This window comes from Stenella coeruleoalba (assembly GCF_951394435.1).
Source record: "Stenella coeruleoalba genome assembly, chromosome: 18".
NCBI classification, from domain to species: domain Eukaryota; kingdom Metazoa; phylum Chordata; class Mammalia; order Artiodactyla; family Delphinidae; genus Stenella; species Stenella coeruleoalba.
The window spans coordinates 76894939-77037856 of record NC_137164.1 but is presented as its reverse complement, the minus strand read 5'-3'; the positions used below and the strand labels follow the sequence as shown (position 1 = coordinate 77037856).

Here is a 142918-nt window from a genome sequence, read left to right as displayed (position 1 = left end):
ACAAGGGCAGCTGCTGCCTTGCTTGCAGGATGTGCAGAATGTGAGAGATGGTGGGGAATTAACTTTCACACTTTAAGGTCCTGTTGCTAGTGGAATAGAGACATCTCTAAGAAAGCGAACGTCCTAAGCCTTACGCATCCATTTATATCTTAAGGAAAATGAATGTATCTGCTTTTTACCACTTTTGGAGGTAAATGAGCTAAGCTTCAAAGTAGAGAACGGGGAGGGGGAGCATTTGGGGTCCCCAGGTTGTGGGAGATGGATGGAGAGTAGCGGCTGCTAATGGGAGGATGGGCCGCCACGCCTAATTCTTGCCTCTGGGGTGATTTTATCCGAAGCGACCACGGCCACGTGTCTGATGGGATGGATGCCGCCTGCCTACAAGGCCATAACATCAAGTAGCAATTAATTGATGTGATCGCGTTCTCATGCTGTGCTGATGCAGCAACAAAGTCAGGATGGGCGAGAGGGAAGCTGGTTCCAGGGAAGAGTGAGCTTGGGGTGCAGCACAGGGCATGGAGGTGCTGACAGCAAGCTAGGGCGACTCTGCCTTTTCGGGAGGCAGCCCCTCCCGAAACTCCAGCCCCTTCGCAGCACAAGTGGTTTCTGGAGCGGCTGAAGCGGTGGACGTACCAGGAACACCCCATAGGAGGAGTCTGAATGTTCACCTGCCGGGCACAGCGGCTCTTGGGCTCTGCCCCACCTGGGGTTACCTGGGGGCAGGTAACAAAGCCCGTGCCAGGCTGCGGCCACACCAAGTGCTGCAGAATCCCGGGGCAGCTCGGACCTCATACAGACCTGGATACAAATTAGGGGTTCGCTGCATCGGTGCTTCCTTGAACTGAGCAGATGCTCCTACCCAACCTGCAAGACAAAGATTCAGAGCGTGGCTTTTCACCCGCGTTCCCAGCAGAGTCACCGGAATGGACTCAGAAGCCTGGTGGTGGAGCCCCGGCCCAGGCTGGTCTGGAAGGCTCCCTCAGTAGTTGTGGCTCACGGGCTCCAGTGCGCAGGCTCAGATGGCCTCAGGGGAAGGAACGAAGGCTCGGCCTGTACTTGCCGTCTGCTCAGGGTCAGCCTCGGGTCATCACACGGACACAGCGCAGGTCAGGGGCACGGGGGAGCCTCCTTCTCCAGGAAGTGACCGGGTCAGGGACTTAGCCGAGGGCTTGCCGCTCTTCCCTGTAATTGAATGAAGTGTTTCAAGAGCTCCTACAGGACTCCACCCGGTTTCTCCATGAGATTTTGGGGGGTTAATTAGCGGCAGAAGCTTCCTGAAGCAGAGGCGGCTGACGACTTGTCAAGTGTGAGCCGTGCTAGGGGAACTGGGATCTAGCCAACTCCTTCGGGGCCTTGAGGCTCCTCTGTCTGGGCTTTCTCTGATTCCAGGGCGGGGAGGGGAAAGGCCGGGTCTCTGCAGCCGGCCTGCAACAGCCCTCGTCTGTTGCTACGTGACAGAGCCTGGCTGTGCTGGTGGCAGAAGCGGCGTTGAATTGTTTCGGCTTCTCCTTTGGGGCCTTTCCCATGTTTCCCATATTTCTTGAGAGGCGGTGCTTCTCGCTGGAACCGAGCGTGCTAACTGAGAGAAGCACCCTTAGGCTGAGTTTGGTGAAGGGTTTCAGGCTGGCTGTAAGGCTGCTTGAAGCCTCCCAGGCCTCCCCCGGAAGACTCACAGGGCTCTGGGCCCCTGAGATATGGGTCTCAAGGAAGGAGTGGCCGCATGAGGCTGGAGGTCCCACATGGGCCGTTGTCATCGACAGACCCCAGAGCACTTGGCCCCGGCTTCCTGGTGCCCTGGGAGCAAGCTGGGGCCACAGGCAGACTCCGGGGAGCTCAGAAGGCTGGCGGGGGCAGTATGACCGCATCGTGTGCCGGCCTGTGCCACGTGGGGATGACACGAGTGCATCGCCCCTGTGCACGCGTGGACTCAGGAGGGGCAGATCGTGGTCAGCGGTGGGGGGACCAGGCCGCGGGGGGTTCGCACCCCGGCTCTACCCTGACGCCGCTGGACGTCTCCGCGTTCCCGGTTTCCTCGCCTGTGACACGGGAATTGTAATAGTTCGTGAGAACCCTGCCTTGGACGGGCTCCTGCAAGGCTAAGCGCCACCTTCCCTCCGGGAGGGAACGGGCAGCCCCCAGCCCGGGAGTGGACAGGTCCAGCCGCCGTCCCCGCTGCGGGGAGCCGGGATCCCAGAGCTGGGAAGAGTGGGCGCCGCACACGCAGCTGGCCTCGGACCTGCCCGTGATGCAGCGCCCTCACTTTAGCGGGTTTTTCTCTTCACCGCGGCTGAAAGCATCCTGACGGTACAGCTGCTGTGTCTTTGCGCCATCACAGTCTTAAAATAAAAAGGGAAACCCAGTTCTGCTAATTCCGGATTGGCAACTTAGTCAATTTGCATAACTGGTTGACAAACTGTGAGCACAGGCTTGACAGAGACAGCTAGCGGGGTGCACGGATGAGAAACAAACGCTGCAGACAGAAAGGGACCCATTTGAAAGGATGGGAATTTAAATGCTAAATTAAGGAAAACAGGATCTGATCTTTGAAACAGATGTTGATTTTTTTTCTATCAGAAAAACTTAAGGATAGAGTGTATTTGGAATCCCCCTGGAGCGAATAACCAGTATCAGCTAGATCAATTCTCCTTCCAAACATGTGATCCTTAAGCATTTCTTTTTACTTTAAAAAAGGCACTCATGTTCTGTTGTCGTAATCCAAAACACTTCCAGGGTTTTCATTTTTCCTTTGAAGATTTCCAAATTCTGAAATATCTGGATTTAGCCCAGCATTCAGATAGCCTGAAAGTGCTTACATGTTACCTAAAAACAGGTTTTGGAGGTTTTCACCTATCAGAGGCCCCACGGTTCTACCTGGCCTTTCAGACAAGCCCAAAGCAAGGTATGCATTTCCCGGCGCTCAGTCAGTGACCCCCGGACGCGGAGACCACAGGGCAGTGACGTGGGACCACTGCACAGCCCTTCGGCTTTCTCCGGACCCTTGGCCACTGGGAATGGCATCGTCAGTGCTGCCTCCCTGGGTCTGGGGTGGGAGTTATGGGGTCCCTGAAGTCCTCTTTCTCTTCCTCCAGACCCCTGTCCTCCCAGGGCAGAAAAGGAAGGCTACACGGAGGCTGTCCAGGGCCTGGGATGAGCCGCCCCTGCCTGCAGGCATTGCCCAGCAGCTTGGGGAATGGAAAGAACGTGTGGAAATCCAGGGACAAGTTGGGGGAGACCAGCTGAGGGCTGCTAATGTCCGTGGGTCTGCCTTGCTGGGGGCGGGGGGCCGGGCCGTGTACATTACCCACCCAAACCGTCTGCGGCTTTGTGACCAAAGCTCTCCGCTTCCGCACCCTAAAAGACGGGAAGACTGGGGACAGGAGACCAGGAGATGAGCCATCCAAAAGCAACGTGTGACCCTGGAAGAGATCCTGTCTTGGAGGGAAAATAGGATGAAGGACGTTATGTGGTCAGTGACACAACTGGAATACAGGCAGCAGATTAGATAAAAACATCGCGTTGATGTTGAATTTACTGACCGTGGCAGCTGCTCTGTGGTTACGTTAGACAAGGTCCTTAGTCTAAGGAAACCCGCGCTGAAGCAGTCAGAGGGCCGGCGACGTACGCAGCCCACAGTCACACAGCTCAGGGGAAGGGACGCGTGTTTATACGCGATCGTACGTGCCAGGGAGAGAGCGGACGCAAATGCCAAAGCAACTGGGGCAAAACGTTCACAATAAGTGGATCTGGACAAAGGCTTTTTGGACATTCTTTGCGCTGATTCTGCAAATCTGTAAGCTTGCAGGTTTCCCAAATAAAGTCGTTTAGAATCTCTGGACTGAACTTTAATATCTCTCTGAGGACCGTCTCTCTGACACACACACACACACACACACACACACACACACACACACACGGCATTTTCTATCTCACTTTTTCCTTCCGTATCATTTACTGTGGGACGAAGGCGTGGTTTTCCACGATTCTGTTTCATTTGCGGAGCTAGTTTGAGAAGGTCGGCGTTTAAATGGATGGACGAGGAACATGACATACTTTCCTCCGATGTGTGAGGCTGTAGCTGAGCAAGGGTCCACATGCCTGCAACACAAAACGCCAAACTCTGACCGCGGGAGTTTGCGGCAAAGTCAGGCGCCAAGCAAGACGAACGGCGGCTCATGTTCCAAAAGCCCGAATCCCTGAGTCTTTCAGGGAAGGGATTTAAAAGACAGTCTAGGGGGAGAGGGTCGCAGGGTGTGTGATCAGCTCATGGACCTTCTTCAGGTCGGTTGGTGGTGAGGCAGCAGGTAACGTTTCGGGAATCTCAACCTTCTGGTCCCAACCGCTCCGGGGTCCACGCGCGTGTGGTCAGCACGTGGTTACCATCCTCCACCTGGGTGGGGCTCTCAGTTTCTAGAGCACAACTGAGAGATACGCATCAGTGTCTTATCTCTGTCCCTTCAGAAGGACCCAGGAGGCCTGTGACTCTATTGTCCTATTAACTGCTGAATCCTCTCTTTGGAACTCGGGGAAGGCCTAGGGGACTAAAGCCTTTTTTTCTACAAACAAGTAACAGGGGACACGGAGGGGATTTTGCACCTGCTTGGTTCCAATCCCCCCTCTTCTGTGACACTCCTCAACCCTGAGGGGAACAGGGGTGGGACAGGAAAGGGACTAAAGCTTCGGATGGAGAGGTTCAACGTGAACTCGGGAGGGGACGCGGTCTACGGGGACGCCTCGTTTCCGTGGCTCAGTCTTCTCTGAGGTCTTTCATAATCTTATAAGTGACTTGCTGAGCGGATTAGATCAGAAACCAGTGGGACAAACGCCTAATACTTTGGGCACCGGGCAGGACGACTGCGGGGGGAAGCCGGTGCCCGACGTGCAGGGTCCTTTCAGTGGCTGTAAATGGGCTTGTTCCTGTTCCTGAGCAGTGCGTGTGGAAACAGACACATGTCCACTAAACGTGGGCAGAGAGCGGATAACAGTGCCGTTCCTCTTCTTTACTGCCTTTGGCTCTGTTCTAGTTATTTGTCGAAAAGTTCCTTGGGCCCCATAAAAGGTGATACACTTAAATCAACAAATAACAAATTACCATCTTATTATGTTGAAAGTTCTGAAAATGTATCATCTGTACAACTTATTTTAGAAATAGGTTCTGTCCCTTCCTCCATTCAGAGTAACTAGAGATCTTAATTCTCCATGAGACCCTTGAAACTTATATTCCTGAGTCAAGGGAATTTACGCATTCATCCATTCATCCCGTATTTACCGCCACCTGCCCCGGCTCCCAGCAGGCAAGGCTCTGGCGCGTCTCTGCAGGAGCGGAGTCTGGCTCTCCCCCAGCGGGGCTGGGTCTGCTCCTCGTGGCTTCTTCTCTAGTCTGTTTCCGCTTTCAGAAGGAGACAGATGGTCCCGCAGGGAGGTGCAGGTCCCTCTGCATCTCCCCAAATCTGGGGGCCTGAGAGAGGAGCTCACACCTGAAGGAGGGGTGGTGGAGGTCGTTCAGCCCTGGGTAACTTCCAACAAAGGCAGACGGGGCGGGTGGGACGCGGGTGGCCAGCAGCCCCCAGCGGCTGGGCTTGGGTAGGAGGCAGCAGCTCGGTGCCCTGACCTGGCAGAGGAGGAGGGGAATAAATGCCTGGATTCAGGTTGCGGATGGGAGGTGTCCTGGAAGGAACGATTCTTCGGGACGGGCTTGATGAGTCCAGGTCCCAGGCAGGAGCTGTACCGGCAAGAACCCATCTCTGGGCGAGTATGTGGGGTCACCTTCGCTGAAGCACTTTAAAGGGAGGATTCGTTTCCCCCGTCTGGGGCAGGTGAAATCGGTCCTTCCGAGAGACAGGAAATGGATCAGAGTGATGGTCAAGGTCCTTCCTAGCTCCGTGTTCCGCAGTCTCGCCGCCGCTTGAGGTAAGGAAGGTACAACTCCGAATGCATTTGGAAAACTGAAAAGTCTGGGCGGGCTTTGCCAGAGCTCGTATGTGATCTGTTTGCACGTGCGGAGGTGATTCAGATGAAGGAAAATGCTCTGTCTGGTCTCTTCTAGACACCGGTTTATGAGAACAGCCAAACTCTGTAGGTCATCCACACAGGTACTAGAGGTAGATGTACAACTCCAGCATCCTCTAGGACAAAGCACGTTAACTCCACTCGAGAAATGCCGGGAAAAGCTCAGACACTACAGCCCGAGGCACAGAGGAAGCATGAGAAATACTGAGAGAAGACCAATATCAGTAGTCACCTCTTGGGGAAAAGTAAGCTGGAAGGACAGAAATAGGAGGCCTTCAAGGGCAAGGCTGAATTCTGTAAAACTGTGAGGGCCAGAGGCAGAGGGAAAACACTGACTGCTAAACCCAGAGCCCAGAACATGGATGGGGGAAGCCTCCTTTAACTTGGAAGAGACAAATTTACTACTTTTCAAAGAAGGCATTAATTTTTCACAATAAGTAAATTCATGGAACTCCCGACCCTATAGTTAACACTAGGAAGGCTTAGAAGGCTCAAAGAGATGAATTGGCGATCGAGACACACAGTTCCACGGAGGAAAGCGGGGTTTCCACCATCTGCTGGCAGCTGTGAGAACGCTGGCGTGGCCCACGACGTAGCCCTTGTGCCATGACTGCGAGGGCACGGCGCCCTGGGCGGGTGGACCCTGGGGTGCTGTGACGACGACTTTTAAGGGACCTCGTGGGGAGAGGCTGCCTGCTTCTCCAAGGAAACTGCATGCGTTTGAGGCAGATTGAAGACCTTGTTGATTTGAAGAAATACAATTTTCAAGTTATTGGTTATTTGCCAAAGTAATGAATATCAGACATCACTTCTGTCATCTCACGAGGACAAAATGAGGGGAAAAGCTGCCTTTTCTCAGGCTCCTGAAGCGCTTACATATGCTTCCTACTTGGCCCTCCCTCTAAATATTTATGATTCACGAACGGTCTTTCCCCTAAGTGCCTTTTGAATCAGCGTTCATTTATTTATTCATAGTAAATACTTATTGAAAGGCAATACGTCGGTATTGGGACACAGGTATTAATAAAGCGTGGCCTCTGCCCTCCAGGAGCTCCCGGTCCGATGGATGAGCCACACGTTGGGAGGTGAGGGTGCTGTGCAGAGGGCGGACTCAGCCCCCGCTCCCTCAGCCCTGCGCGGACCATTCCCGGCACCGGAGACCCCTTCCCGAGGGCTCCTCTGACGCCCAGAAGCACAACTCCACCCCGGAGCTGGCGGATGGGGGAATGAACATACTCTGTATACATAGGTCGTAAAAGCTAAACAAGGACAGAGGGTGAAAACCTGGGCGATCTACTCCTTAAGGGGTGGTTGACGGGGCAGGAACCACTGCAGGAGGCGAGAGCAGGGAGGCGTGAGCTCCACAGACTGGGGTGGGAGGACAGTTGTCCTGACTCCAGGGAAAGGGACTAGTCCCGCTGGGCGAGAACTGAACACGGCTGGTGACCTGGGCGACTGGGAGGTGATGCGGGACCCGGACCAGGGTGCCAGAGGACAGGAGGAGCTCTGGGGAAGCATCGCACGTGCGGACCCGCCCGTGACAAGCCGCCCTGAGGTCTGTCCGCGGGAGCGGTGGCTGCTACTCAGTGATTCAGCGTCTTAGCACCTGGAAAGCGTTTTGCGGTGATTGTACGGACTACTCCTCACAACCCCGTGAGGTAGACCAGGCAGCTGTTCTTCTCCCCAGCTCCACAGAAGTGTCCACAGTGCAAAAGAGAGCTGAGTTTTAGAAAATTGCTATCATTTCAGTTGCATTTGGCATTTGCTTTCCCGGTGAAGTATCAACCATGTGCCCAGACGCGGCAGGGTGAGGTGAAGGGGGCGTGACGTCAGAGGCTGGCTTCAGCCATCCTGGGGAGCTGTGGGCCTCTGATAGCTGCGGTGTCAGGGCTCAGGACTCGGGGTCAGGGCTGGCATCTAGGGGGACCGCACGGCAGGTGCACAGACCAGAGGCAGGCAGGCTCTTCTTTAGTGAAACAGGAGTCACAGATTAAGAAGAAGGATTGAGACCGGAGGCGGTTAAGAGCAAAGCCCTGCGAAGAAGGAGAAGCAGGTGGCGCTGGGCCTCCGTGGAGGATGGGCTCATCTCTGTGCTGTCCCAGCGGGGAGGCCGTGGCTGCACACAGAACACCCATCCTGGGCCCAGGCCCCAGAGATCCTGACGGGGTTTCAGAGAATTCTTCACGCAATTGCGCAGCTGGGATTGGGAACCACAGACCGTGTTGGCTAGCGCGTTCTCGGACATTTCTGGGAAGGTGATTTACATCTACGTAAAGCACCTGCACTTGGTAGGCACACGGTGAATTCCGGTTTCCTCTTGTCTCTTTCACCTCTTTATACATCATTGAAAAATATGACAACGGCTTTTCTTTTCAACCATCTCCCACATATTCTACAAGACTTGCAAGAAATGCGTCCTTGATTACAATGGTGTGACCTATGAGATCACTGCAGAAGAAAATCATTTTTAACCATCATTTTATTTATTTTGCCAAAATTGCACTTTTGAGTCTGTTGTTGGCAGGGACCGCAGCACCATTTCTGAGAATTATCACACGGCCGACGCTGGCGAATGGAAACCTGATATAAAACACCCCTTCTATCCTGCTTTGATATTGATTTAATATCAGAGTACCATTTTCTCTTCATCTCTACCAGATGCTAAAAGGAACTTGAGGTGGATAGAAAGGACACTTCCTGAGTAAGGTAATGCTCATTAACTTAAAATAAAAGACATCTTTTTTCCTGCCTTTGAAATATCTTGTCGCATTTTTTTTTATATATATAGAAAGGAGTTTAGCTGTGTGTTGAGACAGCAGGATTCTAAATGATAAAAATAAATCAGAAGGACATATTTTTGCCTCATTTTGCGTATCCTTCATTTTTTCCAGTTTTATTGAGCTATAATGATCAATAACACTGTGTAAGTTTAGGGTGTACAGCGTGATGAGACACATACATATGTATATAAATGATTACCACATCAGGGTTAGTTAACACGTCCATCACGCCACACAGTTACCTTTTTTGTGTGTATGTGTGGCAAGAACAACGAAGATCTACTGTGTTAGCAAGTTCCAAATATCCGACACAGTATCGTTAACTTCAGTCCCCATGCCGTACATCAGATCCGCAGAACTTATTCCTCTTACAACCGAAAGCTTGTATCCTTTGAGCACCACCACCTCCCCACCCCGCTTCCCCTGTCCCCCTGTCCCGGGCAACTACCATTCTTCTCTCTGTTTCCATGAGCTGCACTTTTTTAGGTTCCACAAGTAAGTGAGATTACGCAATATATGTCTTTCTCTGTCCGACTTATTTCACTTAGCCCAATGCCCTCAAGCTCCGTCTATGTTGTTAGAAATGGCAGGATTTCCTTCTTTCTCTTGTCTGAAAAGCATCGTTTGTCCACTCATTCGTTGATGCAGACTTGGTCGTTTCCATGTCTTGGTTATTGTGAATAAGGCTGCATTGAACACGGGGTGCAGTATCTCTTTGAGATCCTGATTTATATCCTTTAGATCCTTCGGATATATACCCAGAAGTGGGATCGCTGGATCACATGGTAGCTCTGTTTCTAATTGTTTAAGGAACCTCCATATTGTTTTCCATAGTGACTGTACCAATTTGCATTCCCACCGACAGTGCACAAGGGTTGCCTTTTCTTCTACATACCTGGCAACACTTGTTATTTCTTGTCTTTCTGATGACGGCCATTCTGACAGGCATGAGGTGGTCTCTCATCGTGGTGTTGACTTGCATCTCCCTGATGACTAGTGAGCAACTTTTCTTGTATTTGTTGGCCATTTGCGTGTCTTCTTTGGAAAAACATCTATTCAGGTCCTTTGCCCACGTTAAAATCAGTTTTGTGTGTTTTTGCTATTGAGTTGTAGGAGCTCCTTATATATTCTGGATGACATTTGGTTGTACTGGGTTCACAAAACATGCCCTTCTCTGCCGTTTGCTAGACGCAGTTGTGCAGCCATTTTTTAAATGTTTGGTGAAATTTTCTAGTGAAACCATCTGGATCTGAATATTACTTTTTCAGAACTTTTAGTGCAAGGTCAATTTTTTCTTGTTTTTTTTTTTTATTTTGCGGTATGCGGGCCTCTCACTGTCGTGGCCTCTCCCGTTGCGGAGCACAGGCTCCGGACGCGCAGGCTCAGCGGCCACGGCTCACGGGCCCAGCCGCTCCGCGGCATGTGGGATCCTCCCGGAACGGGGCACGAACCCGCGCCCCCCGCATCGGCAGGCGGACTCCCAACCACTGCGCCACCAGGGAAGCCCTTTTTTCTTGTTTTTTAAAATTAAATTAAATTTCATTTTTTTTCAATTTTTAATAGAAGGTTATATACCTATTCACCTTATCTATTTCATCTTGGCTGAATTTTGGTAGTTTGTGGTTTTCGAGGAATTGGTCCGTCTCTTCTGAGTTGTCATATGTATGAGTGTATGTTGTTCATAGAATTCCCTTTTTATCCTTTAATAACCCCAGGATCTGTAGTCATATTTATCGTTTTATACCTGATATTGCTGATTTGTGTATTCTATTTATCTTTCTCAGACTTTCTAGAGGTTCATCAATTTTGTTGATTTTTTGGGGGAAAAACTGACTCTGTGTTTCATCGACTTTCTTGATGTTTTTATGTTCTTAATTGTATTGATTACTGCCTTTGTCATTATTTTTCATTTTTCTTTCTTTGGATATATTTCGGCCTTCTTCTAATTTCTTGAGCTGAGAACTTACGTTATTGATTTGAAACTTTTCTTCTTTTCTGATTAAGCGCTTAGATGTCAGCGCTGCTTTCGCCGCATTCCACACATTTTGATGTGCTGTAGGTTCATCTCCCTAGAGTTTACATATTTTCGACATTTCTTTTGAGACTTCCTTTTTGGTCCAAAGGTGATGTATAAGTGTGTTGTTCAGCTTCCACATGTTGGAGATTTTCCTGTTGTCTTTCTGTTATTGATTTCTGGTTTGAATCCATTTGGTCAGAGAGCACACTCTGTATGATTTCAATACTTTCAAATTTGTGACTTAGGTTAAGGTTATTGTTTATCTTGGTCCTTGAAAAACCGTGTATTCTGCTATTATTGGGTGCAGTGTTCTAAAAATGTTAGATTCTGTTGGTTGAATGTATTTAGTTTTTCTATATCCTCACTGATTTCCTGTCTAGAAATTCTATTTATATCACAGAATATGGTGTTGAATGAAGTCTCTAACTATAATTTTATTTTTTTTAATATTTCAGCTGACTTTTATTTTTATTTATTTATTTAAAATACATCTTTACTGGAGTATAATTGCTTCACAATGCTGTGCTAGTTTATATTGTACAACAAAGTGAATCAGCCATATGTATACATATATCCCCATAGCCCCTCCCTCTTGAGCCTCCCTCCCACCCTCCCTATCCCACCCCTCTAGGTCATCACAGAGCACCGAGCTGATCTCCCTGTGCTATGCAGCTGCTTCCCACTAGCTATCTATTTTACATTTGGTAGTGTATATGTGTCCATGCCACTCTCTCACTTCGTCCTAGCTTACCCTTCCCCCTCCCCGTGTCCTCAAGTCCATTCTCTACGTCTGCATCTTTATTCCTGTCCTGCCCCTAGGTTCATCAGAGCCATTTTTTTTAGATTCCACATATATGTGTTAGCATGTGGTATTTTTTTTCCTCTTTCTGACTTACTTCACTCTGTATGACAGACTCTAGGTCCATCCACCTCACTACAAATATCTCAATTTCATTTCCTTTTATGGCTGAGTAATATTCCATTGTATATATGTGCCACATCTTCTTTATCCATTCATCTGTCGATGGACACTTAGGTTGCTTCCATGACCTGGCTATTGTAAATAGAGCTGCAGTGAACATTTTGGTACATGACTCTTTTTGAATTATGGTTTTCTCAGGGTATATGCCCAGTAGTGGGATTGCTGGGTCATATGGTAGTTCTATTTTTAGTTTTTTAAGGAACTTCCATACTGTTCTCCATAGTGACTGTATCATTTACATGCAGGATGGTTCCCTTTTCTCCACACCCTCTCCAGCATTTATTGTTTCTAGATTTTTTGATAATGGCCATTCTGACCAGTGTGAGGTGGTACCTCATTGTAGTTTTGATTTGCATTTCTCTAATAATTAGTGATGTTGAGCATCTTTTCATGTGCCTCTTGGCCATCTGTATGTCCTCTTTGGTGAAATGTCTCTTTAGGTCTTCTGCCCATTTTTTAATTGGGTTGTTTATGTTTTTGATATTGAGCCCAATGAGCTGTTTGTATATTTTGGAAATTAATCCTTTGTCTGTTGTTTCATTTGCAAATATTTTCGCCCATTCTGAGGGTTCTCTTTTCATCTTATTTATGGTTTCCTTTGCTGTGCAAAAGCTTTTAAGTTTAGTTAGGTCTCATTTGTTTATTTGTCTTTATTTTCATTACTCTAGGAGGTGGTTCAAAAAAGATCTTGCTGTGGTTTATGTCAAAGAGTGTTTTTCCTATGTTTTCTTCTAAGAGTTTTATAGTGTCTGGTCTTACATTTAGGTCTTTAATCCATTTGGAGTTTATTTTGTGTTTGGTGTTAGGTAGTGTTCTAATTTCATTCTTTCACATGTAGCTGTCTAGTTTTCCCAGCACCACTTATTGAAGAGGCTGTCTGTTCTCCATTGTATGTTCTTGCCTCCTCTGTCATAAATTAGGTGACTATATGTGTGTGGGTTTATCTCTGGGTTTTCTCTCTTGTACCATTGATCTATATTTCTGTTTTTGTGCCAGTACCATATTGTCTTGATTACTATAGCTTTGTAGTATAGTCTGAAGTCAGGGAGCCTGATTCCTCCAGCTCCGTTTTTCTTTCTCTAGATTGCTTTGGCTATTTGGGATCTTTTGTGTTTCCATATGAATTGTAAAATTTTTTGTTCTAATTCTGTGAAGAATACTATTGGTAGTTTGATAGGGATTGCAGTGAATCTGTAGATTACTTTGGGTAGTATAGTCATTTTCACAATATTTGTTCTTCTAGTCCAAGAACATGGTATATCTCTCCATCTGTTTGTGTCATCTTTGATTTCTTTTTTAAAATACATTTTATCACCTAATATTCTTTTTAAAAAATTTTTAATTTTTAAATAAATTTTATTTATTTATTTTTGGCTGCGTTGGTTCTTTGTTGATGTGCGAGGGCTTTTCATTGCGGTGGCTTCTCTTGTTGCGGAGCATGGGATCTAGGTGCATGGGTTTCAGTAGTTGTGGTGAGCAGGCTTCAGTAATTGTGGCACATGGGCTTCAGTAGTTGTGGCTCATGGGCTCTAGAGTGCAGGCTCAGTAGTTGTGATGCACGGGCTTAGTTGCTCCATGGCATGTGGGATCCTTCTGACCAGGGCTCAAACCCGTGTCCCCTGCACTGGCAGGTGGATTCTTAACCACTGTGTCACCAGGGAAGCCCCTTGCCTTTGATTTCTTTCATCAGTATCTTATCTTGATCCTACTCAAATCTCCTATTTTATCAGGCAGTGCTTCTGGTTATGTTTCATGTGTAAGGCCTAGCCTGCTTCTGAGACCTGTAATCCCAGTGACAATGTAGTTTTCAGGGCCCTTTCAATGCTATTCTGGTCTGCTTATATTTCATCAAAGTTCAAAATTTTACTCAGCATGTATTCACTTTGTAATTAGAAAAGTGAAAATTCAATGTGGACATGTATTTTCGACCCCATGTATTAGCACGGAAGACACCAAGTCCAAGTTAACAAAGAGTCAAAGGAGTGGCCGAGAGTCATGGCCAGGAAAAGAGGAAGCAGATGAGAAGTTCTGGGGTTGGAGGAGAGAGGCCAGTTTGACTGTATCCCAGGGAGCAATGGTTTGCTGGGGTGAGGTCTCTGTGGTCACTGCGTTAAGATGCGTCCATCTCAGAGATGCTCTCCAGCATCTGGGAGGGGTTTGCCCAGCGGCCAGACTCAGATTCAAAGTTAGGGCTTCAGGCTCTGAGGCCAGAATGCTTCCTTTCAGCAAGTAAGACGAAAGACAACACAATCTTAAGTAACTGACAAATGAGTTAATTTTCCACATTGAAAACACGGTTATAGGGATACCACCTTATATATGCGATCTCATTTTTGTCTCACGTGATTCAAGTGGACAGCAGTGCTCTTGACAGTGACCAGTGTCTACCATGTAGATAAAGTCAATAATCTCTACAGACCAGACCTTTGCTCACTGGTTACGACGATTGAAATCATTTTATATATTTAGGCCTTTGGCTACTTTCAAATTATCTTTGATTAATTTTTAATACATATGTGTAATGCTGAATTAGTTTCATTTTTAAATAGATTCAATGTGATAAAAACGAAATCTCTTTGTTGGTTCTTTTAATGTAATCCTGAAAAAATTCAAATACTGAAATCTACTAGTAGACATTCCATAACCTCCCTTACAAACTGTAATTTTCAAATGTTTACCAGGTTGGGGTTTTTTTTAACATGAACTTGTTGAATCCTCTCAAAGTCTGGCAAGGTGAATATGTTCATTCTGTTTTGAAAATTAGAAAATTGAAGCTGGAAGAAATAAGTTGCTCGGAGTCACACGCCTGGTGGTAGGGTTTGAGCCGCCGTCTTCCTGAAGGACTCTGCGGTACACGTCGATGTCTCCCACTTTCTCTTACTGATGGCAGATGGAACAGTCTCAAGCATTCTGAAAATGAGACACTCTTCCAACACCATTTTTGAAGATAGCATTTAATTCGTTTGATGCAGAAAAAACACACTCCGGATGCGCTTCTTGCAGTAAGGCAAAGACTGTGGACCAGGATAGAAAAGTTAAGGATACAATGCTTACTAGGTTTATTCTCTAAAACCAGTTGATGGGATTAAGCTGCAATTCCCGGGTCTCAGGAGAGCAATTCGGCCCATCCGGCCAGCAGAGGGCAGCACCAGGCCGGCACTCAGAGGACGGTCCAGCAGTGACCAGCATCACCTGGCCTCGCTCTCCTGATTGATTACCTGGGTATAGCCCATCCCAGGCCCCTTGCGGGGCACTGGTGACCTGGCGCTATTAAGTCGTGAAGGGCCTAATGGCAGAAGAGGGGATTCCTCTCTGGTCCTCTGTGGGTTTACAGAATGGAGAGAAGAGCTGAGAAAGTTCTAAACCAAACGCACATTTTCCCCACCTAGTGATCCTGTCAGATTTCTGCATCAAATGTATTGAATGCTATCTTCCAAAATATTTCTGACTGTACTTCTTGCAGCAAGAACTCCAAATGATTTCCCAGGAGCTAGATAACAAGATACAGAGAAGCTTAAATTTCCATGTAACCCACCAGGGAATTTTGGGAAGGAAACAGTGTTCACTGGGGAAAAAAAAAAAACACGTTGCTTTTAAAAAGCGTACAGAGACAGCAGCTTTGACACGGTAGATGTCAACTGGCAAAGATTTTTTTTTTTGGCCACGCCGCATAACTTGTGGGATTTTAGTTCCCTGACCAGGGATTGAACCTGGGCCAGGGCAATGAAGGCACGGAGTCCTAACCACTGGACTGCCAGGGAACTCCTGCAAAGGTTTTTTTAACACACGATTTTGTACTGAGTTTTTATCTCCAAATTTTTTAAAAATAAATAAATATTTATTTATTTATTGTTGGCTGTGTTGGGTCTTTGTTGCTGTGTGTGGACTTCTCATTGCGGTCCCCCTAATTTTTAAATAGTGTTAAAATAAGAACTAATAATTCATTTTAGGGACTTCCCTGGTGGCCCAGTGGTTAAGACTCTGTGCTCTCAATGCAGGGGGCCCGGGTTCGATCCCTGGCCAGGGAACTAAATCCCACATGCATGCCTCAACTAAGAGCTCACATGCCACAACTAAGGAGCCTGCCTGCCGCAACTAAGACCTGGTGCAACCAAATAAATTTAAAAATTAAAAAAAAAGAAGTATTAATGCATTTTATAGACCATCAATAATCAAATAGAGATTTAAAAACTACATTCTAATTGGTAATCCAAATTTCTATTACAAAGTTCCTATTGGGTAATGTGCTAATAGCAGAAGCAGCCTCAGCCCGGAAGAGACATGAACCCTAGTCCCTGCTTGGCCATTTACTGCTGTGTGAGCTTATGCAAAACACTCAACCTCTCTGAGCCTCAGCCTCCGTATTTCTAAAATAGGGACCATAACCTCCACTTCAGGGAGGCTTGGTGAGGCAAACTGTCTTACCTGTAGCTCCTGGTTAGGAGCCCAGGTATAATGAGACATCGTTCCGTGTCACTAAGAGGTTCAGTTTGTGTAGCATTTCGCAGTATGTTTACCTTCGCAGTGTGCCTGCCTCCTCTGTACGGACCAGGAAGCCATGACTCGAGTGTGTCTGTGCCTTTGCGATGGCCACATGGACGGTCGACAGCAGAGCCAGGATGGGAAGCTCTCGTCTGGCTCCAAATCCTGCTCCCTTTCTTCCTCGTGGCCCTGCCTGGTCAAACCTGTGAAGGGCCAAGCGGAGGTGGAAAGGCCGGAATCCTTCCCAGCTCGCTCTAACTTCTGATGAGATGGGCTAAGAGAACGTCACCCTCAAGGAAACAGCTCTGATGAAGACGTAGAGTGCTTGTCTGCTCCAAACGGAGGGCTTTACAAACGGACTTCAGCCAGTGTTTGCGGTCCAGAGCTGCCTCTATTGGCTTTAATGTTCTTTGCATATAATAACAAAACATGTGCAAACAAACAGGACATCCAGGATCGTGAAGAGGGAGCTCAATCACATAAACTGTGACGCATCCACGTGACGGGATATTATGTAGTCATTAATGGTCAGGCTTTAGGCTACTTGATGACGCAGAAAAAGACACGATGTGATATTGAGTGAAACTGGAGGTCCCAAAATAGTGCGTGTAGTACAATTGCGTGTATATGGACGTGCACACACACAGGGAGACTGGGTGTATAGATGCTGAAACATCAATGGGGAAAAAAATAATGGGGGCTGTCCCTACGGTGCAATTCTGCCTGATTTCTATCCTTTAGGTATTTTTGTCGCTTCTCAATTTTTCCCATGTACATTTGTTATCTTGGGGGCAGAAAAAGTTTATTTTTAAATAATTGTGTATATATAACACTGCCATTAAACAAAAACAATTTCGTAAGTTAATATATGAAGGCCATTTCCCCAACTAAAAGATGCCAAAGGAAAACCTTAGTGAGATAGAATGAATGCATAAATTGAAAATAAGAGGCCATAATGCCAAGACACTAAGGAAAATGGGGTAAAACTTGATAAGACCTGGTGGAAATTAGAACAAAGCATTTGAAACTGATTGGATTGCTTTCTCACAGGACAGTAAGAAATCCTATCACTTTACCACCAAAATGCTTTTGGGAATTCTGGAAATAGGGCTTAAGCAGTGCCGTCTTTGCCCGGAAATCTGCTCTTAAGATCCCAGGGAGGAAACTGATCTGAATAGAGAAGGTGGACGGTTAAAGTTACAGTTACAGTTAAAACAAGAGAGTGGGAGTGTCGATTTGAAGCAGAGCCAGCATAACAAAATTCTGGATATAAAGTGAGCAAAGTCAATCTCTTGGGGCTTCTCTGGTGGCGCAGTGGTTAAGAGTCTGCCTGCCAATGCAGGGGACACGGGTTCGAGCCCTGGTCCAGGAAGATCCCACATGCGGCAGAGCAACTAAGCCCGTGCGCCACAACTACTGAGCCTGCGCTCTAGAGCCTGTGAGCCACAACTACTGAGCCCACGTGCCACAACTACTGAAACCCACGCACCTAGAGCCCGTGCTCCGCAACAAGAGAAGCCACCACCATGAGAAGCCTGCACACCGCAACGAAGAGTAGCCCCAGCTCGCCACAACTAGAGAAAGCCCACGTGCAGCAACGAAGACCCAACGCAGCCAAAAATAAATAAATAATTTTTTCAAATCTCTTTCCTTTCCTCCCTCCTTTGCTTTCCTTCATGTACATGTTACCTTTGACCCCATTTTATAAACCAAGGATAAAAAATTAAGCACGATACGTTTGTGGATGTTACTAACATTTACGATTGTTATACTGAATTCTCAACGGCTTCTGAGTTTAAGAACAAAGCAAAACAAAGCTACCAAACATAGAGAATTAGTAATTAAATAAACTCACCCCCAAAGAAGAAAGACCCGGTTTTAGGGGGAGAAAATTCTGAAACAACCCCCTTATAACACAAAGACAGCCTTGAAAGCTACAAAGATATTGCAGCCATTCTTGGGATGCAATTTCTGCGAAGGCTGATGGGGGACCCTGAGGTGTCACGGTCAGGCAAGGCCAGCGTGTACGGGATGTGATCCACTCCGTTCTTTGAACAAGAATCTGAAATTAATAAAATGCTGCAGCTTTTATTTTTCAGATCAGAAAGCAGGCAAGAAGAAGTTAGACGATCCGCCCGCGTAAGGACCGGGGCCGTCAGGTCATCCACCTCTGGTTTTGGTGTTGTTCCTCTGCTTTAGTAAGGCTGCTGCATTTTTTAAAAAAATTAATCAATTTTTTTATTGAAGTATAGTTGATTTACAATTTGTGTTAAGTCTGTTGCTCCTAAACTGTAAATTGAGGTTGTGCACAGGGTGACTTTAGAATGCAGACCTCGCCTTGGGAATATCTACACGGTAATTTTATATTTACATTATACACTGAATGTGAATGGCAGCGAGGGATTGTGGGAGAGTGTAATTGGTGTAAATTGAAGAGTTAATGTGTTAGCACAGGGAGATCAGCTCGCTGCTTTGTGACCACCTAGAGGGGAGGGATAGGGAGGGTGGGAGGGAGACGCAAGAGGGAGGAGATATGGGGATATATGTGTACGTATAGCTGATTCACTTTGTTATACAGCAGAAACTAACACACCGTTGTAAAGCAATTATACTCCAATAAAGATGTTAAAAAACAAAGAGTTAATGTGTAAGACACAAGATGGGGGATTTTCTTGGCTTTGATTCTGTGCTTCATATGATACAGACTCGCCTCGTGTTGATATATTCCAGCTGTGTCTTTAAAAATATACTCAAGCAAATTTTATGTAAAACGAACAAACAGCGCTGGTTGTGCATGATGGGTCACGGGTCCATCCCATTGTCGTCTGAGGCACAGCAAATATAAAAACGCGACAAACAGCAAATGTCTTTTTCCACGATGCAGAGATGAGCTGAATTCTGTCGCTGCCAAGGTAACACAGAATAGATATTTATAGAAATAAGCGAGCGGTCCAGTCATTCACGTGCTTCAAATCAATCCCTGAGCACAAAGCCCCGAGCCCGGCAGAAAGTGTTAGACCTCAGCGGCCACGACGGCTCCTTGAAGAGTTGGTGGCTCAAAGAGGCTCCCTGTCTGCCCATTGTTAACTCGGAGAAGCATTTGTTCAAGCAAACGGGGACGAAGTGCTCTAATCATCTGGAAAACTAATTAATTTCTGTTTTCAAAGGCGTTATCAGATTTCTCCTTGCAGCGTTCCTCAAATTCCTTAGCACCGAAGGGCTGAAGACCCCGGAGAGCAGCTCAGCAGTGATCACGAGTGTCTGGAGGAGAGGCTGAAACGCACCGTCTCGGGGTCCTGTGACCCAGATTTGAATCATGGGTCTGACCCTGGCCGTGAACTTGGACAAGGGATTGATAACTTCAGGTTGCAACGGGGAGAACCGGACTGGGCTTGTGATGATTAGAGATGGGCCAGTCCACACTGCACGCAGAGAGCAGATCGCGGCAGCTCTGTAACCTAGCAATGCTGGGCCAGGTGGCCGTGGTGGCCTGGTGGACATCGTGATCCCCGCAGCCCCTGCGATGGGCCCTGAGGGCCTGGGAGTGATGAATGGACAAAGGCGGTCTGGGTCCCAGAAGCTTCACAGACTTTGGGGGCACAGGGTATATCCTGCCGTGGAATCGAACACTGTGCTAGGGCCAGCCTGGGCCGGCGAGGGCTTTAACCCAGGTTTCTCAGCCCCGGGAGGAGAGGAACCCTCAGCCCACCTCATGTGCCTGGGGTGGTGAGGGGCGGGCACAGGGCACGGAGGGACCCACGCAGGAAGCAGGCCAGCTGTCACCTTTTACCTGACTCGAAAATGGCGTCCAGTCCCTAGTCCCGGAGGCAGGTTCTATCTTGCAAAGATCCGACGCCAGCACCACGTGCCGAGCACTGCAGCCGCGACCCACCAGCTACGCGGACAGCCTGCCCCACTCTGCACCTTCTCTTTCTTTCCTCCTCACAACGGCTCTGCTTAGGCTTGAAGAATCTCTAAAACTCTGTTCAGTCTTCTACCAAGAGAATCCACCTATTCCCAGCCACCCCCAGACAACAGCATAAGAACGTTCAACCAGATCATGAGTAAACTGGGAAGGTAAAGTTGGTAAATCCACGGTCAGAGGGGAGAGATGAGGGCAGGATGGAAATACTAGTCACAGAATTTTGTACCCAAACAAGGATATTTCATCCCCATTATGAAAAGTCATTTGTATTCTTTTAAAATAGTGTTTTTAAAATTAATTTAAAATACTTTTAAAATCAAAGAAGCAACGTGCCGGTTGAACACCATACTAAAAAACGTGATATACTTCAAAAACTGTAAATATAGACCTGAGAAATAAGATAAAAGAACTCTGAGAAAAACAATGCTAGAAAAGAGGGGCATAGTGGCTCCTGCTTCCTAAGCCGGGGAGAAGGGCAAAGGTAATACTCAGTCCTGGTGGTATTTATAGTAAAGCTGCGTCAGATGTCAGCCTTTGAAAACTGATTACAATTTTTTAAAAGTATGAGAAGAAACACTACATACTCACAAAACAAGATAACAGAAAGGACAGTGGCTCAAAAGACTTCTTGACTTCTAAAGTAATTTATCCATCCACTTACTAGGGTTAAATGACATGTTCCTGAAATATATGAGTTTTCAAAGTCTAATTGGAGTTTCTTTCTGTTGATCTGATGTCAGAACAGTAAATTATTATGGTCTCAAAAAAGAAAAGTGAGTATCAATTTAAAAATTCATTGTAATTTGAAAGACTGTTCACTAGTTTTAGTCAATCAATCATTACCGGTCTTTATAATCACTGAGTTGGGTACTGAAGGCCCTTAATCACAAAGCTTCCAATTGAGGCAACTTGAATGGGTTTTTTCCTACGATATCAAATGTGACATAAGAGATAGAATATGAAAGAATTTTAAATGTAGCCCATATCAAGGAGGAGTGAGACAGAGCAGCAGATCACACGGGGAAGGAGGGAATGCGAATACCCAGATGTGGAAACTCTCTGCCGTGGTATCCCACATGACTGCCTCACCATTTTACAGAAAAGTTGAGACGGGGGCACCTGACCACAGAATTCACTGTCTTACCACAATAACCCACCGCCCAGAAGCACTGGACTAACATAAACTACGGACTTTAGTTAATAACATCATGTCCATACTGGTTCATTAATTGTAGCAGATATACCACACTCATGCAAAATGTTAATAATAGGGGAAGCTGTGCCTGGGGTGGATGGGTGTATGAGCCTTTCTGTACTATTTACTTAACTTTCTATAAGTTTAAAATGATACTGGGCTTCCCTGGTGGTGCAGTGGTTAAGAATCCGCCTGCCAGTGCAGGGGATACGGGTTCGAGCCCTGGTCCAGAAAGATCCCACCTACGGTGGAGCAGCTAAGCCCGTGCACCACAACTACTGAGCCTGCACTCTAGAGCCCGTGTGCCTAGAGCCCATGCTCCGCAACAAGAGAAGCCACTGCAGTGAGAAGCCCACACACCGCAGCAAAGAGTAGTCCCCGCTCAGTGCAACTAGAGAAAGCCCACACGCAGCAACAAAGACCCAGTGCAGCCAAAAAAAAAAAAAAAAAAGATACTAAAACCCATTAAGTCTATTCACTATTTTTAAAGAACTCATGGCCATGAGGGAGTGTCCAAGGAGCCAGCTGAAACAGCTCCCAAGAGCCAAAGCTGGAACAATTTGAGCAAGAAAATAAGTGATGCATTATTGGATTATGACCCAAAGTATAAAAATAAATACCCACAAATGCATACTGATATAAGTAAATTGTTGAAAAACAAGCAAATGGGGGAGAATAAACAAATCTCCATGCAGAAAAATTTCACATAAATCTGTGTAGGTACCCCACACTTAGGGAAGGGGACCATAACTACCCACTCCCTAGGTGTGGGCTGCACAGTGACATTCTTCCAAAGAGCAAGAAAGGAAAGAGAAAAGGAGTAACTGTACGAACACCACTGGAGGGCAGCTGACCAAGGTCCACACCAGCAGTGAGACGTCCAGTCAATAGACTGCAGCCTCGATGGGATGTGATTAGAATTGTTCTTCACCTCTGTGGACTTAGTGCGTTTATATTTAATGTAATTTGTGAGCTACTTTGGTTTCAACATACCATCTTAATAGGTTTTCTCTTGTCCCTCCTGTTCTATGTTCATTTTTATTTCTTTTTTTCTTTAAGTGGATGAAAATTTTTTATTGTTTTATATTCTACACTATCATCTATCTAGAGTGAGGGAAAGAGATTGAGTTCTTTTAAGGGATTGGCTCACATGAGTGTGGGAATGGCAATTCCACAATCTGCAGGGTGAGCTGTCAGCTGGAGACCCAGGGAATAGCTGATGCTGCAGCTCGAGTCTGAAGGCCGCCTGCTGGCAGAGCTCCCTCATCCTTGGGGAAGGTCAGTCTTTTGTTCTATTCAGGCCTTCAACTGATTGGGTGAGGCCCACCCACGCTACGGAGGGCAATCTGCTTTACTCAAGGCCTACTATTTACATGTTAATCTCATCCCAAAACACACTCGCAGAGACACCTAGAACAATGTTTGACCACACATCTGGGCACCATGGCTAGTCAAGGTGACAAAAGTCACACTCGGCATTAAAATCCTGGCAGGGCTGCCACTTGTACCAAGTAGGCCCCCAACCTTGGGCTACTGTAGCTGGAGTGTCACCCTGTTCGTTTCCTACCAAGTCCCCTTTAGCTGGTGAGCCATGGCTTTTCACCTCCTGCCCCAAATTGAGCCCACCCCTTCTGGGACCAAAGCTGATGGTCGGGCAGCCACCGTGCACTGGGAGTACCAGGGCTCTCCTGGGTCAAGCTGTGTGGTGGGGACTGGAGCAGTCCTGGCAAGAAGACCACAGATGCACATTTTTCTCCCTAGAAGCTCCATCATTTTTTCAAGACTGAATGCTTTCCAATTTGTGGTCTATCTTTGGTTGATTTCCAGTGCCCTGGCTTGGTTCATCTTGGCAAATTGGTCCAGTTTTCTGCTTTTTTTTTGGTGAAAAGGAGTTGCTTGCATCCTCACCCATCATCTCTGGAAGTCCCTCTGGCTTCATGTATTTTGAGGGTGTGTCATCAGGCACACGCGCATTTACAGTTGTGTCTTCCTAAGGAACTGACCCTTTTATCAGCACGAGATGTCCTTCTCTGTCTCTGGACACTCCCCGTCTCCGAGTCTATTTCACCTGATGTTAATGTGGCCACTCCAGCCTTGCTATCCTCACTGTTTTCTTGGTATATCTTTTCTCCACCCATTTACTGTCTACCAACTTTTTATATTAAAATATGTCTTAACCTGTAATTAGGTCCTGCTTTTTTCCTTCACTCATTCTGGCAATCTTGGCCTTTTAATGGAGCGTTTCATCCATTAACACTTGTTGCCATCATTAGAGTGGTTGGATTTAGGCACACTGTTTTAAAAGTTTGTTTTCTGTTGTCCTCTTTGATTTTTTGTTTCTCTGTCCACTCTTTCACTCCTTCTTTAGGATGACTTGAGTCCTTTGGAATTCTGCTTCACTTGCTGCTGAGAAGAGCCAACCTGATTCTTCAGAAAATGGAGGAAAGGCCAGACTCTCACACACACACACACACACACACACACACACACACACACACGAGGAGGGGTTTCCTGCTGTGTTTAAGAAGGTTCAGGTGACCTGGGTTTTCACGTTTTACCCAAACGTCTCCATCTCAAACCTCAGGGTCCACTTCTTCTCAATTAACCATCCACCCTTAACAGGAGAGACTTGGAAGGACTGTGTGTTGAACTTGCATCATAACTGGAGTCTGGTCCTCAGTTCTGATGACTTAGCAGGTACAAGAATAAGAGATTTCTTTTAGGGCTGTTATAGACGCCCTCTGGTTCTGCCTATGCCTGAGCCTCTAGCTAGAAATGCAAGGACCCTAGGTTTCCGCATGTACCCCAGCACAGTCCACCCTGTGCTCTCTGTAGCCATCATTACCCCTAACCGCAGCAGCTGCTTAATTTCCCCAAGTCTTGCCATCAGCCAGCCCCTTTCCCCAGGTAGCCACACGTGACCATGTAACACATTTTGGTGGTCGAGCCTGCCCCCTTCTCTCGCTCTTGTCTGACTGACTAGTTACCTGGGGCTGGGGGCGGGGAGGTGCCAAACAGCACTCTTATGAAAAGCTGGACAATGTGGCCGGTGTCGATGGTCAGCCACGTGTCGAAAATCATAAAACCCTTGTACTTCTATAAACAGACTTCTCCACCCAATGTGTAAGTAGAACCAATGATCCTTTAAAAAAAATTATGGACTGTGAAAGCGCTGCAGGGCACCCTCCACTCTTACAGCAGGTCAGGGGCCATCCTGAACCTCTGCTGAGGACGTCTGGGGGTCGGTGCCGTCCTGACCCTCGAGGACACCTGGGGACGTTTGTGGGTCTGAGCACCCCGAGCACCAGCGGCTGGGGCGCCTGGTTCCGGAAGTTTCCTGGCTGGGCCGCAGTTGTCGGGAGGAAGCCTTAGGCAGGCGCACCTGCGGCCCCGAGCGCCCGGAAGAAGCGGGGCATTGTGGGAGGGGCCCGCGTTTCGGCGGGTTCCGCCAAAATGGCGCCCTTCTTGCCGGCGCTGTCCGCGAGCCCTTAGCCTGTGGGGGACCCGGGAGCCCGCGTGACGCGGGGCGGACGCGGGCGGCCGGGCCTCCGGAGCACGCCAGGCTCGGGGCGGGGCGGGCGAGCGCCGGGGCTTCGCGGGGCCCCCGCGGGCAGCCCCGGGCTAGGATGGCGACCCCGGACCAGAAGTCGCCGAACGTCCTGCTGCAGAACCTGTGCTGCCGGATCCTGGGCAGGAGTGAAGGTAGCGGGGCTGGCCGGGCGGCTGGGAGGCGTCCCCGGGGCTGGCGGGGTCGGGGCTGGCGGGCCTGCGGGCGCTGCAGCCCCCTGGGCGGGGGAAGGAGGCCGGTCCCGGGGCGGCTGAGTCACCGCTGTCCGGCGCGGTGCCGGGGTGCAGCCTGGAGGACGGTCAGCCGCCGCGCGTCCGCCTCCTCCGGCCGCAAGGCCCGGCGGGCGCTCCCGTGCTTATCCGGATGGAGAGTGCGGCGGGCTGGCCCGGGTCACACGCCCGTGACTGCGCGGGGGCGACGCCGCGGAGGGCGTCCGGGTGGTGGAGCCACACAGTTTCCCCTTAACGTTAGCAAAGGAGCGGATTTGAGGATCATGCAAAGGTGCCTATGACGGTTACCTGCCACGTTTTCCTTCGACGAAGGGCTGAGGGTTGGTTGCTTTTGATGTAAAACCATTTCTGCAGGGTTCACATGGCGAGTCCTGCTACCAGACCAGTCCCGTGCAGTAGGTCAAGCCATTGTGTAGTTCTGGAACCGTAGAACACGGCACAGTTTGTCGTCTCTCGATGTTTGTTTTGGCGGGAGGGAGGGGGCAAGAGGGGATGCACTACGAAGGGATCTTTTGGGTAATTGAAGCAACTGGGTTACTTACTCCTTGAGCACCATAATGTGGGAAAGAAAGTGTGTAGTTTTTGCAGGGAGACTTAAAACAAAATTAAAGAATTGAGACTACATTTTGACCTTTCATGATTAGCGTACATAATTTATTTGATGGTCTTAGGAGCAAAAAGATGAATTTTATTTGGTCAGTCTGCTAAATGACACTGACTTTACACGGTTCTTGCTCCAGTTTTTGAAGTTTCACTCTTTCTCTTTGTTCATCTAAGAAATCTTTGGGCTCCCCCCACCTCCAGGCACTGTGCTAGGCGCTGGTGATGCAGAGGTAGAGAGACAGGTAATTCCTCTCATAGATCCTACATTCTAGTGGAGGATATGTGATAAAATCAGTAAACTTAGGGGCTTCCCTGGCGGTGCAGTGGTTAAGACTCATGCTTCCAATGCAGGGGCGCAGCCAAAAAGTTAAATAAATAAAAATTAAAAACAAGAAGGTTTTCTCTCATCATTAGAGTGGAAGAAACGTTCCTTATTAAAAAAAAATCAGTAAACTTATAATGTTGTTTAGTGGTGCTGTGATGAAAAATAAAGTAGGGTAAAGGGATTTTTTTTTAATTTACAAGTTATTAGACTAGATTTAATCTTTTTTTAAAAATTAATTTATTTTTGACTGCGTTGGGTCTTCATTCCTGCAAGCGGGGCTACTCTTTGTTACGGTGCACGTGCTTCTCATTGCAGTGGCTTCTCTTGTTGCAGAGCACGGGCTTCAGTAGTTGTGGCACATGGGCTTCAGTAGTTGCAGCATGCAGGCTCAGTAGTTGTGGCTCACGGGCTCTAGAGTGCAAGCTCAGTAGTTGTGGCTCACGGGCTTCAGTGGGCTCAGTAGTTGTGGCTCATGGGCTCTAGAACACAGGCTTAGTAGTTGTGGCGCATGGGCTTAGTTGATCCATGGCATGTGGGATCTTCCTGGACCAGGGATCAAACCCGTGTCACCTGCATTGGCAGGCGGATTCTTAACCACTGTGCCACCAGGGAAGCGCAGGGTAAAGGTATATTGAGGGAAAGCTGAGGATACCTAAACAGAGACCTGGGTGGAGAGAGGGAGGGGCCCTGGAACACCTGTGCCAAGGTCTTGAGGAGGGCGGGGCCTGGCTGTTTTCTGGTTTTATCTCCAGCTCTTCTGTGTGTGTCTGAGTTGCCTTTCTGATTAGATGTTCCTGATCATAGGAGACACCAGGGAACTGATGTTGGTCATGATTCACTCATGTTAAAGTCAGGGTTTGCGTTACACCCGTGGGCCCTCAGTTTTCCTCTGGGGATAAACCACACATTCATCCGTTTCCATTGTCACAACTAGACTTTGAAGACCATTCATTCATTGCTAGGTGTCATCATGTTTCTCAAATTTTTTTTTTAACATTTGAGGCTCCTTTTGATTGACTTAGTTTCACCCATTCCAGGAGGTTGAAAAACTTTTCAGAAAGTTCCGCACCGTGTAGAATTGTGTCTAAATTAAGAGTAAATTGGCTCCCGTACACCTTAAACTTATACGGTGATGCATGTCAGTCATATCTCAATAAAACTGGAAGGAAAAAAAAAGTAAATAAGCTGTCTGTGAGATCCTGAGGGGTCCTCTCAGAGTAAAATATATCATAAAGTCCACTAAAACAATGCTCTCTTTATTCTGTTCTGGACAGCTAGGATTGCCAAACAGTTGTTTTCGTAATTCCAAATTATGCTACTACTTACTGAAGAATATATGTCTTTAATAGCTTGCCTTGGTCTGTTTTAATTTATTCTTCCTTAGTGAACAAAGGAGCAATGTTATTGCTGCCTTTACAGTGTTTGAGATTTAAAAAAATTTTTCTTTTCATTGGTGGGTATTTTATCTGTTAACTTAGCAGAACGTTTGATTAACTACATTTTCTAGTGAGCTTACAAACAATTGGCCTTATGCTTTTATAATATTGCTTTTTTAATACTGTGAAATTGAGGCATAATAGACACTTGTTACTTTTAATGTGAATTTCATATGAATCAGTTTTTCATAAAGTTTTTTTTTTAATTTGTAGTTAGCTTCAAGGGACCTTCAGAAGCAAAGCACCTAACTATAATGATGCTTGACACTTTTATGAAGTTAGTATAACCATTATTTCCCCCCTTTTCCAGCTTATAACACTTGTGAATTTGTTTGAAACACACAGTGCCAGTCAGTGAGAGGAGAATTCTCTCTCCACATCCTTGAGCCTCTCCTGGAGAACATTTTACTCATTATTATATCTTTGGATAGTCATTATTTCTGTCTTTGGAAACAATGTACTTGATGTTATAGTGTTTCAGCTCTGCCAGAGGCCACATTCCTTTTCATACTTGTAATCCTCTTTCAAACTAGAGATTAAGAAGAAATACAGGAGTTTTTGTTAGGTAAGTGTTTTGGCACAAACGCTTAGGTAGGACTACAGTAGCCCACAAACTGAGGTCAGACGATGGCCCTGACTGGGAACGGCCATGTGAGGGCAGCGTGAGCCATGGTGCAGGCAGGGAAAGGATGTCGTCTTGGTTTGTGGACCACAAGTGGTGTTGCTGTGGGGTTTATGATTTTTGAAAATTGTGAAGAGTTCTTGATGAAGTTCCAAACAAAGTGTAGTCTTTACCTTGGGAAAATCAATGTGTATTAAATATACATCAAAACATATTATGTGGGGAAAAAACCCTTATTATGTGTATGTTAAAATGTACTCTAAATGTTTATTAATGTGTATATTGAAATTTTAAAGGTTTAGGCTTCATTTGAAAATTGTACTTAATGGGTTTATTATTGCTATTTTAAAATGAATTAGTATTTAAAAATGATCATGGTTTATGTTTCTAATACAGTAAGTATAGATTGATGTAACCCACATAAATAAAAGACTTTTAGGGGTCCTCAATCTTAAAAGTGTAAAGGGGCCTTGAGACCAAAAAGTTTGAGAACCACAAGCTAGAGCAATGGTTTTTATTTTGGTTTTGTTTAGAGCGTTGCTTTTCAACCAGCACTGTGATCAGAGTCATCTGTGATCTCACGAGAACCTGGTAACACTGGCTGCTTTCGGGAGAGGAGCTGGTGGCCAGACAGTAGTGGAGGGGGAAGACTTTACTGTATGCAGTGTTACGTCTTTTCACTTTGAATTCTCTAAATGTGGCACTTATTCACAACTAATATTGTGGGCCCCATCTCCAGAGATACTGGTCCTGGCGGTGTGTGTTGGAGCTTGGCGTCTGGAACACAGTCATTCCGACCTGTGTCTGGGGTGGGGATTGCTGGTTCAGGTTACTGACCTGTTGGCCTGTCCTTTACGAAAGCAATGTCACGTGCGCACAAGCCCACAGGTAGAAGAGGTGCAGGAAGGCAGGAACTTACGACTTGGACAGTTTGTCCTCCGTCACTTTCTGAATCTCTGGGAAGCACACGACTGTAGAGTTTTTGTAATTCCTGGGGACTCGCTTATTTTTGTGCACCTTGAAGTTCAGTGGTTGTCTTTTACCTGAACGTGTGGATAATAACCCTTTCAGGATGCAGAGGCAGCTGTCTTCCATCTGAAACCTCCTGGGCCCACACCTGCGTGCTCTCTGGGCCTTCGCGTGTCGGATTGAGATCCTGTGGTCCCACGGTGTCGCGGCCCTGGCTTTGCACCTCCTCCCAGTTTCTCTCCCACCCTGCAGCCAGAGGGTCATTTCTATTGAAGGCTGATTTTGTTGCCTGTCTGTAACCTACAGGATGAAGACCCCATTATCTTGCTTAAAGTTAAAAACTAAGGATGCTGTGTTGAGTTGTAGTTTTGATGGCTGTGCTAGACAAAATGTACATTTAAATGACATTTTCAGGTTAATAATAAGAAAGGTAGCTAACGTTTGTTGAGTCCTTGCTGTGTGCCAGATGCTCTGCGCGCCCTCTGGGAGGTGGCAGTGGTTCCTAGTGGCCTCGTTTTAGAGCCGAGGTCCCTGAGACCTGGAGAGGTGAAGTTCCGGCCCTCTGTCCTCCGGCTGCGGCGGGCAGGGCCACGCCGGGAGCCCAGGCCTCTGATCCTGGAGCGTCTTGTCTTGAACTCACTCATTCCTGCTCCTGCCGCTGAGTAGAGGCGGGAAAGCCGTGGCCCTGCCTGTGGGGTGGCCTCTCACCTGCTTGGCTGGAAGTGTGTGTGTCAGCAGCACTGCAGCGGCTCTCTGGCACTCGTCAGGCAGCAGATAGTTGAATTCACTGGTGCCATTGCTTCTCACAGAAATGCCGTGGGAGGCTTGGCGGGGGGTGTACCTCCCCTTCCCCGCTCCTGAAAACCGCCCACCCCTGGCACATACCCAGAGCAGATTGGAGGCGAGAGTGCTCCGGTACTCTGTGGTCCAAAATTTGAATACTCCTATTTTTAGTCTTGGGTTAAGCCAGGTCATCACAGAGCTGCTGTGTGGGCCTCCTTGTCTGGGACTCTTGATGGAGTGCGTTTGGCTTTGATGATTTGGATTTTAGAATCCAGTCATTGGCCTCCTTGAGGAACAGTGTCCTGAGTAGCCCTGAATCCCACTACTGTGTCCTTTCCACCTGGGTCTCTGGCTTTTCACCTGGCAGGCTCCTGCCTGTCTTAAAGGTCGCTTCCTCGGAGGGGCCTTGCGTAGCCAGCCTGTGTCACGAAGTCTTGCCTGTTATTTGCCGTCGTAATGTCCTATTTCTTAGTAGCTCTTGTCACAGTCTGATTACCTTGTGTATTATTGGCCTCATTTTTTGTATTCTCACAAAGGCTGCCTTGTTAGCCACTATTTCTTGTCTATTCTATTCTTAGGGCCTGTACTGTTTGGCACGTAGTAGGTGCTTTGCAATTATTCATTGAACTACTGATTGAGTTTGCGTATACTTTAAAAATTGAATGCTGTTTTGGGGGTGTTAAAGGAGAAGTTTGTCGTTGGCATTGTTTGACACTGTGCATTGTAACCTTTGATGATAGTCACTATTAAAGAGAGAATAACTGCCTCTGCTGACTTCCTTCACCGTCTGGATTCTGTGCGTCCACCTTTGAAGCACAAGATAGGTGGATTCGGTTTAAGAAATAGCGGATGGGTTTTTCAAATACTCTGTCATCAACAAGAAAGATAGACTGGAAACTTGGCTGGCAGGCAGATAGGGAAACTGCAGTGTGGCTGCAGAGGCGGGAGGGATGTGGTAGACGTACAGAGGCGTGGAGAAGATGTGAAGACAAGGAAGAGGAGGGTGTCTGGTGCTGAGGAGGTTTGAATTTTGGGTGGGAGAAAATTCAAAAGTTTATGAAACTTTCAGAGTGGGGATTTTTCTGTAATGTCCTCAAGTATGTTGTTAATGAACTGTTGTTTGTAGAACTCAGGATCATGGTAATCTAAAAATAATTTTTAACTAAAATAGTTATACAAACACTCCTTTTAAATAAGTGATGTTCAGTGACACTTAATATTTATAAAATTAATGTATACTTGGTGTAGAAAATTTTTAAAGTGGGAAAACGTGAGGAAGAAGGTCTCCCCTCTAGTCCTGTGACTCCACAGAAACAGTGTGAGTTACTTCTGTTTGCTCCTTTCCCCCATGTATACACTCACCTTCTGTGTTGTGGTGCAGTGGTGTTTAAGGAAGACTCCGCACGTGCGTGTGTGTGTGTACATGTGTGCGTGTGTACGTGTGCTGGAGGTGGGAAGGCGGTCTGAGGAGCTAGGTGGGGGAGGGTGTGTCAGGGTTCTCAGCTGGACGTGAGTGAGGCGTCCTCAAGGAAGGGCAGGACCGCAGAGCATGGCTGGTGTGTCGTGAGCTGGGCCAGGAGAGGTGGCAGGTGGCAAGGGGCCCAGTGTTGTAGCCTTCCTCGGGATCAGCCTGACTGCGTGTGGGTAATTCACTCCAGGGGCAAAAGGAGGAGTAGGTCACCAGCTACTCAGGAGACTTGTTGAGATGGGCTAGTGGCTATGGAGTGATCATAGTGGGATCCACTTTTAGAAGTCGAGTCAGCAGGGTTTACTGATCTGCCTTGTTTTCTTTGCTCTTGTAGGTTTATGCCTTAGAAAAAACAAGATCCCCCTTTCTCAGTTTCTTGGGGTTTTTGAAGGGCGTGGAGGCACGTGTCTGTGTTTAAGCCACCCTCTTTACCTGGAAGTGCACACACGGTTCATACGTTATTGCCCGTTTTGGTTGCTCGCGGCCAGTCCTGGTGCGTGTGTGCACGTGAGCCCTGGCTCCTCGTAGGCTCTGCTGAGCAGGTGCCATGGTTTGGGCTGGCGCTTTTCCTGCTCCTTTTTTTATGTTTATCAGTCCAGTCTGTTTTCTGTCTCCTAGGAGTTGTCAGACTTTGTGTTGCTGTCTCCCTCACTTTGTAAAACTGTCATTCTGCTCATTTAGTCATTCATTCTGCCTCTCTGTGGCTCTTCCGTCCTCTCAGTTAAGCCCTGGGGAAGGTGGACGGTAGATGCACATGCCCAGTGCGCTGTGTTGAACTGGAGCTTCAGGGGATCACAACGTAACGTGATGGTGGTAACTTGCATCCTTTTATTTGCCTTTCAGCCGACGTGGCCCAGCAGTTCCAGTATGCCGTGCGAGTGATTGGCAGCAACTTTGCCCCAACTGTTGAAAGAGATGAATTTCTAGTAGCTGAAAAAATCAAGAAAGAACGTACGTATTCTTCTTAAGTGTTATCATGTGTTGCATTCTTAAACTTGTCAGAGCTTAAGTTTATACACACACACGCTCACACACACAGAGGTATATACTCGTGTATCTCTTTATATATATATGTATCTCTTTGTATGTGTATATGTAGTTCCCAAGCACATTTTAATTATAGGTACTATTACAAATATATAAAAATATATATTAAAAATAAGGACAAGAACATGGTGGAAGGGGGTTGTTTTAAATACTATTATAACAACATAACCTGGGTTAAGAACGTGAGAAAGATAAAAGCACTTCATATAACTTGCTGCTTATCTTGTGATAAGATAAGTATTTACTCTTATGCACCCTTTGACCAGATAACAGAGGGTATTATCTTGGCAGTTAAAACAACTCAGTGAGTAACTCGCAGTACTTTAGAGCTTACTGTTGAATGTTTTAATTCTGAGATGGTCCTGAAAGCTTTCATACACAGTGTTTGTTACCTTAGAAAAGGAAGCTTTCCACGTATTAGCCCCCGACTGTGCGTCCCAGCAGTATCTGAGGGAGGGGCTCTGAGCACCAGGGCCCACCTGTGAGAGCCGCCCCTGTCCCCTGTTCTTCCCCAGGGGCTGGGTCCCCTTTCCTCACAGTTCTCCAGACTCAAGAGCCTGGCCCCAGCCACCTAAGCAGCAGCCTGGCACCTAAGAAAGCAGGTGCGTTCTCCCTGCAGGCCTGGCTTTCAAGCCGCCCAGGTGAAACGGGCTGTCGCAAGTGTTAATGCCACCTTCTCGGAGGTAGCTCCTCACGGCACCGTTTCCTGCCTCAGCTGTTGAATTATTAACTGTTTGGCCAGGGCTCTGGGTGGATGTCCTGTTTCAGAGCTGGGTACCCGAGCTGGGTGGTGTGGCAGCCGGGGGTAGGGTTGAGGCCCTGGCGTGTGAGCGGCTTGGTCTGGGGGAGGCTCGGTGAGCAGTGCAGGGCTGGGATGATTCAGATCTTGGGGTGACCTGGCATGTAGGTACTGTGTAAGGTGGGGGGGACGGACTATTTAGCATACTGTAGAGACTATTTTCCTTTCTTGTCTGTAAAACTGAGCCTGAGAACATTGTACTCGCTTCTTGATCCCTGATGATTGTTACGTTTTAGATTATTAGTGGGAACCCCAACTATTGGGTACTGCATTTAACAGACCATGCCCTTTATGGAGGTACAGATCCAGGCCCGCTGGTGAGAGCACTGCACATCCTTGGAGTAGCTGAAGATAGTTTGTCCTCAGTTACAGGACTGGCAGCCACGTTGTTGGGTGGGTCCTGAAGGGTCCTTTTTTAAGAAGAAAGCTGTAACCGCGTGCAGTTTGTTGTTCTGTGTAGTCTCTGTACCCTTGACATGAGGCTGGCTGTGTAGACGTGGTGCGTCTTTTCTGCCCATTATCACCCGGTGTCCGCGGCTGCCCCTGGGCCTCCAGCCCGAGTCCCCATCCCTGACGTGGCCCAGCTGTGGTTGAGGTGTCAGTGGTGGTGCATGGAGTGGTCACCAGTGGTCTGTCATCTTTCATTCATTCTTAGACTTAGTTTTTACATTTTAATATTTTTGAAATTTGGTGATTGTTTTTGGTAAATTAGATTAGCTGAGTTATGGTAGTTCTGCCGTCTAGAATAGCACAAAAATGTTAACTTGCCATTTTATATAAAATGCTAGTATGTTTTATATTGGCACAAATTGCAAAACTCGTGTGTGACAAAATTTCACACCTGTCGGTGTCTTCATTTTTCACATTGGTAAGTGAGGTACATTGTAACTCCAGGCTTGTTTTGCTTTATTTAGCAGTCCATTAGATAAAACATCATTTTTGGGGTGAATATTCTGCGTTCATTTTTATTAATATCACTTACTATATTTTATTGTCCTGTGACTTTTATATCTGAGTTAGCATTAGTCCCATTCTGTAGAAATAACATGTAAAAGTAAATTATATTGAATTTTTAGCTGCATTCATTCTGTTGAATGCGTTTTGTAATAGTGCATTTTAAAGAGGGCACTGCCGTTCTGCACAGGGAGACTTGGAGGTGCCGCTTGATCAGGGTGAAGCGACCTCTGGCATGTCCATGCGAGACATGCTGGGCCATACGGTCAGTACATGATGCGGGGACCCTTTCCTAGGTGATGAATGTGAAAAGGTACTGGCTGTCAAGTCGGTCATTGTCTTTCTAGAGGAGAATTCGAGCATTTAAACTAAGTGAGCTTGGCTGATGAGATTGTAAGAAAGCAGTCCTGCTACGCTGGTGTGAATAGACGTGGATTCCCGTGAGCCAGCTTCTGAGGGCGGTGCTTGTCTCTCGGCTGTAGCGGGATTCCTCGGAGAGGCATCTGTGCACAGGCGGTGCGTGCAGCGTGCTGGATGTGGGTGAGCGTCTCTTCCCAGGCCCACGTCCTCCTTCATGGAGCCGAGCGGCGAGTGAGCTTCTCGTTGGTTACCTTGGCTTCTAGAGAATGTGCTGTGGCCGTGAGCCCTGGGGACGCGCAGGCATGGAACGAATTCCTGGGTGAAGATTAGCCCCTTGGCTGTTTCAATTTCGATTTTGAAACAGTAACTGACTATTATATCTTACACCAAAGCAAGATGAGGCATTGCGTATATATTAACAAAAAAGCTTAGAAGGTGTGGTTTTAAGTCACACTGTCATGAATGGGGTACTTCTCTGTTATTGCCTTTTGCAGTTAGGATCCCAGAGATGTTTTCACTTCCCATCCCTCCCTCCAGGTGGCCTTTATTAACTAGCTGAACTCGTGGTACTTTGCCTCACTGGGCGGCTTGTTACTATTTATAGATAGGATCTAAAAAAATCCCATCATTTCTGTTACTTTAGCTAATTTTCACATAAACTCTTTGATTCCAGCCTAATTTTGTCCATATTTTACAAATCTCAGATCCAGTGACCTGACGAAATTTATGGAGTTGAAGTGACGTTGCCTGGTTATTTTGATTCTTAAGCTCAAGATTCGTTGCAGACGTCAGAGTTATCCATTACTGTGAATGGTGAAATAGTATCATAAGAGTAAACTTTGGTGTGTGTCATTAACATGCTCATTTTCTGACTTTCCAGTTACCCGACAGAGAAGAGAAGCAGATGCTGCATTATTTTCAGAACTCCACAGGAAACTTCACTCACAGGTATCACGCACGTGTCTGAAAGCTGCTCTGCTGTGGGCGAGGCAGTCAGTGTGGCTGGGAGCACGTGGTCACCTTCTCTGTGTTGGGTAGTGGCTTTCAACTCTAGATAGTGTTTGCTTTTCAAAGACGTTCGGTGTTAGAAGTAGCTTCTAGCTGGGTTGAATGTGAAATTGCTTATAAAGATGAATGAAGCTGCAGTGAGAAAGCGATCAGACTTCCTGGGCAGTGAGCGTGTCACCGAAGCCTTAGTTACGTCCCTGGGAGGAAGCACGTCAGCAGAAGCTTTGACTTGTCTACACACGACAGCAGAGGCTTAGCTTGTTGGTGCATCTCATTGTTCATCAGGTGCAATTCCTGCTGTTACTGTGAATGTTAACCTGCTGTTACCTGTTATTTTTATAAAAGACTCTGCTGGCCTTTACTCCAGTAAACTAACTGAATCCTAGGGGGAGATTTTTGTGATTCAGACTATAAAGGAAGCTGGACAGCTAGGTAGCCGTCTCCCTTCTCTTACAGAGAAGAGAGTGAAATCCTGAGAAGTTTACTGCTTTGCTCAAAAATCCCAGGTTAGTCTCACGATGGTGACATCACGGAGCAGTGCCTGACGCTGCCAGTGGTAGCACTCGTGCTTCTTTCAAGTCTTCCTCTCTGTTCGTCTGTTGTGCCCCTAAAAAGAAGCCTAACCTTATGTGCTGACCATTTTGATTCCTTAATTCAATTGGATTTACTTGGATTCACTGCTTTAAGTATGTTTTTCCATCTTTGATGATATTTATGAAGTTAAGAAATGACCTTGCAAGAGATATGATTAAAAAAAAACCTTTCAATATGAATATAATCTAACATTAAATTATAAAATCCAAAGAAAAAGAGGAACCTTTTTTGTACAGTCGTTTCCAGGCAGGTAGTTTCAAACTGCTGTATTATTTGGTTTTCTTAATCTTTCTCTATTTTTAAAAACAATTTCACTTGTGCATTGAATATTACCAAGATCTGCTTATCAGATGTCACATTCCCGAAATGCTGATTAGCCTTCCTGAGATCCCCAAAGGGAGATTTCATCAGTAAGAGCTGTTATGTCTGTTAACACTGGCCATTAGGTGAAAACATATTTAAGACGTTTCTAATTTAAATGGCTGTTTCCCACAGTTCAGTTTGGAACACCAAATGCTTATTCCTAAAGCGGCGATGTTTTACATAGTAGCCGGCTTCCTAGGGCTGGAGGCTGAAGCGTGGTGGAAGACGTTAGCGAGCGGCGGGAGCCGTCCCTTCTTGTTGCTGAAACGTCCGCTTCTTTGGAACCACAGCCGTGGTCGGTGTTTGGTCCTCCCTCCCACCCGTCAGGGCCTTCCAGCAGTGTGCCCGTGGCCACCAGGGCAGGTCTGAGGGGCCCTTTGCCGTTTGCCATTGTGTCCTTAGACCCCAGGCAGGAGTCAGGGAGCAGAGGTGTGGGCAGGGTGTCCTGGGCTAGAAGCTGGACCGTGGCGGGCGGGGCAGAGCTGAAGACGAGGAGGGGCGGCGGGGGGGGGGGGGCGGGAAGCGGGGCTGTGCGAGAGGAGCCGGGGCCTCGGGAGGGGTGGGCCGGGGTGCGCGCCGCTCAAAGTAACTGCGCGCGCAACGCTTGTTCCCATGCTCCTCTAGGGCTTACGGGGCCCTGATACGCGCTTCCACATTTAGAATTCAGGGTGTGCGCAGCGTTTAACGTTTTATGTGTGAATTGAGGTCCTTTCAGTTTCAAAGTCTAAGACAGCAGGGTCTGAAGTGGTTTAGAATCATCTGAAACGTGTGTGCTGCTGGAGTTGTTGATTCTGGTGGTCCCACCAGCTCTGTTCTCTCCCCCTTTCTGCTGCTTCGGGCTCCGGGGTGCTGACGGGTGTGGATCGCAGCCCCTAGGCTCCCTTGCTTCTGGTTGGCTTCCTCTGGAACAGGCAGGGTAGGGAAGAGTGAGCCCCTCCTGCCGCGCTGCAGGGACACACGTCTCTGTTTCTGAGAGATGCATGTCTCCTCGGGGGGTCCTTTTGTGAGCCTGGACCACTGAGCGATCCTCCTGTGTCTGGAAGGGTAGTTCATGATACCAAAGTGTATGCCCGAATGTCTGCTTACCACTGGGCTGAGGCCTCGGTCAGGGCTGGCCTCTTTCTTCCTTGCTGTTGTCCCAGCTGGGGAGTTGGCTGTTTCTGAAAAATTCTGTGTGAATCAATTAAATACCTGGAATGAGCTTATTCTTTAAAGAAACTTTCTAGGAATATTTTATACATATAATGAAGAACTTGTGCAACGTGAGTAACCGTCCCATAATTTGTTTTGTAAATAAAGTATTTATAGTTTCTAGCCTATGCATAGGAAAGGTAGGAACACAGGAATAGAGTGGAATGCACTGTAAATTTGGGGTAAAACGTATCGAGGGCGGGCTGCTTGCTGTTAACGGTTGTGAATCGGGGGGAGTGATACATGTTTGGAAATTAATGAAATCATTATGATTACCTTGCATAGAAACCTAGGGGTAGTTATCCTGACACCTAAGTGCTTCAGAACCTTGAATTTCCCAAGAGTGCATGATGCCGAGACCTACGTCTTATACTTCGGAATTATTTTCTTTTTTCCTAATAGTCTTTTTTTATGGCTTAAATTGGACTTAAGGCGGGGAAAGCATTCACACATTTTGTGATGGTATTATTCTTATAATCACTGTGTTTTGGAAGTTGGTTATTATAAGAATTATTTCAGGGAGGAAATACCGTTAGACAGGAATAGGGTAATTGAAAAAATGTTCGCATTGGGACTTTGGAGTTAGATTTCAGGGGGTTAAATGTTCCAAGGGTCTTGACCTCTTGAGAACGTTCTCTTGCCTTCTCATGGATAGCACTGTGGTAGTGCCTGAAAAATCGACAAATTTAGGTTTGATGTTACCAGGTGAATTTTAAAATGCTTTTCTATTTTGGAAATAAGGGTAATTTAGGAGAGAGGAAGATAAAATTGGGAACTAGTACAAAGTTGTTCTTTTACTGTTTTCTTTCTAAACAGGGAGTTTTGAAAAATAAATGGTCAATTCTCTACCTCTTGCTAAGCCTTAGTGAAGATCCGCGCAAGCAGCCTAACAAGGTGAGAGGCTCTGTTTTCACAGCTCGACGCCTGTTTAAAGCACAGTGTCTTTTGCTGGGACAGTTACACCAAATTTTGATAGGAATTGGCTTCCATACTTAAGAAAATAGTAGGAGAAAAGCAAAAAAATTTTGTATAGTTTTCTGGGCAGTCACGAGGGTCAAGAGATTTCTTTTTCTTTCTTTCTTTTTGTTTTGTTTTTAAGGGCATTTTTAGTCAGTGTGCTGTGTTTCCTTAAGATGTTTCTTGAGAATCATGTTATTACTTCAAATATAACAATGGTTAAATAGAGTATAAACTGTCAGTTTTCAGATTTTTATTCTGTGAAGTTATTAATATTAGCACAGCTTCATTATTCTTTGGGTTAGAAGACCTTTTAGCGTTTTCTTGGGCTTTCAGATATCATGATGAACATTAATTACTCTTATACCATGAAAAGTTTGTTGTCAGTGGGTTCAGTTTTTGACCCGTGTGGTGTTTGAAAGAGCTATTGGGCCGCCGCCCAGAGTCCCAGAGAGTCTGGTGTAATAAGATGCTCGACCACAGAAATTTGAGTGTTTAGAGAGTTGAAGAATGTGGGTGAAAGAGTCATATTGACCTTTAAAGCCTTTGTCTGAGTAATGAGCATTCTTTCATTGCATAATAATGCCAGACTTCTAAAAATATTTGAGTAATTATTTGAGTTTCAGTTTGCTTGGTTTCTGAGTAAAGTGTTTAGTTATCAGACCATGTGGGAGTTTTGAGATTCAGAAAACTTTCCAGAACTTTATCAGTTCAGGCATATTTCAAAACTATAATAACTGATTTATCGTTTAATAAATACAGGCACATCTCGTTTTATTGTGCTTCTCAGATACTGCATTTTTTACAAGTTGAAGGTGTGTGGCAACTTTACATTGTCAGACGATGGTTAGCATTTTTAAGCAATAAGGTATTTTTCAATTAAGGTGTGTATATTGCTTTTTAGACAAAATGCTATTGCATACTCAATAGACTACGGTATAGTGTACACATAACTCTTATATGCACTGGGAAGCCAGAAAATTCGTGTGACTTGCTTTGTGTCACTACTCATTTTATTGCGGTGGTCTGGAACTGAACCCACAATGTCTCTGAGGTCTGCCTGCACAAAATCCAGTTACAAAAATAGAACCAAAGTCTGAATGTAAATTATCTTTGCGGGTGTGGGAAAGCGTTCTGTAATTTCGTACCCATATTCGTGCCGCCTTTTATTTTCAGGTTTCTAGCTATGCCACGTTGTTTGCTCAAGCGCTACCCCGAGATGCTCACTCCACGCCCTACTACTACGCCAGGCCTCAGACCCTGCCCCTGAACTACCAGGACCGCAGCGTCCCGCCGGCCCAGAGCTCTGGCAGCCTGGGCAGCAGCGGCGTCAGCAGCATCGGCGTGTGCGCCCTCAGCGGCCCGACCCCGACGCCTCAGCCTCTCCTCCCGGGGTAACCCAGCTCGCGCGCGGGAGTCCTCACACAGTAGGAGTGGGGCGTGCTCGGCCTTTAATCAGGCATTTCGTCTTCACCGAAACGACCTCCAGAGCCTCGTATGTGCCAGGGATGTTCTAGGCGCCGGGTCTGAGGTGCTTTATCTAGGATGTTCCCTTCCAAGCACTCCCTCCATTTCAGACGGGAGCTCTTCCCGCGTTTAGTCCTAGCTGACTGTGAAGGGTTTGGGCCGACTCCCGCCTGTTAAGGCACAGGCCCGTTATAGCAGGGGGCCCGCTCACGCGACGGCGTGCAGAGCCTTCTCTGGCCGTAACTGAGCGACAGGCTCTTGCTGGGCTCTCATACTTCTCTCAGTGCATGTTGTCGCCTTCATAGGTGTGCTGTTCTCTTCCTCAGTTATTTAAGATGTCAGGAACATAAGATAAAGCTGTCTCGTCCTCAAGCGCTGAGATCTTCAGACTGAGGAGTGTGGCACCTTACGGTGCTTTTATATCAACGTGCTGTCACGTCCGGTTACACGCAGAGCTCATGGCTGAGAATAAAGCGAGTGCCAGTGCCGGAATGGACTTGGAACGTTGCTCTCCTGCGTGTTTTTCCATACGCGTTCCTAGAAATCCCATTAACGTAGACTGTGCTCTAAAATGTCAGAAAGTGGGTATTTTTCCAGGAGAACAGTGACCAAGGATTTACCATCAAATGACGTTTTCCACATGAGCGCAATACAGTTATAAGTCACTGTGCGACTTAATCAGATTTTGTTAAAGTTATCAGAAGATAGAACGTGTGTACCACACGTGTGGAATAAATAGAGTCTAGTATTTTAGAAAGACAGCACAATACATCTCAAAATTTCATCTTAAACTCATATTCTGGCTAAAAGAATAAACAGATGTTCATATTTTCACCTTTAAAATAAGTATTTGAAATAATTAGTGTCATGATATCGAAAAAGCTGTATAGACAACTTTGAACTGAAGTGGTCTTTTAGAATTTTTTCTTAAATTTAGGACTATTCAAAAACATAGTTTTAATTTAGTGTTGTTGATGACTTTTCCCCCCCGTCAAAAATAGGGAAAAGTCAGGGCCATTTCAGGTTTTTCTTTCCTCTCTTACTCGACCAGTTAAAACCAGAGCTCACCACTTGGAAGCAGTAGTGCCACTGAGATCCTCGTTTCTGTATTTTGCGGTCCCAGGAAGCGCTATTTTTGTTGCGGTTGTCAAAACATGTCATTAGAAATCAGCTGTCAGCTTCCTGCATCTTCAGGGAGCAGCTTTGACACGTTCTCCAAATTATTAGAAGCTGTCTTGACCTTGGAGGTGCCTTTGCCTTGTATTTTATGTTTGTGCATTTTTAAAACTAATTGCGGATTACGACATTTCTTTTCGTATCAAGTGCTGTGAAGACTGAGGGACAGGGAGGACGGGAAGGGGGACAGCGTTTCAGATTTTTTTAACTCAGCGAATGTTGACTGGATGAAAGATGTTAACTTTCAGGGTAAAACCAGTAGTGAATCTCAAAGTGGTTTTAGCTGGGTGGTGTGTGTTATGTATTTGTAAAGAAAAGTCCAGTAGGTTGTGACTTGTGTGTTGAGAAGTCTGTGGAGGTGGCAGGAAGAGCCCGAGAGCCACTGCGGGAGCCCAGGAGGCCTTGGGCGTCGTCGCTGGGACACGGGGGCGCGGTGGTGGTGTGTCTTCGGCTGTCTCAGTGTCCTCCATGAAGAGCCGGGCATTTGAAGACACAGACGGTCCCTTCCTCTTTCAGACAGTCTCACCCAGCTCCGGGCGTGGGAGATTGTCTTCGACAGCAGCTGAGCTCACGTCTTGCATGGACTTTAACTGCAAACCAGCCTTCTTTACAAACCACTACCTCGAAAGGTGTCCCCAGTGCTGTTTCTCGCAATGTGACGAGGCCACGGAGAGAAGGGGATGCAGGTGGTGAGTAGGGATGCACCCCTTGTTTTAAACGCTCACAGCCTTGGCCTGGTTTCTCGTTCTGGTGACGGGGTTCAGGAGCCTCAGTCCTCCAGGCTGGCTTTGTCACCCTGTCACCCTGACTGTGCCTCCCCAGAGCCGCCCACCCCTCAGGTCCTTGCTGAGTGCTTTCCTGGGTCTGCTCTCCCTTCCCCAGTGACGATAGGCCCGGTTTGCTGCAATCCGATATTTATAGACCATTATCGCCACAACTGACTGCAGCCTGGAGTGGGAGCCTGACCCTACTGGGCTCTCGCTGTGTCTCCTCCCACTGAGACCTTGGATCTGTGGGCTTTGCCTCTTGTCATGACATTGGGTAACACCTAAATTCTGAGTTAGCTTTTGTTCCAAGGTTTGTGGAAATCATAAATCCGTTTCTGCCGTGTTAACTGCTTTCGTCATGGTGATGGAGATGGAACCAGGTTTGCGTGCTTGCTGTGTAGCCAGTTTTCTAAACGTCGTGTGAAATAATTATCCATCCTTTTGTGATTGATTTGTGCTGCTCCTTGATCATATGTTAAACTCCCACATACTGCTTTGTCTTTTTAAAAGACTTTTGGAAGAGAAATTATATGATCTCCATATCATTTTCAGGAAATCCTTTTTTCTTATAACTTCATATTCTTTCTCATCTTAAACTCATTTATTTAGTTTTTAAATTTTGTTCTGGTTGCAAATATATTACCTGGAGCGAATTGTGTTGTGCGATTTATTTCAGCTTGTAAAAACCGTGTTACAGGTGCTGTGGAAGTTGCCGAGGCAGCCCTAGTCAGAGATATTCTGTACGTCTTCCAGGGCATAGACGGCAAAAATGTCAAGATGAGCAACGCTGACAACTGTTACAAAGTGGAGGGAAAGGTACAGTCACTGAAACCCCGTCTGAAGTGTTCAGAAGTCAAGACAGATGGCATCAGGACCAGGCAGGCACGGTTGGTTTGTGAGGCAGCGCTAGGGTCACGAGGGCTGGCGTGCAGATTCGGGAGTCCTGGTCAGCCTGCACCACGGAACCCTGGTTTGCGCCCTGGTTTGATCCTCAGCGCGTTGCCCCCTTTCCTCCTGTGGCGGTGGTGCCCGAGTTACCTGACAGCCAGGTATCCTGGCATCTTTGCTTCTGTCTTCCAGAACCTGCCTTTCCCACAGTCCTTCTTGTTGACCCTCTGTCCTTTTGCGACTCTTAGCCGAGTCATGAGGCCACTGATGTCACAGACTGTCCCTGCCACGCCGGCACCCCGGCCAGTCACTCCTGGGGCGGTGGGACCCAGGCCTAACACTTGCTCAGAGGTGTCTTACTTCTCTGCCTGCTCTGTGACGCTTCTTGTTCCCTAGAGTCTCACTGCTTTCACTTGAGTGATGGTGTATTAGTTATCTTTAAGTTGCTTATGTTGAAGCCTAAGAATTATAAAAGTACAAATGGTTAAAACAATAATAATAATTAAAGTCCTAGTGTTAAAATTTTTTTATTTTAAACTCTGGATATATTTACTTTTTAGGCAAACCTAAATAAATCTTTGAGGGATACGACAGTCAGACTTGCTGAGTTGGGATGGTTACATAATAAAATCAGAAAATACACTGACCAGAGGAGCCTAGACCGTTCATTTGGACTTGTAGGCCAGGTATGTTCTTTGTTACGGAGACACGTGGGGTTTTGGGGTGACATTCACCTCGGGAAATGCTTAATCTCCTTAGAATCTTATAAGAAAGTCATTCTGAAGAGGGTTCTTTTTACATAAAGAAGGTTTGAAAATGGACTGTGTCAGCCATGGTCAACTCAAGAAAAGAGAAAACATAGTGGATAGTGACAAAGATAATCAAATATAGCGATTTTTAAAAATGTTTAATGAATACTTAGGAACACTGACCATGTATGAGTCACTTTACATATTTTAGTGTATTTTCCCTTTGACTTGATTCTCTCAATTAAAAAAACCTTTTTTTAATTGAAGGATAGTTGATTTACAGTGTTGTGTTTCAGGTGTATATCAGAGTGGTTTGGTTATACGTATATATGTATGTATTTTTATTACCTTCCATTGTAGTTACAAATATTGAATATCGTTGCCTGTGCTATACAGTAGATTCCTGTTTCTCTATTCCACTATAGTAGTGTGCATCTGTAATCCCATACTCCCAGTTTATCCCTCCCTCCCTTCCCTCCCTTTCTCCTTTGGTAACCATACGTTTGTTTTCTGTCTGTGAGTCTGTTTCTGTTTTGTAAATAGGTTCATTTGTATTATTTTTAGATTCCGCATTGAAGTGGTATCATATGATATTTGTCTTTGGCTGACTTACTTCACTTTGTATGATAATCTCTAGGTCCATCCATGCTTCTGCAAGTGGCATTATTTCATTCTTTTTTATAGCTGAGTAATATTCCATTGCGTGTGCGTGTGTGTGTGTGTGTGTGTGTGTGTGTGTGTGTGTGTGTGTATGTACGCGCGCACACACACCCACACCACATCTTCTTTATCCAGTCATCTGTTGATAGACACTTAATGTTTCTTTTATGTTCTCTAACGTGCTGCACTAGTGATATTTTTAAATTGGCAACTCCATGCCAGTTCCCCCCATTTTGGTGAGGGGAGTTGTACCATCCACATTATTAAAAACTGCCTTGTACCTTTTCAATCTTAAATTCTGAAAAGTTATCAGAAGGACCTTCACATACTCCTGTTCCTCTGGAATGAACTCTGGGCCTAAGCCTAGGGATTTGCAGGAGGAGAGCCTGCGACAGAACCTGCGAAGGACAGACAGGTTTCTCAAGGACACAGAGGACATACTCGTGGTTACCAAAGGGAAGGTGGTGGGAGGGATAAGTTAGGAGTTTGGGATTAGCAGATACACGGTACTGTGTATATATAAAATAGGTAAACAACAAGGACCTGCTGTATAGCACCGGGAACTATATTCAGTATCCTGTAATAAGCTATAACAGAAAAGAGTCCAAAAAAAAGAATATAGATGTATACATATATATGTATAACCGAATCACTTTGCTGTACACCTGAAACTAACGGAATATTGTAAATCAACTATACTTCAATGAAAAAAAATTAGAAGGGACGTAATCCGAAAATAAAGCGTCAGTGTCTAAAGTGAATGCCCTTTAGCTTATGAAAAATGCACTGTTTCTCCACTTCCCTCCTGCAAAGCTCACGCTGAGGGACAGCCCTTTCCGGGTGCTATTAGATGCGTATGTCGTGGTGGGTACACCTGCGTGGGGACTGTGGGCAGAAGCAGACTTCCGTTTCGCGGACACCCGAACTTTGTCTCAAGGCGTCGTCCTGCGAGGTCCCCGTGTGTTGCGGTGTAGTGACCGTCGTGTGCAGTGACCGTGTCCTACTTTAATTGTGCTCCGTCCTTTCTCCACAGAGCTTTTGTGCTGCGTTGCACCAGGAGCTCAGAGAATACTACCGATTACTGTCTGTTCTACATTCCCAGGTAAATACCTTATTTTTAATTTCTTCAGGATTTGAAGTGTTAGGAAATGCCACTATACAGAACTTTTAAGTTTCTTCGTACATTACTTTTGAAAGATAAAAATCTGATAATCCTGTTGGGAAGGATTGGATATCTGTGAAGTTTCAGTGTGTCCTAGAGCCAGTTCATTGCTAATTTTCAGGGTCCTGTCTGCCATTGAAACAGACCTCCTTTGTAGCTTGAAGGAACTGTCACTGTCTCAGAGGGACCTTCTGTTTCATTTTTATGAGGATAATCCTTGCCCCGTGTCTACTTCACATGGATTAAGACATGCTTGGCCTGTTTGGTGACCTGTACTTACACATTCTGTCTTTCCTGTTTTTCAGCTACAGTTAGAAGATGATCAGGGTGTGAATTTGGGCCTTGAGAGTAGCTTAACACTCCGGCGTCTCCTGGTTTGGACGTACGACCCCAAGATAAGACTGAAGACCCTGGCGGCGCTGGTGGACCACTGCCAAGGTCATTTTGCTTTATTTCAAAGCAGGTTTTAGGGAATGTCACCGAGGTTTGTTTTTGTGCCTGCCCCTTTTGTATGCTTAACAGCCAGAAGGATGCTGATTAAATACAAATTAATAGACGTGAAATTATAGGGAGAATAACCAGCTGCCCTCACAGCCCAGTGTTTAGGCTTTGGAGGCTCAGGACTTCCTTGAGGGGAAGGGGGCGGGGTCTAGTTTTCAGAGATTTCGCCTTTTCCTCTGGCCCACGGTGTTCCAGCTGCTTATCTCTGTTCCTCTTTTATTCGTCTTTCAATTAGCAGCCTCTCCTAGCGCTTCACTCCCCCCCAGGTTCTGGCCCACGTCTGGGCTCAGCAGCTGCGTCACAAGTTCCCTTGTTTGCGCGTCTGGGTGGGGCCTCCCCTGGGTTCTCAGCCTGTGTTTCTAGTTGCTTCTCAGCGTCTTTCTCACTGTGTGTGCTCCCTTGGCCAGGAAGCCCTTTGTCTCTCCTCATCTGTAACCGTGGGCACTGGGGATCCCTGCCCCCTCGGGGTGGGAGGGCCAGGTGAGATGTGGGGGCTGGTGACCACCCTGCCCTCCTGGCTGCGCGTGCGCTGCCCCCCTCGCGCGGAGTGGTTCTCGGGGCCACTGACTCCAAGGGCACGGTGTGGGGGGCACCTTCCTCAAAAGAAGAAAGAAGTCGAATACAGTGAGTAAATGCCTCCTTTCTCTCCAGCTGCCAGCAGCCCCCCAACTGTCTTCCTGCCGACCCCCATCCCTTTCATGGTCCTGGCACCTCCAGCTCCTCCCTAGGCCCCCAGGCTTTGCCCTCCCTGGGGCGCTGGGGTCCCCGCTCCGGGCCTTCTTCATGCCCTGTCCTCATAACCTGCCAACTGGCTCTGTCTCTGTTTGTGCACACATGCCAAGAGGGATCTCACTAAAGTCAGGGTACATCAGTCCTTCCCTTAAAATCTGTCTGCAATCCGAAGACGCAGACATAGAGAGAATGGACTTGAGGACATGGGGAGTGGGAAGGGTAAGCTGGGACACAGTGAGGGAGTGGCATGGACATATATACACTCCCAAATGTCAAATAGATAGCTAGTGGGAAGCAGCCGCATAGCACAGGGAGATCAGATCGGTGCTTTGTGACCACCTAGAGGGGTGGGATAGGGAGGGTGGGAGGGAGGGAGATGCAAGAGGGAGGGGCTGTGGGGATACATGTATACGTATAGCTGATTCACTTTGTTATACAGCAGCAACTAACACACCACTGTAAAGAAATTATACTCCAATAAAGCTGTTAAAAAAAAAAAGAAACTTTCTGCAATCTAACGAACTCCAGAATTATTCACATGGGAAACTCTTCGTGTGCTTATACTGTTGGATCTGGTTTTTGCCACTCCCAATATTTTATGCTGAGCTGTGCTCCTGGGTCACCGGGCACTATTAACACAGGGCCATGTTTTCAAACTGTAGGGCCACCAGTTAGTTAATGGGTTATGACATCAGTTTAATGAGTTGAGACCAGTGTATTATTACCAAAAGAGAAAAAGGAAAAAATAAGGAAATCTTTTTCCTTAAAAAGGAAAAAATAGAAAATCTTAAAGTGTAAGTATTGTTTGTAAAACTCTTGTTTTCTATACATGCCTATTTGTGTACTGGATTGCGGTATGAAGTGTGAGTCTGGATGTGGGTCTCAGTCAGGAGAAGGTGAAGAATTGTGTTCTCGGTCGTATCTCGAGTCGCGTTTTCCATAGAGGTCGTGGAGAGTCACGTGAAGGCTCTGACTCACGTGAAGCCCAGGGAGAACCTCGGCCTCTGGGCTCCTGGTCCGTCACGTGCTGGCCGCTGCGTCTGCGTCCGGACGGTACTGAGAGAGCAGCCGCACTTCATCTCCGACTTGGCCGTTTGCGGTAGTGTTCAGTTGTTGGTTTCTGCCGTGAGTGTCCACGTGGATGTTTTGCTGTGTCCCCAGGAAGGAAGGGAGGTGAGCTGGCTTCAGCCGTCCACGCCTACACCAAGACGGGGGACCCCTCCATGAGGTCCCTGGTGCAGCACATCCTCAGCCTGGTGTCGCACCCCGTCCTGAGCTTCCTTTACCGGTGGATCTACGACGGCGAGCTCGAGGACACGTACCACGAAGTAAGGGACGCGGCCCCTTCTCAGGCGCGGCTTTGAGGAGCGTGGGAGCAGTTACCCTTTCTTGATTTTTTCCAGAAACGATTTCCTCCTCACGGCGGCGCCACCGCACCTCATTGGCCTGCCTGGCCTGCTCTGCTTCAGTCAGAGCTGCACTTGGCCAGTGAGAAATCGTCACCCCCGTCTGAGCGGTGGGGACTCAGCAAGGGCAGATCGCTTGTCCCTGTTGAGCAGCAAGCTGGCGGCAAAGCTCGGACTAGGGGTCCCCAGTCTCAGTCCGGTTTTGCTGGCGGGGGGGTAGTACGTGTTCTCGTGCTTTGCACCATTACTGTGTGAACTGAGCTCATCTGGTTAACTGTGGTGCTGACAATTTTAATGAGACAAGTTATCTGTATATGTGTATATGTACCTATTGAAATACAGTTAGTTCCCCCAGAATGTAACATATTTGTCCCTAAAAATCACTGCTATGCAAAATCATACGGTAAAAACCAGACTCTGACAAAAAGTAGAGTGAGGGGCACCACACTCAAAAACCTTGTCATTATGTTACATTAAAAAAGGATAGGAATTAAATGGAAGCTGTAGCACAGTTTCTAACACATATTAAACGGTTAAGGAATGGGCAAATTCTAGAGTAAATATGGCATTGACCTTGACAAAGCCCTGGTATTAGCTTGTGGGCCTGGGTGGAGGCAGGATGGACGGTCGTGGCTGCTGGAACGAGTCGGTGAAGGCGGCAGGGCAGTTTCAGGTGCGTCTGTGGGGATGTTCGTGTGGCCCACGTGGCTGGGCTCCTGTTTTCACCTAGTTTTTCGCGGGTGAAATGGCACGTAAGCAATCATGGAAGCAGATCTGACCGTAGGTGGTACTGTTTTGTGCTTTGGGGACACACGCGGCATCCATGTGTGTGTGTGTGCTGTGGAGGCCCCCAGGGTGCCCTGTAGGCCTCCTGTGCAGGGTTGGGCTTGTAACTGTTGCTGCCTGGACACGGCCCTTTTGCCTAACATGTTGCTCTCCTATCCGAGCAGATTATGTTCTTTTAGTTTTAAATCTTACCCACATTATTAAAGTGAACACCACTTCATGTGCCTCCCTGGGAGTGTTTATGAGCTTCTCTGAAGTCAGTCCTGGGAGATGGGCTGGCTCGGCTGTGGGGAGGGCACAGCTGTAGGTTTGACTCCGTCTCGAGCGCTGGGTGGCTTTCCCGGTCCCCACACTCCATGCGCCCCCGTCGGCTTATTCCTCCTTCCCGTGTGCACTTCATGTTACCCAACCTGAGTAAAAGTGTTTTTAATCTAATGTATGAGATGTGGCGTCTCCTATGGTATTTATGTATTTGTGTTTCACTGGTTACTAGTGAGATTGACCAGCTTTTCATGTGTATCGGTTATTTTTATTTGTCCTACTAATTGCTGTTTGTATTGTTTCCCCATTTGTCCTGTGGATTTGTCTGACTTTTTAAGAGTCGAATCATGGGATGGGTTTATACATTTGGATATCTTGTATCTGTAATTGCACTTTTTTCCTTTAATTATTTTTCTTCAACCGTTTGTTTTCACATTATTTCAGACTTAGAGGTGTAAGAATAGTACCGAGAATCAGAGGCTTCACGGATGCTCTCCAAATGTTGGTTTTGCCATGTTTTATCTTATACTGAATTCCCGTTTACACCCGAGTCTGTTTCTGGACTATTTTTTTTGGTTTGCTATTTCTTTGTCAGTAATACTTAAACGTAGCTTTAAAGTTTGATATCTGGTAGGAGCAGCTCTTTTCACAATCGTCCTTGCTGTTTCTGCACATTTCTACTTACATATAGATTTAGAATTAGCTTGTTCATTCTGCCAGATAAAACATGAGAGAGTTCGTAGAAACACAAACTATCAAACTGACTCATGGGAAATAGAAAATCTAAATAGACCTATAACAAGTAAAGAGAATAAATCAGTGCTCTAAAAAGCTTTCCAGAAAAGAGTCCAGGGCCAGATGGCTTCACTGGCGGATGTGACCAGAGTGTGGCCGGGGCCATGTCTGCCCCTGTCTGCCTGGCGGGGCTCCTGGACCTGCTTTCTCTGGCCCGCCGTCCACTCCTCCCCAGTAACTTCCCTGCGTGCAGCTCCTGTCGGTCTTTGTTGACGGCTCTGCAGAGCTCACTTCCTGTGTAACGTGGCTTCATCCTGTGGTCCTTCCAGGAAGCTCTTTGAAACGCCCATGTTTACCTGGTTCCCCGGAGGCTTTTCTCTCCCCCTCCTGCTGCAGAGCGACTCTCAGTGTCCCACCGTGGCTGCCTCTGGGTTTGACTGACTTGCAGCCCAAGGATGAGTTTTCAGTCCTTTTATCTGAAAGAAAAACTTCCAGGTGGCCTCTGAGCTTTGCTATTTCTGTGGCGTCATTAAAACTGCCTCTGGGTCCACCAGTTGGGATTTTACTTTTATTTTATTTATTTATTTATTTATTTTAAATTACTTCATTAAGTTTTGACTGCGTTGGGTCTTCGTTGCTGTGCGCGGACTTTCTCTAGTTGCGGTGAATGGGGGCTACTCTTCGTTGCGGTGCGTGGGCTTCTCATCGTGGTGGCTTCTCTTGTTGCGGAGCACGAGCTCTAGGGTGCGTGGGCTTCAGTAGTTGTGTCACATGGGCTCAGTAGTTGTGGCTTGTGGGCTCTAGAGTGCAGGCTCAGTAGTTGTGGCTCACAGGCTTAGTTGCTCCGCGGCATGTGGGATCTTCCCGGACCAGGGCTTGCACCTGTGTCCCCTGTATTGGCAGGTGGGTTCTTAACCACTGCGCCACCAGGGAAGACCGGACTTTTCTTTTAATTGTTAAAAAGATATGATCCTTTAGTCCAGTGCAGGGATTAGTATCCAGTTTTTATTTTGTTTATCTTGTATTAGGCTGAAGTGCAAAGGCAGGCAAGACTAGAGACCTGTAAGAATTTACAGATGTCCTCTGAATAGACATTTTTCCAAAGAAGACATACAGATGGCCAACAGACACATGGAAGGATGCTCAACATCACTAATTATTAGAGAAATGGAAATCAAAACCACAGTGAAATATCACCTCACCCCTGTCAGAAATGGCCGTCACCAAAAAGACAAGAAATAACAAGGTCGGCGAGGACGCGGAGGAAAGGGAGCCCCGGGCACTGTTGCTGGGGGTGTGAATTGCTGCAGCCACTGTGGAGGGCTCTCAAAATAATTAACAATAGAACTACCATAGGAGCCAGCAATTCCGCTCCTGGGTATATACCTGAAAAAACGTAAACACTGAATTGAAAAGATACATGCGCCCCGATGTTCATAGCAGCATTATTTCCAATTGCCGAGATATGGAAGCAACCTAAGTGTCCATCAACAGATGAATTAATAAAGAAGATGAGGTACATATACACACAATGGAACACGACTCCGCCATAAAAGGAATGGAATTTTGCCATTTGCAACAACGTGGATGGACTTGGAGGGCATTATGCCAAGTGAGATAAGTCAGAGGAAGGCAAATAGTGTATGCTATCACTAATACGTGGAACTTAAAAAATACAACAAACTAGTGAATGTAGCAAAAGAGAAGCAGACTCAGATGTAGAGAACAAACTAGTGGTTACAAGTGGGGAGAGGGAAGGGCGAGGGGCAAGACAGAAGTGGATGATTAAGAGGAACAAATGGTCATGTATAAAACAAGCTACAGGGATATACTGTATAGCACAGGAACTATAGCCAGTATTTTATAATAAGTGTAAATGGACTTTTAATCATTGTGAATCAGTATGTTGTACACCTGAACTTATAATGTACATCAACTATACCTCAGTTGAAAAAAAAGATTTTACAGATGCACTGAATGATTAGTGTAGAAAGTACTTTCAGTGTTTGGGGAGAAGTTTCGAATTATTTTTGGTTCTTACAGAGTAGGACTGTAAAAGGAAACCAGAGTTTTTCATTTTGCTACAATGACTATCTAGGGAAACTCTATCATGAGGCATTTAATGGCTCACATGGCTTCTCCCCTGTAAACTGAGAGAGGTAAACCAATTACGCCAGTGTGTTCAAGGTAAGAACATGATAGCTCAGTGCTAATTTGTTTTATATTTTTGCCTTTCGGATAAACCTGTCAGAGCTATAAAGGATTGGGGCCTTCAGCTAGGAACAGGAAAATAAGGGAAAAGTTGAAAGTCAACACTCTTGCTTTCAAAATTAGAAAAATTTCAGACAGCGATCAAATGTGAGCTGAAACGCTCTGCTGAGACTCCCAAACCTGCATCCTCGGATCGGAAGGTCGGGGCACTAACTAGAGAGAATGCAGGGGCTGCTTTTTCGACTATCTCTGTGGACGCCTTCAGCCCTCTCCTTACTTTGTTCCGCTTACACTTTTGCTGGGAATTACTGGATTTAAAGGTTGACCGTGTACCTGTCTTACGCTTCGGCACTTTGACGCCCGCCCCTGAAAGCTGTCGTCTGCCAGGCTGCCTGGTCGGCTCCAGGGCCTTCCCCTGGTCCAGAGCCTCCGGCTTCTCTCCGCGTGGCCAGAGGCGGGTCTCTTGGTGGCGGCCTGCCTGTTGACCCGTTGAAGTTGGGGTCCTTTGTGGTCTGAATGAATGGATCTGGTCTTAGAAGATAAGTCGCTTGCTGAGGAACTTACCCTCTTTATTTCTGTTCTTAGCAGGAAGACCTTGGCGTTCGTCCAGCACTTCATGAGAAATCATGGTTCAATTATGCTTTATTTTTCCCTCACCTCTTTCTGTGTTGGACATAGTGGTGAAAATTAAAGAACCTTGAGTGGAAGCGCATCAGTAGAATAAAAGCATATTGCAATTATATTCTGACCTTGATTCTTTTCCTCCGTAGCTATATTTTTCGCAAGATTAATTATACCCTAAAGTGTGCCCAGGTCTCTCGGTGTTTGCTTCTAGATGTTTGCCAGTGGGGTGACTGAGTGCTGCTTTGCCCTCGGATGAAGTGATGCTCTCATAACTCCTAAAGGTGACTGAATGCCTGAGTTCTTTATCTTTTAAATTAAATTTTCTTATTGTTCGTACTGATAAAAATCCAGCTGTACTCCAACTATCAGGATAAATTAGTGTGTTGTCGGTAGAAACCAGATCTCCTGTTTAAGTGAGTAACAGATAAATAACAATTTATATGCAGTTAATCTAATCTGTTGAATGGCAAGCCGCAGAGCGGACACACCTGGTGACTGGGTAACCTCTTAGATTGTTCATGGTGAGCTTGTGACACTTCAGTTTCTATCAGGGCTGATTTGAGTTTATGTTAAAGTGGTGATGGCCTCATTATAATAGTACTGAAAGCAGTCATTAGTTATGTGTTTAAAATTAGAAAGGGAATATAAATTTAAAAACTGAAGAAAGGAATATCAATAAATACTTTCAGAATTTAAATTGATATCTAAAGATAAGAATATGAGTTGGAAATAAATGTAGCAATCTCGTCCTCATGATCATAAAAGTATTGGCATTTGTTCAGATGCCTACTTAAAGGGAACTGGCTCTATTTGATCCTAGCTGGCTCCATACCATCTAGGATCAAATACAAGACCTTAACATCATTAGAAATTTTGTTTCCTTAAATAGTTACCCTTGGGAGTAGATTTCTGTGAACAGGAAAAAAAAGTCTTTTTTAGTTGATCGCCTTGGGAAAACAGTGTTTCTAAAAAAATTCTTACTTGTACCATATGTTCACTCATTGGCTTGAATTACTCAGTTCTTTTGAACAGTATTTTTTTCTGATTTAAAAATGTGCAATTAAAACGTTTCTGAGTATGTAAACACAGAGGGGAAAATTAAACTTTATTGGATCTCATCATGAACCTATAGCCTGTTAATATTTTTGTATATTCATGAACCTATAGCCTGTTAATATTTTTGTATATCCCTTTTTACAGCGTATTCTTACATATTTTTATGTGTGTGTATGTCATACCACGCATAGTATTTTGTAAACTCTTTTTTTTTTAAAATAAATTTATTTATTTTTGGCTGCGTTGGGTCTTCGTTGCTGCTCACGGGCTTTCTCTAGTTGCGGCGAGCGGGGGCTACTCTTCGTTGCAGTGCACGGGCTTCTCATTGCGGTGGCTTCTCTTGTTGCGGAGCATGGGCTCTAGGCACGTGGACTTCAGTAGGTTGCGGCACGTGGGCTCAGTAGTTGTGGCTTGGGGTCTCTAGAGCGCAGGCTTGGTAGTTGTAGCACATGGGCTTAGTTGCTCCACGGCATGTGGGATCTTCCGGACCAGGGCTCAAACCTGTGTCCCCTGCATTGGCAGGCGGATTCTTAACCACTGCACCACCAGGGAAGTCCTGTAACCTCTATTTTTATTTGAAGTAAAGAAAGAAAATAATTTCATGCCATTAAACATTATTCTTCTATACCAAGACTTCTTAAAATGTGATCTCTGAAACTCCTGAATAGCACAAAAAACTGTGTATTTTGTGGATATAAGCACTTCTTTCCTGGGAAGAAAATCTGTAGTTTTCATCAGATTCTCAGAATGGCTTCTGATAGTTAACAGACTTCATTTTAATTAATTAATTAATTTTTTTCCAGCCATGGCACGTGGCTTGCGGGACCTTAGTTCCCCGACTAGGGATTGAGCCCAGGCCACGCAGTGAAAGTGCTGAGTCCTAACCACTGGACGGCCAGGGGATTCCCATACTTCATTTTTAATGACTACATGATAATATTCTGTAATTCATTTTTACACGTTTAGTGTGTATTAGAAGTATGTTGTGCCCCAAAATACTTTATTCCAGTAACGCAAGGATAATGTTTCACTCAAAGTTTCTTCATCTGTATTCACAAATGAAGGTGGTCTGTAGTTTCCATTTGGGGCATTATTTTTATCAGGATTAGCTCGTGTTAAACGAGATTCATTAAATAAACAGGTACCGCACATTCTTCTGTGGTCTAGAATAATATAAGAAAGATACCTTTTTTTACAGTTTAGTAGGCCCCATGTCTTAGTGATAGCAGTTTACATTTCTGATTTCTTCTACAGATACTGCTCTTTTTAGAGTCTTCTCTCTCCCTCCCTCCTCTGTTTCTCAAGCCCCTTCCTTAGGTTTATTTTGGTTATTTACTTTTTGCTAGGAAACTATTAATTTTGTATTGCTATATATTTGCTAAAAATATTTTAAAAATTCTTTAAATCCATTTTGTATCTGCAGACACACCTTTGTAGCCAGGGTTGTGTGTTATTCACCAATTGGTGATTTGGAATTTACGTAAAAATCAACAAAAAGGCATTTAGGTATGTTAGGACTTCAATGGATCTTACAGTCCAGTGGGAGGACCGAGCTGCCATGTGTAACGTGGCCATTGCTGCGTCTCAGACATCCAGCTGCTGACTTAAAGTACTGCCAAGTACTCAGACTGTGGTCCAAATGCCATTTCTCCCTAAAAGGGACTGGGGCTCCTTGGAGAAGCAGCTGATTCTAGGTCGGGGGAGAAATGAACGCTTAGGAACCTAGAGCCTGGATCAGGCCAGCAGCAGGGAAGGCACCTCGCGTGGAGTCTGAAGGATGCAGCGTCAGCACAAGGCACTCCGCCCTCCCAGGATGGGCAACGGGACGCCGGGAGGGATAGTAACCGAGATGGATCGAAGCACCAGATGCGCTCCAGTCCATCTAACTAGTCTCCATGGACGGGTGTAAACATACTATCAGACACTCCTCAGCGTCTCTTGGTGGAGTCAGTTTTTCCCCTTTTAATCTTTCGATGTAAGTGACTGTAATGATCGCTCCTGGTGAGGACGCTAGCTCAGAGGAAAGGGTGCTGGCCTGGCCAGTAAAGAGAAAATGCAGCCCAGAAGGAAACAGACCCCAGTGTGTACTGTGTGCAGGGATGGAAGATCTAAGGAACTAAAACAGTGCAGCGGGAATACAGTTGTCCCTCGGTATCCATGGGGCATTGTTTCCAGGACCCTCGCAGATAAATGTTTGCAGATGCTCAAGTCCCTTGTGTAAAATGGTGTGGTGCCCACCCTACCTGCATCCCTGGGCTCTGCATCCGTGGATGCCCCCAGCCATGGATACGGAGGGCCCAGTGTGCTTGCTAAAATAGTGGAGAATCTTTCCGTAATCTAGGATGGGAGCTCTTAGGAAGACAGGAGACCCAGCAGCCGTAAAGGAAGACGGTCACCAATATGACCCGGAAAGAAAAAGACAAAACATGGAGCAGACCATACACAGTGGCAGATCATTCATTTGGAAACATTTGTAATTCCTAATGATTCACAAATGGTCACTCTCCCTTATATAACAGAGCCTCTGTGTATTGGTAAGAAAAAGACAGTAGAAAGATGGGATGAAGATATAAAAAGACAATTCACAGGAGAAAATCATGTGGTAATCAGCATTATGAAAATGGGCCCAACTTCCTTTGTTGTCAGTGAAAGAACAGGACAAGCAACCGTGATTTTGCCTGATTGGCAAAATTCAAACCGAGCAAGGATGCAGAAATGTAGAGCTTCCTGTGGTGGGAGGGTCAGTTGGCAGGGCCGTTTGGAAGGGAGATCTGGCATTGTTTATGAAAATTAGAAATTACTTTGACTCAGCAGTTCTGCTTTTAGAGATCGAGTTTATAGAAATAAAAGCACAAGTCTGTCAGGACTATGACTGAAAAAGGAGAGTGGCCTCAGTGTAGTAGCAAACGAGCTGGAAACCATAGCAGCTTCGTTTTCTCCTTAACACCCGAGCCCTTTGGGATGTCAGGGAACAGGCGGCGGGGTGGGGTTAGGGAAGGGGAGGAAGTGAACAGGGGAAGCTTCTGAGCGCAGTGGTTCTGGGGGAGGGCGCCACGCGAAGGTCCGGTCGCTTCCTGCAGTGCTGCGGGTGGACCTGGGGCCTCTGCAGGCGGTGCACAGCGGCAGGAGGAGACGCTGCTGATGGAAGCGTCTCTTCCTTGGTGGAAGGAGGAGAGGAAGACTCTGAATTGGCTTGAATTGAATATTCAGACAGCCCCAGAGGCTTGTGTGCCTTTCCTAAGGTGGTGGGAAGAGTCCGTGTGGATTAGGCAGGCCTCGCACTCAGATCCATGATGTACACAGCAGAGGCTGTGATTGATATTATATTTACACGGGCAACCACATGTCTTTAAGAAAAAGCTTATCTTATTTTCACTATATTTTGGTTTTAAAAAGTGGGGAATAAGTGATTCCATTTAGAGAGATCTATCAAAATGCCTCTTAAAATAAGATTTATTGTATAAATGGTAAGCCTCCCAATATCTGGAGAATTTTGCTTCCTAGAATTACTTGTTTCTTGATGTTGCTGTTAGCTAATATTTCGCCATAAATATCACTTTTTAATGTTTCACTGCCTCTTTCCTTTCAGTTTTTCGTAGCATCAGATCCAACAGTGAAGACAGACCGGCTGTGGCACGACAAGTACACCCTGAGGAAATCAATGATCCCATCCTTCATGACGATGGACCAGTCCAGGAAGGTAGGGTGGGGCTGCTGTGACTGTGATGTGCTAATGCTGTATTTACCTGCATCCGGTGACAAAACCAGTCTTCAGTTACACAGTTTTGTGGCATGTTAGGATTTACATTCTTGAGGTGAAGTATATGTTAATTGACTGCCTCAACGCATTAATATGTGTTTGTTAATAACAATTTTTTCAGTTCCTGAAATTCACTTGATACTATCCCAGATGTTCTTATTATTTAGTTTTTAATCAATAGAATAATTTGTTGCTTATGAATATTTGTAGTGCTTGGATGTTTGATCGTTTTAATTTTGAATAAAGGTAACTAGAATATTTTCCTTTTTTTTAGGTCCTTTTGATAGGAAAATCAATAAATTTCCTGCACCAGGTTTGTCATGACCAGACGCCCACTACAAAGATGATAGCTGTGACCAAGTCTGCAGAATCACCCCAGGACGGTATGATGACGATGACGGTGGTGATAGGGATGGTGGTGATAATGTGATGGCACGATGGTGGTGATGGTGGTGGTGGTGGTGATAGTGGTGATGTCGGGGTGACGTTGGTGATGGTGCTGGTGACAGTGCTATATATTGCTGGAAGTACGTTTCGTTCAATAGGACTGACAGATTTTCTGAATTATTATCCAGGATACCTTAGTACACAGTGTGACACATATAAAATACCTATTACTGTGTAAATTTTGAATTTCCTTTCTTATACAGTTAAACAATAACTAGGTGTAGCTATTTTACTCTCCTTGGTAACTTGTGTTACTTTTTTTATGATGCAGTGACAGTATGCCAAAGTAAGGAAATAAAGGAAACACTTGCTAATGAACTCAGAGGCTTGTTCAGAAATCAGCGTGGATTCCCAGCGTTTATGTATTCAGAGTGCCGCACCGTGTTAACCGCTCTGTGGTTTTCCCTCATTTACTACGGTCCTCTCTGCCATTTCCCCCATTTGCTGCCTGCCCCATCCTCAGTAATTTCATGTATTCTCTGTGTGGCTGACTTACACGGACAGCTGTCGGGTCTTGGCTACATTTGTTCCTTATACTGTTGTCTTGACTCATTCAAGTTTATTTTGTGTGAGGCATTGTGGTAGCTATAGGGGAGATGGTATGAATTCACCATGATGATGCTTTTCATGAACTGTGATCTAGGAATGGAGATCAAACGTACAAAAAAGTGAAATAATCAACAAGTAGTAAATGGTAGAAAGTGATATATGAAATGAGGTGTACAGATAACGTGCTTGAAGCGCAGAGTGCAGCACTGCTAGCTGTAGGCACTGTGCCATTTGGTATATACAGGTCTCCAGAGCTTATGCATCTTGTATAATCAAAACTCGGTACCCTTGGACCTTCACCGTCCTGTTTCCCCCTCTCCACCGTCCCTGGCAGCCACCATTCTACGCTCTGATTCTATGAGTTTGACTATTTTAGATTCCACATGTAAGTGAGATCATACAGTATTTCTTTTCTCTGTCTGGCTTACTTCACTCAGCATGATGTCATCCAGGTCCATCCACGTTGTCACCAATGGCTGAAGTACCTTCTCTTTTCAGGCTGAATTATGTTCCATTGGATATGTACACTGTATCTTCTTTATCCATTCATATGTCCGTGGACACTTTGGTGGTTGCCATGTCTTGGCTTTTGTCAGTAATGCTGCAGTGAACACGGAGTGCAGAGATTCCTTTGAGATCCTGACTTCATTTCCTTTTTGGATGTGAATTGCTGGGTCGTGTGGTAGTTCTGTTCTTAATTTTTTTGGGAACCGCCGTACTGTTCTCCACAGTGGCTGCACTGGGGCTCCCTTCTCTCCACGCCCCCATCAGCACTTGTGATTTCTTGACGTTTCGATGGTGGCCCTTGTGCGAGGCCTGAGGTGGCGTCTCATTGTGGTTTTGATTTGCATTTCCCTGATGATTAGTGATGCTGAGCACCTTCTTGTGTTCCTTTTGGCCCAGCTTGATTTTCAGCATCTGAGAGGACTCGCTAGGGGAGATTCCAGAATGTGCTGGAGTTGTACTGAAAATCCAGAGCAAGGTCAGGGCTGACGGGAGATGTGGTTGCAGCTGTGTCGCCATGCGGTTAAGGCCAGGGCCCCAGGGCTCCAGAGCGAGGCGGCGGCTGCAGCCGCGGGCCACACACGTCTCCCTCTCACCCCTCTGGCTCCCCGTCTCAGGTGTGTTTGACACGCACTATTCTGCGTAAACTTTTTAGGGATTCAGAGATGCCAGGTTAGTTCTTAGAATATGGAGGTCCCCGTACAGAATTTTTGGAAACACCTGTGCTGAAGAGGTAGCAGAAGGAGGAAGAGCCAGGTGAAGAGTTGTTTTGATGCCTTTCGACGCTTCCCTAGTGGCCGGAGAAGATAGCACTTAGGGAGGACGAGTGCCGTGCCCGGCCTGCTGTGGAGACCCGCGGGGGAGGCCAGCACCGCCGAGCGCCCAGCGCCCAGCATGTGGCGGGTGTGCAGGAGACCGCGGGGCCTCCGTCGGCGACTCTTGCCCCCTCCACTGCTGCCCTCTGTGGAGGAAGGTTGTTTGGCTGCCAGTACCGCTGGGAGGACGGGAGATGCGGGCTCGGGAGGGCTGCTGGTAATGATACAAAAAGCAGTGGGAAAAGTCACATATTTCTCATATGTGAAAAATTTTGGAAATTTAAAAGTGAGCTAGAGAGTTAAGGGTAAATGTTTTCCTGTGGGAGCCTATGGAACAGAGACTGGCCAGCAGCCTCTGGGTCGCGTGTCTTCTGACAGGCGCTTTGGCTGCCGTTGGTTGGCATCAGACCTTTTCTTTGACGTGAAAACCCTTCATGAATCAAACGCTGGTACAGTAAGAACACTTCCGGGGGGAGATATTGACATTTTTAAAATGACGTAGATCAACAGAAATGTATGTTGCCCCTCCCCCTCCCCCATCCCCGCAATATGACCGTGGTCAGCTCGGCGCCTGGCGTCCTCACATTACTGCACCGTCAGACCTCCGCTTCTACAGAAAACTACGTTTTCCTCACTGTGGACACCTTAGTTTCTCCGCAGTAATGTATAACTAGAATAGCAGCAGTACTGAAATAGGTTTTTCTTAATGGGCCCGTTATTCTGAAGCACAAACAAGCCCTCCTGACCACGCCCTCGGCTGTCAGTGAAGCTGTGAGCGGGTGTAGTGACTCTGTGTGTGTGAGTCTCATTCCTCCTCGTAAGATGCAGATTATGTACGTATGTGTACTTTTCCCTTTTGTTCTTTACAGCTGCAGATTTTTTCACAGATTTGGAAAATGCATTTCAGGGGAAAATTGACGCGGCTTATTTTGAGACCAGCAAGTACCTACTGGATGTTCTGAATAAGAAGTACAGCCTGCTGGACCACATGCAGGCCATGCGGCGGTACTTGCTGCTCGGTCAAGGAGACTTCATCAGGCACTTAATGGACTTGCTCAAGTAAGAAGGCTCTTGAGGGTTTTTTTTGTAGACGTGCAGTAGATTTCAGCATGATAAAGAGCTTTACAGTTTCTCTTTAAAAGAATAAGCGACATTAGAGGAAATGTGTTGAATCCTCACAGAACGTTGGGAAGGTGAAATCCGAGGAGAGAAAATTGTCGCGTCACCAAGCCGATGTCCCTCTAGCTCTGCTGGTCCTGTGCTCCGCTCGCGGGGCTCGTGCGCTTCTTGAGCACTGGCACCGACCAGCAGGGGCATGAGGGGTGCGTGGTGAGGTCGGTTAGCCTAGCTTCAGTTTGAGAGTAGTCTGAGAAATAAAATGTATGTTTCAAGATGGAACTTTTTCTTCCATGTTTTTAGTTTACATTATTTCTTGCTTAAAAAAAATAAAAAACAAAACAACTTCATGGAGCAAATACAACTGCTCCTTCCATTTAGTTCCATGACGTTCCTCCTGGCACCGTCCCTTCTAGAAGGAAGTGTGTGTCCCTCCTTCCTGCCATAGAGACAAGAGGGCCAGCTCTGTAGCAGACAGCCGGGCCCCGGGCAGCCGAGGGTGGGCACAGCGTGGACTCGGGCACCTAGGACTGGACATGTGGCTTCTTGGCGCTGCCTTTGGGACACTTCAGTCATGCCTGTGTGAGTCCAGCAGTGTCTCAGGCCTTTGGTCCCCAGACTCCATGTGTGTCGGAATCCCCTCCAGGGATTGTTGGACTGGATGGCCGGGCCTGCCCGCAGAGCCCGCTCCATGGCTTTGGGCTGGAGCCAGGACGGTGCGTCCCTAAGAGGGTCCCGGCCGAGGGGAAGCTGCCGGCATGGGGACTGCACTTGAGAAGCCGCTTCAGCCACGGAAACTCCTTAGTTCCACCTCTAACCAGAAGGCTGTCTTCAGTATGAAAGATGATTGAGTTTGGGGGGCACACATAGCAAGCAGGCTCAGGGGTAACCTTGTTTGAGGTGTTAGCTCATGAAAGAGTTGATGATCTGCTGAGCATGAATTTTTGGTGGTTATACTTCCTGAAGGAGCCTTTCTGCTCTCTGTAAGGAAGGGGGTCACTGGTGACTTAGGTACTGGTCCCAGGGCAGCACCTGTGGGGAGTGGGTGGAGATGAGTTTTTAGGGGGAGATGTTCTTTCAGTGGCCCAGGGGGTGGGGGCCAAGCGTGCAGGTTTGGGGTGGAGGAGAGCAGGTGTTTCGTGAACGCTTAGAGGCCGTGGCCGTGTTGCAGATCGCATCATTTAGCTGACTTACCCGTGTTTGCCTTATGCCGCGTTGTAATAATTAGAGTGTCTCATCCTTGATAGCAAATGAAAAATTTATTTCTTCTCAAAGGCCTGTTTTAAGTTTCCAGTTTTAAAAGGGGAATGTCATCAGTCTCTAGCTTGCCTCAGATTTATTTGAGCGACACTGACGTTGTTGGTCCTTTTTCACCCTGTGCACACCTGGGGCGGATCTCAGAAATGTTAGCTTCATTTTTAGGAAGGCAGATGTCAGTTTCATATTTAGGAATGCAGATGTCAGTAACCCTTAAGTGTTTGCTGGTAATACAGTAGTTTTTAGCCTTTAGAATCATGGTGTCCACACAGCCAATTGTTTTGATTTAATCTAGTCCTTTCTGCCCATTGGATCTGTACAGGAAGTTACAGTAGTTCATGCCACTGTAGGCCAGGCTTAAGTTTGAAAACTGTATTTTTTAACATGCGTGGCTCACTTTAGGATTTTCAATTTTAAGCTGAATCAAAATTAATTTTAAAGAAGTGTTTTGCTCCCCCAAATACTTGATGAAATCTTATTTATAGTTAATTCTGTAGCATTCAGATTTTACAGTCATTTTGTTGCCGTGTTGTATCGGTTCCATTTGTCCTGTTAGGTTTTGTCACTTGAACTCTATAGTCTGAAGTTTTCAGGAAGCGCATTGAGAATCCAAGTAACATCCTCTTTTGCTTTTACCAAACTCTGTTAAGACCAGAGCTTGTCCGTCCGGCTACGACTTTGTACCAACACAACCTGACTGGAATTCTTGAAACAGCTGTCAGAGCCACCAACGCCCAGTTTGACAGCCCTGAGGCCCTCAGAAGACTGGATGTGAGGCTGCTGGAGGTACCGCAGCTCTGGTCCCACCCGGGGCTCCTCGCTGGCGCCCTCCATGTGGCCTGAGGCCCCGCTGCTCCGCTCCGCTCTGCTCTCTTCTCTTCGCTTCTCTTCTCTTCTCTTCTCTGCTCTGCTCTGCTGTCTCTTCTCTGCTCTCCTCTCTTCTCTTCTCTTCTCTACTCTTCTCTCTGCTCTTCTCTGCTCTGCTATCTCTTCTCTTCTCTTGTCTTCTCTTCTCTGCTCTCCTCTCTTCTCTGCTCTCCTCTCTTCTCTTCTCTTCTCTTCTCTTCTCTTCTCTTCTCTTCTCGTCTCTTCTCGTCTCGTCTCGTCTCGTCTCGTCTCGTCTCGTCTCTTCTCTTCACTGCTCCACGCTGCTCTGCTCTGGTGGGGGGGAGCTGGCCACTGTGCTTTGGAATCCCTGTCCGGTGGCCTGGCGTGGTGTGGCCTCAGACGGGTCCCTGCACCTCAGTGTGTCCTCCTGACAGAGGGCCGCCAGGGCTGCGGGCAGGGGACGTGCAGCTCCGTCCTGGGGCCTGGCCACGTGGGTGCTTAGTCACCACCGCTGTTGCTGCTGGTGACGACACCGGGCACAGAGGTGACAGATCGCAGTAGCGTTGATCACAAACAGAGGTGTTTAGTTTTAGTTGAGAGAAGATGGCTTTTTTTAGGGGAATGAGTATTTCATAAACGTAATAACACTGTTTGCTTACTTATGATGAAGGACCATTAGCAGAACCTGTGGGTTTTTAAAAAATGTTTACTTTTATGGATTAGGAACACAAAAGGCAGTGGGTTTTTGTCATTTAAGAAAATGCTGATGAATGTTAAAACTGATTTTACAATTTCATTAAAAATACGCTCTTTATTCCAGAATATTTGCAGGGCACCTCGTATGTGCCTGTCCGTCTAGATGCTGAGGGTACAGGAGTGGAAAAAAGATGCCCTCCTCTGCTCTCAGGCAGCTCTCGCTCAGAACTGCTGAGTGGTTTTTAAAAATTGGGCTTTATTTTAATGCCTTTCCTTTGAGGACTCGACAGCTTCACAGTGGTGGGAAGCCCTGCAGTTGTGTGTTTGTTCTTGCCCTCAGGTCTCTCCAGGTGACACCGGCTGGGACGTCTTCAGCCTGGACTACCACGTCGATGGGCCCATTGCAACCGTAAGATCCCGCTGGGCGCCATCGTAGCTGTTTGGGTGGCTGCATGTCCCTGTTGCTTCAGAGTCGGTTTCTCTCTAGAGCGCCGCGTGAAGTGCTTGCTTGCATCCCCGATGCGTCCATTGAATGAATGCTCGAGCCAGAGTCGTGTGTGTGTGCGTGTGCATGTGTGTGTGCACCAGTCACTAATGAGTGCTGAAGTGCTGGATTATTTTAAGAATTCTTAATATCATTTGTTCTTATCATAGGTTTCAGCAAGTACTTAACAAATGGGTTATTCATTTTGTTCCATTATTCTTAGACTGTAGTGACTAATTTAGGATAATTTGAAGGGAACTATAAAGTATTTTAGTGGCGTTGTATTTTTACTACTTGGATAAAATTTGATATTTAGTATCCATTTGAGCTGATGAGAAAATAGCTGCGCAGTTGTTCACGGCGCTCTTCCACTGTGTTTAAAGAAAAGTTCTGTTTCCTTGAATGGTTCCCAGGGCATAAAGGATTGACCAGCACAGCTCTCTTGTGTGTCTGCAATTAAAATGCCCTCTTTAGTGCTCAGTTTTTCTTTATTCAGACTTGAGTGAACTCTCCTTGACCAAGGTATCTCTTTGAACTTATCTCAGTCATTTTCATATCTGAAATATTGAAGAAGGACATGCATTTCTTCTAATTCTTGGGAGAATATTCTGTTGAGAAGTAGTGTAGTTTGGCTCTACTGTGTCTCCCTAGCGGTCTCTGCAGAGCTGGCTGTCCATGGCTGTCCTTCCTCTCCAGGGGTGGTGTGCGCCCATCTCCTGCTGGAGAGCCTGCACCGAAGCCGGCTCTCGTGCATTCCCTCTGGGCTGACAGCTTTGCTCTGCAGGGGGCCCTGCCTGGCTCCTGTGAGGCGGTAGCTGCTGGGGCAGGCTTTTCACACGCAAACTCCCATTGTTTAAACTTTACCAGATCAAAGCTACTACATCTTCAATATACAGCTGTGCTCAGACTTAATTTTTGGTCATATTCAAATTAGTTTTTTCTCCTTAGATGTACGTCATAAATAGTTTTAAGTAATTATAATGTACAAAACAGGATATTTTAACAAATGATTTATGTTAGAAACTTTCATATTATCTACCTTGTTAATATTGCATATATTACATATTATTTTTTCGTAGAATAAATGATACCATAGTGAAGGCAGCTGCGTCGATTATTTCACAAAATGTAGGTGCCTGGAGTGATAGATACACTGAGCATGGTCTGTATACACGGTTACTTAATTATTGTATGATTTTGCACATCTTATGAGAGTATCGAAGTTATGCATTGCATACCTTGTGCATCAATAATTGATCACGCAATGTTATATTTTCAAGATTTTAGATTTTTAAAAGCTCTAGTAGAGTCAAGAAAATAAGTTTATATCATAGATGTATTTAAAAAGAAATTTAAGATAGATCCCTGCCTGTGGCTAATAGGTGTCAATTTCCTTGCTGACTCCAGTGGGTTGATGGTCCGATGGGAGAGGCTGGATTGGAAGGAGAAGAGGTCTTGTAATTGGTTGGTGGAGTCTGCCCAGGACTCACACAGGGAGTGGCCTCTTCCCTGTCCGGTCTTTGCCCTCCAGTCCCAGGGTCAGCATATGTCCTGGGTTGGCATGTTCTCAGTGGAGTGGCTGTACCTGTAACCATTTTATTATACAGCTGCAGATAATCAGACTAGCGTTAGAAATTGAAATAATTTTTAACTATTACATTAAATTCTGTGCAGTTGGATACAGAAGTTACTAGAAAGATAAAAAGGGCTGTTTTATTTAAAAATTTATGGTTTTAGAATCAGATTTTAGAAGCAAATGGATTTCCTGATTTTTCCCTGTTTAATTTACCATATTAATCTATTTCCTTTCTATTCTCATTGAGATTGTCATTTTTTGTATAGAATTTAATTAGAATGGGTACATATCTTAGTTACATAGTTACGTCTTCTATAACACAGCATTATTTTAGATTCTTACAAATTCTGTGAAGAAGGATTTGGAAGGACAGATGTCATTTTGACAGTGGGCAGGATAAGATCCATGTATTTCTACCCTTGGTCTCCAGGGTGTTACATGAGGTGTCAGGAGGTTATTTGTTGAATGTTCCTCCGAACTTTATTCTGTAGTAAGTGATGGACTGAGGGACCACGTCCTGTGGGTGCTGTTTCCCTGTGTGAATGCAGTGGGATGTGAATGTCCCCCCTCAAGACAGGTCATAGTTGTAAGGAATTTCGGCCACACTGAACTTTTGTACATCAGGTCCGTTGAATGTGCTCTGACACATAAACGATCAGCGTGGTTGCTGTGTGATGACACTTTCCTAAAGTGTGCTGTGATGGTTGCTTACATACTACTTAGAATGTGTTAGAGTTGGTTGTGTGTTGTCTGGCTTTTTGTTTAAGGAAAAAAAAAAAAAGACTGAGCCCTGCCCTGGGAGGACCCTCACCTCACAGGATCCTGTCAGCCTGTGTTCTGTTCTTTCCAGGTGTTCACTCGAGAGTGTATGAGCCACTACCTGAGAGTGTTTAACTTCCTTTGGAGGGCCAAGCGGATGGAGTACATCCTCACTGACATCCGGAAGGGGCACATGTGCAACGCCAAGCTCCTGAGAAATATGCCAGGTAAACCCCGGCAGAGGGCGTGTCCCCGCCTGGCCCCTGGTTTCTAGCAGCTTCGCAAAAACAAAAGTGTTCTTAACGTAATTGAAAAGTGGTTTCTTGTGCTTTTGGATTTGTCTTTTGTGAAGAGGCTCATTTGTAATATGCTTATCTTGACTTCAGTGCAAATCAGGAAAAGAAATGGAGTCAAGTTAGGTTTGTTTAGACATTGAAGTTTCTTTTAGAATCATGTAGTGTTCATATATGTGCTTTAATTTTTTTTAAAAAAATAATCTTTAAGGAAAGAAAGCTGTTTAATAAATCACTGGCTCATTTAAAATTCACTAAGTGTTTTAATTAAAGTCTGTTTGGGAATTGCTTTAATATTGTTTTGGTTCATAAACCAGGACATGGGAAGATTTTACAATATTTTACAGTTAAAAGCTATAATAAAACTCTCATGTCATGTAGTCAAGTTCATTTTTTTGTTTGTTTTTGTTTGTTTTTGTTTTTTTTGTGGTACGCGGGCCTCTCACTGTTGTGGCCTCTCCCGTTGCGGAGCACAGGCTCTGGACGCGCAGGCCCAGCGGCCATGGCTCACGGGCCCAGTCGCTCCGCGGCATGAGGGATCTTCCCAGACCGGGGCACGAACCCATGTCCCCTGTGTCGGCAGGCGGACTCTCAACCACTGCGCCACCAGGGAAGCCCCAAGTTCATTTTAATGTTATAAATATTGAGTGACTTGAATTATGAATAATTTTGAAATCTTTATATTGGAAGTGATTTGGTCAAAACGTTTGAGAAAGTATTTCAACAAATTACGTCTCCAGAGAAGAACCACACGGTCATACTGTTAATCCTTTGGTGAAAGCAGTTCCTAAAAGAGGAGCAGTTGTTTGCAGAAAGGCTGCATGAGCTCTGCTTGTTTACTAGGTCGAGCCTCCTCCCTGGGCAGCTCCCAGAGTTCCAGAACTGTGACACCCCAGAAGCTGGGGGCTGGTGGGTACCTGTCCACGTGGTAACACGCGGAATCACAGCTTTACTGGCGTCCAGGCTTTCTGTCTTCCCGGCGGGACTCGGCGAGTGGTCGTGATGCTCTTAGGCTCCTGGCCGAGCTTCCTCCGGACTCACTTCGAGACGATTAATGGTAGGGTCCCTCTGAAGTAGCTGAGAAGGACTCAAGAGGGGGCGTTTTCTTTGAAACCCTCTCGTGGTTGTGGACGGTAAATATGCCTTCAGCGTCCATTTTCTAGTCGATGAGGGCGGAGGTGCTGGCTCCTGGCTCTGCCTCTGCCGCCCTCCCCGGAAGTCACGCGGTTGGAAGTCACACGGTCGGTGCGCCTGCCAGGTGTCCACTGGGCCTGCCCTCTCTCCTTCCCTGCGAGCACAGGGGTCTCATCTTCCTCAGTGTCTGATCGAGATCATTTCAGCACAGTGCAGATATTTGTCATTGTATCACTCTTCTCCTTTCGAAATAAACAACTGTATTATTATTATTATTTTAATATAAATTTAGTTATTTATTTTTGGCTGTGTTGGGTCTTCGTTTCTGTGCGAGGGCTTTCTCCAGTTGCGGTGAGCGGGGACCACTCTTCATTGCAGTGTGCGGGCCTCTCACTGTCACGGCCTCTTCTGTTGTGGAGCACAGGCTCCAGACGCGCAGGCTCAGTAGTTGTGGCTCACCGGCTTAGTTGCTCCGCGGCATTTGGGATCTTCCAAGACCAGGGGTCGAACCCGTGTCCCCTGCCTTGGCAGGCAGATTTTCAACCACTGCGCCACCAGGGAAGCCCAACAACTGTATTATTTTTAGCTGTGGGAAATCTGAGCTCTGTAACAGATCCAAGTATTAGCTGGTTCTGATACGTTTTTCTGATTTGGATATCAGCAGTGTCTATGCAAATTGGCTTTTCTCTTATTTTGAATAGTCAGCAATGAGTTTTGTTTTCTACTTGAAGATAACGAATGCATTTATTTGATCAGTTTTCTGTGTAATTTTAACATAACTTGATCCTATTGTATCGTGTTCAGTTTCAGCTTCTTTCACTGAGCCTTTTCCCTTGTCATTAAAACTTCTTCTAACATATTTTTAATAGCATAATATTGCCTCCTGTGGACATATCATTTTATCTTTCCTCTTCGGTTGGGCATATAGTTTTTTTTTTTTTACTATTTTTCCACTAATATAAATAATGCCATAAGCTTTGTGTAAATATATATTTATATGCCTCTGGCTATTTCTTTAGAATAGGTGAATTGGAAATGGAATTGCTGGGTTAACAGATACGAATCTTAGGTTTACTGTGCATTTACTAATACTTTTATTTGTTAGTATTTATATTTTAACTCTGTTGGTACATATTGTCAGATTACTTTTCAGGAAAGTTTGTACCTGAAAAGTTTGTACCAATTTAATTTACATCCCCGTAAGCACAGCTGTCACTGGTTGATAGTTGTTGGATATTATGTTCAAACAAACTATCAGTTTGATAGGTGAAAATGGAAGTTCATTTTATTTATTTGTTTTGTATGAATTAAAAAAATTTTTTTGGCCACACCCCATGGCATGCGAGATCTAAGTTCTCTGACGAGGGATCGAACCCGTGCCCCCTGCAGTGGAAGCGTGGAGTCCTAACCACTGGACCACCAGGGAGTTTCCCCACTGGACCACCAGGGAATTCCCTGGAAGTTCATTTTAATTCCTTTTAATGCTTTTTAAATTATCTTTGAATGTAAACACTTTCTTTTTTTTTGTCATTTGTGTTTGTTTTTTCAGGAAATTGTTTTTTTGCCCATGTTTCTGTTGGAGTGCAGCCTTCTTACCTTTAACTTATAAGGAAGTGTTTTAGTTATTAACGGCCAGGCAACTTGATGAACAGAGATCAACCAGGTAGTTAGTCTTTTTAACACAGCAGATTTAGAAATTTCCCACCAACCATAAATCTGAGGCAAAAATACAGGAAGATTCCAGAAAATGCTTCTGAAAGCAGCCCATGGAGTCCTTCACATATGCACGTGTGTGTTTGGTCATGTGCACAGTATCCATGATCATCATCCCAGATATAATTTTAATAATATTCATCAAAATAAGTTGTTTGGAGTAAATAGTTACACCTGAAAATGATTTGCTCAGAGCAAGAGAGTTTGATAATGGTATGCCAAGCTGATTAAACCCATTTTATATATATTTGCCATTTAGCTAGACAGAAAAGATTATTGATCTGAAATGGTTTAAAGATTTTTTTCCTTTAAAAAGAAATGGAAGTTCTTTTGTTAGATTCAGTTAATCTAAAAACTGTTGCTATTAGTGGCAACTAAATGTGTATTTCAGATAACATTTAACAGATGAAATAGACAAATACAGAACTACAGGTAAATGAGCTTCCTGCCTCTTTCTCAGCCTTTGTGTCCTGGGGGCAGGGAGTGCATGGAGCTTCCCCTCCCCAAAGAATGGTGTTAAAATAGTCTCCGTTTTGGTCCTCGTTGGAAATAAAAGTGAAGGAGGAGGAGGTAGGGGAAGTGGTCGGCTGCCCTGATGGCACGGGACTTGTTTTCCTTTCTTGGTGATTGATATGATAATGATTCATCTTACAGTTGGCGTTCTAGACTTAGTGGAACGGTGGCCCAAAGATGAGTAGATGTTTTTCTCTTTGAAAGTTCCTTTTTGTGTCTGTCGTTTCTGTCCACGTGGGTGAGTAGGTAGTCCTCAGTGATTACACGCCTGTGACGTGTTCTCTTCTTGTTTGCCAGACTGCTAGGTTGAGTGGTTAGCGCTCTGCCCGGATTCTGGGCTGTGGCCTCGGGCTGGTTCTTAGTCTTCTGCCTCAGAGGCTTCGTCTGGGTCGGGGCTGGCTGGCAGCACTTGCCTTCAAGGGTTGCCAGGATGGAATCTGTGCAGCGCTCAGCCCAGTACCCCTCGGGGAGCCCCACGTGGACAGGTGTCCTCACACTTGCCTGGTAGACAGAGGACGCCAGACGGTGTCTGCAGGAGGCCCTGACCGGCGACCAGAGGTCTTGTACCCAGGGGACAGGAAAGACCCAGGGTCTTACCAACGTCCTTTGACTCCATAGCCTTGAGAAATGAATCTCATGGGTAATTTGGTGAAGTCACTTTTAAATATCATCCCTTCAGCTGTAGATAAAAGTTGAAGGAGGTGATTTTGAAATTGTGAATAAATTGTTTTAGGGTATTTTTTGGAAAGAAACTTTTGTAATTTTTAACAACACTCAAGGCTATTTCCAGTGCATCTCCAGTTGGGCAGAAGCTTCTGGGAAAGATGTCCACACCACACGGGTCAAGCTCGTGAGAGCTGCTGGTGTATTTTAAAGCCCAGAAGTCCCTCCCGCAGCCTTGAGGGGCAGTAGAGGATTGCAGACAGGTCTAACGTCTCACACCTGAGTCTGCCGGAGGGGAGACGGTCATTCTTGGTGTGTGTAAAGCCGTCTGCCGCCGCGCTAGTCCAGCGGGAGAGGTGCTGTATTTATGTATTTATTGGACCTCGGGGTGAATGTTGCTTTGCTTTTGGAAGTTTTAGAATTATATGGTTATTTGTGGTTCAATTATAAAAACACAAGTACTTCTATTTTAAGTATGTTTTAAGTGTATTTTCAAGGTTCTGGGTAAAGAGATTCAAGGGCTGTTTCAGGTGTAAGTTGTATTTTTTAGGAGTTAAAGGACCAGAGTATACCCTGTGAATTCAGTCTCCGTATCAGTTGGGTTCATAGTCGTTAGAGCCTTACCTGGGCAGTGAGCAGTTCCGAATCCGTCAGCTCAGAGCGCTTGCTCTCTCCCGTGGGGAAGGGAAGCACTGTGGTGGTAGAGGGGTTGCAGGCGTTACCGCGTGGGTTATTTCAGCAGATCCCTTTTCAGGAGGCAGTGCCCTCGGGCCCCTTCACTCTCAGAGGCTTTCTCTTGGGAGGAGGGTGCATTAAAGGTGCTGTCCTCCGTGCTCCCTTCAGACTGGAGAACAGATAATTTTTCTAGAGTGAAAATACATTTGGTAGTACTTGAAGACTATGAAGAAAATAACACTCATTTTACCATTGTTGCCAAATTTGCCTTTGGTCACGGGAACCTTTTGAAAAGGATGTGAGTGAAATAGTCAAGACATAGATGATGCAGATTGTCTCCTTAAAGTTTGAGGATCGAAATGATTCATTCAGTAAATAATGATTGGCCTACTCGGTGCTGCCCGTTCTTGGTATCCAGTGGTGGATGTGACAGAAAGGTCCCTGTGGTCAGGAAGCATCTTGTCTCGCAGGCAAGCTGGACGTGTCAGCAGGCACTTAGAGTGCTTTGATTGTCGTTTGAAGTGGGGAAGACCAGGTGCTGTGGGAGTACGGGAGGGAGACCCCCACCAGGTGGTGTCATAGGACGGAGGGGCACCTGGGCTGGCATCTGGAGGTGAGTGCGTTAGACGGGAAGAGTGGGGAGTGGGGGAGGGCCGGGGGCCGGCAGAAGAGCATGTTCAGAAGGGGGGCTGGGCCAGGTGCAAGGGCCTCGAGGCCCACTGAGCCGGTGTGACTTCAGTGCAGCAGGGGCCAGGGAGGCTCCGCCCCGAGGGCTGAGCTTGGAGGCCAGCAGACTGGCCCACCATGACAGTGTGCAAGCGTTACGCAGCCCGGGGAGCCTGCAGCCTCGGGGTTGAGAGCCGTGGGGTGGGAGGTGTGACCAGGGTGGACCCCTGGGCCTCTGCTTCCGGGCACTGTGGGAGGAGCGGGGCTGGGCTGCCAGGTCAGGCTCACCTGTGTGAGATGTTTTTAAGGGTAAATGGATCTGCAGCCCAAGACAGATCTGGGCAGGAGGAAAAGACTTCAGCTTAGGTGATAGTTAGAGGAGACCCAGACTGCACAGAGCAGTGAAACCTGGAGTCGCACTTCTTCCCTGATGTGTGGAAGATTGTCCTGGAGCCGGAGGCTGGCAAGTGGCCGCAGATGTGCTCTTGCCTCTGCACTGACCCAGGCCCCCGGGCAGCGCTCAGCGTTCTCACGTCATCCGCCGGGAGCCGGGATGAGACCTACCGTTCTGCCTGCGATCTTAAACTTTCTTTGGTGGGAAAATGTCAGGCTGGGTTAGTGTAAACTGCAGACCCGTCTCACGAGGCTGGGAAACAGGCTGCCCCGTTTGCTGTGAGTGCGGGCAGAGCCGTGCCCTCGGAAGTGGTGAGGTTGTGCTGGACGAGGCCTCAGAGACGCTGGGCTTCCGGGAAAGTTCCACCCGAGGTCTGTGATGACATGAAGAACAGTAAAGAAACAGACCCTTCCACACGGGGTTTCTAGACTGTTTCGTATCACAGAGCGTTTCATGGAACTTTGCCGCTCTACGAAGAAATCCCATCACACCGAGAAAGATCTGGAGAATCGGACTGGCACGCTCCCGCATGCCTGTGGGATGTTTGAATGTACACGGACGGCTCTCCAGGGGGACTGCCTGGCGTCGGGGAGGGGGACAGCCCGCCGTTCCAGCTCTGGTTAAACCCCAGATGGAGTTGCACACTGGGGTTACTTCTCTGAGAAGCTTACCTAAACCATAATGCAGATGAATATGGCTTAAAACAGCATGTTCTTATGCCTTTTTACATTGAAAAGTCATTTTAGTTAAATAGACTTTGAGTGCTAGACTAGAAGTCTTAGCCCTCGGTTTTAGTAGGAAAAGTACATCCTTCACTCTGGATTTACAAATGAAATAGGAAGCTTATAGCTGTCTTTCAGAAGAATGTTTACCATATTATGGATTGCAGATTCCTGATGGTACGGGGGATGGCAGGCTTTGGAGCCTGTGCCGATCTTCTGAGGTGGCCGTGCTGTTTCTTCCCTGGCCGAGGAGGGCCTGTTAGACAAGCCAGAATCCCCACAAGTGTCTCTTAGTCCTCAGCTTGTAGAAGGCAGTAGTTTTTCAAGTATACAGCACACTGTTGTTTTTTTCACACCTGTTTATACGTCGCTCCGTCATTACTCCTTGAGGAAGGGACAAGAATGATTTCTCAGATCACCGCATGCGACAAGTGAGTTATCCAGGTAGCTAATTGAAGGCCCTTGGAGCGGTAACAGAAATATGTCCAGTCTGACCCATATTAAAGTCATTCCCCCAATGGAGCCTTCAGGGACAGTAGTATCCCATAATGGTCCAGCAGCGTCTCTGAACAAAAATGAAAAGTCCAAGCAGAGAATGCTGCTCCCTGGTGACCCTCCAGCCTTTTCCTGGTTTTATAATCTCACAAAGAACAGGAGTGGAGTCTGGGCCCTGCCCACCCCCTCCAAGTTCATGCTTCTCTCAGGTGACAAGGTCACATTCTGTACTTAAGGAGATGTCATCTTTGTCGCCAAATAGCTAGGGGATAGTAAAAGTCTCACGCACAGTAGGCAGACTGACTGACTGTAAAGAAACCATAAAATTGAGCTTATATTTATTCAAGCTATTGCATCATTGTAAAACAGAATTTCTCTACTTTTCAAATACAGTTACTTCATTTTATGCCATTTCTTGTTAGATCCTTATATTCCGTAAAGTAATCTGTCACTGCGTGATTGGGTGGCTAAGTACGTGTTTACATAGCACAGAGATGGACTCTGGAAAGGTGGGTTCCTGCTTTAGGGGTCGAGAGTGAAAGTGAGGGGGTTTGGGGGAAGACAGCTTGCAGGTGCAGGAGGGCAGGCTGTGCTGGTGTCCGACGGCGGTGTCCGGCTCTCTTGCAGAATTCTCTGGGGTGCTGCACCACTGTCACATTCTGGCTTCCGAGATGGTCCATTTCATCCATCAGATGCAGTATTACATTACATTTGAGGTACGTTCGAATCAGCCCTCGATTCTGGTTGAGATCATCTTGTCTCAGGCCGTCGTGCTGTGCTTCGTAGAAGGTGCTGCGCCAGCGTGGCGTCAGCGCCTCCCTCAGGCTCTCGTCATTTCCAGGTGCTTGAGTGCTCTTGGGACGAACTTTGGAACAAAGTGCAGCAGGCCCAGGACCTGGACCACATCATCGCCGCGCACGAGGCCTTCCTGGACACCGTCATCTCCCGCTGTCTGCTGGACGCCGACTCCAGGGTAAGACGAGAACAGACGGTCAGCCAGTCCTTCCCTTGGGCTCGTCCCCTGGTGCGGCCACAGCCCTGGTAGCCGGGACAGTCTTGCTGTTAGTGTGATGTTTCCCCTCAGTGTTGGAGCAGTAGTGTTCAGGTGAGAACGTGCCTTGAACTGGGCATGAAAGGATGAAGACTGGTGGCGCCCATCCGCCTCCTGGGGTGGCAGCGATGTCCTCGCGTGCTGCTCAGGGGGGGTCGTCCTGAGGGATGGCAGTGCGAGAACAAGCCTTCAGAGCCCACCCCTCGGTTCAGGGGGCGCGGGCGGAGGCCAGGCCTTCCGGAGCCTCTGGCGGCAGAGTCAGGACAGGCTGTCTGGGTAAACCCCTGCTTGTTTGCTGACACTCCTTCCTGTAGGCCCTGCTGAAAGTTGCATGTTCCATGTGGCAAGTCTTCCCGGAGCTTAGATTTTATTCAGAGATCTGGGAAAATAAGGAACACTTTGCTTTCACTTGAGGCAAATGTGAAGTAGGAAGCAAAATTTCAAGTACATTTTTGACGTTAAATGTGCGACTTTAAAGACGTTTCAGGATTGCAGAGGGCTGCTTCCCACTAAACCTCCACCCGCTGCAGGGGTCCTTCTGTGGGAACACGCTGTTTCGTCTGATTTCTTTTTTAGTAGACGCTTTAGTAGATATTTGCCGGAAGCGTGTGTGCGTTCGCACTCCCAGCAGCGGGTGCGTGAGAGTCCGTTTTCCTGCAGCCTCGCCAACAGAACATGTTGTCATACTTTAAATTTTTGCCAGTGTGATAGGTGAGAAATTGTATCTTAGTGCTGTTTTTTTATCATTTTTTATAACATCTTTATTGGAGTATAATTGCTTTACAATGGTATGTTAGTTTCTGCTGTATAACAGAGTGAATCAGCTGTACTTGTCTGATTTTTTTAGTATATCTGGTTAGCCATCCATGGCTGGGAAAACAGGTATTTTGATATGCCAGATTTCATTATTAGAGAATTATTGATCATGTGTGCTTCTTTACAGATGCTTCAGATCAAAGATGCTTCTATATAGAATGTTTTATAAATATATTGAAACAGTGGCACAGGAGTAATTTAAAATACTTGGAGCGTAAGGAGAACTTAGGAAGCGCACACCTCAGGGCTTTCAGCCTCGATCACTGCACCTCGTCTGTATCAGGCTGGCGCTGTGGGCAGGTCCTGTCAGGGGTCTGCCTGCTGACACGCTCATGTTCAGTCCAGGTAGATGAGTGTCCAGGGCCCGACCTGATGGGCTGCGGGCGTTCGCTGCCACCATGTCCTTGTCCACTCGCACAGTGCGGGGCACTGCGGGCAGGTGGACCTAAGGCTCCGTCCTACTTCTCAGCTTTTGACCCCGGCGTTCCCGTGTTTTGAAAGAGCACGACACCCCTCTCTCTTCCCTACATTTGTGAGAATTAAATTGCGTGCTGCTCGTGAGCCGTCGCCATAGTGCCTGGCACACGTGAGCTGCTACTGTTTTTAAACAGTTAAAAGTCATCGTGTGTGTGTGTGTTTTGCAGGGAGATTTACGATCGTTAGATCTAACGCTTTTTAGAAAACGTGTGAAGGGCTGGGGGTTGTCCCCAAGCTGGCGAATCAGGAGCACACGCACCTGCCAGTGGCGGTGTCTCTGCCCGTTTGCACATGTGGACGTTCCATTGTAAACAGCTAGAGGCCACGCTGCTCACTGCTAAAGATGTCTACGGGGATGAACAGAATCCAAGCGAGAAAATATTTTCGCCTGTAACGTGATTTTCTCATGATAGTAGATGTTTACGTGTGAGTTGGTCCTGGCTAAATTCATGGAAGGAGTCGTTTGCTGAAGGCCTTAATGATCTTTTCTGAAATGGTCCGTCTGCTGAGGGTTTTACTTTTAATTTGATGGTTTATTTAAAGTAATCACTAGAGGGTTTTTTGTTTTTTAAGAAACCCAATATATAAAACAAATTAAGGCAGTCTGTTATTGACATAAATTAAATGTATTTTTCGTACGTCACTTAGTAAGAAAAACAAGGCTGTTTGATACACGTAATTTTGAAGTTGGAGGTTGTGACAGGTGTGTGTATACATTTCCGTAATTTCTGCTTGTGCATTCTTGAGAGAAATCCTGAGTCACACTGTAAATTGTCGCAAACCGGTGTCAGCACAGAAGGCACTTCCGTCGCCGCCCTGTCTGAACAGATTGCTGACAACAGAAGCACATGTTGCACTCTTAGCTTGGAGTAAACAGCAGTAAGTCACCCCAGCTCCAAAAATAGTCAATTTTTATTTGACTACAATAAAGAAACAAACTAGAGGAAATAAATCCTTGTTAAAAAGTCGTCTCCAGCTTTTGTTTTGATTTTGTGTTACGGCTGAGGCCCCACCAGGAACAGGCAGCTCTGAGCCGAGCGCACTGCTTGCTGTCCACGAAAGACCCCGTGGGTGTTGGCTCTCATGTTACCTTTCAGCCCCCTGCCCCTTCCCCTCCGCCGGTGTCGTGGTGCTCGCCGTACAGCCTTGGGTTAGGATGTGTATGGTGCGTGGATATCGTTTGGTGTACATACAAGACTGCTGTGGTGTCCTTTCCGTGCCGCACTGGAGAGAGAATGCATGACCTGCGGTAGGTGTGTGCCCTGAGGAACCCTGTGAATTAGGGAGACGCACTGTCGCCCTTGGTTTAAAACCATCCTTTCATTCCTGGTGTAAAGCATGATACCTTTTTCTAAAAAACCTTGCAGGATTTGTTTTTTATACTTTTCCAAGAATTTCCTCTCTCATATTCTCCATGTCTGGTTTTGGTATGTGCCACCAGAAACAAAAAAAAAGTGTTTCCATCCCTTCCCCTCGCTTTCTGATCCTCGAGCAGTCCCGCTGCGGGCGCAGCTGCGCGCTCCACACCGTGGAGTCGGGCAGCACCTTGGGTTGCCGGGTCTCAGTGAGGATGGGAGGTGATTCAGCGAGAGCCTGGGCTCTGACTGCTTGCTGTTGCTATGGAGATTCAGAATTCGCGTATTTGCCAGGACCGGGCGTTCAGTCAGTGTCTGCTGATGCATGAATGAACAGCTAAACAGCGCCTTGAGAATTTCACTAAGTGTCAATATTTTATTTGAAAAACTTAGTAATAAGCGTGTTGGGGGCTCTGTTCATGAAAAGAAAAAACTTGTCCTCTCTCCCCAGGCACTTTTAAACCAGCTGAGGGCCGTGTTTGATCAAATCATCGAGCTTCAGAACACTCAAGATGCCATCTACAGAGCCGCCCTGGAGGAGCTGCAGAGGCGCCTGCAGTTCGAGGAGAAGAAGCAGCAGCGTGGAGCCGAGGTATGGTTCTGGTGCTGGTGGGCTTGGGCTCATCCGCTTAGACGGTGAGCTGTTGCCGCAGTGATTCCCAGCGCAGCAGACTCTGCCGCTGAAATGTCGCTGAGGCTGTGGTCGTAGCCGCGTCCAGCTGGGGTCCTGAGCGGCTCTGGACTCTTTTACAGGGAGTGGGCACCGTCACTGTCCTCAGCTTTCAAAATCAGGGAGGGCAGAGTTCACGGGAAGCTCTGGTCTCTTGCCAGCGTTCCTCAGTCAAGTGTCGAGACGTTCGTCTGCGTCGGTGTCTCCGCTGGGTGGTGCCCGACTCTGCGTCGCTCTCATGTGGAGCTGGCGGGCACATGTGTACCCGTGGGAACCGGGTTTGTGCACGTTGGCTATTTTCAGTCACCTTACTGAGTGGTTCATGTCCTTCATGACCTTGAAGTACAAAGATTTATTGAATGAGTTTGAGTCTTTATGGGATGTCTTGTATTGGATATAATCTGTACAGTCTTTCACTTTTTCAAGATGCTTATTCTTGGGGTGGTGACAGACTGCTCAGTTGATGCGGTTGGATTAGTTTTATTTTTGAGTATTCCCTTACAGTCTGCGTTAGAGGATCGTTAACTTGGAAGGGACACAGCGCATCGTGTGCGTGTCGTGCCTTCAGGGTGTTCTAGGGATGGGTGTACTGCTCACTTTGTTTGCATTGCCGGGAGCAGGGGTTTGTGGCTGAAATGTCAGAGTTGGCGACCCCCTGCCCCCGGGGCCTCCCGGCCGGGCCCGCCCAGGAAGCCTGCGCACCAGGCGGACTGAAGGCCCACGACCCCGTCACCAGCTTTGTGCTTTTGCTGACTTGACCTCTCTGAGACCAGTTTCCTGGTTTGTAGAACGGGAGTGATAATAAACAAACAGACTCCCCTGGAGCTCCTTACTTTCATGTGCTGGTGTATGTCAGCTGTTAAGTGTCCAGTGAATCCCGCCATGGCCGTGGTTTCTCAAACTGCCCACTTGCCCAGAGCTCTGCCCTTCTGGGGAATCGCTGAGCTGGGAGTCTGCGCTCTGGGGGCGCCCAGGCTCACTCCCCAGACTGTTGCCCGTCAGCGCCTCGGAGCAGGTCTGCCTGATAAGGCAGGTTATTCAGCGTGTTTGTTCAGACGTGCTCGGGATACGCGGGAGAGGCGAGAGCTGCGAGCGTACCCGAGGAGTGGTTAACGTTCGCGAGGCAGGGTGATCTGCGCACTGTCATCAGACCTGAGGCCCCCGCAGGCTGGAGGGGCTGTGCAGGACGGCTCGGGGGGCCCAGGGCGCCTGGTCGGGGGCCTCTGCCCGCCCCTGCCGCAGCGATCTGCACTGCTGCTGCTGGGCAAGGGCTCCCGGGCGCCTCTTCCTCCTTCAGTCCCTGCCCTCAGTTTTCTGCTTTCTTCCCACTTCTCAAAACCGTGTGTGATAATATGTTCAATTCAAATTTAGGGCTAAAGTCCTTTTCTTTCTTCTTTTTTCTGTCTCACAATTGGAAATCTTGTTTTCTAGCAGGAGCTCACCCAGCTCTTTGTTCTCTGACTCCACCTGCCCCCCACACACCTGTACACACCTGTACACACCTGTACACACCACTCTCTCAGAACAGGCATCTTGACCCTCCCCCCACAGTGCAGCAGCCATGCGATTTCCCAGCCACGTGTCGGCTCCTGCAGGGTGACCTCCCTGAAATAGCTATTCCCGTAAGGTTTTGCCACCAGCTCAGTACCCAGTTAGATTAATTGGTTTCATTTTTGCTTTTAATTATTAGGGATAGCTTTTATTTATAAAACAAAACTGAATTTAACTATGTAAAATCGTTACCTGGCTGCAAGTACAAGACAGAGTGTTTGGACGCAGCCGCTGTGCTGCTGACGTGAACGTGCATGTCAGCCCAGCTGTGACGCGTATGCCGCATTGTGACACTGCATCATGCTATCCACTTAGAGTTCTTGTGCTTTTTTATATGTATGTACTGCAGTAAAACAGAATATTTAAAAATTGTGTTCGAGAAGACAAAAGGTGGCAGGGAAAGGATAGAAAGTAATATAAGTTCAGTATTTACTTCATCTTTTAAAACCCAGCATCAAGAGGTATTTTTTAAAGCTCATGAAGTAAGTAAGACAGGTGTACATACATTAAAGATACAGACGTGGAAATAACGTCTCCTAAAATCAGGCCGCAAGAAGGGGCGCTCATCGTTCGCCCTCAGGCTGGTTAACGCTGTCTGAAGAAATGGAGCACAGGGACGGCCCGCTGTGTGAAGCTGTCCTTTTAAAGGCAGCCACTGAACAGACTTAGAAGCCTCCTGGTTGTCAGAAGAAACACAGACCATGTGGTAAAAGAGGACCACCGTCAGGGAGACCAGAAAGCGTCTCGCTGGTGAGATGACAGTGGGACCAGATGTGTCTGTCCTGTCAACAGAGGCAGCGGGGCTAAGCCCACCGCATGAAAGGAGAGGCCTCTGGGTAACCTCTGGGCTGGGGCTGCCGTCTGGACCCGTCGCCTGCTCGCCGTCTGGGCAGACCTGCTTGGTCGGGAGGTTCTGGGACAGAAGAGACAGGACAGAGTGGAAAGGACGCACGACGCACCGGGCACTGAAGTTGTCCAGAGGGAAGCAGCTTGCCGTCGAGGGCACAAGGCAGTAGAGAGGACAGGGCCAGCTTGTGATGGAAGATGGGGTTGCGGTGAGGTCCCGCCACGGAGGGAGGGCCGGAGGGGCGCTAGAGGTGGCCTGTGTCTCTCAGGCCGCGGAGCCCCAGGACGCGATTCTGAAAATGCGCGACCCTCATGCCGACGGAAATAAATGGGGAGAGAGCCACCCAGACGCCCGCTGAAGCCGCTGGGGAAGCAGCGAAACCCGGAGGCGGCCGGGCAGCAGGAGGTGGGCCCCGGTGAGATGAGGGTGAGCGTGGACGGAGGGCGTCCCCGGCCCAGGGGGAGCAGAACAAGCCGGGCACCTCCTGGGAGGCCGTGGGGGGAAGACAGACACACCGAGGCGGTGCGGAAATGCCGCCTGCTGTCTGGCTCGGACCCGTGAAGTCAGCCTGCACACGGGAGGGAGATGAAGGGCTTTCTCTGGACAGAGGGCGAATTCTAGGCAGAGCAGTGGCTCAGCAAGGAGCAAAGTTGCTTATCAGCAGCTCTGCCACAGGAAAGGGAGCGGCCGGACCTCGGCGGCGTGGAGAGCTCTGTGCTCGTGCGCCAGTTCAGTCACAGGGAGGGAAGTGTCCAGAGCCTGCTTGGGAAGCTCTGTGAAGCTGACACCAGATGCGAGAATCTTTATACCAGACCTAGGTTGTGCGTGTTGATGGAAAAGTCTTACAGAAAATACAGGGGAAACATTTAACAGAATATTGAGAGAATAATTCACCAAGACTGGGGTTTATCTGAGGAATGCAGGGGTTCAAGAGGTCTATTCGTGTAATTTACCATGTTAATTGATAAGAAATGATCCTGTGATAATTCCTGCGTGTGCTGGCTGCAAAGCAGCTAGTCAGCTTCACCAGTGATCGAGAACTGTCTTTACACGCATCACGGCTACGGGAAACGGTAAGAACCGTTCCCGTTCAAGTCAGGAGTTAATGCAACACGTGAGGGTGCCAGTGCTTTGAACCGTCGGGTTCAGTTTACAGACACGTAAAGTATCTGCACTGAAACACGTCCAAAATGACGGACAGATACAGGCTGTTTATTACAGCATTGCTTCTAATAGCAGAAGACTGGTGAGCTGTGAGGAATCTCTGAATTGTGGGATGTCACAGAATGTTAACACTGGGGCTGATGAACATTACTAAGAACGGTGAGGGAGTTCTACGGTACTCATGTGTGTTGATGGAAAATACTTCCAAGGTATGTTATTAATTGAAAAAAGTAAGCTAGAGAGCAGTTTGGCATCAGAAAACGACCATGGACGTTTCCAGCGGCACAGAGGGGTGGAAGTCAGCGCCCCGCCACTAACACGCACCTCAGCCCCGCCCCCCAGCGTCTTGCATCCGGAGTCTAACCCGTCTGCTTCTCTCTCACTCTCAGGGCCAGTGGGGGGTGACGGCCGCAGAAGAAGAGCAGGAGAGCCAGAGGGTCCGGGAGTTCCAGGAGTCGATACCAAGGCTATGCTCGCAGCTGCGCATACTGACGCATTTCTACCAGGTGCGTGTCCAGCGACAGGGTGCCGCCCGCGTCACGGTAACTGACGCTCGATGCCAGATGACGGAAGGGGCGTCGTTCCAGCCAGTCCAGCCTCTGCCGCTGGGTGGGAGTCTTGCCCTCGGTGCTGTCCGACCTCTGGTGGCCCTTCCTTCCCATGGCTGCTCTGGTGGGCGCGGCTCTGCGGCCCCCTCCTCTGCGGCCCCCTCCTCTGCGGACAGGCGGGGAGCGTGCGGGGAGCGTGCGGGGAGCGTGTGGGGAGCGTGTGGGGAGCGTGCGGGACGGGCCTCAGGCTGCTGGGCGGCGGCGGCCACACGCTCTGCTCCGCTTTGTCTCTCTTGAGGGTCTGGTTTCTGATTTCATGTTTCTCAAGGTGATGTTAGTGCTGGAAATAGAGATGAAAAGATTTTATGAAGAGTTCTTCCCCTCAGTTCTGGTAACTAATTAGACAAATCAGGCGTTGAACCCCAGACCTTGAAAACTTATGTTTCCGTGCCATGTATTCATTGGTTCAGAATTCTGACTGAAACGCCACGACCCTGTTCCCTAGGCATCTAGTTTGCTTCCCAAGGTCCTCATACTTTTTAGTTCTGAATTTCTCTTCTGCATAACTAAGGGGTAAGTTTGTCCCTTTTGTAAGTGGGCTCACTTTGGCATTGGCCTCCTGTTACCTTTCTGTTGAAAACACGTTTCATAAATGGTGGTAATGACTGGTTTATGTCCAATGCAAAAATACATCTATTGGGCAGGTGTTTTGATGATGATGCGCTGTCTTGACCCAGGTCCTATATGTGGTGTGGGTTCATAATTCTCAGAAATGGGTGCCTCATGGTTACGTTCGTGCTGTTAAGATGGTTGCCCAGCTGCAAAGGAGTACTCAGTAACTTAAAATGTGTCCAAGTGCTGATTTCTAAAAGGACAGTGGTGGTTACATGTTTTCCCGGTAGAGTTAATACAGTTTTTAAAAAGTAATCTTAATGTAATCCCAGCATTACTTAACATTACAGCCTTGATCTTTGTAAATCACTGCCGTTCAGACTTCCTTTCTTGATCACGTAAGTCCTTTGCTGTCTTCCTTGTGTCGGTGGCTGAAACACTATAGAGTCTTAACAGCCATCCGTGCTTTGCTGCTTGTGAGCGGCCCTGGGCCCGGCCCCGCGGGAAGGCATGTCCTCATGTGTCCAGGTGGAGGCGTCCTTCTTCGGCATGTTTCAGTTTCACGCTCGTGAGAAGCCCTGGCGGTGTTTTGAGCAGCGTGGTTCCTTAGGGACTTTCTCCCAAGTCCTCCTTACCCAGAGAGATGGTGACACGCGCACACGCACGCAGGCAGTGTGTTCGCTCAGTGTAAAGTGACTAGTGTCGCATACACGCGTCTGCACGCGTCCCAGCTCCCAGGAGCTCCACCAGAAGCAAGGGTGGGGGGCAGTGTCCACCTCGAGAGTTCGGGAAGGATGGACAAGGGTGTGTCGGTGACCTTTTCTCTGCCGATTAGAGCTTTGCCGAGCGCTTCCCCTGAGCAGGTGACGCTCAGCTGACGTGAGACGGGCGGGGGGTTGGCAGGGATGGGAGGTGTCCTCAGTGACTCAGCCCAGACAGAAGCAGTTGGGAATTCTGTTCTGTTAAAGTTGAGTGAACGTCTCTCACACCCTGTCGTCGTCTTTGCAAACCCCCCAATGAGGAGGTGATGTGGCCGCACTGCCCGCCCTCGGGGGCAGCCGCAGCCCGACACCCCCAAAGGCACCGGGGCCCCGAGCCATGGTTTACATCACGTGTCTGTTCCTGGTGTTCTCAATTTGTCCTCCCATCAGGGCTGTATGATTAAATACTCTTTCATAACTCATGTGAAAGATGAAAAGTGTCACACTGAAGTTATCTATTCAAAATTTTAAAAATAGGATGTTTTCCCACCAGTTGCTTTGCTGTTTTGCTCATTCTTGTAGAACTTAAGGACAGAAAGGAAAAATCTGTTGGTTAGTTCTTTTCCATGAAATTACTGTTGTGAATTTGCATTTGTGGAAATGGGCATCTCTTCCCCGTGGGGCTGCCCTTGACTGGGTGAACTCTGGTCCCGGGGACAACCGCTAGGGTGGGTGTTGGTGGAAATAACTCCGGAGGGGGTTAAAGGCAGCATGGTTGTGTGGGCAGTTCCTTCCTGGACCTGAGATGGGCGTGTGTCCCCTGCGTCTCTCCAGGGCATCGTGCAGCAGTTCCTGGTGTTGCTGACGACCAGCCCTGATGAGAGCCTGCGCTTCCTGAGCTTCAGGCTGGATTTCAACGAGCATTACCGCGCCCGGGAGCCGCGACTCCGCGTGTCCCTGGGCGCCAGGGGCCGGCGCAGCTCCCACACGTGAGGCCCCGGCCCTGCCTCAGGGCGGCAGGTACCGCTGGAGGCGTCGTCATGGAAACGCTCGCATCGCATCCTCGGGGACCGCCTGCTGCCCTCGATCCTGACAACCTCGACAGCCTGGCGTCGGGCGGCGGCAGAGTCGTGCTTTCCTACGTTGGAGTTGAATATATTTGTAATATCACTACGTTAAATAGGCTGGCTTGCACTATTCAAATTTATTTTTCAAAGTCTTCATATTTAAAAGGTACCACACTTTGTTGAGGCTTTTAAGCTCTCCGTGATATAATTCATATTTGTCACTTTTTGAAAAAAACCACAGTTTCTTTTAGAGAAAATTAGGGTGATGGATATTCATCAGTTAGGATGGTAACATCGTTGCTGTTTCCTTGGCATCCTCTTCAGAGGCAATTTTTGTTAATGTCATCAAATTACATTGAAACCAAATGTCCCTACTAAAGAAATATAGAGAGCATTTTATTTTGGTTTTTAGTGTTGTAAAATATTAACCTCTGTAAGGACCTTTCTATCAGTGCATTTACACGTGTTCTTTTTTTCTCTTCCTTCAAAGTTTACATTTTTATATTTAATTTACTCTCAGATAACTTGGAAAATAGTGTAGAAAAAGAGCAGGAGTGATGTAGACAAAACATCCTTACGCCTAGATTTCTTGAACCATCAGCTGAATCAACATGTAAATATGGATGACTAAGAAAGGTAATGAAGTATTTTATTTTCAAGATTCTGAGAAGCATTGGAAAGAAATTGTCTTGAACAATGAAGATTTCCTTTTTCCTTGCCTATTTTTTCATTGTAAATATTTATATACTACTGCCCAGATGCTGGGGGGACATTTTTTGTAAAAATGTCATATCAAGTCGCATAAATCTGCCTTTATCATGTTGTGTAAGTGAAAACTTAGAAAATTAAAAGCGATTATCTTTCCGATGTGTTGGTTCTTTCCTGATTGTCTATGAAGAGACATAGTTCACTTGCCAGGTTCGGGGGCTGGGGGTTGGCAGAGTTCGTGCTTCAGTACATGAATTATTGAATCAGTGAAACCAAGACATCAGACCGTGTGCAACTTCCGGTGCAGATCCAGAGGGAACGCCCCCCTCGCCGCTTGCGTGATGCGTCCTCTCAGTTTTTACCCACGTCCGATTCCTTTGGGTGCACAGTCCCCGTAGAAGAAAAGGGGCATCAGGGGCGCTGGCTGTGCAGAGATGGACCCAGGGCGAAGGTCGGAACTTCTTAGGATGTACGTTTAACTTGAGTTTAAAGATTCATACGATCAGAATTTTGAAGCAGGTTTCTGTACTGCAGAGCTTCCCAGAAATGACGATGTATCGGGTATCTCCCGGAGAAACTGCCCGAAGCTTTTTGACCTTGGAGCCTGCTTTTAATTTATCTGAAGCGTTTCTCCAGAGGTGACTCCTCAGTAGAAGCCACTCCTCTAGATTTGGGGACAGAAATGCCCTTTGACTTAGGAGCCATCAGGTAATCAGGCCGAGTCGTGGGTTGTGGAGTCGCTTCCGACAGGAGCCCGGGCCGGGCCGGGTCGAGGGGCTCACTCAGGAGGGGCTGTGGGCCTGGAAGATGGGGGCGCTGACTGCGGAGGGTCAGGCAGCCTGTCACCCCCGAGCAGGGTCTCACCAGTCAGAGTCGGCAGCGGCTTCGGGGAGCGGGGGGCTCCGTGCTGGGGTGGGGAGGGGAGAGCCCACTGCAGGCTGAGCCATCTCTGGAGGCAGGTGCCCCGCGCGGCCCCGGGAGGGCAGGGTCGCCGTTTCACCCAGAAGGTGGTAATCATTCTGAGCTTTAGGTAGCCGCGGCTGGGGAGCTGCGTGCAGGGCCCGGCGCACGAGGTCCGCGGGCCTGCGGCCGTGCACTCAGTGGAGAGAAGCCCCTGCCCGGACCCCCGCAGGCCCAGCCCTCCCCCCGCGCAGGAGGCCACTTGCCGAGACTGAAGGCCGAAGGCTGTCCTCAGGCTCGAAGGACCTGCCACCCTCCCGCCTGCTGGCTTAGCCTTGGACCACGTCGCCAGCAGAGTTCCCAGCGTGTGATTCTCTGTCACTGGGGAGGATGCGTCCCGCAGGCTTTGCAGGGCAGAAGGGCACAGCCAAGCTGAAAATCCCACTTGTTGGGAAAAGAGCCCTTTGATCAAATAGCCACGGTCACACTCAAGTTGGGTCACGATGCACCACAGCCACGTGAGGGGGGAGCGCGACAGAAACCGCAGCGGCAGCAGGGGTGTGGGGCGGGAAGGCTGGGACGGACCCCGGGGCTCCCGGGCAGCGCCCGCGCTTCGCTTTCCCTCCCCTCCAGCCGCCCCAGAGGTGTTTCCATTGCTGTGGTTTTGCGGGGTGACCCAGGTTCAGTGGCTGAGGTGGCTGAGGTCGCCAGGCCCGGCCAGAGCGGGCCGCCAGGTGCTAAAACTGTGCACTGGGACCTGGGCCCCCGGGAACCCTGGGCCAGATCCCGCCGCCTGCCTGGAGGAGGCGCTCGGGGCCGGGGCCCTGCTGCCGCAGCCTCCCCGCCGGCCTCGCCCAGCTCCGCGGGGGCTTGGGGCGCAGGGGGGCGTGAATCACACACGGCTCTGCGCTGAACATATGCCTCTGCTTTCCAGAAAATTGAGTCAAATGGTGTGGAGGTTTGACTGAGTGATCATGCATATTGTTCTGTGGACGTGTTGCCAGGTGTCTCTTCAAGAAGAGAAATAAGTTTGCATCTCTCTGCCTTTATTCCGGTTTAAGGTTTTAATAAAAATGCAGCCGAGGAAAATGGCATAGCAACTTGCGTGGAGCCCAGATTCCTGCTGCCGACAAGCACTTTCGACTGGCTTTCTCACACGTTCTCCGGTTTCCACCGGAAATCTAACCCTGTCCCCCCCGGGGGACGCCAGAGAGCCCGACAGCCTGCATCTGTCCCCACCGGACGTGCACACCAGCCTCTGCCCTGACGTGAAGGGTGGGGCTGGGGGAAGGCCGCTCTGTTTTGCGGGCTGCAGGCCTGGGCTGGCTGGGGTCACCCCACCAGGCTGGGCGCCCAGAGCAGCTGCGCCTGACCCCTGGGCCCCTCAAGGGAGCGCCAGGCCCTTTGAGGGCATCCTGAAGCCTGACGTGGTCCACCCAAGGCTCCAGCCCTGGGGGCCCCAGTGACCCCGGCACCACAGGCGGAAGCGGGGAGCCCCTGACGGGGCCGGAGGGGTCAGAGCCTGGGGCTGCGGAGGAGGAGGAGGGACGCTTAGAAACACGGGAATGCAAAGCTTTCCGAACCCTGAGAGCACGGCCGGAGGGCGCGGCACGATGCCGCCCGTGTGCCGGGGACACCAGCCGTACGTGGGGGAAGGGGTCCCCGCGGACAAGCCTCCGCCCTGCGGTCGGCGGGCGAGGGGGCCTGCTTCCTGCGTGTCCCCAGCAGGGGCACAGAGGACCCCACACGCCGGCCCCCAGGGGAGTGAGGGGCCCAGCGTTTCTCTTGGGGTCTCCAGGCCGCTCTTCCTGCGTCTCAGCTGCCCCGCGGGGGTCTGCGGGGCACGGCTCCTCCGGGACCACAGGCCTCGCATCGTCTCGCATGTGCCCCCTCCTCGCTGCCCCCCTTCCCGGGACATCACAGCACATGGGCCCCTGCGACGGCCCTGCCTGGGAAGGAGCTGGGCTGCCCCCGTTTCCGCTTGACCTTCGCAGCCCAAGCGGAAGCAGAAGCGTCAGTTTATCCTTTAAGTAGTGGAATCTTCACAGTATTTTGCCAGGAGATGGGAAGAGGCCCTGAAAGTCCTCTGTGATGCCCTGTAACCTCAGGGCTGAGCCTTCGCACAGTCAGATGTTCGATTTTACTGAAGAATGAATGTCCAATTTTCAGGTCTTCCCTTGAGGAGAAGTGGCCACTGAGCAAACATTTCCAACAGCGTTCAGACGCGCAGCCGGCCGCGAGGGGAACCTCCCGAGTGACAAGTGAGGAAGCAGCTACTTTTCAAAAGAAATGTGCATTATATAACATTATATAACGAGGCGGCGTCCTCGCGTTGCTGGTGGAAGACGCAGAGGCTAAGGGTCTCCAGCTGGAGGGGGAGGGGGTCCCGGGAGGGCTGTTGGATCGCGGGTGTTCAGGCTGAAGGTGTGGGAGGAAGAGGGCATCTTTGTCGCGGCTCTGGCCAGGCTCCCGGCCGCCCGTGCTGAGCTGGGTGCCTGTCGGTGTGACCGTTCTGCAGAGAAAACATTTTGAAAATGAACATCCAGAAATGTTACGTAATCGTTACGGGATTTTATTGTGAAGAACGATATGTATCCCTTATTTTTTTGTAAGTTGGGCTTAAACACTTAAAAAACTTGGGAATCCACTTTTTTTTTTTTTTGCGGTACGCGGGCCTCTCACTGTTATAGCCTCTCCCGTTGCAGAGCACAGGCTCCGGACGCGCAGGCTCAGCGGCCGTGGCTCACGGGCCCAGCCGCTCCGCGGCATGTGGGATCTTCCCGGACCGAGGCACGAACCCGTGTCCCCGGCATCGGCAGGCGGACTCTCAACCACTGCGCCACCAGGGAAGCCCCGGGAATCCACTTTTAAACTTGTTTTAAGATATTCCAAGCGGAGGGTTTCGGTTGGTTGGGCCCATTTATTAGAGTTGTCAAAATGCAACACATTCTAAGTGGTCTGGAGCAGCAACTGAGGGTCACGGAGCACAGAGATTTACTGCCCAGACTTTAACCAAATCCCCTGCAGAACCGGTCGACAGGTTGGACTAACCGCCAACGCGACGAAGAAGTCCAGCCAGTGATGCGCTTCTCATTCTGATCTACGTGTCCTGGTGAGGAATCTTTTCCAGACGTGATAGTCGTTAAAACCAAGTATCAAGGCTTCCCTGGTGGTGCAGTGGTTAGGAATCCACCTGCCAGTGCGGGGGACACGGGTTTGAGCCCTGGTCCGGGAGGATCCCACATGCCGCGGAGCAACTAAGCCCGTGCACCACAACTACTGAGCCTGAGCTCTAGAGCCCGCGAGCCACAACTACTGAGCCCAAGTGCCACAACTACTGAGCCCGTGCGCCTAGAGCCCGTGCTCCGCAACAAGAGAAGCCACCGCAATGAGAAGCCCGTGCACCGCAACGAAGAGTAGCCCCCGCTCGCCGCAACTAGAGAAAGCCCGCGCGCAGCAACGAAGACCCAACACAGCCAAGAATAAATAAATAAAAATAAATTTATAAAAAACAGTGGGGTTTTAGAAGCAACACCAACCCATTGCCAGGTCTGCACCTCGGAACAGAAGTTCTTTCTCCATGGTTGTTTCTAAGGCAGGATTCACGACCTTCTCCAGACCCGCCTTTCTGGAGAAATGGGACCACCCCACTTTGTCCTGAGGAACTCTTTCCACAAGTCAGGCAGAGGTACAACCTGCCCACAGTCCGAATGGGTTTGCATAAAAAAAACCTGCTGAAAGCTGTGCTCTGGTCGCCTCGCCAAGAAAGCACTATAGGTCGGAAACCCCACTTGGAGCACGGCTTCACCTCCCACACCAGAGAGACCCAGTTTGCATTTCCCCAGCACGGCAAACGCGAGGACACAGTGGCATCGGGTGTGCGTGCACGTCTGTGTGTGTGTCTACGTGCATGTTGTACATGCGTGTGCACTTCGCTGCCTGTTCTTCCTGGGAAAGAGGCATGGCCTCTCTGGGCTCAGCGGGAAGGGAGGCGACGCCCGCAGGTGGCCCGGGACTCCTGCAACGCGCACGTGGTGGGCCAGGAGACCCCTGCACGCCCACGCTGGTGCCCCCGGGACGGCGCCGCCTGCTCCTCAGAGCTGCTCTCAGGGCACGCGGGGCCCTCGAGTGGACGCCTCACGTCCCTTCTCACCAGGGAAGAGAATCCCTATTAGAGCCAAACGGTTGTTCCCATTTACCTGCAGATTTTCCAGTGTTTTGAAGGATTGTGTCCAGAACCGATTGTTTCACATGTTGATCATTGTCTGAGTTCTTCTTTCCTGGAGGAGCGATAAGTATAACAATCAAGGTTTGGTGAAGAGTTCAGGCAGGATTCTAAACGTCTTTTCAGCTTTAGACAACCACGAGCTCTGAGAACGCAGTATTTCGCAGAGCACGTGACGTGACATGGCCTCGGGTGAGACTGTCGAAACATCCCTCCTCGCAGGAGCCCAGAGCCGAGAGTGCGTGCTGGGCACTCGGGCACGGGGTGGAGGCCACGTCTTCTTGCTTCGCGGGCGCCTCTCCTCGCTCTGAGCACACGATAGCGCCATCTGTGGCGTCTACTGTGCGTGCTGGGCACTCGGGCACGGGGTGGAGGCCACGTCTTCTTGCTTCCCGTGCGCCTCTCCTCGCTCTGAGCACACGCTAGCGCCATCTGTGTCGTCTACTGTGCGTGCTGGCACTGCTTCCTTCTATGGACGAGGCTCCTGACGCTTGGCTGCTGTCCTTGGTCCTGGACGCACATTTTATAAGATGCTTCACCCCTCCAAAGGGCGATTCTCCACCCTCCCTCCTGTCCACCCCTTTGCACGCAAAATTGCATGGGACTCGCTGGCCCTGCTGCCAGAAAAGGGGAGCAGCGTGAGGGGTGGGGGCCACTGCAGGCAGCTTTTGCCCACGAGGGTCCCTGTTGCCGGGGGACGAGCTCCCCTGCAGGAAGCTGCCCTTCCCACCTGCCCTACTCACAAAGCTCACCAAGAAGACCTGCCTCCGTTCGGTTTTCCCAAAACCCCATATAAGTACAGCCTGGAACACTTAAGAAAAACCTGCAGGTTTAGACGTTTATATTTGTTGGACCCATGAGAAATAACTAGTCGTTGGCTACCCTGTGGGTTGTTGGAAAAGAACCCCTTGTTCTGAGCAGATGCTCAGTAGATAGTTAGTGAGTGAATGAATCTTTTGTTAAAGCTAATGTTAATAGGAAAGTAATGATTATGGCATAAAATTATATCTATCCCGTGGGACACTTTGATCTCAACAGAGCCCCAAGTCTAAACCGGGCATTTAGGCACAGTCAGGATGTCAGGGACAGTGTCGGGGACCAAGAAGACTTTTCAGACACCCCGGAAATCACAGAGGCAGAGCTGGCTGCGCTGGCAACAAGGAAGGGAAGATGTCTGCAGTTCCAGTATCCTTCAAGATGCTTCAGGCTTTAAAAATACTAAGCTAAGGGCTTCCCTGGTGGCGCAGTGGTTGAGAGTCCGCCTGCCGATGCAGGGGACACGGGTTCGTGCCCCGGTCCGGGAAGATCCCACATGCCGCGGAGCAGCTGGGCCCGTGAGTCATGGCCGCCGAGCCTGCGGGTCCGGAGCCTGTGCTCCGCAACGGGAGAGGCCACAACAGCGAGAGGCCTGCGTACTGCAAAAAAAAAAAAAAAAAAAAAAAAACTAAGCTAAATTGTATTTAAGTACCACATTTGTATTTTTAATGGTACAATTTTTAAATTGAAAAGGTCTGTCTGTGATAAGTCAGGCCGTTCCAATCATTGACTCTAGTTTCCTCTTGGAGCCACAGCTGTCATGCCCTCCCTGTCCCTGTGTGTTGTCCTTCCAGGGATTTTCCACATCATAGAGATTATTACCAACATCATCCTCTCATTGAATATTTAAAACCACACCTGTATTTTTAAGAGGAAATCGTATAGGAAATTTTGACAGATAATTCAGGCTGGGAATTTATGGAAAAACATACAATTCATCAATAAATATAAAAATTTACATCTTAAATTTGCTTATTTGTGGAGTTGGGAGTCCCAAGGGAGCACACATCATGACAACATTCACATGGTCCCTATGCAGGTGGGGTTCCATTTGACCATCAATGCACCTGACGAAGCTCGGGAATGATGTTTACTTTCCTTTTACAGGTGAGACCCCAGAGAAGCAGATTTTGCTTCAGGTCACTGGGGCCGCAGGTGACCTAGCTGGGAAAGAACCCAGGGGGCTGGGCTCTCTGCCCTCTGCTCTCCCAGGCCACCTGAATCTTCTCTCTGGGCTAAAATGCAGAGATTTTCATAGCTACAGGATTCCCAATGGAACCACGTCAGTATAACCTAGTATTTGAATTTTCATGCCTGGAAAAGATGGAATAACAAGGAGCAGATTTATCCTCCCAAGGTAATTTAAAAACTAGAAAAATAAATATGAAATAATGATTTCGCATACACCAGACAGGCAGCAAAGGATAGAAATCCCTGAGAGGGGAAACTAATGAAGGGTTTCCTGTGGTTCCTCCAGTTTACTGCCTGGAGACTTTCCAGGCCAGACAGTGATGGGGGACACAGCGGAGAGGCCAGAGCAGCTGGGGTTCAAAGATGGGGTCCGAAGAGAATTCCAGAGGGGGGTGTGTGTGTGTGTACACCAGACATTTTAGGTAGAAATAATTTCCATTTCCTAGAGACATATCAAGAAGAGGGAACACTTCTCAACTCATTCTAGGAGCCCATTATTACCTTGAAACCAAAGCTAGACAAAAACATCAGAAGGAGAAAAATCCAGAGGCCAATATCACTCATGAACATAGATGCAAGAATTGTTAAGTAAATTTTAGCAAATTGAATCTCAAAAATATAGAAAAGAAACTATGTCATGACCAAATGGGTTTATCCTGGGAATACAGGACTGGTTCAGCACTCAAAATCAATCACATGTGGCTCATCACATGAACAGGATTAAAAAAACCCAGCTGATGATTTCAAAAGATCAGGGTTGGCAAACGATGGCTTATGGGCCATAAGATATAGGATCAACGCCTGTTTTAGTAAATAAAGTTTTATTGACGTAGAGCCACACCCATTCTTTTATGTATTGTCCCTGGCTGCTCCTGTGCTACAACGGCAGAGTTAAGTAGTTACAACAGGGACCATGTTGCCCTCAAAGACTAAAATATTTACTATCTGACTTTTTACCAAAAAGTTCACTATGCCTGCCGTAGATAACAGAAAAAAACTTCGTCAAATTTCAACATCTATTCCTGATCAAAAGGCTCAGCGAACTAGGAGTAGAAAGAAGGTAACTCCTTCAACCTAATAAAAGGATTCTATTAAAAATGCCCACAACTAACATCAGCTTTTAGTAGAAGCACCCTTAATGTTTTCACCCTAAGCTATGAAAGGATGTCTGTTCTAACCACTCCTATTTGACATTCAGCATTGTGTCAGAGCTGGTGAAATAAGGCAAGAAAAATAAATAGAAGGTGTACATATTGGAAAGGAAAAACAAAACTGTTCACAGATAATATAATTTTGTAGAAAATTCTGAAGAATCCACAGGAAGACTGCTGGAACTGAAGGCAGGTTGATCAGGGTGGTGGGTTACAGAGTCAGTGTGTGAAACAATCACATTTCGATATGCTAGAAACAGACAGTTGGAAATTAAAATAAGTACCATTTGTAGTAGCACCAAGAAATGGGAAGTATTTATGTATAATCTAATTATGCAGGGTTTTGTTGCTGATGAGGGGAGTCACAGGAGACCTAAAGAGACGAAATCATTGCAAGGGCAGAAGACTGGATATGTCAAGATGTCAGCGTCTTGCAAAGTGATCTACAGATCTGTAGCAACCCCAATCAAAATCCCGCCCAGTTTTCTTTTGTTGAAATTCACAAGCTGTTTCTTCAATTTATATGGGAAGACAAAGGAACCAGGATAGCTAAATCGATTTAGAAAATCAAGACCACAGTGGGAGGATTCATGCTACCTGATTTCAAATCTTGTTGTAAACATACAGTGACCAACACAATGTGAAATCTGGAAAAGAATAGATCTTACGTCAGTGGAACAAAAGGAAGAATCCAGAAGTAGCCCCACACGTATGTGGTCAACTGATTGTCACCATCTGGCAATTCAAAGAGCAAAGTGTCAGCAAAAGCAACGCAACAGAGAAAGCTGAGTTTGTTTAACAAATGGTGTTGAAACAATGGAGCATCAGGACAGGCAAGAAATCAAACCAAAACAAAATATCTACCTTTCATCACGGACACAAATCAACTCGACGTAAATCATAGTCCTAAATGCAAAATCTACAACTGTAAAATTTCTAGAAAAGAACATAGAAAATATCTGTGACTTGGAACTAGGCAAAGATTTCTGATATTCGACACCGAAAGCATGATCCATAAAATGAAAATGGATAAATTGGACTTGATCGATATTAAGAATTCCCGATCTTTGAAAAACCACGTTATGCAAATGAAAAAGCAAACCACAGACCGGTAAAACATATTGTCCAATCACATATCTGGTGAAGGACTTGTATCCAAAATGTACAAATACCTCTCAAAATGCAATAATAAGAAAACAAACTCATAAATCATGGGCAAAATGTCTGAACAGACATCTGACCAAAGAAGATATACAGGTGGCAAATGAACAGGACGGGACGCTCAACATTACTAGTTACTAGGGAAATGCAAATTAACAGTACAATAACATACGACTGCAGGCCATTAGATTGGTTAAACAATAGAAAATATCAAATGTTGAGGAGGACCCAGGGCAACTCGAATCCTTCTAGTCAATGCAAAAATCTGTCTTGACAGTTTCTTATAAAGTAAAACATAGTTACCGTATCTCTAGATATTTACCTAAGTGAAACGAAAATCTGTATCCACCCCAAAACTACTACGCAGATGGCTACCGTGGCTTTATTTGTAGTTCCCAAACCCGGAAACAGGTTGGGTGTCATTCTGCTGGTGAGGAATGAACAGACTGGTTCCAGTGGAGCATCACTCACTGAGAAGGGGGCGGATACACACACGACACGGCAATTGGCCGACGGAGGAAACCAGACTCACGGTCTACACAGCGAACGACACCGCGTGGACGGCATTCCGGAAAGGGCAGCGCTAGAGGCACAGGAAACAGGTCCGTCCTTTTTAGGGCTGGGGGTGGTGGAAGGAATTGACTACAATGGAGGCGTGGAATTTGGGGTGATGGACCTGTTCTGTCTTGTTCGTTGCAATGGCGACATGACCCTATGTATTCGTCAAAACTTGCAGGACTGGACGGTAAAAAGGATGGATTTCACTGTGTGTAAATTATACCTTAATAAAACCCAAAAAGTCTTGTAATAACGCCTGACATTTCGTATGAACCAGACTCTGTCTGCCCCAAGTCGTTTACCTCTGTCAATTCGTTTAATCCGCACAGTAACTCCGTAGCTTACAGACGATGAAACAGGTTCAGAGAGGTGAAGTCACTTAACCAAGGTTGCACAGCTAATAAGAGGCAGAGCCAGGATCTGATCAGCTCTTGGCCTCTACCCTGCACTGTTTCCCACGCCCCCATGTCCCACAGAAACTTTTCCATTTCCGCTCCTGTTCAGCAGAGAAAGACGAAGGAGGGTAGGTTGGATTCCTCTGGACTATGACAGACACCAATAAGAATCTCAGACTAGGCTAACGTGATCAACGTCAGGGAAAGGTGGTATATTACATGGTCAGTGGCACCACGCCCCTTAGTGGTGAGGAGCCTCTTCCAGCCCAGGAAGGGAAGTGAGAGCAGCTCCCCTGCCGCGGAGCCTGGACTCCACGTCAGCGAGTCACCCCTGGGAGCCCTCCTTGGGAACCTCTTTGCCTCGTGACTCCGAGGTCTGGCTCATGAGGACGATGTTACGAAGCCTGTACGTTTGTGTCTCTGGGGGGTCAGTGGTGGGTTCAGTGTAGCCCCGAACAGTGAGTCTGGGAAGCGTGGGGTTGCTCTGCTCGTGGAAGAAATGAACACACCCCCAGAGGGTGTGAGGCAGCCTGTGTGCTAGGGGTTGTGTGTCTGTCTGGAGAGGAGGCCGTCGAGCAAAGGGAAGGCTCTGCCTGTGGTGACAGGGTCAGGAGGCCCGGCATCTGCTCAGCAGAGCGTGGGTGCCTGGGGGACCGAGGATGGAGAGAGGAGGGTGCGCCTCCCTGCGGGGACCCCGAGGGGCGGGAGCCCTCCCTGGAGCGGGGGCCTGGAAGGCGCCAGGGACTGGGTGGGACCGGTGACGCTGCAGGTATTGGACCACGTTTGATCTGCACAAACAGGAATTTCCAACGGCTCACCCTAACACGTGGTCCTCAGGAGGCGTTATAATCGACTCATTCCTTCCAATTTTGAGGCCCCAAGTCCCCCAAACAGAGACACGTATGACGACTGTCTTCTAGGTGATCATTTGTCTACAGAGAGTATGGGGTTGATCTCTAACCTAGTTCAGACGAATCACTGCAAACTCTGGGGTCTTAGACGATGCAAGAACAGGAGTCGCTCTTGTGCGTAAATCAGTGCTGAGCACCCAGGCGGCCTCCCGTGAGCAGAAACGAGAGCAGCTCTTCCGTGGAGGTGAGTTTATCTTTGGCAGCAGGAGAAGGTTCTAGATAAATCTGCCCACACAACCTGGGGGATGGATCCTGCCTGTTCCGGGGGAGCCGATCTCGGTGGGGCGCCGGGGCTCGGGGTCCCCGCAGTGTCACGAGGGGCAGGCAGGGGGCGCTGGCCGCCGGCTTCTAGATGGACGGGGGCTCTACAGTGAACACGCACCTGGAAAGCAGACCCGCCGCGTTGTTCTCCGTGGCGACGCTTCCCGCTCTCAGTCTGCATTTCTGAGTTCCCACGGAGCCGGCACCTCTGGGAGCTGCTTTCTCTGCCGCACTGTTCTAGAACAGAGGACAGCCCCGGTGGCCTCGTACCCGAGCGGTCAGGGCTGCCGCCAGCCTGCTTCTTAAACAACTTCCTGTTCCGCAGAAGGCACACGCGCCCACCCCGTGAGCTTGCGGGAAGACAGCATAGGGGATGCACGAGGCCACGCCAGCCCCGTCCACACGTGGCCCGAGGGCGGTCCCGGGACCCACGGATTGGTGGGGCTGCGTCTGTCAGTAGGAGGCGCTGAAGGGCTGACGTCGTCGTCCTATTACTTCCATTCCTGGCAATCTCGCGCTGGGTGAATTTCTGTCCACGTTCCTGCCCAGGACAACCAGGCTCAAGGCAGAGACAAACTCTGAGCCCACAGATGAGAAAAGCAAACGCTCTTGGTGTGGCCCACGGGCAACCTGAGCACACGTCAGTCGAGGCTCACACGTCGGAGAACCTGAGTCGTGGCTTCGCACCTGGGCCACAGCCTCTTTGGAGGGTGCTCGGGGCTGGACTTGATATTTGAATGGGCTTGATCACCCCAAACCGCCTTCCAGTCGTCCCGGCGGGCCTGTCCTGAGCAGCCCTGGGAGCCCCCCTTGCAGTCTCCTTGGAGACATGGGCGCCATCCCCACGTGCCTGGGACCCAGGCATCACGGGAGGAAATAACACAGGAAAGAAGACAGGGCTCCCAAAGCCTCAGTCCGCTTCTTAACCAGAATACAATGGCGAAGTATTTATTTTTACTTTGTAAAAAAGACCATCAACCTTCAGCGGGGAAACTCCTCTTGGCTTGACAATTTCCTGGGCGCTGGATGGAAGGTCTTTGCCGGCAGGTGGGGTCAGGGGTCGCCCTGAAGTTCACGTGTTGGGGTCCTGACCCCAGTGCCTCTGACGGTGACCTAGTTAGAATGGGGTCGCTGCAGACGGGACTAGTTAAGGTGAGGCCCCACTGGAGCAAGGCAGCCCTGATCCAACAACATGACTGGTGTCCTTATGAAAAGGGGAAATGTAGCCGCAGACACAGACGTGCACGGGGACGGAGGCCAGGGGACGGCAGGGGCAGAGATGCGGTTATGTCTCTACAAGCCGAGAACCGTGCAAACCACCAGAACCGGGGTCAGGGGGCACGGAGCAGATTAAGGGCCCAGCCCCCCTTGGTCTGGACTCTGCCTGCATAGCCGACAGACGGGTGGTTCCTAGTGTTTCGGCACCGGGTCTGCGGTATTTTGTTCCGGACACAGGCGGATGGACTGGCCGCAGGTGCCGGCGATGGGCCTCGTCCTCGCTCAGGATGAGAAGCTGAAAGCAAGCAGTTCTCTCAAGCACCGACGTCTGCCGGGGAAGGGGGGCCCGAGTGTAGACGGAATGCGCCCGCGGGTCCCCCGGCAGGAGGTGGGTCCTGGCTCCAGCCAGGGCAGTGAGGAGACCCGTGATGCACACACGGCCCAGATCTCAGACTCACAGAAGGGTGAGCGTATCCCGGAAGCTGCGGCTTTCACAGTCTGAATCTTCCCACACAGCTAGGAAGGCGCTTTGTCCCGTGACCAGTGACCACCTCCTGTCTCTCGAAACAAAAGTTTCATCAACACGTGCATTGTTTTTATTCTGTTTTTCTCTTCTAGATGTTGGTGCCAACCCAGTGAATTGATTTCAGGACCCACTCAGTGGCTTGGAAACCACTGGCCTGGTGGAGCCCCGCTTCCCGTGGAAAGGTGTCAGCCCTCCAGGCGGGGCTGAAGGGACCAGCTGTGTCCTAACCCCCAGCACGGAGACGGGTTCCTCTCCAGCTACAGCCGTGCTGTTGTCTGATCTTCCCTCTGTTTCTGCCAGACTTTTTCTTTGCCCTTTGCCTTCAGTGAACACGGAGGAGTATTCCTTTAACTTGTTCGCCACTGTTTTTCCAGTCCAGTTCCTCTGTGACCACAGGATCTCTCTCTGGCAGTTTCCTGGCCTGATCCCGACAGGTCAGTGAGCACCTCGGCGAGGCCCTCGGTGGATTTGCCTGCGGACCCCAGAACCCGCCCCTTCGGCCACAGCAGAAACTCTTTGTCAGGTTGCAGCTGAGCTGCTTGTGAAGTTACTAGATCACGATGGGACTTCGCCTTTTCTCCGTGTTAATAAAACACATGCCTGTAGAAGCCGGTCCTCTGCTCAGATGAGCTCCAGGGCTCAGTGTTCCCTTCCAGCTGGGACACTTCAGTCATTCATCTGCCCGTTCGTTCATTCAGAGTCTGCAGACACCTACCCTGCAGGTTTGGGCTTCACGGCGCCGTTTCCCTTTAATTAAATGGGCTGAACCTCTAACAGGATGTCACCAGCCACTGACTGGCTGTGTAGCCCTTCTGGCGATCCATTCTTTCCTGGAAACTAGCAGGTCCTGGTGGGTCATCCCGACCCCTCCTGGCCCTGGTATCCCATCATCCTAGATGCCCTGAAAAATCAAAAATGGATGCCTGCAGAGCCAAAGGAGGGGGAATCAATGCCTGATCAGGAAATAGGAAACATTACATTTGTGCAGCGAAAAAGACTGAACAAGTATCAACGTGGTGGCGGTGGAGATGGGGGAGTATTTCCCGCCAACTCCTCATCAGGCAGAGGCAGTGAAACTTGCCTGGATGGTTTGGCTGGGGAGGAGGAACGTCTATTTGAGGCTGGGGGGCGACCAGCACCTGCAAGAGGGGTCACCAGCACTCACGGCTGCATGACGATGATGAGGCAGGAATTGCTTCATGATTGTTGTTTCACCCAGGGATCCTTGTTTGGATTTACCCCATAGTTATCAGTTTGTTTTAAAACAAAATTCTATCAGTGCGAAACTCTTAGGATTTTACAGTGTATGTAGGCTTAACTTGTGCATTAAATTTTTTTCTTTTTGGCAAAAATACTCCTTAGAAAGCAAGAGCCAAGTGTCTGTAGTACGCTGTATACTTAAAGTGATGCTGAATGATTGAAAAGAAAGGAAAGGAGGTGAAAGACATATGTTGAGCACTATGAAACATTGATAAAGGAAACTGAAGCTGATTCAAAGAAATGGAAAGATATCGCATGCTCTTGGATTGGAAGAATTAATATAGTTAAAATGGACACACTACCCAAAGCAATCTACAGATTTAACTCAATCCCTACCAAATTACCCATGACATTTTTTCACAGAACTAGAACAAATAACCCTAAAATTCATATGGAACCACAAAAGACCCAGAATTGCCAAAGCAATCCTGAGGAAAAAGAACAAAGCCGGAGGCATAATCCTCCCAGACTTCAGACTATACTACAAAGCTACAGTAATCAAAGCAGTGTGGTATTCGCATGAAAACAGGCACATAGATCAATGGAAGAGAGGACAGAGCCCAGAAATAAACCCTCACACCTATGGTCAGTTGATCTACAACAAAGCAGGCAAGAATACACAATGGAGAAAAGACAGTGTCTTTAATAAGTGGTGCTGGGAAAACTGGACAGCTACATGGAAAAGAATGAAATTAGAACATTCTCTCACTGTCAGGATTTAAACACCTAGATCCTTGCTTCTCCTGGGCACTTACTTTACATGAATGCCAGCAGGGGTTATTGAGGATGATGACTACCTGCAGAAGTATTGCCAACCTGGAGGCATTCAGATCCAAAGGTTTATAAATATTACAGCAGCCACTGTGGAGAACAGTATGGAGGTTCTCTGAAAAACTAAAAATAGAGCTACCAAATGATCCAGCAATCCCACACCTGGGCATATATTTGGAGAAAACCCCAGTTTGAGAAGGCACACGCACCCCTATATTCATTGCAGCACTATTGACAATAGCCAAGACATGGCAGCAACCTAAATGTCCACTGGACAGAGGAATGGATAAAGAAGATGTGGTACATATATACATGGAATATTACTCAGCCATAAAAAAGAATGAAATAATGCCATTTGCAGCCACATGGATGGACCTAGAAATTATCATACTGAGTGAAGTAAGTCAGAGAAAAATATCATATGATATCGCTTGTATGTGGAATCTAAAAAAATGATACAAACGAACTTATTTACAAAACAGAAACAGACTCCCAGACATAGAAAACAAACTTATGGTTAACAAAGGGGAAAGGGAGGGGGAGGGATAAATAAGGAGTTTGTGATTAACAGATACGCACCACTGTGTATAAAATAGATAAACAACAAGGACCTACTGTATAGCACAGGGAACTATATTCAATATCTTGTAATAACCTATAATGGAAAAGAATCTGAAAACGAATATATATATATGTATATCTATTTATTTATTTAGTTATCTAGCTAGCTAGCTAGCTAGCTATCTAAATGAATCACTTTGCTGTACACCATAAACTAACACAACATTGTAAATCAACTATACTTCAATAATAAGAAAAAAGAAATAGTTGAGGAAGATTAAGAGGTAGAAACTTCCAGTTGCAAACTAAATGAGTAACAGGTATGAAATGTACAGTGTGGGGAATATAGTCAACGATTATGTAATACCTTTGTGTGGTGACAGATCGTAACTAGACTTATTGTGACGATCATTTTGAAAGGTATAGAAATACTGATTCACTGTGTTGTGTAACAGGAACTAACGTAGTGTTGTAGGTCAATTATAGTTCAAAAACAAACAAACAAACTCTAGATAAAGAGATCAGACCTGTGGTTGCCAGGGCTAAGGAGGAGGGGACTGGGGTGAAGGTGGTCAAATGGTAAAAACTTTCAGTCCTAAGCTAAATTAGTACTAGGGATGTAATGTACGACATGATAAATGTGATTAACCTGCTGCAAGTTATGTATGAAAGTTGTGAAGACAATAAGTCCTGAGTCCTCATCGCAAGGAAAATTGTATTTTCCTATTTCTTTAATTTTGTATCTAAATGAGATGATGTTCAGTGAAATTATTGTGATCATTATTTCATGCTGTATGTAACTCAAGTCATCATGCTCTACACCTGAAACGTACACAGTGCTGCGTATCCATTCTATCTCAATAAAACTGGAAGAAAAAAAGAAAATCATTATCATATGACATAAAGAAGAAAGGTACAGAATTTATATTGTACGTTTCCAACTATATTTTAAAAATAAGCCTTGAAAAAAGACTGAAGGGAAAGGATAAAAGGAAAGATTTTGAAATGATAAAAGAAATGGCCTTTAAAATATGAGATGTTCAGACTCACTCATAATGAGAAAATTGCAAATTAAAACAAGACAGAAACACCCTCCTCCCCCATCAGATTGGTGATAATTTACAAGTGTGAGCACACACTGAGGGTGAGGCTGCTGTCCCAGCCATGCTCGATGCCCACGCCCCGTCCCTCCACTGCACGCGGATGCCGGCCAGGGTAGTCACCAGGTTACATTTACCATTGTTGCGAGACCTGTCTTCAAGGCCAGAGGAGAGCTGTGGTCCATGGTAAACCTCGGGACCACAGACTTGGTAACTCTCATCAATTTGGGGTTCTTGGATGAAGAACATAGAAAACATGGGGGAGCATTTGATTACATACTTATGAACATTTCAGCTCACACTTTATTTTAAAAGGCTGGGTTGAAACACTCATGTTATTTTCAAATTTTATTGGAAAGCATTTTGGAAAGTTATTGTGTAAATATAGAATTATCTGACTATTCAGATTACATAGTCACTCATTTTTTGATCCCGCCATCCCAGTTCTAAGAATTTACCCTGGAGGGGCTTCCCTGGTGGCGCAGTGGTTGAGAGTCCGCCTGCTGATGCAGGGGACACGGGTTCGTGCCCCGGTCCAGGAGGATCCCACATGCCGCGGAGCAGCTGGGCCCGTGAGCCATGGCCGCTGAGCTTGCGGGTCCGGAGTCTGTGCTCCGCAACGGGAGAGGCCACAACAGTGAGAGGCCCGCGTAATGCAAAAAACAGAAAAAAGAAAAAAAAAAAAAAGAATTTACCCTGGTGATACATCTCCAACAATAGGAAAATACTTATGCACTAGGCTGTTCATTGCAGCAGTGTTTGTAACTGCAGAAGGTTGGAACCAAGTGAAAACACAGTACACAGATAGCAGGGCGCTAAGTATGGTTTACACACGTTGTGGAATATTTTGCAGCTGTGAAAAATAGAGGGAGATCTGTATTAACGGATGTGGACTGATTTTCAGTTTTCATTGTTAAGTGGAAAAAAAGACTAGAGGAGATTTATGGTGTGTACCCCTCATGCAACAAAGGAGGGATACACGAATATCTCTCGTCTCCTCATTTGTGCAAAAGGAGACACAGGAAGATGGAAGTAAGGAGACTGGTCCCCTATACAGGTGGGATGATGGGCTGGGGTGGGTTTCTGTGTTCCTTTTTCTAGAGTGTGACTTTCAAAACCATAGTGATGCTTCAGAATGAGATGTAAATAAGTATTTATAATTAACAGGATGAGGGAACCGACAAGGGAAAGCAAACAGTAACAAGGAGCCTTACGTATTAGAAATGAGCCACATGCAGGTACCCGGTGGGCAGGGAGGATGGCCCTGGCGACACCGGAAAACAATGACACTTAGAGATGAAAGGACCGATGAAAAATATTGTTCTCTTGTGGGGTGACTGGATTTTCTCAGGGGCGGGGATAGCAATTCTGAACTCCAGGACTACGCAGTTAAATCTGTGTGGAAAGTGGGAGCCAGTTCCTAACAAAGTGGTACCGAGAAGGAGCTTCGAGAAGAGCCCCTGAAATGGATACTGGAGTGGAACCAGAGGTGCCCGTGTGAACTCATGGTTTATACAGAGAAACAAAGGAAGCAGGGAGGGAGGCTGAGAAGTCAGCACAGAGGTGTCTGTGCGTGTCTGCGTGCACGTGTGCATCTGTGTGTGTGTGTGCATGTCTCAGTCTGCATCTGCATGTGTGTTTGTGTGTCTTCATATGTTTTCCAGCTCTGTCTGCCGAGAGGGACTGGAAGCAATGCTATTCCACTGAATTTACCTGGCAGCCACCTTTGGTTTCTAAGTTCAGTTCTCCAGTAAAAGAAACCAGATTCTTAGGCTGGGGCAGGTGCAGTACTTGTGGTGCCGGAACGTAAGGAAGTGCTCCGAAGGGATGAGGCATTAGAGGGACAGAAGAACCAAATGGAAGGATTCCCCAAAGCAAATCTGGGGCAATTTGGACACGACAGTAATGACATTAGTGCTAAACTCGATCGAATAAATATTTATGAGTGCGAATGGATATGAATAAACATTTAAATATGCACATACATATTTATAAAGGGCAAGCTCTTCCTTAAACCAGAATCTCAATTAATAGCAGAGAAGGATGATAGAAATAAAAAGTTGCCTTTCAGCAAACACCACACTGGCCATTGGGCAATTTGCACAGGTCAATGTGTGGGACGCACCCAGAGGCGTTAGAAATATTAACTGTAACTGCAGCCCTATTCCTGTTCAATCTTCCAAACACCAGACGCCCGCCGGCTCACTGGAAAGACTGTTTGGGGAATGGGCTGAAATGCAGATTCCCGGGCGCCACCTGCAGAGACGTTCGATGGGCCCGGGAATGTGTCTTTGAGTCACCTCTTGTCTTCTCCGTGCCCAGGAGGGAGGAGATCTGCCTGACCAGGGAGGTGTCACGGTGGCGGAAGCGGCATCGCTCTCCAACCCTCCAACCACGCTGTTCCTCCCCCACGAAGGAGGCGTCTCTGCCTACATCCTCCTGTCCTCCCACCTCGTCTGAGCTCGGGCTGGGACCTGCCAGGCTGCATTTACCGTTATTGAGAATTTCGTCCTCAGGGTCCGGAGATAATGATGAAATATCTGAGAGCTCACGGTAACCCTCAGGACCACCAACTTGATAGCTCTCATCAAGGCCTGCATCTTTGATGAACAGCATGGAAAAAAATGAGGGAAAGCATAAATGTACACTCCCGCGAACGTTTGCATCCACACTGTACTTTAAAGCACGAGCTCGGGATGCTAACACAGTTTTCAACTTCTCCTGAAAACGCGCTCTGGCCACCTAGTATGTAAACAGTCAGGCTTCATCTGACCTCCTTGAACCAGCTGTTCAGCAGATGTTCCATGAGCTATTGGAACTTCCATCTGGATGTAAAATTTCAAGAAAATGCTGAACGTCCCTGCCGCTGAATGCGTTTTCACGCGCTGCGTGTAGATTTCTGCCACGCTGCTCTCTCCTGAGCGAGGGTCAAATGCCCCGTCTTGGGTCTCAGGGCGCTATTTGACTTATCTGTGTGCATTTGGACCACAGGAAGCTGCACTTTGGGAAAGCACATTGTTTTGTTCACTACTAGGTCTGGGGCCTCGGGCCAGTCCTCTTCCAGACCTTACTTTTATCCCCTGTCGGATGGGGTTGTAGTCACTGCCCTGCTCTCAGAGGTTTAGGTGAGCATCAAACGTGCTGGGTGGTCGAAAGCTCCTATTTCCGTACGCCCCGGGTTCCCGCAGTGGCTAAACCCCACCTGCATCCCAAGCACGAGGCCCTTCTTGCACGTGCACCCAGAGACCAGCCGGGATAAAGGGACTTGTCTCTGCCTGTCTAGGTGTGACCTCCCCAGTCTAGGGAAGATTACAGCAGATGTTTGGGACGACTGTTTCATCCACATCTCCATCTGCTTTTGCCCCAGAAGTAGCTGGCCTCAAAGAATGCGACCATGATGGGACTGTGCATATGTACCACAGACCTCTAGGAACACATGTAATTAGGCTTTAAGAAATGTGTACTTGCTTTTTTTCTTTGTCAGAGTCTTTGTCGATGTTGGTGGGAGTCTTTGTGTTTGAAGAAATGATGATTTATTTGGCTCCAACATCTCTCGGACCAGAATTTCATCTTGGAAAAAGCACACAAGGACAGTTAAACCAGCAATGCAAGACCCTACCTACATGCTTCTGCTCCACGCAGACCTAAGGCAGGCGGCGAATGCTGGACTGGACCAGGGACTCAAGGAGCTCCGTGGAGATGGACCTGGTTTCTAAAGAACCTTGTCTCGGTGGGGAGACCACCGCCTCCCTAAATAAGTTCTGAAAACCTGAGATCATCCAGGTACCCTGGACAAGAAACATGCCCCCGGAGATACGATGCTGGAAACCCGGCCCGGGCGTCGTAATTCTCCTTCCTGCCCCTGCTGCCGTCTGTCCCCTCTCTGAGACTCCTCCCTCTAGCCGTCCCCCGGCAGGCAGGCACGAGCATCTTTCCTGATTTCTACCTGATGCGGCAGGGTTTCCTTCCTGTACATCCTCTGGCCTCTGCCAGGGAGCTTCTAACATAGGCGTCCTGGACTGTGTGTCGGGCAGCCCCGGACCACACTCTGGTTCTGCTCTCACTGGCTGTGCTCTTACACATGTTTCTCTTGAACCTTGGGTTTTCACGTCTGTAAAATGGGGTCTGTGCTTATCTCATTGGGACTTTTACGAGGTTCAAATGAAGCAGGGCATGTAGGGAGCACTTAACATGGACTGGGATGGGGTTGAGGCTAAATGAATACACGGCAGCGCTGAGCCCCAGCTGTGAGCCCGGTGGTCACGTGACCGGCCATCCACGCTCTGGGTTTGTATTGACTCGAGCCCTGATTTTCCTGGTTCAGCATGAAAGTCCCAAGTCCCAGGAGCCCCTCAGTCCCAGCCAAGTTGAAGCTGTCGGCTGGTGCCCCGGTTCCAGCTCACGTGGAGACACACGGAAAGGGGAGAAGCCCGCAAGCACCACAGGAAGCAGAGACTTCGCCCCACACACGGGGCCAGGCTCTCCCAGTTCTGTGGCTCCCTCCCCAGAGAGCCTGAGCCTGGCCAGGGCCTGGCTGTGTGCACCCAGGGGCGCTCTGAGACCCCTGCAGCCGGGGTGGGGGGTACAGGATGTGCGGAGCGTCTGGACCTGCAGCCCTGCTTCTTTCCGACGACCTGGCGGCGGCCCTGATGTCTGGAGCTGTGGACGCCCCCCGGGACCCCGGGGCACAAGCTGGAGGGCCGGCCAGGGCGACCTCAGGGGCGCGGCCTCCTGGTGGGACTGCTGGGGACACAGGACAGGACCCCGTGGGGCGGGGTTCCCCACCCCCCCATCCCCCCCTCCCCCGGGCTCTGCTCGAGCGGCCGCTGCAGCTGCTCCGCAGTACCTCCCCCACCTCGAGCCGGCCTCGGCCCCTTTGCTGGGAGCTACTGTGCAGAAGGACCACCGCTAAGTCCCGAAAACGTCATGGCGTCAGGCTAGACCGGGGGTCACGGGGAAGAGTGGACACTCAAGGGAACCACAAGCATTTACTGAGCACCTAATGTGTACCAGATGCGGTCCAGGTGCTGGAGGGTCAGGGACGGCCCAGTCCTGGTCCCTGGTCTCTGTCGCGAGGCATCCAGCCATGTGTGAGGGCAGGACGAGGCGTGCACAGCCCTCCGGCTGTCACAGGGCCCCTACCCAGGGCTGGCGCGGCGGCCAGGCAGGGGACAGGGCTCGGCCGACCAGCGCAGAGAAGCGAGGCCTCCTGCGGTCAGTGTGACGCGCAGGACGCTGGGGTGGCCTCCGGGGACCCCCCGCGCCATGACCCGCAGACATCCTGAGAGGTCCCCGGAGCGGGTGGTGACAGCCCAGCTGCAGCAGGACACACTCCCTGCCGGCGGGCAGGGACAACCTCGGGTGAGAGGGGCCGAAGTCGCCCTCAGGGCTGGGGGCTGGGGACGCCCCAAAGGTGGGCAAACCAAGACCAAAAGCTGCCGGAAACTTCCACACCTCTGTATGTTGTGCGTATAATCGTAGCTGGAAGAACCCTCAGGTAGACATGAGCCGACCAGGTGCACAAGGTGAGAAGCTCTGTGGTTTTAAACCTTGTCCTTTTCTACTTAAAATTCTCCTTTTTGAGAAATGAGATATTGAACGTGCAATCGGACGATGACCTACATAACACAGAAAACACTCTGGCCGCTGCGTGAGCGCCCTGCAGGGCAGCCAGCTGGCCACCCAGACATCACAGGAAGCTGACGCTGGAGGCCAAACACCCGCCCGCAGGGATCGGCGCCCCCCTGAGGGCCGGCCGGGCCTCATCAGTGACTGATGGCTTCCCGTGCTCCTCCCTGCTTCCAACTCAGGATGCGAGAGAGTCAGACGTGCTCCCCTAACCCATCACACGGAGCCGCTTCTGGTCAGCACCTCCCCCAGGACACCCCTGAGCTGTCCCCCAGCACCTCCCCCAGGACACCCCTGAGCTGTCCCCCCAGCACCTCCCCCAGGACACCCCTGAGCTGTCCCCCAGGCACCTCCCCCAGGACACCCCTGAGCTGTCCCCCCAGCACCTCCCCCAGGACACCCCTGAGCTGTCCCCCCAGCACCTCCCCCAGGACACCCCTGAGCTGTCCCCCCAGCACCTCCCCCAGGACACCCCTGAGCTGTCCCCCCAAGCACATCCCTCAGGACACCCCTGAACCCCCTTTCCCACCATGAGCTCTCCCCGCCCCATCTGCCTGAGTCTCTGCCACACGCCAGTGACGGTGGCTGGCGCTGCGCAGCGAGCTCTGAACCAGCACCTCTGCTGTTCTCATGTGGGTCCCTTGGCTTATTTCCAGACACAAGGATTTCTCACTTCCAAGGCTCTCCACTTTCCGCCTGGGATGTGAGGGCGGGGCAGGGGCTGCAGTTCCCCTGCAGGGTTAGCTTGCTGAGCCCAGAAAGTCATCAGAAATCCCGGTGACTCCATTGTTTCTGACCTTTTCCCAAAGGTTGTCTGGGGCTCTGGGTGGTGGGCCGCCCGGACGGAGCGGGTGCTGGTGTTGGACTCTAATTCTCCGCTACAGTAACTGTCAGACCCGCCCGGCAAGTGTGAGTCCTCGTCCCAGCCACTCCCTGACCTGGTGGAGCCGGATTCTCCCCGAGAGAATCAGCTCAGCTGACCACCGTCCGGCCCCAGAGCTGCGCGTCCTAACCAGCAGCATCCTGAAGGGGGTCTCACTCCGCCCAGCTCAGGCCTGCGCGGGCCGTGGGAACGTGATCCTAGCCTCAAACCAAGTCACCTGGCTCCACCTTGCGCGGCTGCCCCAGCTTATCTGGGACACACCCACCGACGGTCACCCACCCCCTCCAGGCATGGACCAGATGTGTGATAAGAGGAGCCTCCTTACCAAATCCTGTATCCACATCGTCATCCAGATTTCTTAAATCTGCTGGCTGTTCAGTACCTGAAACTGGAGGGAAAAAACCCAATAGTTTAACAAGGTTCCCTGAATTTGCACCGACTTGTCCGTCGGCCGACTGGCTTTTGCGGGGCCGACCACCTGCTCGAGGGGGAGGGGCCCTGCACGGGGCTCCTGGGACTCGGGGCCCGCCGGGAGGGAGGGGTGAGGACGGGTGGCGCGCCGGGCGCTGGAGGTGACACCCGCGCTCCCGGGCCGCGCTCACTGGCGCCGCCCCTCGCGGGGGGAAGGAGCGCCGGGCGGGTGAAGAGGGACCAGCACGTCCTTCCGTAAAAAGCCCACGCGGCTCCCGTATGACCGGCGGGCTGAGGATGTGACGTGCGGAAGGGACACCGTCACGGCCACCTGCCCTGTGCCTCTCTGGACGGGGGGGCAGAGGCACTGGCCCCGCCGGCTCCTCTTCCGTAAGCGAGCGATTCTGGGCGGTCCGAGTCCCCTGGGGGAGCTGACCACCGGAAGCCAGTCCTCCGTGGGGCCCCCGGGCTCCTGGCCGCCGGCTTCCCCGGCCTGGCCGACCCGAAGCAGCCTCGCGGACCGGGCAGTGGGCGGGGACTCTGAGTGCCGGCCCCCCGGCAGCACCGCCCAGGGCTCCTCCCCCTCTTCTTAGGGCTGAGTGTCCGGCTCCAGGTCCTCCATTCAAGGTCAGGGTCAGCCCCTTCCTCCAGCCCCTGCGGAGAGCAGAGAGCAGGCAGCCGCCCCCAGGGAACGGCCGGGCAGGGCCCCCGTCCCCTCGGGGCGCACAGAGCGTTCAGGTGGCGCCTGCAGGCGCTCAAGTTCCAGCACTGAAGCAGTGACGACGCTGATTTTCCAAGTTTTAATGATGGGCAATCTGCATACCGATCGGCTCATCTGCGCGCCCGCGGCTTCGAACAACACAGGAAACCGGCATAAAGAGGGCGGTGCTGTGATGACAATGGCTTCCCAGTGTGCTGACCTCCGTAAACGCAGCAAACAAAAGTACAGTCCTCTTTGGCTGCGACACTAACGAGTCATTACGAACGGGTACAGCTGCTCGTGCAAGCACTTTGTTAAAAATATTCTTCTCATTTTGTGTCTGTCTCCAATTAGAGCGGAGCCATTGTGCCAGCCAGCCAGCGAGCGCAAGCAGAAGAATATTTACGTTCTGCGGTCTCGGCCGGTTTGCGGAGCGCACTGTCAAGCGTAGCCGCCTCGCCGTGTGGTGCCTGTTGACGCCTCCTCCCCTGACATTCTCAGTTTCCCACCCGCCCTGTGCCCGCGTTAGGAGAACAGAGCTGGGAAGCCCTTGACGGTCACCTGCGGACGTCTCTGTCTGCACGAGGAGACGGACCGACTTGGGGCTGCGTCAGGAGCGCTTGGGTCAAGCCTGTGTGGGAGCAGCTCCCGCGGGCACCGGGGGCCCGACAGTCGTGAAAGGAACGGGCAGCCGGGGGAACCCAGCGGTGTAGGGTGACCGCACGTCCCCACCTGTCACAGAACCTTCGACACCCCAGCACCCAGAGGATGCCGTCCTTGGTCGGCGCCTCAAAACTCAAAGTTTCTTGCAGGAAAGCAGCTGGAAGCAGTAGCTTCTTCGTGACGAGGTCAGGCAGGGGGACCTCCAGACCCAGGCTGGGCTGGCCCACCCCCCTGGTAACTCTGGGCCCGGCCTGGGCCACGTCCTGCTCTCAGGGGAGCTGCATGGGCCCTGTGCTGACTCTCTAGGGCCTGCTCGTCTGGCCTGGGAGCTGGGCCGGGGGTCTGTCGGGACCCCTGTCCTCGAGCTCGCCCTTGGTGACCTCTGAGGGGGGCAGGAAGGGGAGGGGGGAGCAGGGGGCCCGGGCTGCAGCCTCCTGCCAGGAAGAGGGGGTCGGGGGGCCCCGCCCCTGTCTGCACCTTCGGCCTCCTTGGCCAGCGAGTCACATCCCAGCAAGGGGGGCACGTCCACTGTCCCCTTCCTCAACTCAGAGGTCAGGACACAGCAGCCGGAGCCAGGTGGGGCCTGCTTGGGTGGGGTTCGAACCAGCCGCCTGTAAAGGACATTCTGAGGCCTGGGGGGAGGCCTGAGTGTGGGCCAGTACTAGCCCTGCACGGGAGTTTTGTTAATTTCGTTAGTGTTTCAATGACACTGTAGGTATGTAAGAGAAAAATGCCTTCATCTTAGCAAGAAGGCGTTTGCATAAAATCATAAGACATCTTGGACGATGCTAAAATGCTCCAATAACAACTAAAGTGTGTGTGTGTGTGTGTGTGTGTGTGTGTGTGTGTGTGTGTGTAAAACAAGATGGCAAAATGTATACGATTGAAACCGGGTGATGGAGTTTCCACGATTCGCCCACTTTTGGGTGAGCTAGAAATTTTCCATAATTAAAAGTTAAAATATATAATGTATGCTACTCTCCCATGGAGTATTGGATCTGAAAAAAGCTTCAAATATAGAACAACACTTCAACTTGCTCCATTCCCCCAGCAACAAACGGTAAATCTGGGGAGGCATGAAGGGGAGGGACCCCAGGAGAAGGCCATGGCCCACCTGACTCAGCCCAGGGAGGCACCCGTTTTCTCCCACCCACAGCAACGCCCCGTGACTGTACCCATGGTCATGTTTATCGGCCGGAACTCAGCTCCCTGCCCGCAGCAAAGCAGCAGGACGAAGACGGCCACTCCTGTATTAGCCGCCATGTTCCTCCAGCTGCGGAAGGAGGACGCTCTCCTGAGGTCCTCTCAGATTCTCCCGCGTGGTCTCCAGGACACTGTGGAATGTCCAGGGTGTGTGACCTCACAGCAGGAAGCGAACAGCGTCCTGCCTGTGTGGGTGGCAGAGACAGGAAGATGCGGGAGACCCCTGGGGCCTTGGGGGACGGGGATCCCCTCTCCTTACTTCTGTTGCCCGTTCCCGTCCTCCCTCAGTCCTGCAGACCCTGAGACCTGGCAGAACCCAACAAAGCCAGCTTCGGGGGAAAGAGGCGCATTGGGAAAAGGCTGGGAGCTCACTGAGTTACAGAGCAGGTGCTGGAGCCAGCAGGGGGGCCGGGGCTGACGCCTGTCTCCCCACCATCACCAGTCCCCGCTCCATCTCAGCAGGAACAAGGCTGCTTGTCCCCCCGCACCACATCCCAGCTCCACCCCTCAGAGATTCTTGCTCCATTCACACCAGTGAGAAAATCCCACAGGATTTTGGTTGGCTTGCCTGGGCCATATCGCATCCCATATCCCAATCCCGGACCGCTTCCTATGTCTGGGGCTCAGAATGGGGTAGCTGGTCCACCCCAGGGCAGGGCTGGGTCCCAGGTGGACAGTCCTCCAACCACAGGGGGGTGGTCCTGGATGCACAACAACGGTGCCCCCTAAACCCGGGGAGGACCCAAAGGTGGCAGGCCCACCAGGGATCTTTTGGCTTTTTTATGTTTTTATTGCTGTTATGGGGAACTACTGCAGATGCTTTAAGGATTTTCTTTGGGTAGATGTGGAAAGCAGTCTACCTTGAGGGGTAGCCACGGAGGAGACTGCAAACGTTTGCAGTGTCCATGGACATGTTGAATTTAAGCACAGCTTACATTTGCAGGTAGCATGTTGGGGTCCGTGTCCCATTTGAGTTAATTAATGGTCTGATGACACACAGACCAGTGGTCTGGACACTTTCCACTCAAGTGCGGTCCTTTGACCAGCAGCCTCAAATGGAAAACAGCACCATGAAGGGTTGTAGAACTTCGACCCACAGTCTGCAGCGACCAGCCCGGGCAGGGAAACCAGTGTCCGTGGTGACCATCCAGGAGCAAAGAGTGCCAACCGCAGGAACCGTCCAGGTAGGTCCAGGAAGGTAAACAACAGCCCCTGCTGGGATCTGCTCAGTAGCTGACAGCTTCCTAGTTTTTGTCTCCACTTCCAATTTAGACGAAGCAGAGAGAGCTGGGCTCTCACGAATGACGCTCTGGACGTTTCCCTGTAAGGGTGTGGACAGCAAAGCCAGAGAGACCCACCCTGGGCAGGTGTGCCCTACACGCTCACTTCAAACAATATAAAGTTATAATCTTCCTGGTTCTGGAGACCAGAAGCCCCAGCCGGGCGTCGCTGGCCTAAAATCGTGGTGTCAGCAGTGCCGTGTGGCTTCTGGAAGCTGCGTGGAATTTGTTTCCTTGCCTCTTCCCACTCCCAGGAGCCACCAATTCTTGGACTGTGGCTCTTCTCCTCCGTCTTCAAAGCCTGTCCTGTCTCTGACTCTCTGCTGCGACGTCTATAGACCCCTGTGATTACAATGGCCGCTCTGGCTGGGCCACAGTACCTACATGTACCGACTCCTATCCCGGCTGTGTTTCTGTGAGGGTGTCTTGAGTGAGATTAGGTTTAAATTGGTGGGCTTTGCAGTCACGGTAAGACAAATACTGTCTGATTGCACTTATATGAGCTCCTTAGAGTTGTCAAAATCACAGAGATAGAAAGTGGATGGGTAGGTGCGAGGAGCAGAGTGAAGGCAGAGTGTATAGACCTTATGTTTTACAAGATAAAACGAGTCACGGGACTACCTCTGTAAAATTGTGTAACTAGATTGTGTAAAATAACTTCATTGCTTACTATGAAATCATAAAGTTAAAGCTTGGGGAAAATGGGCTTTTTAGAAGCAAACAATTCTAAGTATATTCTGTTCTTTGAATACATGTCTTTTTTTTTTCTAAAAAAGATTTATGGGGATAGATGGGGGTGATGATTGAACAACAATATGAATGCCCTTAATACCACTGAACTATACCCTTAACAATTGTTACAATGGTAAATTTTATGTTATGTTGGTTTTCAAATTGGGAGGGAAAAAATATAAAAAATATAAAGTGCGTGGAAGAGTCCGTGGCATGTACTAAGTACTCAGTAAATGTTAGTTATCAAAGGAAATAAAAAAAAATTGGTGGGCTTTGAGTAAAGCAGATTGTGGGTGGGCCTCATCCAATCAGTTGAAAGCCTGGATAGAAAGAAAAGACTGGCGTCCCCTGGGCAAGAGGAACTTGTGCCAGCAGATGGTAGGACCACCTGTTCCCTGGGATTCCAGCCCTCCCGCCTGCCCTGCTGATTTGGGCTCTGCTGGTCACCACGATTGTGTGAGCCAATTCCTTAAAATAAATCTCTCTCTCTATATACCTACACCACCTCCACCTATATATATACCTACATCCCCTACTACATCCGCTCTGCTTCCTGGAGAACCCTAACACAGCCCATGTGGATGACCCAGGATAATCTCTGTCCTCAAATTCAGTTTACTAGCATCTTAACTCCATCTGCAATCTTAGTTATCCTTTGCCATAAAACTCAAGATATTCTCAGGTTCTAGAGATTACAGGCCTGAGAAGATGGGTATCTTTGGGGAACCATTATTCTGCAGACAACATCTTCTGCCCATTTTCCAACTGGATTGTTTGGGGGTTTTCACCGTTACATCTTGAGAGCTCTTTATGCATTCTTAACTATGAGTGCTTTGTTAGACACTTGGTCTGCAAAACATTTCTCTCAGTCCATAGTTTGTCTTTTAATCTTCTTTACAAAGTCTTCTGTAGGACGACAGCTGTTTTTAATTGTGCTAAGCCCAATGTGTTGCTGTTTTCCTTTTATGGACTGTGCTTTTGGTGTCAGTCTGAGAACTCCTCACCAAGCCTTAGGTCCTGAAGCTTCTCTCCTGTCTTCTAAAAATTTTATAATTTTACGTTTAAATTTATGATCGACTTTGAGTTACTTTTTGATAAGTTGTGGGTTTTGTTCAAGGTTCATTATTTTGCCTTAAGATTTAAAATTGCTCTAGCACCATTTTTTGAAATGGCTATTCTTCTTCCACTGAATTGCTTTTGCCGTTTTTTTAGAGAATCAGTTGGCCGTCATTGTGTGGGGCTCTTTCCGGGTTCTCTATTCTGTTTCTTTTGTATTATTGATCTGTGTGTTTATGCCCCAGCCAATACCACACTGCCCTGATTATTGAAGCTACATAAAAAGTCTGGAAAACAGGTAGAGTAATTCCACTTTAGTTTTCTTTTTCAAAATTGTTTTAGCTATTCTAGTTCCTTTGCCTTTCCATATAGATTTTAGGATAATCTTGTCTATGTCTGCAAAATATTTTGCTTGGATTTTGATGGAATTTGCGTGAAACCTATACATCAATTTGAGGAGAATCGTTAAATATTTTTTCTGCATGAATTGATATGATTGTGTGACTCTTCATCAGCTTGCTAAGATGGTCAGTGACACCGAGGAATGTCTATTGTTTTATCTTTTTTCACTGTTTTTTTCCTGTTTTTTCCATTTTGCCGTTGAGCCAACCTTGTGGGTCAGACACAATATTTGTATCTGACACTGTTTCACATACAATAGTCATTAGTTCTGAAACGTCTAAATGGTTCTGCTTTGTATTTTCTATTTATTTGCTGAAAGCTTCATGTCTTTGTTGAGACTTGCTATTTCTTCATTTGTTTCAGGTGTGTTTGTAAATGCTTGCTGAAGCATCCTTACCGTCACTGCTTTCACGTCCTCATCAGATAATCCTACCGTCTGTTATTTCAGTGTTGGCCTCTACTGAGCGTCTTTTCTTGTTCCATAGGACATTTTCCTGGTTCTTGGTGTGGCGGATGGTCTTTGATGGAAACGTGGGTGGTGTGTGTGTTATAAGACTCTGGATCTCATTTAAACCTGTCCTCGAGCAGGCAGGCTCCTGACCCCGTGCTGGTGCACCGTGATATTGTCGGCTGGGGTGGAAGCCCGTGTTCCCCACACAGCCTGCTCCACCACAACCCCAAACATGGCCCGGCCGCCTCTTTTCAGCCCCACGATGGTGCGGGTGTCGACTCGCCACTGAACTTCTGCTGGAAGGCTGGGGACAGGGCCTGAATTCCCTCTGTGCTATTTGGCTGGGGTGGAACCATCACTGTGGAAGCACTGCGGGTCTTGGGAGGCCGACTGGTCTCCCGGTCCTTAGGCTGGAGGGCAGCCTTTCTCGTATGGATCTGTGGGTGTTTCCAGGTCTGCCAAGTTTCTCCAGCACCTGGTGGGAGGCATAAGCCAAACCACGAACTAGGGGCTCCCGGCCAGGCTGGGCCTCGTGATCCTTGTACCTCTGCTGCCTCTGCACCTTCCAGAGGCTTCCCATGTTTGCTTTGTCCGTGACGACCAGGGCTTTTCGTGGTGCTTAGTGGGAAGAACAGGGGAAAAGATGTCTGCTCCAATTTTCATGCAGTAGAAGAGCGTGCAGGCTCTCTGTGAAACGTGGGGGCACGTGTCCAGCTGGGGCAAGTTTGCAGCAGCCGTGGGCACCAGGGTTAAGAGGTCAGCTCCAGTCGCAGGGGCTGGTTGACTTCCCAGCGTAGCCACGTGCTGGGTGGTGACCTCAGACAAGCCTCTTACACTGATCCCACTAGGACGGCCCTCCCCGGGGGGCTGGGTCACTCGTCTCTGGCTAATGCTGAGATCACTGGGCTGGGTCTGGCCTCGGGGGTCATGTCCCAGCCCCCCTTCCCACCCGCCCTCCACCCCCCACTGGCTGTGCCGTTTCCTGTCCCTGAAGGAGCTCCTCAAGGCCCTGCGCTCATCCCGGGGGCATTTGGTCTCTGGGCCTCTGCTGTTTGCTGCCGCACCTTGGCTTCTGAGATGTTTAGGACTTGGGAAGATTCCTTGCTGGCCGGGTGCTGAGCCGGTGGGGTTGGCAGGATTTTGAGGTTCCGGGAAGATTTGTTTGAGGCACTTTCGGCCACAGAATGAACGCGTGGAGTCACCAGCATGTGGCCCTCCGATGCAGTGTGACAGTCTGCAAGGCCTGGGGTCTGCGGGGCAGAGACCCCAGGGCGGGGGGCAGGGGCTGTAGCTCACGGGCTTCCCGCTGCCAAGTCCACAGACCTCTGCTCCCAGAAAACTTGAGAGGAAAGAGATGTTTCAACCCCCGGGAGGCCTCGGAATAGGGGCACCAGGACCCTTAGGCCATGCCTCTGTGTGTCACCAGACTCCCTATTTAAAGGTCATTTTCAAAGCACATCTGCAGTTGTTTTCACTTATGAAAATGTCCAGTGGGTCCATAATTTGGCAACAGCCATATAATCAGTTGTTTTAAAACAGAAGTGATGCTGGCTATTATAATGTCAACTGTTCTCTAAATGAAAGAATTAAAGGACTGCAGTTGGAGAAGTGCACGAGCAGCGGTTAACACGCTGCTTCTGGCAAAGACGTGTCCCAGCTTACAGCCTTCTTCCGGGTGTGTGTTGCTGGGTTTAATCAGGCGCGTGCGTGCGCTCAGGTGCTGGGCTGTCGTCCTATCAGCTGGGACGCTGCCCTGTTAACTGCTGAGCTGTGCACTTTCCACTGTGGTTGTGTCTCTCCGAGCTTCTCTTTCTCCTGCTCTTTCTCTGGTCTCCGCAATCTGTATAATTGTCTTCTTACTTTTGTCCTCAGAAAGCTTTAAACAGAGTTGCTGGTCGCCAAGTTCTGATGCTTCACGGATTAACTGTAGGGACTGGTTATGTGGATGCTGTAAAGGCAGGAAGGGACCTGGGTCTTGCACGGAGGCCACGTGGGCCGTGGCCAGTGGCCCTTCCTCCCTGGGGAGGGTCCACGGGAGGCGAGTCCGAGCAGACCAGCCCTGCGACTGCCCAGCCCGAGGCTGCTGGTGGTGCCGGGCGCTGCGTTTGGGGACCCCAACCTTGACCTCAATGGGCCAAAATAGCTCTGCATTCCCAGGACCCCTCTACAGGGAATTCTAAGCGTGGGAGAGAAAAGTGAAATGCCACTTCTGCTGAGGAAGCAGCAGGGAGGATTTGCCTGAGTAAGGGGACCCCTGAGAACACTGCTGTATTCATTCATCAATTTATCCATTCATCTCTTCATTCATCCATCCAACCATCTTTTCATCCATTCATCTGTTCGTTCATTCATCCTCTTTGTCTCCGCATGGGCTGTGTTTTCTGAGAAGACTGTGTTTCAGTGTTGCTGTTACAGGAAATCAGATTATTTACACATTTCTACATGTAATAAAATGGCTGGTCAGTGTAGCCGCTTAGCTGTGAGCGCCTCAGGATGGCAAAGACAGACCTAGAATGTCTGGGCAGACGTGCTCCCTGAGACCACTTCCATTTTCAGGTTCTGTTTTGTATCATTCTCTTGAATTCAGATAAAGAATCCAATATTGCTTTAAGAAATAATTTTGGCAAAATCCAATATATTATACAAAACACACTGTTGTTGGAGGATGGGTTTACCTTACAATGAAAGGGGAAAAAAAGTTGCTTACATAGAATTAAGTATTAACTGGAAAATTCAAAGAAAAAGCCATCAGGGCTTAGATATAAAATTGTGCTGGGAAAGTTTATCCAGACCCACTCCTTGCAAAACACACCACTATGGAGTAGGACCTCTGTTAGCTGAGCTTAAATGCAGGGGTTTTTCCCCAAAGGACATCATTAACTAGAGAGAGACAAAAAGGGAAACAGCGTAAAGAAACTTTAAAGATGCTTTTAAACCAGCAACACCCCCACTAATGCGCGTGCTGCAGCCTCGCTGCTGTTCTTCCCCATCACTGTGGAAAAGCAGACGACGGTTCATCCCCCCGGGCGCGTTCACAAATCCACAGTTGTCAGTCCTACAATTGTTGGGATCAAGTGACTAAGAATTCAAACGGGCATCCTATAGGTCTGGGTCTCATGACCGCCTTCAAGGTTCTAAAATCATGTCTTGAAATAAAGTCACTCTGTTCCCACCCACGGCTCTAACTGCGGTGCGGACTGAGCAGCAGGGAAAGAACTTTTTTCTGCTGCTTGACCATTTCAGTGACTCGTCGCTGTGAGCAACAGACCTGAGGGGTGAACTTCTAAGATTGTGGCAATGGAAATAAAGTCCAGAGGGCTCCACATGAAGAGAGCTGAAGCAGGGCTTGCTCTGGGCATCTCATCACCAAGAGGCTTGCTCCATAAAAGCGGGGGGAGCGTTGGCCCATGACAGAGAAGAGAAAATTGGTGCCGCAGCCCGTAGTTAATGTGACAACACGCAGCTAATGAGACTTAATTGTCCCCAGTCTGTTCATTTTTGTCACCCATTTGAGAATGTCACTTGTTTTATACTTAGCCCCACGGTGTAGGATTAGCTTCACGCTAAAGTGAATTAGTCAAGGTTCTTTAAAAATCAGAACAAAAGTACCAGAAAATGTGTACAGATATGAAGAGACTGAACGTGTATACACTTGTTCAGATAATGTATAATTAACTTAAAGGAACTTTTGGCTGAATGTGTGAACTGGCAGTAAAATTTTACATTTGGTGAGAACTTCACCTTAGCATGGAACATATGTTTTTAACCTGAAATCACTCTTGGAGAAAAATATCAAAGGTCATCAATCACCGCTCATTGTCTGGGTACTGAAGGAACCTCACTTTCAAAATAGAATTGAGTTCTATCTCAAAACATGCAGATCCCATCAGCTATTTATTTATTACATACATATATATATATATATACACACACACACATTCACTTTTTTTTCTTTTTTAGCACCAATTTTTCATGTTTTGTTTCCATTCTCCCAAGTTTTCCCATAGAAATTCTCTCTTCTATTCTTCCTGTCGGTAAGTGCATCCCAGAACTCAGAGATTCTAGAAAAGAGGTAGAATTTGTCAGTTTAAAAAAAGTGCAGAGATCTCTTTCTGTCACTCTAGTGTTCTACAGGTAAGATCAACTTTAGCAGAGAAGTTCATGCTGCCTGCTGTTAAATTTTGCAGTGAATGAGTGAAAAGAGTTTTCTCATTTGCTGATTTTCTTTTTTTTAAACATCTTTATTGGAGTGTAATTGCTTTACAATGGTGAGTTAGTTTCTGCTTTACAACAAAGTGAATCAGCTATACATATACATATATCCCCATATCCCCTCCCTCTTGCGTCTCCGTCCCACCCTCCCTGTCCCACCCCTCTAGGTGGTCACAGACCACCGAGCTGATCTCCCTGTGCTATGCGGCTGCTTCCCACTAGCTAGCTATTTTACATTTGGTAGTGTATATATGTCCATGCCACTCTCTCACTTCGTCCCAGCTTACCCTCCCCCTCCCCATGTCCTCAAGTCCATTCTGTAGTAGGTCTGCGCCTTTATTCCCGTCTTGCCCCTAGGTTCTTCATGACCTTTTTTTTTTTTTTCTTAGATTCCATATATATGTGTTAGCATACGGTATTTGTTTTTCTCTTTCCGACTTGCTTCACTCTGTATGACAGACTCTAGGTGCTGGTTTTCTTAAGATAACACCACAGCCTTGAAGCAGCTGGGTCTGCTGTCTCTTTTCACCCTGAAATCACACATCCCAACACCCGTTCGTCAGAGTTTACGCTTCATTGTGAGTAAGAACTCATGTTTCTTATAACAATGCAGAATAAATAAAAGTTTCCATGCTTTGGAACTAGAAGGAAGGGTGGAAGTGACATGGTTCTCTTTTGACTAATAAAGGTTCAGAATAGAACAGTTAGTTCTGCTATCTTTTATGGCTCGGTGGCCCACTGTAGAAATACAACAGGGATCTGCAGTTCACAGATCCAACCATAGATGGCGACACAGTACGCAGCTCCTTCAGACCATAAAGACACAAACTTGTCTTCTCATTGGCTCAGGTGGTTGGATTTTTACCATTAGAGAGTTCTTCCTTTACTTAAAATATTATGTTATTGGGGGGTACCACGTGAGATGAAATACTTTTGGAAGGGATAACATGTTAATAATTGACCAGCCATTGGTAGCCAAGAGCTGATTAGCTTGGAAAATGACTTTCCTAATGTGATAAAGGGTTGGCAAGTCTGAAGGCACAGGACCAGGGTGGACCAGCAGAGACGGATGAAGGTCCCTACCTGGTGTGCCCTGCTGGAGAACGACCAGAGCTCTTGGGGAGGTTGTCTTGGAGGGAGGATGATAACTTCCTCTCAATTCTAAATGAGCCTGAGGGGCTTCCTTATACCTCCCCCTGTTGAATCCAGGAAACGATGCATCTTAAATTCACAAGAGCGTGGAATTCTGTGGAAATCTGAGTCAGGAACCATGGAGAGACCGCTGAAACCCTTGCAGATGCATCGTCCCTTTCAATTTGGAATCAAACACTTGGAATTCTGAGTTTTCTAATTTTGTTGTCTAGCAGCTCTTGGAGGTGAATGAGCCAGGTATGTAATCCCATTTTAATGGACCTTGTCATTAATGTCTGCTCATAAAATAGCTTCATTACATCAGTGGCCTGAAGCGGGGACGCAGCGTTGTTCTGGAGTCTCCAGGTGGCCCCGAGGTTCAATGCAAAGTTGTTTTGCGCAAAGCGAGCTGCAAAACTAATTCTGGCCTTTTAGTTTTGATTTCTTTTCTATTGATTTACGCTCGGTACATTTAATTCCAAATCTTATGGATGACCAACTTGGCCATTCAATTGAGGCTTTGTAGTGAAGGAGCCATTAAGAAAGTGGAGAGGGAAGGCCATACAATTTCCACTGGAATGGGGAATCGAGGGCTAATTTTATTCTGAGATCAAATTCAGGCCAAACGCTTAGCTGGTCACAGGCCAGTGCCGTGGCTGAAGTACAGAAAGTCTTGCGGTTGGGGCGCAAGGAGGTGAATGCACCCTCTGAATCTTTATTCGTGGGACGCACACAACTAAGGAAGCATAATTCTGTGGACAGCAGGAGGCGGAGTTGGGAGATTCCTGCCCAAAGCACTGTCCTGATCTATCACAAGTTCAACGACCAGTGATGTTGTTGGCGCGTCTCTTCAGATTTTTATCTGAAATAATTGAGGGAGATTTTAAAAATTCATGTTGATCTTAAAAAGAAAGATGCCTTTCCCTTAGCCTGGGAAGCCAAATGGACCAAACCTGGCCCTGGCCCAGTGACCGCTCTGCTTCAGAGCCACGTCCCTTCATGTGTGGGGACACCGGGCTGGATGCTTACAGGTTCTTTTTTTAAGAAGAGTATTTATTTATTTTATTTGGTTGCATTGGGTCTTTGTTGCAGCAGGCGGGCTCCTTAGTTGAGGCTCGAGGGTTCCTTAGTTGGGGCATGTGAACTCTTAGTTGCGGCCTGCGTGTGGGATCTAGTTTCCTGACCGGGAATCGAACCCACGTCCCGTGCCTTGGGAGCACGGAGTCTTAACCACTGTGCCACCAGGGAAGTCCCTACAGGTTCTTTCTTTGCAAATGATCACTTTACAGACTCAGTGGGTAGGTGGCGCCAGAGGGGGAAATCCTTGACTGAGCAGAACGAGGCAATGTCTACATTAAAAACCTGAACAGCAGGGTTGTTTTGAACTTGAACATTTCAAATTTTATCTCACTCTGAAGGGAAGGAAGTCAAAGCTGGGTCTTATGTGTTCGGATGCATTTCTCTGCAGCCAGATTTCCCATCAGGACACAGCGTCAAGGGTGGTTGCTAAGGTGCCCTATGGCCCCGGGGGGCCCAGGGCTGCCGTGCTGAGCCCGCTGGCTTTGGGGGACCTCTGAGTCGCCATGCCAGCTTCGGGGGCCGGGGCTTCTTGTGCACCTGGGACCTGAGGCCGGGCCATTCCCACCCCCAGAGGGCCAGCCCCGCTCTAGGCCCGTCAGCTGCCTTGTCCAGGGGTGGGCTCCCCTCTCTGGTGCAGCAGGAGGTGGAGGTAGGAGAGATGGCAGGAGGGGACCTGAGTGTTAGCTTGGGTGTTGCTGCCGGGTGGCCGAGTGGTAGGGGCAATGGAGGGGTCAGAGGTCACGGTCACTTCCCCAGGTGCCATCCTTGGAAGCTCTGGAAGCTCACCAAGGCCCCTCCGAGGTGGGTGCCCGGCACCGCTCCCCCCGGGGTTTTGGGGTCAGGGTCCGACTCTGCCAGCCCCTCTGCCCCTCCACCACAGTCCTCACCGACCCTGGGCTCCAGTGGGGTCCCGCAGTGGTTGGCTCCCCACCCCTCCCAATTCGGGCCCAGCAGGACGGGCTCCTTCAGGTGGATGACCTCCTCCCGGCCCAGCTCCCGGCGCCTCCTGACTCTGCAGTGTTCAGAGCCGTGGAAGGGCAATGCCACCTGCTTCTCGGTCTCAAGAGAGCCGGTGTGCCCCCCACTGGCACAGAAGCCGTCACCCCGCCAAGTACTTCAAAGGCTTCTGGTCATTCGGTGACCTGTCCATGCTACTGGGATTTAACTGAACTCGTCTCTCCTTCACCCACTGTCCTCACTCTCCTCTCGGCCTCTCGTTTTATTCCAGCCTGTTGCCCACCGATTGGACTTCGGGAAGCGTTTTAAGATTTCCTCTTCTGAAAACACCACCCGGAATCCACCCACTGCAGCCAGGCACGGTCCCTGGCTCCTTGGGAGTGTCTGAGAGACTGAAAGTCAAGGGGAGTTTCTGAGATGGAGTGTCCTCAAGGGATGAGGCTAATGAGAAACTTCTGAAGTAACTTTGGTTGTCATTTGGTCGAAAACAGTGCATGCTGTGGGGGTTAAGCAAGAAGCTGGATCGTCCTTGGTCAGCTCTCCCCACGAACAGCTGGCAGATCCCTGGTTCCGAGGACAAGAGCCACTGGGGCCGGCTTGGCTACGAGGCTCCAAGAGCTCCTTGTTCTGAAAGAGCTGGGCTCCAGCTGTTTGCTGGCCTTGTGCGGTTGGGTCAGAATGCAAGACCTCTGGTGGATTTATGACTCTAGCAGCTTCTGGGTACGGGCAGAGGCAGACTGCAGACGGCCTTCTTGCTTTACCAAAAGGGTTACTTCTTTCGAATGAGTCCGTTTGAGTTTAAGAAGTGAAGCGACATGGAGATTGTTCTGGGTGAAAGCCTGTGGCCCCAGGTGCTGCCGAGGAGATGCAGAGTTTGTAGAGGCTCATCCCCCTGAAGTGGGCGGGATGAACCCTGCTCCCTCCAGAACTGTGAGAACATTCACGACCATGGACAACCATGTACAACCACTGCAGCCACTCACAGCAATATACAACTGTCCACAAACAAAGACAGCAATTCACAACCATGGGCAGCCATCTCTAACCATGGACAACCTCCCACAGACATTGCAACCATCCAGAACCTTTCACAACCATATACAACCATCCATACCATTGCAACCTTCCACAACCATGTACAACCATCTACAACCACATAGAACCATCCGCAACCATCCATGACCATATAGAACCGTCCACGACCATACAGAACCATCCACAATCAAGGACCACCATCTACAACTGTCCACAACCATATAGAACCATCGATAATGAAGGACCACCGTCCACAACCGTCCATGACCACATAGAACCATCCACGACCATACAGAACCATCCACAATCAAGGACCACCGTCCACAACCGCGCACAACACCTGAGCGCAGAGCTGTGCGGGCACTGCTATTGAGCCACAGGTGACGGTGCTGCCGCCTGTGGTGAAAGGGACGGTGACAGCGTCTCATGCTAGAATGTAGGTGCCGGACGTTTTCGGAGCTTCTCACCTGCAGATTTGAGGCCCTTACAGCTGGTGGTCCTCCCTCAGTTCCGGCGGCGTCATGGGACAGCTGGGTGGGCGCTTCCTGCCCCTGGGCATTGAGCAGGCCTGGCCCGCGGGTGGGAGCCACACGGAAGAGGGGGTTCTGCACGTGGGGCGGCTGTGAGGGGCAGGTGGGCAGCCCATCAGGAAAGCCGGCCCTGCCCTCGGGGGCCCGTGAAGCTGTGCTGAGTCGCAGGGGCACGACGGGGGGCCAGAGACAAGGGGGCCGCGGGCTCCCTCCGCAGCCAGCAGACGGGCTCAGGTGCGGCGGTGGGCAGAAGGGGGCTGAGGGGCTGGGTCCTTGCGTCGGGCTCCAGCAGGGGTGAGCACCGAGGCTTTGTCCTCACGTGGGGCCCACGGGGCGTGTCGTCCTGGGTCGTCCTGAATTCAGTAACGTTAGAAAGACGGGGCAGGAACAGAACAGCGTTGGTGACAGACAGCCCCAGTCCTGCTCCAGTGTGCGTGCACCAGCGAGACGAGCACACGTGGCCTCGGCCTGTGGCCTCTGGGCTGGGCTGCATGTGGGTGACAAGCTGTCCAGGCTCTCTGGGCCCATGGCCACCTTTCCTGGCATCTTCCATACGACGCACTAGGAAACATGCAAACTCGGGGCCCAGACGGAGGCTCCCGAGGGCCTGTGATTCAGGTTCCTCTCTGCCCCTGAGCACAGCTCTCAGCGGCATGGGTGCCAGGCTCGTGCAGGTGACATGAAACACTTCTCAGCCCTGTCCGGCGAGGGGAGCTCGGTCCTCTGGAAACCTGGTGAATGAAAGTTCCAGGTGTGATTCAGTCCCCAGGCAGTGGCCAGCTGAAAGGCGGGAATTGCTAATTCTAGCCAGTTTCCTTAATTTCAGCCCACACACCCCCGTCTGAGATTTCTGGAGTAGGTGCAGCTCACTTTTTTTATTCATCTGAGTGTAGGTTTAATTAATTTGCTTAAAAAGCATCAGGCCCAGCGCTGTCGCTACTCGCCACCTCCCTCTCAGCCACCACCTGTACCGACTGAGCACCCGGAGGGCCTGTCCGTGGTGTCTTAACCTTCCAAGCGCTCACACGGGCCCGGGGACCCCGGCACGACGCAGGCTCTGACCCAGCGGATCCCAGCAGGGGCCTGAGGTGGCGCTCCTAGCGCGTGGTGGCCGTGCCGCCGGCCCTCGGGCCGCACTTTGAAGAGCAGGTGCTAACGGCCACGGTCTCTGCCCGCTGAAGCCCACCTGGGCTTGGAGAGACACACAGAGCAGAGGGTCCGGCGGGAGATGCCCACCCTGGGTGCTTCGTGAGTCCGGGGCCAGGCAGGGAGGGCGGGGTGGGTGCTGATGTGCTCTGAGCAGAGGCCCTGGTGATGCCGGGGGGCCTGCGGACTTGTAGCTCCGCGTGGTCGGGCCCGATGTTTGAGAGAGGCTTTGCAGCTGCATTTTACGTAGAAGTTGCCACCTTAAGTACTTAGCAGGCCCAACAGAACAAGCCAATGGTCCCCTCAGCCCCTGTGGCCGCCCTCGAGGGCTGAGAGGCTTCCTGAAGTTAGGGTGTCAACGTCATGCTCGTCTCTGATCGGAGCTGCCAACTGAAGAAAATGCACAACATAGAAGTTGATAAAATTATGTTTTATTTGGCAAACAAAACTGAGGACTTAAGCCCGGGACGCAGCCTCTCAGAAGGCTCGGAGGGACTCCCCTGAAGAGGTCGGGGGGAGCCAGGGTATACAGGAGCTTCTGCAACAAAGACCAGGTAGTCGGAACATCAAAAGATTACAGTTAATGAAAGAAAACCCGACATCTCCAGTTAAGGAATGTAGCGCTTCTCTATGTGCGGTGAGGTACGGGAGTCTGGGCTCACTGGAATCGTTCCTTTGACGTGCACCTCAGCTCTCTGGGGCCGCGTCCTGTGCTTTCCCAGACGGAGTCCCCTCAGGGGCGCCGTGGAGGCAGCTGCAGTGGCTGCAGGCTTGGGGGCCGCAACACCCTCGATTTACTGATACGGCAGCAGCATTTTTCATTCACAGAAACCAAGAACGACCATCAAGGGCCCCGTGTGCCCACGGGCACTCCAGTGGCCAGGAGGGGGGAGCAAGAACCAGGAGAGCAGGGTGCCCGGGAGCAGGACAGCAAACCTGTGCCCTGTCTGTCCCCTCCAGCAGCAGAGCCCGCAGCCGGGCGGGCGGGGTCTCCATGCCAGTGCACCGCCACTGACCTCCCCAGAAGGAAGGCACCTGCTCGCCTGCAAGCTGAAACCATGCCCGTTTACTTAGTTCAAAAATTAGGGTCCAATTTAACAAAAGAATGCGTGCACCCCCAGAAAAGTCATGGAAATTCGATAGGTCAGAGTGTGTCCTTTGTTTCCCACATAAACGGCAAATGGCAGGTCCGTGGATTGTTTTTCTGAATTAGATTTTTTAGGCAAATGATTCAGATTCTTTAATAATCCCGGGGGCTTCCCTGGTGGCGCAGTGGTTAAGAATCCTCCTGCCAATGCAGGGGACACGGGTTCGAGCCCTGGTCCGGGAAGATCCCACACGCCGCGGAGCAACTAAGCCCGTGCGCCACAACTACTGAAGCCCACGCGCCTAGAGCCCGTGCTCCGCAACAAGAGAAGCCACCACCATGAGAAATCCGCTCACCGCAGCAAAGACCCTATGCAACCAAAAATAAATAAAATTTAAAATTAAAAAAATAAAACTTTATTAACTAAAATTTAATTAAAAATTTAAATGAATGATCCCATTTCATAAGTTATGGAAACAGACTATTGTCTGACATTTCTGGTCAAGGTCCTTGCAGATCACCTGAGTAAAGATACAGTTAAAGTATGTAAAATATGTAAAATAAAAGTATGATTTGTACTTGTTGTCCCTGTTAATGTAAATCGTACAGTTCAGCTGGATAGAAATGTTCTGTGAACACCTTGTCCTGGAGCCAGAGAAAATGACGCAAATTGCGGGTCTGCTCACGTAAGATCTGCAGGCGTCGAATCTGCTTGGAATTCCTTGCGTGGCAGAGAGAGAGCGAGGGCTACAGAATGCTGGTCCCACGATAAAGAGAGAAAAAGCGCGTTTCCCTCGAACACCTATAGTAAAATACTATTGTGTTCTGTAAGAGAGAAAGTGCACCTAGATAGCGGCGGCTTACTCTTAAAGTTCTTAGTTTCGTAACATTAGGAGCCAGAGCAGCACCTATTATACAATAATTATATCCGCGGGTGCTGTTCTGCATTACTTCCAGCTGAATAAGAACGAAAGAATGCTTTTTACTATGTCAACACATTTAAAATCATGACATATTACCTTTAATTCTCCCATTTGAATTTAAAGTTTTCTTTTGATCAACACTGATTTGTCACTTATTTCTACATGCAACTTTTACTAAAATATACAGCAATTTCTGAAATCGCTTCCCGACCCCAGCTTAGCTGTCACCGGTGTCATACCTGTCAGTAACGTCCAGGAAATGCACGGGGTCTGTCTTTGCACCTCAGTTTTATTTATAAATTCCACTTCATTATGGCAACAAGACACCGCGGGCAGTACATTTGTATGGAGTTCCTGCCCCCGTTTCTGGTTAAAGTGTCTGAGCCTTTAGCCGCAGAGCACATAATGCACCCTGATGAGCTCAGCCGTCACCAGAACTGCACTGCACGCTGGGACTTCCGCCTACCGTTTAGTCACTGGCATCATTTTAGGGGAAAAGGGCCATAATGAAGATTAGGTGCAGGACAAAAAAAAACAACTCCTAAAAGAATGAACTGTGAAATAGTGTAATTGCCCACAGGGTCTTGAACTTCTGTTTTTCATTTGCAGGAACATTTAACCAGGTATTTTTATCTAATTGCCTGTGCTCCCTCGGGAGATATTAAACACTAACTTTGAACGCATTTTGGCTTGTTGCATTGTAGCGACCTGGGGCTAATTTCTTAAAAGGGTTAAGCTGGCATGTCCCGCATTGAATTACCACTGTCACTCAATTCATTAGAAGAGTTTACGGACTTACAATATGTCTGTAATTTATAGCCTGCTTAGTGACAAAGCCTAACCCTAACATATGCCTGATTTGCCAAGGTTATCTCAAGTTCCATTCATCTCCCCACTAACAATACGCCTCTGATTCCCTGCTTCATGGGTGGGGTACATGCGGTTTCATATTTAGCGCTATCAATCTCAGGGAATTGCCTCCCTCCCCACTCCGTGCAAAGTGATTTTCCCGCAGCCTCTGATGAGTGATGACAGGGCAGCTGGGCCAGCAGAGGGTGTTGTCCTCCAGCATCCCCGGAGGGGACCCTGGCCTGTCGAGAGCCCTGGACTGGTCTGAGCCTGAGGCTGCTGGCGTCTACTCCCCGGAGCCCCTAGAGGGGACGGCTGAGGCCAGGTGACCCCAGGATGGCACGGAGGAGGTCCGGCCCCAGATGGCAACTGGCCCGCACACATTTCGCTCCGGGACGCCGGGTGCCTGCTCCCGGCGCAGGTGGGTTTCCAGAGGCCTGTGTGTGAGGCTTTGGCCCCGCTAGCCTTCCTGCTGCGTGCGAATGCCTCTGCTGGGGACACTGGCCTGAGTGGTACTGGGCGTCCACCTAGAGCACCGCTCCCCTGGCCTCGGGCTTTCCCTTCAGGAGCGACCTTGTCACAGTGTCCCATTACCTCAAGGGTTTCTTGGTGAGAAGATCAATGGCTCAGTGTGAGAGCCACACAATGGACACGGTTGTTGGGTTCTTGGTGTGTGGAAAGGACACAAAAGGGCACTGCGTGAGCTCCATAAAGAGACAGGTCTGTGGTGTAAGATGCAGATGTGCCGGGACATTTGGGTCCCCTCCCTGGTGGCCGGCTGTGCCCGTGCTGGGACTGAGGGCCACCTCCACCGCAGAGGCAGGGTCACAGGCAGGGGCGTGGGCTTGCGAACTTGATTCCTCAAATGCCAAAGGTTTAAAGTGTCCCCTGGGGCCGGTGAGTGCTGGGGAGCACCACCCGCAGAAGCAGAGGGTTCTAGCAAGTTTCGGAACTGCCGGGCACAGCAACGTAACCTCATGGGGGGCGAGATTCACAAGGATTGGCACCTTTCATGCAGGAGGTCAGCAACAACAGTCATGAAAGACAGGTGCACGGGGGCAGAAGCTCTCAGGTCCGGGAAGCCGCGCGCGTCGGTCACACAGCTATGGCTCCGACGGCACGCAGACCCCGGGACCTGGCGCGGGGCCTCCCCCCATTCCAGAGACACCCTCGATCTTTCTCACGGCCCCCAGTTCCTTTGGTCAGAATTTCCTTTCTTTCCGTATTTTTTCTATCAGATCCTTGTTGATAGTTTTAAAAGCCGAAAGCTGATGTGTGGCCAGGGCTGGTGGGAGGGAAGGGGGAGATGCTCTGGGAAGAGGATGAGAAGGTCCCATGTCAGCCTGTGCAGAGCTGACAGTGCTTAGCCATGGGAAGGGTGGTACACGGCTTGGTGTGTGTTTCACCGCAATTAAAAAACAAGCAAACCAACCAGCCTGAAGCTTTGGTTACCAAACCGCAGGATGCGTGTATGACGTCATGGCAACGACTCTCTCCAGAAGACAAGTGCTCTGCAGTCTGTTCTCTTCAGGATCCTGTGTTGTGAGCTTGGCCCTCCTGCAGCACCTTGCTCTGGGGGGACCCCGGGACACCTCTTCTCTTGGTCACAGAAGGCACAGCACAGCCCAACCCTCTTCAATGAGCAGCTCATCCCTGGAGAGCTTAATGAGCGCGGGACCCTGAATACGCACTGGCGGTGTCACCTTACACTTCTCTGACAGGATGCTGAGAAACGGTCTCCTGTTGTACATGTGTTTGCCGGGGACAGCAGAGGGGCAGGTGTCCTTAAGGACCCTCTGATTCTTGAGGAGACCCTGGTCCAGGGCTCTTGCTCCTGGAAGCAAGTATGGAGAAGGTTCATGCATGTCTTGTCTTGCCCACGTTATGGATGTCTTAGGATCTAAAGAAAAGAAGAGAAAAAAAGGAATGCTTTGCAGGTGGCCTGTATGGCAATAGAGGTCCCATTCTTTCGGAATCCTAAACTAGAGACATTTTTAGTAAAATGTGTAAAATAAAAATGCACATTCAGCAAGAAGGAAAACTATGGCAAGTTGCATGGGAGAAAGGAATCCTTTAGAAAGTTTACTCCTATTAACCCATGTACAAATTCAATAGCTTTCGAGATAGATGATAAATAGATAGATAGATAATAGACAGATAGATAGATGCCTAGGTGTATGTCCAGATACTGTATTCGTCAAGGTTCTCCAGAGAAAGAGAACTGGTAGGATGTACAGAGATGTACAGAAAAAGATTCGTTAACGAGGAATCGGCTGGCATGATTATGGAGGCTGAGAAGTCCCTCCAACCGCCGCCTGCAAGCTGGAGGCCCAGGAAAGGCGGTTCTGGTCCAATCCCGAAGGCCTGAGAACCAGTGATGTGGGTGCCAGTCGGACTCCAAGGCTGGAGGACGCCTGCCGGCCCTGTGAGGGCGATCTCCACGCAGTGCGCAGATTCAAATGCGCGTCACCTCCAGAAGCTCCCTCGCGGAAGCACCCGGAATGACGTTTTACCAGCCGTCTGGGGGGCTGGGCACCCGTTAGCCCGGTCAAGTTGACACAGAAAATTAACCATCACAGGTGTGGATACAGTTATTGATTTGTTCGTGCCCGCCCCCGCCCTGCCCCCACGAACACACACACGTGGAGCTCTTCGTCACAGCGCTGTGATCAATATTGTGGTTCTAATTACGAGGGAAACGGGCCAGTTTTCATGTCTTCTGTCTCGTCGCTGGATTCAGGGCCAGAGAATCCCAGATGATCTCATCTGAGATCCTTTGTCACATGTGCAAAGACCCCTTTCCAGACAAGGTCACTGTCACAGGTTCCGGGCGCTGGGATGTGGACACACCTTCCTGGGCACCACCATCCACCCCCTCACGGGTTTCACCCTGACAAGCACCGAGCGAGGCTTGGACCACCTCCATCCTGCAGACGAGGCAACAAGACTCCACAAGGTCCAGAAACTGGCTCAGGAGCACCGACGCGCGGCAGCCGGGGTTGACGCCAGGCCTCCGTGCCCACGTCCTCTGGCCGTGTCACCTGCTGTTTCTTTGACTTCCGGTCAACAGTGAGATTTTAAAAGGTTCTTGAATTCAGAAAACTAGATGAAGGTCCGGTACTCACTCCAGAGCATCGGTCGCCTGGCTGCACGCTGGAGTGAAATGTGACATTAGATTTCAGACAGACTGAGAGACGGACAGATGCCTGGACCCGGGGAGCCTGCGGCCGGTACTGCCCAGGCAGCAGGAATTTCAGGAAGCCCTGGGGGTTCTCACCTGCAACCACACTTGAGAACAAGAACCCAGGAAACCACCAAAGAGTAGATTTCCCAGCCCTCCGTCTGCACGTCACTATAGTTCTTTAAAAGTGTTCAACCTCCCTCACGTTTCAGGACGGGAAGAAAACCTACCGGCTTTGAGGATTTCTTACATCTTAGTAAGCAGAGAGGCTGTGCAGAACCATTGGATTGGAGCAGATACACTGCATTTGGCGTTTGGATTCTTTTTTTTTTACAAAACAAATGTTTATTAATGGGCAAATAGTTGAATAACTAGTGGTTCATGCATACTGTAAAACACTCTGCAGCCAGGAGAAATAATTATACACGTGCACATTAGAAAGATGTCCACTTTATACTGTTAAATAGAAAAGCAAGTTGCAGAATACTATACAAAGTGTGATTACCTATTAGCCCACTATATATATATATATATATAACATATATTTATGTTTCTATAGGCAGAGAAAAGAGTACACAGCAAACTGTTAATGGTGTTACTTCATCAGTGAAAAGAGGAAGGGGAAACTATCATTTTTAATATACATACTTTCTTATTTTAAAAAATTTTACTTCTTTTGTTTGTATGCAATTTTTTCCATGTTTTTAATTTTTTTTAATTTTTGTTTTATATTGGAGTAGAGTTGATTTACAATGTTGTGTTGGTTTCAGGTGTACAGCAAAGTGATTCAGTTATACATTTACATATATCTCTTCTTTTTCAGATTCTTTTTCCATATAGGTCATTACACAGTATTGAGTAGAGTTCCCTGTGCTGTATAATATGTTTATCTATTTTATATATAGTGGTGTGTATATATTCATCCCAAACTCTGAATTTATCCCTCCCCCTCACCTTTCCCCTTTGGTAACCATCAGTTTGCTTTCTAACCAGTGAATCTGTTTTTGTTTCATAAATAAGTTCATTTGTGTCATATTTTAGATTTCACATACAACTGATATCACATGGTATTTGTGTTTCTCTGTCTGACTGACTTCACTTAGTATGATCATCTCTAGGTCCATCCACGTTACTGCAAACGGCACTATTTCGTTCCTTTTTATGGCTGAGTAGTATTCCATTGTATACATGTACCACATCTTTATCCACTCATCTGTCAATGGACACTTAGGTTGCTTCCTTGTCTTATCTGTTGTAAATACTGATGCCATGAGCATTGGGGTGCATGTATCTTTTCAAATTAGAGTTTTCTCCAGACATATACCCAGTAGAGGGATTTCTGGGTCATATGTTAGCTCTGTTTTTAAGTTTTTAAGGAACCTCCATTCTGTTCTCCATGGTGGCTGTACCAATTTACATTCCCACCAATAGTGCAGGAGGGCTCCCTTTTCTCCACACCCTCTCCAGCATTTATTGTTGGCTTTCGAATTCTTACTCCACTTTACAAGGGGCTGTGGAGGTTGCCTGATTGTCTCACTGTGTGCAGGGCAGGAGGTGGCATCTCCTCAGCTGGCTTCCACAGGGTTCAGAGGGATGTGTCCTTCCCCCACCTGTCCTACTCCCAGCTGACGTCCCAGGGGCCGCCCTGTGAGTTCCCCCTTCCATTCTCAGTGAGTTTTCTCTTTTGAAATTTTCTGCAATCTGTGAATTATTTCATGTTTTATTTGATACAATTCTTTTATGCATTTTGCTTTGGTGTCATTTTACCAGTTCAAGTGAAGTATAGAAGCTTTCTGTAGGTCTCTCTAACCTCCCCCGTTTGAGCTTTCCTCCACAAACATTGAAAACCACAGTGTTGTCATTTTCGCTTCAGCGGACAAACATGGGTCACATGACTCGGGAGGAGAAGGAAAGTCTATTGTATTTACCCTTATTTTCATTCTTTCTGTTCTTCCTTTCTGATGTTCCAAGATTCCTTCTTTCGACACTTCTTGTCTGTTTAGAGAACTCCCTCTGTCTATTCTTCTGAGGGCAATAGATTTCTTCATTTTCCCTGAGAGTGTCTTGATTTCCCCTCAATTCCTGAAGAAATAAGATCCTAGGTTGATGGTTCTTTTCTTTCAGCACTTGTGACACTTCCTTCTGGTCTCCAGTGTTTTGGATGAGAAATTTGCTTTTTTTTTTTTTTTTTTTTGCGGTATGCGGGCCTCTCACTGCTGTGGCCTCTCCCGTTGCGGAGCACAGGCTCCGGACGTGCAGGCTCAGCGGCCATGGCTCACGGGCCCAGCCGCTCCGCGGCATGTGAGATTTTCCCGGACTGGGGCACGAACCCGTGTCCCCTGCATCGGCAGGCGGACTCTCAACCACTGCGCCACCAGGGAAGCCCAGAAATTTGCTGTCTTTGCCTTGTGTCTTTCCCCTTGTAAATGGCATCGTTTCTCTCTGGCTGTTTCAAGACTTAGTCTTTGCCTCCAGTTTTCTGAAGGTTGACTATTGTGTGGACTTCTTTGCATTTATCCTGTTTGCACTTTCCTTGGCTTCTTGATTCTGAAGGTTTCTTCATTTATCACCAGATTTCAGTCATTATTTCTTGAAATACTGTCAGCCTTCTCCTCCTCCTTGTCTTCTGAGGCTCCAGTGACAGAAACATTAGATTTTTGTTTCGGGCCCACGGAAGGCTTTGCTCCTCCTCTTTTCAGCCTCTCTCTGCCGCTCAGACTTGGTGATTTCCACTGCTCTGTCTTCACTGATTCTTTCCTCATCATCTATATTCTGCTCTGGAGCCCACCCTGTGAGTGTTTGATTTGCTTATCCTGTTTCCGAGCTCTAAAATTTCCATCTGGTTCCCTTTATGTCTTCTATCTCTTTGCTGATACTTTCTATTCCTACATTTGTTTCCAGTGTGTTGGCGATTACCTGCCAAAGCACTGTTATGATGGTGGCACCGGAATCCTTGTCAGATTGTCCCAGCATCCATATCAGGTTTGTGTTGGTGTCTTTTGCTTGTCTTTTCTCACTTACGTTGAGGTTTTCTGCATTCTTGTTATGAGGAGTGGTCTTCAGTTGTGTCCTGGACATCTTATGCTACAAGACTCTGGTTCTTATTTTAATCTTCTGTTTTAGCAGCCCTCCTCTGAGGCTGTTGCTTTGTGCTGTTGATTGAGGGGAAAGTTCAGTGTTCTCACTGGATCTCCATCAACATCTGGGGTTGGGGAGAGGGGACCTCATGAGTCAGGGCGGAGCTGGAAGTTCAGGCTCCCCAAAGGCCTCCGCCGACACCACCCCCTCAGGGGTTTGGGGAACTTCATTCCTCCAGGTTGGGGGTATGGTCCAGTCTCCCCGCTTGGCCTCTGCTGGTGCTTGGCTGTTGTCTTCTAAAGGTTTTCTGTCTTGTTAGGTGACCCCTTTCCTGATCCTTTGGTTAGAGGGAACTGGCTTTTCTTGGCACTTTTTTTGTCCGTGCCCGTTGGTATTTCTGGTTTTCTCAGCTGGGATGTACAAAGCAAAGAGAACATGCCGTGTTATTCCTCGGGTCCTGATGTCCACAGCCTGCCTGTCTTCTTCTCTCCACCTGTCCCCACGGTCCCATGTTTGTTTGATATACAATCCATGTATCAGTGGGAGGATTAGAGAGAAGCGTGTCTACTTCATCTTGTCCAGAACAGGAAGTCCCTTAACACGGTTCATGGTTAACATGAAAGAAGTCATTTACCTCCTGCAGATGCGTCCAGATCACCCAGGCCACATCTGGAGGCCCTCGTGGGCTTTGGTGCCACGCAACTCTTGCAGGGGAGCTGCTGTATCATCCTTCAGGAAGCCGGGCCTATGTGTCCAAGAGGACAGAAGCTTGGCTTTTCACTGTGGGGTTGAAATGACAGACAGAAAAGACAATGCTTGTCTCTCTGCTTCCTGGATGGAGTGGGTCTGCTTCTGCCACATGGCGGGGTTTCCAATCTATTTTACTGACATGCAGCTGACTTACAGTGCTGTGTTCATTCCTGCTGTACAGCAGAGTGACCCAGTTATATACATACAAACTCTTTTCCATGACACTTTACCCCAGGATATTGAATACAGTCCCCTGTGCTCTACAGTAGGACCTGTGTTCTACAGTTGTTTATCTATTCTGTATATAATGGTTTGCATCAGCTAACACCAAACTCCCAATCCTTCCCTCCCCTGCTCCCCCTCTCCCTTGGCAACCACAAGTCTGTTCCTTTTGCCTGTGAGTCTGTTCCTGTTTCATAGATACATCCATCTGTGCCACGTGGTGGTTTGGCGGTGCTGACACAGTGGGAAGAGCAGCGGTTCTCAAATGGTTCAGCCTCTGGGCAGCTTTACGCTCTTAACAGTTACTGAGATGCCAAACGGCATTTGTTTGCGTGAGTTACATCTACCTATGGTTACAGTAATAGATATTAAAACTGAATGATTTAAAATATGTATTTATTTAATAATAAATCATATAAAATAAATATAAGTAAACATAGATAGCATATTTTTATGAAAAATGATATTTTCCAAACCAACATAAAATTTAATGAGAAGGATGGTCTTGGTTTACATGTTTGCAAATCTTTTTAATGTGTGGCTTAGATAGAAGGGTGTTGAATTCTCGTCTCTTTCTTCAGTATGTTGTTCTGGGTGTCGTATAAGACAATGCAGCTTCCCTCCAACACACAGTCGGAAAACGAATGAGCATTTTTCTCAGGTGAGTGTGGATAATCCGCTTTGATGCTACACCACAACGCGACACGTGGTAGTTTCTTAAAAAGTTAGTTACAATGTGAACCTACAGCTACACCGAGGAACTGCTCACACTCTTACATTAAGACCCGCTGGACTTTGAACAGACCTTCTGCCCGTGCACTGACCTACAAAGAGCTTGCAAGTGTGGACACATTTCATAATGCAATATCAAAAAGTCACATGCATTAATATCACCACTGACCTCATCAGAAAAGCCTTTAGGCAAGAAGAATCTTTGAAGCTCAGGGTGATAGACCCGTTTGGGGGAATTTTTGCTTGAAACCTCAAATTTTATCACTGAGAACAAAACTGTCAGTTACTTTCTTTAAAGTGACAGGCTTACACTGTCCTTTTTTTTGGAGAAGATGTCTGCCAGATCACCGTGTCTGAATAAGCAGCTGATCTGCCAGAAGTGACCTTTCCCATAAACGTGATATTCCGTGAGCAGGTGGCTAGTTAGCTTGCAACCCAAGCAACCCCACCAGCTCCTTCCCGAGTCGACCACCTGAGACCGCTACGTAGCAGAAGGACTGTAGGCACACGGCTAATCTAATTTCATCAAAAAGAACATTAAAGAAAGGCCTTGATTCAGGACCAGCTACAGAATTAGCGGAGCCCAGGGCAAAAGGAAAACACAGGGCCCCTTGTTAAATAGTTATCGAGAATTTCAAGATGGCGACAGTGGAGCCTTCAGCCACGTGCAGGCCCTTCAGAGAAGGAGCCCAGGGCAAAGGTCTGCTGCCCCAGAAGCCCCCCTGCCTGTGCTCACGGTCAGCACTTAACAGACATAATAATTTGTGCTGCCTCATTGGCACATTCTTAAGCGAAACTGGCCTTCTCCCTCCCGCCCTGAGAGTGTGGGGCACGAGCGCGGTGAGATGCACAGCTGGTGCCCTGCCCTGGTTCACGCTCAGGCGCCCGCAGTCTGCCCCCATCTCTCTGAGGCCGTCACCGCCTGTGTCCACCCAGTGGAAAAGGCAAGGTGCGTCTTAGCGTTGTGACGGAAAGAGTTTTGACCTCACTGACTCCCTGAAAGGGTGTTGGAGGCCCTGGGGGTCTGACGGCCACATTTTGGGGACGGTGGGTGTGGAGCTCGGCTGTGACAGGACAGGGACGCTGGAAAGAGGGTGGAGGTGAGGTCGTTGGGGAGAGGACAGGTCAGGAGCTGCAGGCTTGTGAGGTCTAGGGCAGAACAGTTGGGGGACAGGAGAATAGACAGACACGTCAAGTCTGAGAAGGATAAAGGCTTGGGAAGAAAACGCAGGGCCCCAGCTACCTGAGGAGTCAGGCAGAAGCCGGGGGCATCAGGAGACAGGCCCTGTCCTGCATCCACTCTGCGAGCATCTACTGAGCATCTCCTAACCTCCAGGCACGGGGACACCACGGTAACTGGACCACGTCTGCCCCTGGAGCATCCGGTCGCATCGGCTCTGGACAAGGGTCGACAGGGGTGTGGGTTTTGTCTGGTTCCAGGGCCTGTGGGAGACGCCACCCCTCCCATCACCCTCTGCAGGGACTCAGAGTCCAGGCCGGCCCCTGAGCAGGAACTCAGCAGAGGAAAGCGGGGACGTGGAAGGAACCCCCATCTCCTGCTTCCCACAAGCTCTTCGCATATTGAGTTCCAGAACCAGCCGTACCCTCCACGGAACGCGTGGAAACCAGACCTGAGTGATGACTCTGTGGCTTCCAGAAGATCCTGGCCACCCCAGCTCCTTCTCCGCTTGTTAGAGCAGCCCTGGGTAGAATAGCCCTGCTGATGCCAGATGCCCGGTCACCCTGGGCTCCAGGGAGAGGGAGGCTAAGAGAAGGGCAAGCGGGGACGAAAGCATGCAAGGCAAAGCGTCTGATTTTATTGGTTTTATTTTTATGCTTCCCTCAGAATCCTTGTTTTTAAGTTTATGACATTTGATTTCACTTTATTTTTTCATAAAGGACCAGCGGAAGATGTGGAGAATGATTTCCTCGTCAGCACCCTCGGCTGGAATGAAATTACTCGTCTTCTCCTTTGCAGGCTGCCTGGTGATGGAGTCTGAGATCACAGCACCCGCACTGCAGCTCCATCCAAATTTCCATCTTGCACTGTTTTTATATCCAAAGCAGTTGAGGCCACTCTGAGCACGTATTTCTAACACGGGACCACTTCATCCTTAAGCGGCAAGGAGAACAGTGATGAATGGGGAGGCGGGTTCTCGGGAGGTGATGTTAGGAAGCCTGGCGCGGGCTGTGCTGATACCAGGAGGCTCGGAAGCCACATCTTGGGGGCTTGAACTGGTTAAGGACTTTCCCAGCAGCAGATCACAGCGTCTGGCCTGTGAGCCCTTCAACCCAGCAACGACCTCTAAGAACGACGGAGGAAAACCCCAACCTCCCCACCAAAGAAAAGCCTACCCAACCTCTCCCACTTGTGCTGGAGCAGGGGGAAGCTTCATTAAAAAGAAAAGAAGAAAAAAAAAAACCCGCATCCAGTGCCTTTGTCCAAGCGCCTTTCAGGACAAAAGGCGCCTGGCGTTTCTCTCCCCCGGGGGTTGGGACCCAGTGGAGGCCTGGAGGCCGGCTGCTGGGCACGGCTGCCAACTTTGCAGAAATACAGCCGCTTAATTACCGCTGGATTTCCCTGCTCGGCGGCGCGTTCTTTGGCAGCCCTGCGAGGCACCTGTGCTCTCAGACCTGGGGCCCGGACGCCCCCGCAGATGTCACGGCTCTTTTGTTGATTTCCTATTAGTGGCACTTAATAGGCAGGGCCAGAGGCTTGGCTAAGCACCCGGCGATGGACAGCAAACATTGTTCCCGCCGTGGGCAAAGGGTCAAACAGTTTCTCCAGCCTCTGAAGCCCAGCCAGAAATTTGCTGGTGATTAGCAATTTTAATTACCAGGTGCGGGGGTCAGGACCCCTCCTGTAATTGGGCAGGTCGTTACCCGTCCCCACGATGTGCCCCGGGAGGCTGTTTACCAATATGCTGCGGGTTTTTTAAAGTTAATTAAATTAAAGCAACCAAAATCACCAGAGGTGGCCTGGAATCTGATGAGCCAGATAGGACAAGTTTTTGGTTCGACTCGTGCTGTGAATGAGTCCGACACAACACTGCGCAGCAGCTCGGAAGGGCCTGGAAGCCCCGCGTCTGGCGTGAGTGGCCTCGGTGGCTATTGGGGGGGCGGGGATGACGAGTGCTCTTCCTGTTGCCTGGGTCCTGATGGAACGGCTCACTGGGGTGTTTTTTGTTTTGGTCGCACTGTGCATCACGCGGGATCTTAGTTCCTGAACCAGGGATCAAACCCGCGCCCCCTGCAGCGGAAGCACGGAGTCTTAACCACTGGACTACCAGGGACGTCCCTCTTGCCGGTTTCTGTCACTGACTCTTAGGGGGTTCACAGGGCCATGCCGAGAAGAACACGAACGTCTCCTTGTCCAGCCATGGAAAGTGGACGTGGTCTCACAGCCCCCGAGGGCCCCTTCCTGCCACGGGGCCCATGGTCCCGTCAACGCCCAACCGAAGCCAGTGTCTACCTGGGGTTGATAAACGTCCCCAGGTCCCTTTGCAGAGGGCTCGAAGCCTGTCAATGTTTCAGAGTCTCTCACTAAGAACCAGAAGAGCCGGCTGCAGTTTTCCGGGGTCACCTTGGCCCCAAATGCCACCTGAAGCGCACGCCCCTCTCCGGGGACACCAGGCCTTGAAGGAGGAGGGGAAGCTGCAGCCGCACAGGTGCTCAGGGTGACCGTGGGCCGAGCAGCTCCTCCACGCTGGGGTCTGGGCAGGTGGCGCCCCAGGTCAAGGCAAGTCCTGAGTGAAGATCCCAACAGGCAGCCAGTCGTCAGCAGCCTTACTTTAGCTTTTAACTTTCATTCTGAGACAATGCGGACTTTCCAAAAAAGCCACCACAATACCTTTGGGTGGTCCCGCCGTCAAATGCAGCATCTTGCAGAATCGCAGTGAGAATCGACCTCAGACTGTTGACACCAGTACGTTGATCAGTGATCGCATGTCACTGATTTTCCCACAATGTCCTTTCTCTGGTCCGAGAGCCAATCTCAGACCCCCCCCCCCCCCCCCCCCCCGTTGCAGCTCGCTGCGCCGGGGGCGGTTCCTCACCGTGCGCTCCTCTAGTGCCCTTGGCGGTTTGCGGGCTGGAACTCTCTAGAAGGCCTCTCAGCTGGGGCTCGCCGGGGGCTTCCCCATGAATAAGCTGAGGTTACACATTTTCGGTGAGAATGCCGCGGAAGGGGTGCTGGGCCCTTCCCAGGCCCCCGGGGGTCACGTCCCGTCACTCCTGGGGAAGGCGGCTGTGGCCCGTCGTCAGGGTCCCGCCCACCAGCCCCTCTGCTGTGAGCTGGTGGCTTTTCCTTTTGTAATTCCTAAGTGTTTCATGGGAAGATATTTGGAGAGGCCTAGATGGCCAGTTTCTCGTCATGTTCTCACCGATCTTAGCACCCCTGGCACCACAGCCTTCGACCGTCATCACTGCTGCTTTGCCAGTGGGGCTTCTGTTTCTGTCCTTCCTTCCGCGTTTACTCATTGGAATTCTACTGTAAGAAAGAGCTCCTTTCCCCTTCGTTTATGCAATGATTTATCTGTACCGGTATAAGCTCTTGGGTGTTTGTTTGCTCCCATGGGATATAACACACCATTACTGTTATTATTAGTTTGCATTGTCCGGGATTTGGCCATTGGGTGCTCCGTCAGGTTGAGACCCATATACTTAAAGTCACATGTTGTAGATATTCGTCCTGAATCAGATTTCCTAACCTCCCACAGCGATGGTTGAGGCTGTGGAAACGCCCCAGGCGGCGGGGGCGGCCCTGCTCAGCGGCTGTACAGTCTCATCTGTTCTCTTTGGATGTGACCCCGGCCTCCCCGCCCCGCACTTCAGGAGCCAGTAGAGGGCGTTGCGTGTCAGTCACTGGCAGAAGGAGCTCATGAGTGGACCCCCTTTCCGGCTGCCACCCCACGTGCAGCTCTGTCCCCGGGCCCCGCAGCCCTGTCCCGTGGGTGGACAGCCTGCAAGTAGCCACTGGGGCAGCCCCTGTGAGTACACGCCTTGGAAACAACCCAAGGGAGCTTGCACTTCAAAGAGGCGTCTTTGGAGAGAAAAAGCTCCAAGTGGGTGGACGCCATGCGTGGGGATGGAGGGGTGGGAGGGAGTGCGGGGTTCAGAGGGCATCTCCCCTGCCCCTGGAGTCACATCGCAGAACGAAAGCAGCCCCGGGGCTGGGCGGGTCCGAGCGCCGTCCGCCTCGCCCCCGCCGCTCTGGAGAGGGGTACCCCCGGGGCCCCATCACGGGCGGAACCCGCCGCGCACTTGTCCTGAATCACAGTCTGTGCCCTGAGCAGAGGAGTCAGGCAGAACAGTCCGTGGGAGCCGCAGGTGGCCTCTGTGCGCCTGCAAACACGGCCTGAGCCCCTGGCCGCTGTCCCACGGGGCAGAGGATGGTCTCCAAGGTTTAAGTAGAGAGTAGCTTTACGTCTTTCTTCGCACATTACGCCGAGATCCCTTCGTACGAGGAGCACACTGGTTCATTTGCACAGCACAGGAAGGTCCTGCAAGGAATTAAACTTCGGCACCAAGAAGAAGGAATTGTCCTGAAGAAGCGGGAGCCCAGCCGGCCAGTGACGTCACGGGTCTGGATGGGCCCAGAGGGGCGTGGCCAGCGGGCACCGCCTAGAAGGTACTGTGCGGTCACGTCGGCACCCAGCATCGAGCAGGCACCTGCAAGGGGGCTGCAGGGGCCCTGAGGCCCTGCTGACTCTGCGTGCGGGTGGGATCCAGGCCCAGAGAGCCCACCCAGAGCCACCAGCAGCAACAAGACGCAGACACCGGGCCGGGCAGGTCCACTCACAGCCGGTGTGGACGTCGGAGCGAGACCCCAGACGGTCAGGGCGCTGGACGTGGCAGGGGGCCTGGACCCTTGGAAGCGAGCTGAAAACCAGAGCCCACATTCCCAGGGGTTTCCGAATCGCTTGGAGTGATGGAAACACACACCCTGACCCACCTCTGAGCCTCAACCCCTCTGCACCCCAACCCCAGGAGGAGGTCGGGTCCTCAGAGGGTGTGGGGCCAGAGGTCGGCTCAGGGGTAGGTGAGAAATGGGCAGAGTGCGGAGGGCAGGCTGGAGCCGTAGCACGGGGAACACCTAGAAGTGCTCGGGCGTTGGGGGTG

General features: G+C 48.9%; 1 protein-coding gene across 3 annotated transcripts; it reads left to right on the top strand.

Moving 5' to 3' along the window:
- Window positions 1–24840: 24840 nt before the first annotated feature.
- Window positions 24841–85630, top strand: TUBGCP3 (tubulin gamma complex component 3). 3 transcript variants are annotated; one of them, XM_079902860.1, is made up of 22 exons: window positions 24841–25089; window positions 32235–32342; window positions 35432–35499; window positions 38524–38601; window positions 39841–40058; window positions 41824–41996; window positions 42772–42890; window positions 43523–43648; window positions 45405–45473; window positions 45839–45971; window positions 47928–48094; window positions 57435–57545; window positions 57880–57988; window positions 60808–60979; window positions 62944–63079; window positions 64158–64226; window positions 66728–66863; window positions 74532–74620; window positions 74746–74877; window positions 78055–78195; window positions 82225–82341; window positions 84531–85630. In XM_079902860.1, the coding sequence occupies exons 1-22, from the start codon at window positions 25014–25016 to the stop codon at window positions 84687–84689; spliced, it is 2706 nt and encodes a 901-aa protein (XP_079758986.1). In that variant the 5' UTR covers window positions 24841–25013; the 3' UTR covers window positions 84690–85630. The 3 variants fall into 3 exon arrangements, with proteins under 3 accessions (XP_079758986.1, XP_079758985.1, XP_079758987.1); XM_079902859.1 differs by having other exon boundaries at window positions 60790–60979; XM_079902861.1 differs by lacking the exons at window positions 24841–25089; window positions 32235–32342; window positions 35432–35499 and adding an exon at window positions 37184–37778 and having other exon boundaries at window positions 60790–60979.
- The last annotated feature ends 57288 nt before the right edge of the window (window positions 85631–142918 follow it).

Coding starts and splice junctions, on each gene's coding strand:
- TUBGCP3 (XM_079902859.1), top strand. CDS start 25,014: ATGGCGACCCCGGACCAGAAGTCGCCGAACGTCCTGCTGCAGAACCTG. Junction 42,891..43,522: donor GTTACAAAGTGGAGGGAAAG/GTACAGTCACTG, acceptor TTTACTTTTTAG/GCAAACCTAAATAAATCTTT. Junction 64,227..66,727: donor TCGATGGGCCCATTGCAACC/GTAAGATCCCGC, acceptor TGTTCTTTCCAG/GTGTTCACTCGAGAGTGTAT.